The sequence below is a fragment of the Cupressus sempervirens genome, chromosome 7, assembly GCF_028749045.1.
Source record: "Cupressus sempervirens isolate cs-2001-9-10 chromosome 7, ASM2874904v1, whole genome shotgun sequence".
NCBI lineage: Eukaryota > Viridiplantae > Streptophyta > Pinopsida > Cupressales > Cupressaceae > Cupressus > Cupressus sempervirens.
The window spans coordinates 503,356,717-503,500,895 of NC_143124.1; the positions used below are offsets into that span (position 1 = coordinate 503,356,717).

General features: G+C 34.4%; 2 protein-coding genes across 3 annotated transcripts; both read left to right on the plus strand.

Moving 5' to 3' along the window:
- The first annotated feature begins 11,297 nt into the window (after positions 1–11,297).
- LOC149547734 (phytochrome-associated serine/threonine-protein phosphatase) lies at positions 11,298–118,203 on the plus strand. Of its 2 annotated transcripts, XM_089791802.1 has the most exons (11): positions 11,298–11,703; positions 15,505–15,572; positions 59,052–59,198; positions 59,334–59,401; positions 112,982–113,039; positions 116,579–116,689; positions 116,949–116,999; positions 117,096–117,239; positions 117,413–117,508; positions 117,640–117,711; positions 117,823–118,203. In XM_089791802.1, exons 3-11 carry the CDS (start codon positions 59,145–59,147, stop codon positions 117,904–117,906), a joined length of 738 nt encoding a protein of 245 aa, XP_089647928.1. In that variant the 5' UTR covers positions 11,298–11,703; positions 15,505–15,572; positions 59,052–59,144; the 3' UTR covers positions 117,907–118,203. The 2 variants fall into 2 exon arrangements, with proteins under 2 accessions (XP_089647928.1, XP_089647927.1); XM_089791801.1 differs by lacking the exon at positions 15,505–15,572 and having other exon boundaries at positions 11,401–11,703.
- LOC149547735 (uncharacterized) lies at positions 86,349–88,677 on the plus strand. Its single transcript, XM_089791800.1, has 5 exons — positions 86,349–86,474; positions 86,603–86,754; positions 86,893–87,293; positions 87,432–87,816; positions 87,935–88,677. Exons 2-5 carry the CDS (start codon positions 86,610–86,612, stop codon positions 88,258–88,260), a joined length of 1,257 nt encoding a protein of 418 aa, XP_089647926.1. The 5' UTR covers positions 86,349–86,474; positions 86,603–86,609; the 3' UTR covers positions 88,261–88,677.
- Positions 118,204–144,179: the final 25,976 nt, after the last annotated feature.

Genomic DNA, 144,179 nt, shown 5'->3' on the forward strand with positions numbered 1-144,179 from the left:
GAATTTCAAATTGGAGATGACGTCATAGTTCATTTGAGAAAGGAGAATTTTCTAATGGGTATATATAATAAGATGAAGATGAAGAAGTTTGGAATGTGCAAGATAGTGAAAAAGCATGATTCTAGAAATGCTTATGAAGTGGAGTTGCCTACTAAATTGAACATTTCACCAATATTTAATATTTCAAATTTGACAGAATATTATGAAGGAGGTGATGGAGATGAAGTTGTAGAAGCGTAGTGGAGTATTCCAGTAGCTAGTTTGGCTACAAAAGAGATTGAGGAGATACTGGACAGTCGCATTGGCAAAAGTACAAGGAATATAACTTATGAGGAATATCTAGTCAAATGGAAAGGGAGGCCAGTAGAGGATTCATCATGGCTAGAAAAGGATGAGGTTAACTGCCTTGGTTTTCCTCTAAACACCTAAGATGTGATGGAGTTACTTCTTAAATTACCCTAGTGTCAGATGTAGGAGCATCCTGGGTGTAAGAGCAATCTTGCATCACCCAAAAATATTTTATTTTCTGTCTTTTCCATTTTAATGACTAGTAGACAGGGTGGTTACTATTTATGGAAACTTGATATTTTTAGTAAGTTTTTCATATGAGCTCAAAATGTTCTCATTTTCTATAGTAAGGTTCATTTTAGAGTTGTAAGCCTAACATAAGAATCTCATTGCTCGAGCATAAGTATTAGAGATGTTATTATAGATTTTTGGTTGAAAAATTTGCAAAAAAATATTCAAGCTCATAAGTGGAGGCTTTAGAGTGCTTGGATGAGATCCAAAAATTTGATAGAAGGGTGCTAGCATAATTTTGGGCCTATAGATCAAGAGCTGGCATTTCCAAAAAGTGGTTATAATAGCCAATTGGAGCAACGGTTCGCGAGTTATGGTCTTTCAAAGTTGGGCTACTTGAAATATCTAAAATAATTGTCAAATATGTATTTGGCCAACTCTATATGTATTGTTAGGGTCTGTTGGCCTTAGGTATTAAGTTTCAATGTCTAGAACCTTTCCGGGCAACATAAAATTACCTATTTAAGAAAGGCCCAAACATTGTCTAGAACTACTTTAGGTGATAGTTTGGTTAACATATTGTACTTGTGAATTCTGTAATTCCATATTTGCAGTGCAAATAAGAAGTCCATATTTTATTCTCGCATTTGTTGTTGTTTCTTTGTTTTCTGTTATGGTTTATGGTATTAAGGGGAGCACCCTTCATCAATATGTAATTAGACCATAATACATGTGAAGGATTAATTGGTGAATTAAGATTAAGTTTTATTGGTTACTGATTCAACCCTCCCCTCTCAGTAACCTAGCTTATCTTATATTTCCAACATTATTAACTGACTTAGATTAGCTAAGACCCAAAGGAAGAAGGGTGTTGTCATGCCCAAAAAAATCAAGGACACACACACACAATTTTTTTAAAAATTTAATAATGATAATTAGGTTCACTACGGTTTAAGTGTTGATTCGCAAATTGCAAGAATAGGTTCACTACAAGTCATCAAGATTTTATAACCATGAGGAAAAGTTCGTTAAATTAGACTCTCGTTATAAATTGATAACGACACTTGTTCATTAATATAATAACAATATATTGAACGTTCTCCAAAACCGTTTCCCAAAGAACTTACTAACTAATGTGACAATACATTCATAACTAAACTTTATTTAAAGCTTATATAGTTCAAATCACAATTTTATTTAATCTATAATTCTAGTACAATATTCCTAAGGACAATTACAATAAAAGTTAATTCATACATGATTTGATAAATTAAATAAAACAAACTATCACCATCTACCAATCTAACATTAAAATTGATAGAATTGTTAACATCACTAAATAACTTGTATTTACAACATAGATTAACCTTTAACCAATATTTAAACACCTACTTAAATTAAGACTAACTAACACTAACACCAAATCTAACTAATTAAAAAAAAACAAGGTCATAGCTAACACTAAATACACTAAAACTTTTAAATATATTAATTAAATTTACTATTTAGTTTAAAACTAAGTTCTAAATTTACTTTGCAGTCTAAACACTTATAATGAATACTATTGACTAATTCAACTATCTTAGATTTTTAAAAACTTTACACAAATAAAGCATACTAACACTAATTTATTAACAAAAATCTAAATTAACTACATACTTAATACTTAATAAATCGTAACTAAACTAAAACTAACTATACTTACTAAAACTAAATACATTTAAAATTTAAGATTGATTCTAAAATAACAATAACGTTAATAATATAACTAAAATTGAATAAATTGAAAACTAAACTAAATTTCATTAGTACAACTTTACTAACTTAAAACTAAAACTACTAAATATATTTTAAAATTTGAAACCTTTAAACAAATAACAACTAAACTAACATTAAATTTCTACTAACTTAAAACATATTAACCTACACTAACTTAATTGATTAAACGTTATAATTTAACTAGAACACTTAATTATACTATTATAAAAATATTTAAAATTAACTAGCTAAACGACATGTATACCAAACTATACTATCTAAACATATAAAAAAATAAAAGAACTATCATCTAACATTAATTACGAAAATTTCAAAAATTACTAACATGAAATAATAATGAATTTAGCTTGTACTACAATTATCTTACTGAAATAACTAATATCTACCAACATAAATAAATTAATCTACCTAACATATATCTTAAACTAAAACTTAAACCAAATAATAAAACATCTTGCAATTAATAAAATTACCAAAAGACACTATTCACTAAAACTAAGATTACTTAAATCTAAAACTAACTTAACTCAAACTAAAAGAAAATAACTAAACTAATTTAATACTAACTCATCATGCAAACTAACTAACAACTAAAAATACCCCAATACTATCTTGCCTAAAACTATTACTAACACTAACTCCTACCACCAAGATATATAAAAAAAACTAAATTTAACAAAAAACAATACTAACTTAAAACTACCCACGATTCCCATTCCCTACACAATTAACTTGCATCCCCTATGTCCCATCTTCCCATGCGCTATCCCATAAGAGGAAGCGCACTAGTTGAAGTGGCTAGGTGCTGACCAAGCCTGCCACATGCAGATATGTCCCCTCACCCACGTACACCAATTAAAACTTCCACTCTAGGCACTGCCAAAAAGGGGTAAGTGGACCAGCCTATACTCGACAATTGCCATACTAAATGCATGGTCGACATGACAAGAGGGCATGTGCAATAGAAATACCCTTCCTATTGGCTAGTGCTAGGAAAGCAAAAAAATGGATGGAGGAGTTGTTTGTGCCTAGCATCAGTACTACAAGGTTTAGGTGCCATTAATAAAAGATGTGAGACACACTCAAAACTCCCTATCAACCACATTTGCTGGTACACTGTCCTGACAACACCCCCATCACCAATGCAAGCAAGCCCACAAGTTGATTGCCTAGGAAGAGAGTGGGGATGATTAACAAGAAGGTTGATGGGAATGGTAATAAATGTATAAAATCATTAAAACAATTGAAGGGGTTAGGGCTTTAATTAAATGGAATTAGTCGCTTATTTTTCATTAATTGATTTTCTAAGAAACATTAAGTTCACCAAACTCTCTCTTTTATGTTATGTTTCAAACCGAGTTGTCACCTCTCTATATCAATGTGAACTTGCTTCTATCTTCTAGAACCTATGGTTATCTGAATTTCAAACTACTCGAACAATTAGTTCCATTTTAGTTAATCATGTTAAATCTTTTATGACCATGTTATCTAATTGAATCAAAGTTTAAAAAAAAAAAAAAAATTGTTGTGTGTGTTTTGCCCTTATATTTTGGGCATGACAGGTGTTAATACTAAATTTGAGTTGTAAAGAGGAATGCAATACAAAGAAATACAGTCTCTTAGGCCTTTAATAGGATAATGTGAATGCGAAATTGAACTAATTTCTTAGGAAATGTAAATCTAGATGCTATGTGAATACAATTTAGCCCAATTAAGATGAAAATCTAGGGTAAGGATATAGAATGAAAAGAAATGTATAAGACTCACCTTGAAATGTGTAGAGGAAGATGTGTTTTTGCTCGATAAATTTTAGATCCAAATCTTTTCAAAACTTTCATTTGAAAATTTTGGAATGAAATAAAAAGAACAAAACCCATAATTCTCCCCATAACTTGAGACTAAAGGACTAGGTCAACATGGAAGTATGTCCTACTGTAGAACAAGAATTAGTATGCAAAGAACATTAACAAATAACTTAAACATTCACAAACCAAAAACTAAATTCACATATATGCTTAGACAAAGAAAACAAACAAGAAGTGCAAACCTCACAAGAGAAAACACTCCATGCTTTCTTGATTCTGTAGATGTGTCCTTTTGCTATGGATGTATGCTCAAGATGCTCAAAAGCTGCTTCAATGGAGATGGGTAATGGCAAATTGGTAGCTTTGTGAGCTCTCAATTTGGCATTATAAGGGTAATATTGATGGCTTTGGTTCTCAAAATAGCATGGTAACTTTAGCTCAAAGATTGTTGATGAAATGGCTTGGGATGGGATTCAATTTATAGGCTAAGGGGTAGAGAGATGGAGGGCTTAGATGCAAGGATGGATGAAGGCTTAAGGAGGGCTAGGATGCACTCAAAGGAGAGCACATGGATTGTGCTTGTTTAGCACCAATGAGAAGGTGACACTTGTCACAAGGAGGATGAGTGTGAGAGGGTAGGGTAAAGGGTTGGTTAAAGTCATGATGAGTGGGGTTGAGTATGTAAGAGGGATGTAAGAGGAATGAGTGTGGAAGAGGGAAGAGTGTGGAAGATGGGTGTAAGAGTCATGAGTGGGCTTGTAAGAGTCTTTATGTTTTGTAAGAGCACTCATGACTTAGTGGTTGGGTTTTTTTGAGGGGAGACTTTGGTTTGGATTAGGAAAGTCTTAAACTTGTTTAAGAAATGTGACAACATTAGGGGGTGGATTAAGCTTGGGTTTAGGATTAGATTAGGGATGTTAGAGATGTGCAAGTGGATGGCCTTAATGAGGGTGGGTGAGTTAGTGGCTAAGCTTGGTTAGTATGGGTGGATGGGGTGGATTAGGCTAAATGGAGGATTAGAGATAGGTTAGGGGTTTTTGAATTTGAGGATTTCATTTATCAAATAGATTTATTTAATAAATGGGGATTTTTGGAATTAGATAGGAGAAAAGGATTTAATTGATAAATAATAGATTATTTGATTTATCAATTAGGACTATAGATGATTAATTAAATTAATCAACTAGGGATGGCAAATGATTAATTAAATAAGAATTTAATTAATGATGCCTTTAGAGATGGCTAAATTAGATTACCAAAGCAGTGTAATCAAATTTAGGTGTCTACACCTACAACCAAGTTGACGTAGTCTATGACTCTGAAACTAATGACTCTAAAAAGCTTGAAAATTGTAGGTTCTAGATTTGCAATTCTTTTCGCTCCCAACTTGTAAATCAACATAGAAAAGAAAGTTTTAGAGGTTAGGGTTTGATGGGGGCTTGCCGTAGTCAAGCCTTAGATTAAGGAATTGACTATAAATGAGAAATGTAAATGTAAATGATTATAAATAACAAGATAAATGTTAGGATTCACCTTTCCCATGTATGAAATGTAGATCTTAAATTAGGAATGTAGGATATCTCCACACTTTGCAATGGATCTATCATAACTTTTTCATGGTGCCATGGATATGGATATGCATCCATGAAGAGGATGAATTCTTCAATTTGGATCTCCTCCCTTAATGGCCAACAATATGCTAGATCTTGAAGAGGAAATTCTGACAAAAGATTCTCCAATGCTAGATAAAATCTCCTTGCTTGAATGCTTGAAAATGCATGGATATTCAAACTACTTCAATGCAAAAGGATGAAAGTCTACACTAGAGAGAAGAGCTTGAAAATAAAATGCTTAAGTTATGAATTGCTTGATGAAATTATAAAATGAAGTCTCCAAGTCTCCTTATATATGAGCTTTCGAGTAGGAAAATAATATAGGATGACTAGATAATGGTCATTAACTAATTAAACCCCCAAGGACTTTCGAGCCCTAAAATTAAAAACTATTGGGGACTAGGTTGACTTGGGCTGACCTAGTCAAAGACTGTTGATCTAAGAGGACTAGGTCAACCTGGGTCAACTTAGTCTAGATTAGGTCGACCTAAGTCAATCTGGTCCAGGAGGACAGGTCTTGGGTGCTATAGAGAGACAAAGTAGATGCTCGAGATATGAGGTGGAAAGATAGAAGAGAGAAGAGGAAAAGGAGGAAAAGAAGAGTGAGCATGAGCATATCCATGATCCGAAGAGGGAATCATGAAGAGGAGGGAGCTCAACAATCTTAAAAGGCAAGTGTGTCATTTTAGGATGGTACAATAACAACATAGAACTCAAAGCTGATGAAACATAAGGACTCACACACATAGGAGAAGGATCTAGGATAGGTTTTCAACATGATGACAACTTTGCACAACATGAAAATAAAAATAATGACTACTTTGCAGACAATAAACTAGTACAAAAAATAAGAAATGTTTTTGGTTGATGCAAAATTACTCAAAGTGTTAGGGTTTGATAGATCCAAAACAATATGAGAATAAACAATTATATGTAGAAACAATAGAAGAATACACAAGGATCATATATAACACACAAATTTAGCATGGTTCACCCAAAACTTGGGCTACGCCCACCTACATTGCCTTCAACCTTTCTATTCTCCAAAAAAAATGTACACCAACATTATAATGCATTATGCATCTCAGCCACTTATAATAACATTTTTAGGGAAACCTCTAAAATTGACCATTTTAGGGTTTTATAATGTTAGTTTTCTTTTCATGAAAAAACACAAAAAACTTATGGTGCTATGTGCCACCCAAGAAACTACATGAGTAGTCACCACAACATCAATCCCACTACATGATTAGTCACCACGATATCAACAGTCTCCCAGTTGGAGACTGCTCAGGCTCCATACCAAACACAAATACCCAAGATGCTCCTACATCAAAGGGCTAATAGGCTCATTGATGCAGTGCTGTTGTTAGCAAGTGAGAGCCCAAATTTGATAGTCAAATGGATGTTGTGGCAAAAAAATGCCTAAAAAATCCATAGTTGCTAAAAAAATCTTTGCTGGAAGCAAATCCAATATGTTAGTAAACAAGAAAGTTGGTGCTGTAACAACAATTTTGGTGGCCAAATAAACTTGCATGTGCCAAAAAAATACTCAAACCACCCCATAAAATGGGAAACCACCATGTAGGTGAAAAAATGTTTATTTTGCTGAGATACCATTGTAGTCCAAAAGGACCATGCCCAACAAAAGTTAAAAAAATGCTTTTAGAACCCAAAATAGTTGGTGGGCTAGAAATACCACTCATACATAAGGAAAACATTACCTTAGATTCAATACCAACAATGTTGGCTAGAAACCATGGTAGAAAAATCTAAAGTGCCTATTGATCCCAAATACGACTAAAGTCTCTTTCTCAAAAAACTACTTGAAAAAGCCATTGTCGGTCACTAGAACGTAAGGAAGCCAAGTGCGGGGCCCTAGTGTCATGTCATGGGACCCAACAACTTTCTTAAGGGCACTAAAAAAGTGCACAAAAAATTGTGACAGGATTGACGCTGAGGTGGTGCACATCTATTGGAGCTCATTAATGCCAAAACTTAGGGCACAGTCACCGGGTAATGGTCCAAAAAATGGTCGACACAAAATATTTGGTGGGTACAGGGCCAAAAACCAAGATGAGGCCCAAGCTTAAACTCTTGTACAAAGACCACAAAAAATGTGCCTCCAAAAAAAATCACAATTGACTTCCCAAAAATTCTTCTTTGTGCCTCAAAAAATATTTTGTGCAGGCAAGCACTAATTGAGATTTGATGTTGGTGGTTGGGCCCATGCATGGTTTGTAGGAGGTCAAAGGGACACGATGATAGAGAGATGACCATGTCAACAATAGTGTGGGGTCCAAGTGCTAACCATTGGGTGTAGATGCCATAGTATGGGCTAGCTACAAGGACTACCGAACCACTTTGTAGCTGCTGTCAGGACTGCACTTTAAAATAAGCGCTTCACTTAAAAAACAAATGCCTCCAAAAAAGTTAAAAATGTTGCCTTTGTTGCATGTAAATAAAAAACATGCACCTTTCTAGGCTTGCACCAATATATATATATATATATATATATAAAGAAAAAAATTGTAAATTGTCATTTTGATTTCTGAGCCCAAGGTTGTATGGTGTTAGGTTGAAATTATTTTACCATAGATTTCAATGTCTAAATTGGACAAATTTTATATGGAAATGGGAGTTTTCGAATAGTGTGAGATCAATAATGATGTTCGTTTGGGTGCAAAGTGACTTGAAACAAATGTCCCCCACCAAATCTAATAAAAAATCTTCTACAAAAACTAGATCTGACAAACAAAGCCAAACCTCTCATGAAGAGAAGATGAGTATGGAAGTTAAAGCTCTAATACCATATTGAAGTTGATCAAATATCAACCCACATCTCCCAAGAATCACTGCATGCAACCATCTGCCACATAAAGAGAGGCGACAAGCTATGGAGGTTGAAATTCATAGATCCATAAGAGAGGAGTCATTCTTGATGTGCAAAACAAAAATTGTTATTCAATACAAAGTTTTAATTACAAAGAGGGATTTATCCTTATAAAGAGATCAAAAACCTAATAGAATCTAACCTAAATTACATGGTAATAATTGATTAAAAGCAATTATTATATGTCTAAAATTTAGCTTAAATAAAATAGAGTTAATAAGAAAATACTTTATTACTCTAACTGTAACTTTATGGCATTTAAAGTTTCTAAATTAAATTCTTAGTTTCTTATGTTATTTGACATTGATGGTAAAAAACACAAGCTACCCTAAGGAAGGGAAGTCAAGTAGCTTCTCACTTTATATCTTAATCACCTTTTAATTGATTTAGCGACAAACAAATTTGTAACAAAAAATTTACATTTTTATATTTTTCTATATGACTTCAGATATTATCACAATGTACTCTACATCATCAAAGAATTACAACTTTGTATTATAACACAATTTTTTACTTAAATCAAAATGTACCAACAAATTAGAATTAAATTACTTTTGAATTTTAAAAAATAAAGTAAAGAAATTCAATTTTTTTACATATAATTAGAAATTAAATCATAAAATTATAATTATTAGTTCCTGCCAAGGCAAGAATACTTATCCATTCATGCCAATGCAAATATGACATTAACACTAACCAATCAAATCAAAGAATTTAAAAGATTATATGAGATTTCAAATATTTATATCTTTTTCTAATTTTTCATTATTTTATAAATCACATTTTTATCCATTCTATTGGTTTATACTATTTTTGGTGGGGGAGAAAATTAATTTTCTTCAACAAAAAAAATATAAATATTTTCTAACAACTTCATCTTGCATTAATGAATGTATTAATTACAATTTTTATCTTTTTCACATTTGTGACAAGTTGATAAGATTTTATTTTTTCAATCATTTTATCTTCCACCTCATACAACATGTCTAATCAATATTAATTATCACAATTTATTAAATATTTTTAATTTTTAATTTTAAATATATTTATTATTAGTTTTACATTGATATTTATTTTTGACTATTTGATATAACTTGTTCTTAAAACTTTATGTAATGCATAAGTTCAAATTATATATATATCTTTTTAATATAATTTCAATATGTTATATCTTTGCATTTGAATTTCTAATTTTTTTAAAATTTTGTTTTTTTAATAAAAGAAGGTAAATTATTGCTATTATTTTACTTTTATAAAAATAAATTAAACAATATTATTTTTTAATTATATTTTATAATAGTGTTTGTAATATGTATAATTGATAAGTGCCACAATTTATAAATTATATCATTTATTATTATTAATATTTTTTATTTAAACAAATTATCATTTAGTTTAGATACATTTAAAACTTAAATGTATATTTTAATATTAAATTAATAATTATATTTTATATACAAAAAATACTAAAGAAATAACCACAAAAAAGAAAAAAAAATTCAATTCTAAAAAATATATAAATTATTATTAAGTTTTTATAAACTATGTATTAAAATTAAATAGTTACATTTTATTTCTTATTTATTACATCATATTTATTCATCAACATCAAATTTATATGTATTAAATCTATTTATTATTTACAAATGTACATATTAAATTATATAGATATTATTTCATAATTAAAAATTACTTAATTTTATGAAAAATTTGGAAATACAAAATAGTAAATAGTAAACCTTCTCTAATTGTGTAAAATTAAACAATTAGTTTTACTTATAAAATATTTTTATATTTGAATACATTTCATTTTTTCTTATAAAAATGTGAGTTTTAATATAAAAATTAAATTCTTAGTTTCATTAATTAAAATATAATATATTTTAATTTTTTATTACAACTATAATTTTATTTTGACTATTTGTTTTATTAAGAAAAATAATTATATTTATCTCTCTCTCTCTCTCTCTCACACACACACACAACTTATGTTGGTATCTCTCTCTCTCTTTCACACACACACACACACACACACACAAAACTTATGTTGGTATCACTCTATCTTACTATTTTATCTCTTTTCCTCTTCCTCTTCTATATTATGTATTTTTTTTTCCCTTCTGCATATATGTTTATGTTGTTATTGTTATATACTGCTATTTATCTGTATCTATATCTCTATCTTAGTTTTTGTCCAGTGCTAATGAGTAAAAATATGAGCCATCCTATCAAATCACAAGTGCATTTCTAGGATGAGAACTTAATAACAAAATATGAGTCATCCTATCAAATCACAAGTGCATTTCTAGGATAAGAATTTAACAACAAAATATGAGCAATCCTATTAGATCACAAGTGCATTTCTAGTCAAAAATTAATGCATTCACAATGTTAATTTAGATTTTCACTCATCTACACCTCTACAACTATCATGCGTTAGGTAGGAACTATGACGCATTGTGTCTCTTGTTAGATTGTGGAGCCATACTCATTATATCATAATTAACTTCTAAACCCATAAATGATATATATTTGAAGCTCTACATCTTTAAATATCCACTTTTAAAACCCAAAAATACAAAATTATTTCACTTAGAAAAATCCTACGTGGACGTTTTTCAATTATGTCGAGTTCAAATGTTTTGACTTCTCGTAGCATAGATCAGAGAATCTAAACACGTATTTATTCATTCGGAACGGTTGGAGGATCTAAACCCTCCCTGGGCATCAGTAATGTGGGCCAATTTAGGCACTTCAAAAGATAAGCTATCCAATAGCCGGCTTTCCAAATATGTATGGACTTCGTGTAAAGTGGGTCCGTGAAAAAAATCCTTGGAAAGCAATCAACTGTACTTTATTGGTGGTTTCCATCTGTAAGCAAAAGCTTTGTGCCCGTCCTGGAATCTATGCATAGCAAGCTTTTCCATTCTCATGTCTTCTGGCCTCCCGTAGAATCCTCTTGCAGATCCATTTATTATTAGAGAATTCATAATAATAATAGTAGTTGAGCTCGATGGATCTGGATGGATGGATTGTCAAGGTCAAGGAAGGACAGCATCTTATGGAAGACCAGCTTAAAATCCTCTGTGAATATGTGAGTCTCCTTAACTCTCTCGTGTCTTTCCATACTAGCACAGATGAATTCTGCCGTTTTAGTTCCCTCCTTATGCAAGATCTGCTTATTACCGCGAGCTAACGATGGATCATTTGCTATCGTATGCAATTACTGTGTTTGCTAATTTCAATCCCATTCGCATTCGCTTATGGAATGTCCACCAAGTGGGCTACTGTAACCCACAAGAGATTGGTCATGGAAGATAAGATTGCTCGACACATGGATTGTTAAAGGAATGGATGTACTAAACTCTGCCTGTAATTATTCATGGAAAAACTGACATTTACAAACGTTGTGTTGCAAATTGCTTGATAGCTGAAAAAGAATCTGACATTTTTTATCAAACTCGAATTTGGGCAGGGCAGAAAGCATTTCATGACACTGCCCTTGAGTCAAAATTGTGTCTAACAAAAATTCACACCGTCATGTTCAAGGAAAACATGTATGCTTGGATATGGTATTTACTTCCATTTAATCCCCCATGTATAATAGTATTCAAGTTTTTCAGCTTTGTAGAATTTACAGAGGACATTGGTAGCACGAATTTCTAGCTTTAAAGAATCTCAATCCCTACATCGGGCTGACATGATGGTAGCGAGTTGATCAGTAAATAAAGACAACCAACCCTGTAATCATCACTGTAAGGACTTTCTAGTTCAGTGGGAGTCAGATATTAATTGAGTGTGCCTGCCGCGTGTATGGTATAGTGGGATCAAGTGTGAATTCTCTATGCTTTTACAGATGCGGGGATTCTTAAGTGAAATGAATGGTATAATAAAGTTATGCAGGGAGGGATCAGATCTTGCAACAAGTTCTCAACTAACCTGCTGTTATTGATCAATGACGATGGTGCTTAGGGAACAACTGCTAAATTGGTTTTGCGGCTATTTTCAATGGAGCAGTGTCAAGTTCTTCAGTAGATGGTGAACGTCAAATGTAGTATAATTAGAAATAAAACTGATTTCGAAGTTATAATAATGCTCGCAGATGACCTAAGCAGTTCAATTATAATGAGGTACATGTTTCAGGAAAATATAAACCAGGGAAATAAAAACCAGATGCTAGCTCCACAGGAAAACATAAATCCTTATAAATACAACCAATCAATTGTAATTTAAAATTGTGTAAGAAGAGCTATGTCCAGTGGACACAGCTGGCTGTATATATCTTTTGAGGTGGGAACTCAAAAAGTCAACGGTGAAGAAAATCAGAGAACAGCCTAGAAAGATAGGGCATTGCTCGGTCAAGCTTGGTGCCCAGAAAGCATTCCCACTGTTAAGAATGAGAAACTTTCCTGACATTCAGCTCAAAGAAACTTTTATACTGAAGAAACTCACAACATGTTTGTTCCCTGGGACAAAGAACATACCTGGGACAAATAATGCATGACAGCATTTCTTGTACACAAAATCTCATCTACATTTGTGTGTACTGTAATGTAGAGGAAAATGTTGTTGGCATTGAAAATACCTCATATTTTGGTTGCTGTTTCTTATGATGCCGAAATGGTTTTCCAGGTAATGTGCCATTAGCAAGCTTCTATCTCCATGTACATGTACTGGAACATTGAACATAAAGAGGAAGAGCTTAATGCCACACATGTGCCTTAAGAAAATCTTCTATTGGTAGCCACATCCCATCTTCTATCTTGCTTGTTTGAGAAATTTAAGAATGCACTTGTTCCAAAATGGTTAAAAGGAGTGGTTTGGGTTCATATGTGACCAAATATTCGGGCCTTTGATACAACTGTGAGGGGATTTGGATCTTTTCATGGAACTGAGTTAACAACCATCATTTACAGAAACCAATTCAGGACTTACTTTCTTTTTGTTTTCTCTTTGAGAAATACATTGTTTCTGTAGTGCTCTAGTTGCCTGTGGAGCCAGCTTTCAGACGGACTTCCTGTGTTGTATCTATGTCAATGAGATTCATAACTACACTTGAACATAAAATAATGGATGTAATTGCTCATCCGGGAAACAGATTGTAGCTACATTACTAAATTAGTAAATTCAAATTGAGAATTTCTACAAACCAAATAAGAAGTGAAGCTATAGATAAGAAAAAATTCAAACCTTAACTTACAAGAGTTGAAACTGATACACATAAAAATGTCGAGTTATAAAGTATTCAGAGAAATGGAGGCTTATATCTTAACATTCAAATTGTGAAAATATGAAACAGATATTTGTAACTAGTATATTTGTAGTTAACAGAAAACGTGAACTAAACATTCTATCAAAAAACATGCTAAAAGCAGAGTGACAAGTAATCAATTAATTGAAAGGATTTAATTTCTAGCGCAGATCAGATATTTGGAGATCCAGTTGTCAAGACTGCTGATGGCAAAATTAAAGACTTCAGCAGACATGACCCAACATTGTATTAGGTCGAGCAATTTTCTCTCAGACTTTGCCATAAGATAACTATTCATCTCATCCTTTTGAAACCCTGCTGTATGGTCTCTAATTTGTATACATCTAATCTATTAAGAGACAGTGGAATAAAGTACCATCTAGAAAGGGGGATGCTGACCCACTGACTAGAGGGTCGGTCTTCTAAGTTATGATGTGTATCGCAATAGTTTTGTGCTCCTTGCATTGCTTTGTCATAAGGCAATTTTAATGTTGGGTTGTGAATTTTTTGTGGCTTCTCCCGTGGCCCTTCATTATATATATTTCTGTCTTTGAATTTGGACATTTAGTCTTATTACTTTCTTCAAACATAAGACATGTAATAGACCATTTAGACAGGCAACCGCTGCAAGTTAAAGAGAGCATGCAGTTTGTCCAAAATATAAAGTCTGTGATACCTTTTCCCATGATTTTACACCTCTCTTCCTCCAAGGAATATTGTGTATGTGTTTGTAGTGTGATGAAATCGTTATCACTAACTTGGAACTTGCTGTCAATATGGTGATCATCTTGCAGAGCTTTATCCTATTTTTAAACAGTCTTGATTTTTTTCAGTTTCTTTAATTTTTCTGATTTTGTTTAAGGAAATATCTTATTTTTGTTACACGGGTCTCTTAGTTTGTCACATGGAGCACATTATTGTAAAACAATTTTAAATAATGATCCCTCAATCTGTATGTGCATTCTGCCAATTATCTACCAATTATAGTCAATTTTGCCATGACATTTGTTGTTTTGTAACATAATGGAACAAGTAACAATCTGGATTTTATAAGCAATATCTTTTTTTCCATTGGTTTTGGGGATGATTCATGGTGCTTGGTTTTATAGAGGCTCCCACACGTTTAAATAGTATTTTCCAAAACATCCTTAAGTTTTAGATCTCTCTAATGAACAGATTTCTTTAAGCCCATGTAGTCCCCACATATACTGCACAAGCAACACATGTTGTGAGGTCATCAGTGAAATTGATGGTAATAATGCAACAAAGTTCTCAACATTTGATTTGAGTCCTTCCCAGGAGAATACCTTATTTGTTTTAATCAATTTATGAAAAATTGAGTCATTAGTGTTACGCATAATGGCACTCTGGTTTCAATACAGATTCTGACTCCATGTGTACAGTTGATGTAGAAAATCATGTCATCTGAAAATGATTTTTTTCTGTCCTCTTCATGCATTCTGTCTTTGTCCAGTAGAGATTTATCATGCCTGGCATATTCCTTTAATATCTTAATCTTTTCTTTCTATCTTGGTTTAGCAATAGAAAGTTCTTATACCTGAGGTGTTTGCGACATGGAATTATGTATTTCAAAGTCAAAATCCCAGTAGCTTGCTTACCGACTTTCCTTGTTGCTTTGTGAAGGTCTGTTGGATAGGAAATACTTCAAGCTTTGACAGTCAGTGCAGATGAATGAAGTGCTATTCCAATAGGTATTGCCTAACTTTTTTCCATGTATAAGAACCAACATTTCCCTGTCATAAATAGATAATATCTTTTGTATCATTGAGATTTCTGTTTTTAGAAGGTTTTGGGTCACTGATTTGGCATTAGAAAAGCCCCTATACCCATGACTTGTGCATGACATTCTTTGACAAATGGCTGTCAAAGGTTGGTGAGAGTGAGTAGAAGGGTTAATTTAATTACCATATTCATTGTTTAAAATGCAGCATCTGCTTTCTTCATCCATTTGAATTGGCCCCTTTTGGTTAAATCAGTGAGTAGTGCCATGAAAACCTATAATGCATTTTATATCATAGATATCTGAAATCCCGAAAACATAGTCCCCTCAACTGAGCTGGTTATTCTGTGTGGGCAAGTCAAGGATGTGAAGGATCACTGTTGGAACAACTTTTACTCACTCCTCAATGACAATATTCCTAGTTACAGAAGTTTAGTTTTTGCAAAATAACGCATTGATTCTTCAATCAGAAAGTTCAACTGCAAATCAGTTCTGAAGCAATTCTCATGTAATACTCTTCAATGGACTCATAGTAAATTAGGTTACCACTGATGAAATATGACTGGATTTCCTCAACAAGGATGGAATATATGACTTATTATACTTTTGAAAGAAACTTGAGCATTGGTTGATTAAAAAGGCATCACGTGAAACTCATAGTGGCCATTGATGTGTATGAAAGTCATGTTTAATTGGTTACTTGCCCTCAGCCATGTCCAGGGATTGGATGGTAAAAACAGATGCCTTGTAGAAGTCAGATTGGTTTATCTGTGTGTTGAATTAGAGAATATTTTATAAGTTTTCTTTGCTTAGTATCTTATTATGAATGCACCCACTGTATAGTTTGGCTCTTCTAGTATGTAAATGATATGTCTTAACCACCCTTCATGACTTGACTCTCTAGTGCCAATTTTTGTTCATTTGATTACTTATATTGCTGTAACTCTAATATCAAATGTTGGTAGTTTTGGTGTGAGTTTTGTTCCACTACAACATAGATAATCAAATACTTAGTATCCCAAGATGAAACACTAATTCTATGACTCTCTCTTGAATAAGGATGCTCATGTGCTAAACAATGTAGATGCATTGCAATGATACAACCCCAAGGTTCCTTCTTAGTTGTGGACTTCACTCAATTTTTTAATGTGATATGCTGGTTATCACATAGGGACTAACAGTGTTCAATCAATGGCTATTAATTTAACTTCTTCAAATCAAACAACTCAAGGAGAAGGTTTAGAGAAAGCTATTCTACTCCTAGAATGTAAGCAAATGTGGATGTCTTTATGACTCTACTAGACTCAGTTTAGCCATGAACTTCAACCAAGCTAGTGCAACCCCCTTAGGTAAATGTACGATGTTCAAACTACCACTACTCCATTATCAAAAATTCATTGATGCATATCAGTGTGCAAGAAATAATCAAAGTAAAGCTCATAATGCTAATGCCAACGTACAATCAACAAGTAGCTAGTGGTTTGGTCTATAAGCAAGTTCACCAAAGATGCATCAAAAATATCTTCCATTCAACTGAACACTACTTCTAATCAACATGAAATGAAATTTACTCTGAGTGAAGAAACCATGCAATACTTAAAAGCAACGCAAGTAATCCACCAGGAAGACCAATAATGAATCAACAATTACTTTGATATCATTATGACAACAATTTCAACAAGTCTCCTCCTACCTTACTCTATAACTAATGAGTTACATATAAGAAGGCCTTGGTGAAGGGACAAGATTGATTCAAGATCAAGGATCAAGATTAATCTATTACAAACCCTATTTAGGGTTGCCTCACTATCATTTAATTACATGAAGGCACCACCTTGTGTGTCAATGAGAAAATTACAATGCTTTTGAGAGCCAATTAGAAAATTGTACACTTGACCTTAAGATGATTGAATGTGCTTGAACATCTGTAACTGAGATTTTCTGATTGGCTGAAGACAAGTGGGTGCCACCTCAACATCTCTTTCATAACTTGGTCATTTTTTTGATCATTTTTTTGGTGATGAGGAAATATCTCTTGATGCTCAACATTATTAAGCCTTCAATTGTGATGGCATATTCCCAAATTGCTTCATCTCCTCAAATTTTCTTCATCCTTGCTCTTGGAAATTTTCTCATTGCCACGGTTTTGAACTTGTTTGTACTTGCAAATTTGATGTCTCTTTCAATGCTTTAACCTTGAGCTTCTTGAAGTGATGAAATTTTTCATGTAGCTAGATCCTTTTAAAGTGAACTTGGATTTCCAAAAGAAACTCAAGTTTTGACAATTTCTTCCACTTGTAAATTTTGTTTTTTTACTCTCCTTGTTCTTTTCTTTTTTGAACTCCATCTTGATCCTGATCTTGAATTTGCACTGTGATAGTCTGATTTTGAATCTCCTTCTCGTTTGATGTTTTGAGCCTAACTTTCCCTCCATCCTTCGCTTTCCCAGTCTTCTTTGCTCCATATTTATCTTGCAAAAAACAAAGTGGAAATCAATAAGTATAAATGAATGAAGGAAATCTGAAAGCTTACATGAAATGAACATGCATCAATTTTTTCTCTACATCAAAACAAAGAGGCAAAATGATTGTGATCATGGATTTTCTATTTTCTAAAGTCCATTTTCTTTGCTTTTAAGTCCTGATTGAGCTTCTTTTCAGCATTTATCTATGATTTTGATGGAAAATCAGTGATAATTCTCTCCACAAGCTTTTGAGCTACCTCTAGTAATTTAAGAGAACTTCTTAGCTTTCTTTTGTTCTTTTGCCATACCAATTTGAGATAGGAAATCATTTATGCTCTCTATTAGCTGAACTTCTTCTGTTTATGCATTTCAAACAGATGTAGAGAGGCAGAGATGTGGATTGGAAAACTTCTTAAACCCTTTTTGGCCTTTAGTGTTACAGTTGTTCTTTATGTCTGTGAAGTTTGGGCCAGTGGCAGGTCCATCTCCCAATATAAGCAATTAGAAGGAATTCAAAAACAGCCCCTCACATGTAAGTGCAAAATCAAGGGCACAGTCCCATACAATATCATTTTAAGCAAAATAGGACCTTACCCTATTGAAACAATGACTATGGTGCGTCTCTTAAGATACCTTAAATGATTTGAACAAATGGAAGATGACATATGGCCTAAGGTTGTCTGTAACAACATATTCTGCAAAAGGAAGAGTTGTGGATGCACCAAAACATCATGTGGATGGGTAAGTGGAATATTCACTTCAGCACATGTCCAACAAATAGAAAAGAGATAAAGGTTTAGTTTTAGATAAGTTTTACATGAGGAACTGGGGTAATGGGATAGGTAGAAGGAAAAATACTTTATTAGTGAGTTTAATCCCACATGTGACCAACTTCGAAATGCTTACATAGGGGCCAACATTGCAATGGGAAGCAAAAATTCTTATTGCACAACTTAGAACTAACTTAAGTCAGCTGCATTGTGAAGCCGGGCATTGGAAAAGACCAAAAGAAGCGTGGGAAGAGTGGGTTTGTCTGTTTTGCAATTCTGGGAATATGGAAACTCAACACCATTTTGTTGTTGAATGTCTTGCTTACAAGGACAGCAGGGACACATTTATAAATATTTTAACTGACAACTATTGGCATAATTTATTCAGCAAGGAGAACATTGAGAACTTGGGGCCCCTCATCATCAACATACATAGGAAAAGGACGGCTTTATTGAAGTTGATAGGCTGTCCCATATGCTATGTTTAGCCTCGTGAACATTAAAATAATGTTCTTCTTCTTCTTTTTAATCTTCATGCTGATTGTCATCATTGATTCCTCTCAAAGCTGGAAATATTTCTTCATTTGGATTGAAATCCCCCAAGTTCTCTCCCAAATCAACCTCTAGTTGTATAGCAAGGGATGCTGGTTGCTGCTTTTCAACTTCATGTTGTGCTGATTGGGATGACGAGGATTCTTCTTGACCATCTTGAGGTAGAATGTCTGTGTAAGCATCCTGTTTTGATTTGTATTCCCTATCCACCATGTCAATCTCTTTAATAGTTGAAGTAATCATGTTGGATTGAGCAGTGCTAGACTTGTGTTTCTTATGTTTGGATTCTTCACTGGTGACCTCTTTACCCTTTACTTGTGTTCCTTACTATGTCTCGTCTCTTTTCTTTCAAACTTGCCCTTGTTCACCATTATTCAATGCTGTATTTCTGATTGTTCTTTCTTCTCACTTAGAAGAAAACTCCTCATTTTGTATTCTTCCATAGGTCAAAGTAACAACTTATTTCCTTGCCTTGTTGATCTATCAATCACTTACCTCATCAAGATATTCAAATCTGTCAATTCTTTTACTTGGGACCAATCAAGTGATGGAATGGACTTCTTTTGAATGTTAGAAATAGATAATACTGGGGGGGGGTGTATCAATATTCTACTAACTTTTGCCCACAACTGAATATTGTTAATTACTTTATAACTTGCATATGAAAGTAAACTAACAATGCTGAATAGTAAATATAACCATGCAAATAGAGAACTCATATCACCATTATTTGTTAACTAGGGAAACCCTGGCCAAGGGAAAACCCCAGTGGAGATGATACCCACAAGATGATTCACTAAACAAAAGGATCCTGTTAAGGATATTGGCTTTGTTAGGAGTCTATGAAGTACATATAGTGTCTCGAGTCCTTGTTAGAAGCTTCAACCTTGTTAGGAGTTGCTTCAACCCTGTTAGGAGTTGGTAGATCAAATACAATGTATGCAAGAAGAGCCCACTGCCCTAACATGCATTTATACAATACAGTTCTTCACAAGAATAGATATACATACAATACTTTCTCATTATTGTAATTCTCATTTGCTCTAATCATACATTAGATCTCGCATCACATAAGGCTCATATATCTTTCAAGTTGTCCGTACAATAGTTCGCATATCATACAACTTTCACATCTAGCATACTTATCTGCACAAGATAAGATCTTTACTTATACTTCGCAAATTAGTAATTCTCTGCTTAGTCGGTCTTCATGTCTTCACACACTTGATATAATATAAAATAACTTATGGATTAATATCCACAATGGCAGCTCATCATGACTTAGTAATTATTTTGTCACCAAAATAATTCCTTAAGTCATACAACTCAATTCTCTGCTATGCTCTATTCTACTTTGTCAAATACCCATACTGGTACTTCAACTATAACTTGCGTTGTACTGTTTGTGCACATCTGCACACTTAACCACGTCATTATAACTCTGTTACAACGCTATCCTCAACTGCGCATAAGCTAATTCGAAGTGTGTTATCCGTACACATCATATCTGCCTTTGTGTTGCTACAAATTGTGTAACACTTAGACAATTTTCTAACTCTAAATGCATAAATGAAATGCTGAATATATTTTGCCATAAATGACAACACCCTAGACATCTTTACTGACCATATTGCCAAAAATCTTCCCCTTTGGCATTGATGGCAACATTTAGAAAAATTGGCTAAGTCCCAAAATGATGTCATACATAACAAAACAAATAAAAGTAACTACACAGAAATTGCCTTGAAAACATAACAATTTTATTCATGTTTTGATGGATCATTACATTCTTTATCACTCCTTACATTATACATAAGTGTACTCCCCCTTACATATACAATCATACAATTTTCATATCAATACTTCTTTCCCATGCATACAATTTTCCTTACATATTACTCCCCCTTTGACATCAATGACAAAGGTGTCAAAAACTGTATCCAAAAACTTTGTGGTCTGCTGCTGATTAACTTGATATCCTAGAAAAACAATCTGCATATACAAGTTTCAGTCTTTCCACTTCCTTTTTCTAGTTCTACTTCACTGTATCGAAGATACTAATTAGTGCGCATAGTGCATAAGATGCCACTTCAACTGCACTCAAGTCAGTTTAGGTAAACTTATCATAGGAAGTCTTTCCTACAAGACATTCCTCTAGTTTCCTTTGCAAAATGCTGATCTTCGGTGACAAGATTTCTCTAAGAGTAGAGAACCTCTTTGCTGCCTTTTCCTTATCAGACTCCAAACCTCTGATCACATTATGGATCTTCTCCACTTTTGTTCACAGTCCTCAATACTGGTCTCGGGGAGCTGCAATTTTTCAGTGTGTGTCAAGATCACTTAACTTACCCTTTATTTGACTCTCAAAGTTTGTCAGGTACTTGTATGACAATGCGCACTGTTCATACAACTTCTTACCTTCATCAATGTGTTTCCTTAACTCCTTGATGCTTACATCAAGTGCCTTCAAGTCATTTCTTACATTTAGGCACATTGTATCAAATAGTGTTGCATCATGCTTGGCTTGTGCTTGTGCTGAAGCTACTTCAGCTAAAGTTGTGAATTCCTCATCAAAGGTCTTCACCAATTCCTTAGGTTTCAACTGTAAGTCTGGATTAGCTATAGTTGTGGTAATTGTCTTTTGTATTCTGTCTATGACTTCAGTTAGTGTCTTCTCCTAAGACTTTACAGATTTGTTCTTTTGGAGCAACTTGCTCAAAGAACTCATTAGTCCCTTTTGATCATGATCGTCATTAGATGGTGCTACTACTGCTGTTGCTGCTGGGATAAGTGTAACTGCTTTTAGTTCAGCATTCTTTTTCTCTTCCTTAGCCTTCTTCCTCTCGTCTTCCAATTTCTCAGCTTCTCTCTTTGACTTTTCTTTTGCTTCTTCCTTTCCTCTTCCTCTTGATTCTTCTTTCTTTCTTCTTTTTTGTCCTCTTCTTCTTTCCTTTTCTTTTCTTCTTCTTCTTTCCTTTTCTTTACCTCTTCTATCCTCTTTTCCTTTGCTAACCTCTCTGTTTCTTTCTTCTTTTCTACCTTTCTCCTTTCTTCTTCTTTCCTCTTTACCTCTTCTTTTCTCTTCTCCCTAGCCTGTTTCTTCTTTTTTTCTTCTTCATCATCATCAGAGCTGGAATAAGCTGTGATATTGCCAACAATGGATTGGTCAAATGCTGCAAATGGATTCTCCTTTGCATCCACAGTTATGTGTGTATTGTCCACTTCCATGGATTCAGTACCCATAACAATGTGCGTGGTGAGAGTGGCTACTGAGTCTCTTCTACTTCTTCCTCATCATTGGAAGGTGTACTTACTTGTACATAAGCTGGGCTCTCAAGTTTGGGTTGCGCCCTCACCTCTGCTACTGTAGGCACTGAGGTCATGTATTTCACAATGGCCTCCTCTATTTCCTTTTTCACATCCTCATAGTTGCCTCCCATCAGAAGAATTGCTCTTCTTTTGTTCCTCAGCAAGGGCTCAATACCCTTTGAAATTCTGTCTAAGTCCTCCTTAGAGTTAACTTCACATAACTTATTGATCATAGTCTCTCTTAACTTAGTGTCCTCTTTAGTCACTCTTTTCTTTCTATTTAATAACCTATTATATAGGTCTTCTTGTATCTTATTCTGAATGCTATCAAACCTCTTATTCTGAAAGATCATATTTCTGACTATGGCATTTTCTAGTTACCTTCTATCCATGTTATTATACAAATTATAATACTTATTTAACTGTACAAAATTGTCATCATTAATTATTTGCATGTTAAGGTTTTCTACCTTTGGCTTCCATGCTTTCTTTCTTGCTGGTGTCTTGCCTTCTTGCACGGCTTTCTCTACTGGTCTATCCTTTGCTTCCTCCTCAAAATCTCAAGAGTCACTAACTTGCAGTGCCTTCCTTCTCTTTCCTGGTCCACTTGTGGTCTGATTGACCCTTTCCTTGGTGGATGGTGTTGGTTCTTGCTTAACCTTCACCAGTCTTCTTGAATTTCTTTGCGCAATAGGTGTTTCCACCTCTGACTACTTCCTTTGTTGATCACTTCTTGTTTTTACTGGTTGCACTTGCGCAACTGCTGCATAAGGTGCTTGAGCACTCACTTCAACTGTAGTTATACTTACTGAAGGTGCTGCAACAGCAATAGGTGTTGCTGTTATCACCTCTAATTGTCTACCTGCCTTCATCTCTAGCGCAGTTCCCTTAACTTCATTGAATTCTTCTTGAGTCATGCCTGACTCCTTAAGGATGGATTCAATTGCTTTTTCTATTTTCTTCTTGCTTTCCTTGCTATGAAGTTTAGAATGAACTTCTCTCATCTTCTCTTCATAGGTTCCCTATCTAGGGCACTCAATGTCCTCCTCAGATTGGAGTATGATCTGCGCATACCCTTCAATAAGTTTTGCGCTCATCTCATATCCCATGGGCTCTATAAACTTTACCCTTGGTTCCACAACTTCCATGCAAGTGTTATCAGTTTCCACCATGAAGCATATATCATCCTTGTACTTCTCCACCATGGAGGGAGGTATTGTGTACCTCTATTTCATTTCAGTCTAGAAATTCTTTATCATTCTGTCAATGTAATTATCTCTGACATTCTTCATCTTTGATCTGTAGCATTGATTTACCAACTTCATTGCATAGTCATTGCTCTCCCAATTAGTCATCCATGGGAACTTCTTTGTTGCATAGAAAAACAAATGAGTCAATAAGGACTCAAATCAGAATACTGTGTTCTTGGTCTTGTTCAATTTTGTAATGTTACCCAACAACTATAATCTGATTATCTCACACAGATTCACTTTCCTTCCCTGAACTGCCATTACATAAGCTGGGTGCAAGAATCTAGTTGGTATTGACTTAACCCTTGAACCATGGTTAAACTTGTATCCTAAGATCTTACTTAATGACTTTACTCCTTTGTCCTAAATTGTATCAACCTTCATGTTTCTTCCGTCAAATCTTGTATTTAGGTTTGTTTCAACCATCTTCCTTACATTCTTTTCATTTATAGGATTGCAACCCTCATTACTTAATTCTGTGACCTTGTGAATTAGGTCATTGTCAATTGCAACATGCTCATTTCCTAACCAGAATATTTCATGATGTACCCTACTTAGAATGATTCGGGTCCGTTCATGATTATCAAACTCCGTATAAAACATATACTTCACTGGGTTTGACTCATTCAGGTGTGCATAATCAGACTTCAAAGTTAGGTCATTGTTACACATGACTCCTATATCCTTGTGTATATCCTCATCTCCTATACTCTCAATCTTGCAATGGATATAACTTCTGATATCTTCTATGGGAAGCACATTCTGTGGGACTTGCGAAAATGCACCTAACGGATCATCCACAAGAGAAGCAAATGGATGTTTCTTGAATACATATCTTGGCCTTTCACTAACATCATAAACCAACTGTCTAGTCATTGTATCTCTAACTGTATGCACTAAAAGCTTAATTCGAGCTCCATAAAATACCTTAAAATTGTGTTTAGGGCTTCTGCAATTTCGTGCTTCAAGAACTTCTTTTCGCACTTCAAATTACTGTAGACACTTCGCATGATCAAATGGTACTCACAATCTTGTTTGCAATCCTTAAATTATTTCAAATCATACTATGCATTAAATGCGTATCTACCACAAATTCACAAATTGTCTTTGTTTACCTGTAACTTTGTTTTCTTTCTCAAATCTTCCTAAGAACATATCTTTGCTTGTGCACTCTACCATAGCTTCCTTTCTATGTCTTCTACCTTCTTGTTAATTGCTCAACTTTGAATCCTTTCTCTACCATTAGTTCTGACCAACTTATGCTCTGTCTCTGCTACAATTGCTTAATTTAGATTGGATGAGTCACAAACAATTGTTGACTTCAATGTCTCATTAGGTGCATCAAAATACTACTACTCCAAAACTATATAAGATCTTTCTAGATCCTTATGTAATGTCCCTTCTTTGGGGACATTAGAATCTTTAAGAAGGAACGAATTTTCAATATTAAATTTGACTATGTTACTTGGAGATTTATCATTAAAGGTCAAATTAATATCTCATGTGGTCACAAGAGGACGGGGAGGGATAAGACGAAACCTAGAAAGGAATTCAAAGGGTCATCGTTGCGAGAATAAAAAGAGAAGAGGCTCTTTCCTTTGGCATGCTTGAATCACTATTCAGATTTCCAATTCTCTCTTGTGAGAGTTTTCAGAAAGTTTTAGCTTTTAGCCAGTGTGAGGACGTAGCCCCTCGTGCCGGTAGGCAGTGGACGAAAACCCATTGTCAGGGGGGATATCACTTCAGGTATCTCAGTTGCACTTACAGGTTCTTCTCTTTAGTTTTCCAATCTGACTGCAGAACTGTGTTTAAGATTGGATTTATAGTTGTAGGTTATTGTATTGCTATTGTATAATACAATAACGTCTTGAAATTTGTTTGGTAGTTGCTGGTTGTTATACTGTTTCTGTATAAGGCAAAACATGCTACCAGATTGTTGTGAGGTTGCTGGTTTAATGCTTTTGAATTGTGATGTATTCTCTTATGTTTGAATCTTTAATATCATTTTGAAGACATTTTATTGGCAAAGTTCGGGTTTACTTTGCTGCTCGAAATTTCATCTGCATGCGGGTTATTTTCTAAATGTGCTAATTAATGAGTTCTAACTAGTAACTATCTGGAATATTATTTGTCATTCTCATTGTTGGGTATTCGTTAATTGGGTTCATACTCTGAGGTTCACTATAATAAAAAGGGGAAACAGAGAAAATTGGATTCAAAACAGTACAGTACTGGTTCGGTCCTTTACACCTTAGCTTTCACAAATGCTTCCTTGAATTCATCAAGATGTTCCTTGACTGTTTCCTTCTGACTGTTATCGTTGCTATTATCATTCTTCCTGTCATTTCTGTTGTTGTTCCTTCTATTATTAGGATTCCTATTGAAATTCCTTCTATCCATTTTGCAATATCCTGCTGTGTGTCCAAAGTTATTACATAGATAACATATAGGTGCATTCCTTCTCTAATTGGTTCCATTTTGACTATCAAGTGCTCTGTAGTTCCTTGCAATGTGTCTAGGATAGTTACACTTGTAACACACAAACTGTTTCTTTTCTTCATCTGATCTTCCTCCATCATTAGATCTAATTTGTGATCTCCCTCTTTCATTACCTGTAGGGTTAGTGTTCTTGAACATTCTACTATTTGCATTATTACAATCAAACTTAGGTTTCTTACAGTCTACTGCCTTATGTCCATAACCATGACAATTATAATAGTAGAAATTAGTAATAGGTTTAAAATATTTACCTGTGCAATCTCTTTTCATATGACCAACTTCATTACATATGAAACATCTACCTCTGAACTCATGTCTCACTTCCTTGGGTGGTTTATCTTGCTTAGGTTTATCAACTTGCTCTGTTTTCTTAGGTTCGTCATGTTTCGCTGACAAATCAACTAATTCAATCTCTTTTGTTCTACCTTAGATCAGATGCTTTAGGGGATTCAACAACTGGATCTGGTTCTCTTCTAGTTTCAACTTTCTTGGCTGATTTCTCTCTAATAAGATATCCAAGTCCTGTCTTATCATAAGGTCTTTGGTGAAATATCTGTTCATCAATCTTCTCACTACTAGAATAAAGTTTCTCTAACTGTTGCTTAGCTTGTGCCAATTCTCCTTTCACAATGATATTGTACTTTTCTAATTCTACCTACTCAATCTTAATAGAATCTAATTCAGATTTTACTTGACTCAACTAGGTTGTAAGGTCTGCATTCTCAGATTTCAGATCAGGTTCACTCTTACTACCATCTTTCTTAAGACTCAACTTAGGTTCAACAATTTTCAATTCATGTTTCAAGATCTCATTTTCTTTCTTGAGATTTCCTACTTCATCATTGTCACTAGTCTGCACAATCAATTCCTTGCTAGATTTCAGATCATCAATCTTGTCTTTCAGTTTGCCAATGTAAACTTTTGCATCTTCATACCTATCTTTCATGCTATCTCTTTCTTTTGTAAGAAGGTCAATTTGTTCAAGAGTTTTTTCAAGGTTTCTCTTTAACTATTTTGTATCCATAGGGATCTTACTCAAGCTATTAAGCTTCTTCAGAGTAACTTGTGCTTTGATACCAATTGTTAGAAATAGATAATACTGAGAGGGGGGGTGAATTAGTAGTCTACAAACTTTTGCCCACAATTGAATATATGAAAGTAAACTAACAATGCTGAACAATAAATATAACCATACAAATAGAGAACTCGTAACACCATTATTTGTTAACTAGGGAAACCCTGGCCAAGGGATAACCCCGGTGGGGATGATACCCACAAGATGATTCACTGACCAAAATGATCTTGTTAAAGATATTGATTCTGTTAGGAGTCTATGAAGTACATATGGTGTCTCGAGTCTTTGTTAGAGGACTAGGCCTTGCTAGAAGCCTCAACCCTGTTAGGAGTTGGTAGATCAAATACAATGTATGTAAGAAGAGCCCATTGCCCTAACATGCATTTATACAATAAAGTTCCTCACGAGAATAGATATACATACAATACTTTCTCACTGTTGTAATTTGCACTCGGTCTGATCATACATCAAATCTCGCATCACATAAGGCTCATATATCTTTCAAGCTGTCCGTTCAATAGTTTGCATATCATACAACTTTCACATCTAGTACACTTCTCTAAGCAAGATAAGATCTTTACTTATACTTAGCAAATTAGTAATTCTCTACTTAGTCGGCCTTCATGTCTTCACACGCTTGATATAATATAAAATAAGTTATTGATTAATATCCACAAAGTCAGTTCGTCATGACTTAGTAATTATTTTTGTCACCAAAATAATTCTTGAAGTCGCACAACTCAATTCTTTGTTGTGCTCTATTTTGCTCTATCAAATACTCGTACTGGTATTTTAATAGTAACTTGCGCTGTACTGTCCGTACACATCTGTGCACTTAACCATGTCATCATGACTATCATAAAGCTATCCTCAACTGCGCATAAGCTAATTTGAAGTGTGTCGTCCGTACACATCATATCTGTCTCTGTGTTGCTGCAAACTGTCTAACACTTAGACAATTTTCTAACTCTAAATGCATAAATGAAATGTTGAATATATGTTGTCATAAATGACAATACTCAAGACATCTTTACTGACCATATTGCCAACAATATTGGGGATGTATGTGGTTCCAATTATCCTTACCTAATCAGGAATTGGGAAGATGTTACACTTCCTCATGAAATCCATAGACATTTTGGAGCACATCTTTCTTCTAATCCCATACTCATCTGTGAGATTTGCCCAGTAGTCCTCTAGATAAACCTAACGTGTGTATTTCTTTCCTTTCGTTGAGGGGATTCTTTGAAGTGGATTGAAATGATCTCTAGTTTGGAAGTTCCAAGCCACTAGAACTGCAACTATGTGTTAGTTGTTTTTTCCATCAATGCAATGGGACATATCTCTAACATCTTTCCAATGTGGTAGGAAAAGTTGCTTCTTGCCTATGCTTCTCGTTTTGAATGTGATCAAACTCTGTCAACTGCATCACTACCTCAAGCAACACCAATTTGTCTGTAGGATACCTAGCAAGTTTATAAGGCTGAAAAGTGCATTCTTGAATTCTTATTTATGTGAGGGTTGGGTTCTAGATGAACCATGATGCTTATTTTTCTACCAATGCCACTTCCTTAGACAGCCTCTCTGAAATTACCCTTGTAGCAATGAGAAGATAAATAGCAAAGCATCTTTCACCATCCTATAATGTCCCTTTTCATATAGCTGCAACTGAGGACAGCAGTCATATAGTTTACGACCACTTACTGTTCCCTATTTTTCCTTTTCATGGTAGTCATGTAATTCATATTCATTGGCAAAATATAAACCATATAGGAGCTCATGTAAGATGTCTTTGTTGTCTCCAAATTTCTCCACTGGATGTCCAAGTTATCACTTATTATCTTCACCCAATTTATCATTACTGACCCAGTGGAGATCTCCTCTACGATGCAAAACATCCATGTTTCAAATATTGCTCCTTGAGGGGTTCCCATGATCTTGCTCAATAGAAATATCACGTCACTGTATTCTTCTTTGAAATGTTTACTCATAAGCTTCTTGGGCAGCTTGGAATGATTTCACCTTGATTCAAGGACCCACTTGTTGTTGATGAGGGTTATACATGCATCTGGTTTCTTTTCAAACATAGCTTGAGTATCTTCCTTTGTCCTAGTTTGCATCCTTTGATGATTGTGGATTCCAAATGTTTCCTTTAATGCATCTTCAGTGATGAATGCAACTACCAACCACTTTGATGTCCTGATTATCCTTTGTTTGAGGATCGTAGTGTTGTGCACATTCAACAATCAGTTCACTTTATTGTATTGCTGAAGAAAAACATGCTACATAGTAATCCCATTTCCCATTATACTGACTGCTAAAGGGGAAGGCATCTAATTGTGGGCTCCATTGATCCTTTCCTTGATCTTTGTTGTGTTCAAGCGCTCAAAGTTGGTATCCCCAACCTTCTTCTACATGGAAGACATCTGAGATTCTGGATAGTGTCCTTCAAGTATCCTCTTCATTTGAGTTTTCCTAGAAGCTACCCCAGCCTCTGGTTCAGACATGATTCTATTCAAAGCTCAAAGTCAATGGTTGTACAGGGAGACCTACTTAAAATGGAAGCTTCAGATTTATTTAATTATGAATTTACTGTGAATTTCAGGCTGTTAGATTCCTAAATTAGAATGTTGCACTTGCAAAACATAGCTTGGAAAAGATGTTTCAACATCTGAAAAAAGAAATTTGATAAGATATTGCCTTAAAATCTGATCTCACTTACGAATTCTGAAAATGACAGTGATTATGATAGGCTGTTAGATTCCTAAATTAGAATGTTGCACTTGCAAAACATAGCTTGGAAAAGATGTTTCAACATCTGAAAAAAGAAATTTGATAAGATATTGCCTTAAAATCTGATCTCACTTACGAATTCTGAAAATGACAGTGATTATGATCAACCTGGGCAACTTCTTTCTTAAATTCTCTCTGATTTTTGGCAAGGAAGACATGTATGTCTTTGTCGTACTTAGAACTAGGCGGACATAATTTCAATTTCTCCTCCTGAATTCTCAGAATTGCAGCCTGAATGACAGGGATTGAATCTGGTATTTGGGCTTCTACCAAAGGTTCACACATTTTCTTAGGCAGATTTTTGATGTTAACTTTTGATTTTATGCCAGAAATTCGTTGATCCTAGATGCTGGCCACTCTTGATCTGATATCTGGATCTTGTATTGCCTTTTTTGGTTTTTTCAGCTCCCTCATTACATATACATACATACATACACACACACACATACATACATACTTACATACATACATACATACGTATTGGTTTGTGTTCTATTACTGTGTTTGATGGCAATTCATTACAGCTTGCCTTTTCTCTACCACTTTATGATGCACGTGGGATAAAAAACATAACTTGAAGTGGAGAACTGACAAGTGTAGGGACTCAACCAAACTCATTTCTTTCAATTTCTTTTGTCAAATGCTAAGGTGGAAATTTGATGGATATAAGGACAAATCAGACCCTTCAATTTGCATTTGTTTTTCCCTCTAAAAATTTAGTGTCTCCCAAGTGGAAAATCAATGGTCACAGGGACAAATGAACTTCATTGACTTTAGCCAACTCTAGCTTATTTCCACTTGGTGGAAATTTGATTGTGATAGGGACAAATTCAGTCCCTCTGAAATTTCATCTTTCTTTGCATATTGGGGAGAGGGTGGAAAATCGGCCCTCATAGGGACAACTCAATTCTTGCACATTTGGTTGTCAAGGAAAAATTCGACACTCATAGGGACTAAGTGGACGTTTGAAGCCTCATTAGGACAAAGGAGAAAATCGACCTCCATTAAGATTAGTGGAAAAAAACTTACTCATGGGGACAAACTTAGTTCTTAGCTTTTTTGATAATGAAGTGGAGATTTAGCCTGGGACAAGGTGGAAATTGACCTCCATAAGGACAAAGTGGAAATTCCACATCCATTAGGACATTTAATTCTCAACATATTTCCCAGCATTTTCCAAGTGTCAAAGCTGGAGAATTGACCTCCATAGGGACTTTTTACAGCTAAGTGCTTAGTGGAAAATCAACCTCCACAAGGATTTTATGGGTTTTTTTACTTCAATTTCATTCATACTATATTCCTAAGAGTGTGAGATCAACCCCTATAGGCACTTTTTGCTTTAACATGCACCACTTCATCATATTTGCCCAAATTTAGAGTTAAGATTGACATTTATTGCTCATGAGGAAAAACTTACCGCTAAGGCACCTTGATGGTAAAAAGAGTCTCCTTGGAACTCAAGAATCTCTTGCATCTCAACATTATTGACTTCAAACCTTAAGACTTGTCTATGTTTGCAATTTGGGGACTTGGAAGCCTAACTATTCCTCAAACTTTGGAGCTCAAAGTGGAAACTCTACCAAGCCTCTACGACTAACAAGTGAAAAGAGGGGGTCCTCATTTGCAATGGGACAATGTTGTGAAAAGGTCACAAAAGGTCCTTTTGATTGCAAGTCTCCTAAAAAATAGTTTAGAAAAGAACTAGCAAGTAGGCCCATGACATCTAGGAGCACAAGGATGTGCAAGTGCCACTTTTTTTGCACTTCAATATTTTAGCAACATGACTAGAGTTAATGCCCACCTCCTTCACAAATGAGGAAAAAGTGCAGAAGCATGTATATTTACAAGGATACCGTCTTGAAATACAAAGTTGAGATATATAGGCTAAGTGATGTCAAAGAAGATAATGGAGCTGCACCTATGCATCTTTGTTTGACTCATAGGTCACAGGGTCCTCAAGGTGAGCCACATGGTTCTAGTTTACTTTGTAGAGGCAAGTTACACATATGCTAGGCTCTTCTTCAGGAGCCTATGCAGTGGAGGCTTAGGGGAACACAAGTTAACAAGCTTGGCTAATAACCAAATAGTTAAATTATTAAATGTTCAATTGAAGAATGATTTAGGTGATGCCATTGGCAAATACTTCTTTGCCAATGATATTCCTATCCATGTTGCTTGATCTACTTATTATAAGAAAAGGATGACAATGGTAGCAAGGGGTGGACAATCATATGTGCCACTATGGGAGACAAAATTGAGGACCACAATCTTGGATAAGAACTGTTCCTAGATAAATGTATTTATTGAGAAAAAGAAGGAATGTTGAATAACAAGATGATGCAATATAGTCATGGATGGGTAAACAAAATTAGACATTATCTTGTCATCAATATCATGATTACATGTCTAGTGGGCCCTATTTTATTAAGGTAGTTGATTGTTCATGCCATCACAAATATGCTGATTTTAAGTTTTAGATCCAAAAGAATGCTATTGAGGAGGTTGGACCACTAAATATGGTTGAAGTAGTGACAAATGTTGCCCATGTGTGCAAAGTAATAGTAAAATTGATTGATACAACTTATAGACATATTTGATGGACTCTTCATTGTGTGCATGCTATGAATAATGCACTCAAGGACATGAGAAAGATTGATTGGATCAAATTAGTGGTCAATGGTTCTACAGATGTGCATATGTTTATATGAAACCGCCATACATTACTTGCACTCTTCACAAGCTTCTCTAAGAGGGATTTCTTGAAACTTTTTGACACTAAATGTGCATTCTATTTCATTCTTCCTTGTATATACCTGCCTATATATTAAACCCTAATTGGTACAAGCATAGGAGTGTTGAGGAGAAGGCGGGCTTCTTTAGGGCCATTAAAAAAGATAGATGATCTAGTCAAGGATAGCATCATTCATATTGAGTGTACAAAATTTGCCTCTCTCAGGAGTTATTTTTAGTGTCCCTTTTTTTAGCAGGTTCCTGCAGTTGGCCAGGTCAGTTCACCATTGCAACCCTTGTGAGCTGACAGTAGGATTTGAAGGTCTTAGTTGTGTGGTTATAGGCTTTCCAATAGCCTATGGTGTGTTTTGGCTCCGTTTGAGGGACTTACTATTTATATTAAGTCAATCTCCTGGTTCTAATGAGCTTAGTTGAGTTAGAGGAGTTGGAGGATGCTCTCTGTTTTTGTTTCGGGCTTCCAATTTGGGCTCCAAGTCTATTTATAGTAAGTCACCTTGTTAGGTTCATTTATCGTCTTTCATCATCAGGATCGCTTTGGTGTTGTCAGATTTCGATTCTGATGCTTCTTCAGTGGTTTTCACAAGAAGGGTGAATTATTATTATTATTCATCTAAATAAGCCAAGGTTGCTATTTTTGTTGGTGTTGTTGGTTGGTCACCTCAGTATCATAGCTCGTTGGAACCAAGACAAAAGGTTTTAAATCATGGGAACAAGAAAAAGTGGCCTTACGTGTCAAAATTTGAAGTTATGGTGGAAAAGGTCATTTTTGGAGCCAAAAACAATTAATAAATTATTTCATAATGACACTTTATTATATTTTAATGTTGTGTGGGAAGCTTCTTAAGTGAAGTTCATTTGGAAAACTTTGTGCCATTTGGAGATTATAAATATGAGCCCATTTGATGAGTAAAGCATTTGATTGAATATTATTTTTCTCTTGTTGTCTTTGTGACACTTCTGAGTTTTCATTTTGAGGATTGTATTTGCAATTGTGCTGAGGTATATAATTGCCTTTTTCTCCTACTACATAAACTGTTACAAAGGAGAAGTTTAATTTTTCTTGCTGCTGAAGATTGTTTTGGAATTTGTGAAGGCCACTAGAATTGTTATATCAAATTGTGTGCTAGTTAATTTGGAGCTGGTTGGGCACCGCTTATATCTGTTGTCGGGCATTATTTTTCTATCTACACTTTGGGAGCAACATAATTGTAGTTGCATTTTTTTGTTGGAGAATTCTTTTGCTGCTGCTAGTCTTCATTTCAGAAGTTTTTTCAAAGCATGTCTACATGTAAGTTCATGGATTGTAACTTCTAATTTTTCTGGGTATTGTTGATTTAGATAATAGGGGATATTTTATCAACTGGGTTGTTGATATTTCGTGAAAATACTCAGTATCTAAATTAGTATTAAAATTTGGAATTTTCAGCTGTATATTCCCTATATACTTTCCAAATATTTGAGTTCAAATTATTATTGCAATATCTTCTATTTTGCTACTATATTGTTGTATCAAAAATTGCAAAACATTAAAAACAAAAAGGAATCAATTCTTCATCACAAATTGTTTGAGAGCCAGCAAGGCTCATTACATTATTCTAAAGCGGCCACAATGAATATCGAAACTATGATGCAAGAGGAGCCAATTCTGTAGTGGAATTTCCATGAACCAATTTCTTGGATTACCACTCTAACCATTCAATTATTGTCTCAGTTTTCTACTTCTTCAACTTTTGAGAGAACTTGGTCTACTTATAGCTTCACCCATTCTCTTTAGAGGAACAAACTTACCTCTAGAAGAGCAACATACTTTGTGGTTGTACATTGTGCTTGTTTCTCATTGACCGCAACTCACTTTTTGACAAAGAGAGTCTAGTGACATGGTGGGATGTAGAGCTAGAGGAGAAAACACAAGTTGATGAGGATTCTATGGTTATAGAGGCATATTGATGTGAGTTTTGTTCCACTACAACATGCATAATCAAATCCTTAATGTTTCGAGGAGAAACACCATTCTCAATCATCTCTTGATATGAGGTCATCTCTCATGCTAAGCTTCTAAACTAAGATCGCCAAATGACTTAAAGGTTCTTTCTTAATTGTGGGCTTCACTCAGTTTTATGATGTGATATGCTGGTTATCACAAAGGGACTTACGCTATTCATTCAATGGATATCAACATGCAATGACATTATGTCTTTGATTTTCCAAATTTTCTGCTTCAACTCCAACTTAAACTTATAACTTCTATTTCTACTTCTACTTCTAACCACGAATGCAAGGAATCATGGATGACTTGGACTCTACTAGATGTAATCTCACTAGCAGCTCCACCCACCTAGTGCAAGATTCTAAGGAACACTTGAATAGTTTTCAAATCAATATCTCCTCTCCAATCCCATCAAATTGATGCAAACTAAAGATTTAATAACAATTAAATTTAGGCACATTCAATCATCGACTTAGCACACAAGGCACCCATACCATCAGCAATAGGCTAATGGCCTGGATTTGTTTGAGTCAAACAAGTAAACATCCACAACAACTTCCATTCAATTAAACTAATTCAACATGAAAATAAGTCTTCTCCAAGTGAAAGATTGAGGAAACCATGCAATACTCCAAAGCAATAACAAGTAATTCATTATGGAGAACCAACAATGAACTATCCATTACTTTGAAATCATTATAGCAACAATTTGATCAAGTCTTTCCCTTAGCTATCCTACTCTACTCTAGCTCTCTAATCTCACCTCCTAATCTAATTCCATTACAAATGAGAAGGTGATGCAGGAGCATCATAGGGTTGTTTGCAATCCTGCATGTTGGAGGGATTTTGGCTAGGAGTTGTTGACTCGGTCACCAAAGGAGTGGTGCTTGATCGCTTTTGGATGTTGTTTTGGCCAAGGAGCTCGGTCATTGAAGGGGTTCAATCGTTGTTGGAGCTCGGCATCTTCTATTGCTCGACACTTGTTGTGCTCAACATGTATTGGTTGCTTGACATGTGTTGGTTGCTTGACAATGCTTGGGAGTTTGCTGACACTCGGTAGTGTGTTGGTGGTGATTGGAGTTCTTGTAGATTTTCTTGATCGAGTTGAAGCATTTAATGCATGTAGCATGTAATCGTGACGTGGATCGATCTGGGAGTTTGTGTGGACCTATTTGGGTCTTGGTTGTCTCTCCTATGTGCATTTAATTTGTGTCGTAAGCCTTCTAAGAAATTTTGGTATTTATTATCTGTTGGAGGCCAACTTGTGGCTCAACATATATTTAATGTAGGGATTTAATTTAATCTGTAATGAATTGGGCTGACTTGTGGCTTAGTTGGGTATATGTAGGGGGTCTTGTGGAGTCTTTAAGTCATTGTCATCCATCTTGGAGAAGAGGATGAAGTGTAGGAGCGAATTTTGAGAAGGCTAGAAGCCGTGGCTTGGAAAACTAGGAGATTGCTTGGTGGGCTTGCGAGCATAAGTTAAGATTTCCTTGGAGGTTTCTACTAGGGCCTGGATTTGGACTAGTTGGGATTAGTGTTTGGATTGGATCTTGAGGGATCTTGCAGAACTGTTATTATAATTATTTGTGTATTTGGCCGTAACCGGGAAGGCCTTATAGACCGACACATTGCATGTAATCAGTTATTTTATGAATAAAGAGTTGTGATTTGGTATCAAATCTTGCTTTGTTGTTGTGTTTCTACTATGTGGTTATTTGTTGGGGGCTAGGATATCTCCTTTGGGAATTCTCCTGCCTTGTACTCCATCAGAAGGCCTTGGACTTTTATAGTAGTTCCATTACAACAAGGGCCAAGATCGATTCAAGATCAGGGGTCTTAGGGTTGGCAAATTTACAATCAATCACATGAAGGCACCACTTCATGGGCCAATTGTAACATCCGATTTTCTCGAGTCTAAATTAACATCTATCATACTTAAAGAATACAGTTATTACTTCGTTTCATAGGAAGAAAGTTATATCATTCATGTTCAAGTGAATAAGAATTACCGTTAAAATCAGTTGGACGAAATTTCTTAACTAGAAACTTGAAATACTATCAAATGAAATTACTACAGAAATTGAAAACTACATACCTTGGAAAACTGAGATCGAAATCAATCTAAGGATGCTTTTGCAACCACCCGGGTTAGTCCACAAATATACTGTAACAATGATGACTATCATCTAAAAACTACTATCTTAAAATCAAATGATAATTTTAATTAAATACCACTATATTTTAAATTAGGGCATCACATACCACTATATCAATTAGGGCTTCATTTACCATCAGTTCATTTAGGGCTTCTAATACCGCTATATCACTTAGGGCTTCCGCTACCACGGATTCAATTAGGGCTTCCGATACCACTGATTCAAATAGGGCTTCCAATACCACGGATTCAATTAGGGCTTCTGATACCTCTGTATCATTTTAGGGTTCTAGTCATCTCTTAATCAATTAGGGCTTCAGTTTCTTTTCCTTTCGATTACTTAACTATGACAGAATCTCAAGGTTAGAAATATGCTTATATTCGATATTCATATAAATGAAAAGAAATCCATGAATCTATCTCTTATATCTAGGTGTAAAATAATAGTAACAATGAAATAACTCAATTTAATCTTAGCTTTTCATAAATAAAAGTGATATTACCTATTTCTGTTAAACAATTGACTGCATAGCTTATCTCTGTCTGACTCACGACTGACATCTTGGGGAGAGGTGAAACATTGCCAGGGGCTTAACCACCCAACCTCAGACCACAACTAATCCCCACATGATCTCTAACGAGAAAGACCTTCCCTATCCGGAATAAACAAGGGACGTCTTGCCATCCTCTGGGCTTCTTGTTATTTTAACATGCAACTTGGTAGCAGGAGGTCACAATTTATGCATGAGTTATTAATTAATTTATATTAAAAATGATAAACATTGTTCTATCATATCTGGTACTGATTCATGTTATTGATGATTCCTTTCTCTCACCTCATCACCCATCTTCTTGGCTACATAGCCGAGTGAGTCCCAAGTGTTCGGAATTCTCAGAGCAGACGACTCTATCAATTATTTGAGAAGATAACATGCATCCAGTATCTCACAATCTGTGATTACTTAATTATGATCTTTAGAGATTTCAAAATTGTTTGTGTAAATCTAACATCCAAATTTGTGATTACTTAATTATGATCTTTAGAGATTTCAAAATTGTTTGTGTAAATCTAACATCCAATGACATAATGATTATGGATCCATACTAAGTTTTTTTGGACTTTCACTTGCCATGATCAAGGAAAAATTAGAAAGAGAAACAAATCTATAGTATCAACATTACATCAATGCAAGCGATAAATGTACATACATACTATGATTAATGGCTGGGTCAACATATACCTTGTTATGTAAAGAGCTCTTTAATGTTCAAATATTACCCCCAACGTAACCTTGGCTTGAATTTCTTTTGTTGAAGTCTGTGATTCTATTAGAGTGAACATGCTGTCAAGACTGGATTAGATTTAGCAGTCCCAGATAATGAAGTTAGTTTAGACTATTGAAATTTGTTGTCCTGCATTTTGTCACCACAAAATGTAGGTAACAGTACGAAACTTTTTCAAATTAGTTTCGCATTTCTCTGAGTTTATTTCATTATTTAATTGGTTAGTATTGATCAACCAATCGGTACCAATTGATACAATGAATCTTTTTATTGAAGGCCTTCGTCAAGTCGTTTTCGTTTTGCTTTCTATCGAGCCTTTGCTTGATTTTTGAAGCCTTTACAGTCTGTTCTTTGCTTTTGAGTTTGTGTTTGCTTGTTTTTGGTCCTTTGAATTTGCTCGTTATGCCTTTCGATCTCCCCTTCGATTCGATCTAACCTAAAGGTCAATCGGAGTTGCCAGTCAAGAGATATGGTCATTTTAGTGCCTCAAAAGTGGACATTTTAGGTGCAATAGCACGAATTAAAAATATGATGTTATATTTTCATTTTGACATTCACTTTTTGAAAATATAACATTTTATTCACTTTTTGTTATGTTTTGAAGTTACTTTTCATTTAAATTTATAACTTAAAGTGACTATAGTGCAATTTATGTTATAAGTTGAGTTACTTTTTAATTTTTCACTTAAAGTGACTATAGAACTATATAGTTACTTTTTAATTTTTTGATTTTTAAATCAAAAACTTATATAAATGTCATTTTAACTTAATGTTTATGACTTATATTGATTAATATAATGCATAAATATTATTTTTGACCCATATTGTTGACATTTTTATAAAAATAAGTGAAATGCATAACTTAAAAGCCTAAAAGTGGACATTTTATGTGCATATGCATGTAAAAAAACTATGAAAAGTGGAAACTTTTCATGCCAATGCATATGAAAACTCATTTTGAGGACCTTTTTCAAGTCATTACATCAAAAGCTTGTAAAAGTGGACCTTTTTGATGCAATGACATGAAAAATTGAATTTTCATGCTTGTGCATAAAAAAGGTGAGATATGTTTATAAAATATGTAAGTGACTCCAAAAAGTGAGATTTTGGAGACTTGCACATTTTAAAATATGTAATGGGCTTCAAAAAGTGAGATTATATCTCAAGACATATTTTAAAACATGTAATGGATTCTAAAAGGTCCTCTTTTGCCTTCCTACATGTTTTAAAATATGCAATGAACACAAAAATGTCCTATTATGTGAAGAAAACATGTTCTTGCTTCAAAAATCTCCTATTTTGATCATAACTTTTGATTTTCTCCATAGATTTGAATGAAATCAGTTGCATTCATCATGTTTTGGAGAGGTGATCATTTTGCCCTCATCAAAAATTAAGTTATTGCACCCAAAAACGTGTTTGAAACTCCTAAACTAGGGCACGTTGTTTGTATAAAACTCCATAAATCTTCAAAGTTCGATCACATTTTTGTATGGAATCAAATCGTTTTGGCCCTATTTGCTGATTACATCACATAGTGATCACCATTTTTGTGTTTAAACATCAAATCATTTTGTTTGGAAGATCACGTTTTTTTGCTTGGAGAAACACGTTTTTGCTTAAAATGCCTAGAAAATTGGGGTTTTAATCCACTTTTTTGCATTTTGAAGCCACTTTTTTGCATTTTGATCCATGTATATGCATTTGGGAAAGATGTTTTTGCATTCACAAGTCAAAAATGACTTTAAAACATGCATTTTTTAGTCATGTTTTTGCAAAAACGGCCCAGATTTTTGCATAAAAAAGTAATATTTTTGTTTAAAAAACTCAAAAAATTGCATTTTCAGCCCATACATTTGATCAAAAGGGATTGTTTTTGAGTTTTAAATGCATGTTATTGTTTTTGGAGACCATTTATTTGGCACTTTCATGTCAAATCCGACCATGGAATGTCCATTACATGCAAGTGGGGAAAAAGTCAAAAGGTTGTTTGAAAATCCGGATTTAAGGGAGAATTGGTCTTAAGACTATAAAACTTGCTATTTTAGCTCTTTCTCCTTCATTTTTGGCACATATTCATCAAGTAAGTGGACTTCTTCTTTCTTGTGTTTTAATTCATGCTTATCCTTGCTGATTTGATGCTTGAAATCGTTGGATGGATGCCATTTGTGAAAATCTTTGCTTTAGAATGTGCATTTTTTCTTTAAATATGAATTTTTTCTTCATTTTGATGTCTTTGGTTCTTCCCCAAGTTCCAAATTCGAATCTCATCTTTGGGAGTGCATTACATCTTGGCATGTTTTGAGTTGTTTTCAAAGGTATGTTTTTCTCTTGTTTTAGTTTTGTGTGCTTGTTGCCGATTTCTCTCCATTTTGGAGAAGTTGCAAGTTTTTTCCCAAAAACTTGTTTTTTTTTTCATTACATGCGAAAGCATTATCATTTCATTTTTTTTTACATTCCATTTCCATGTCACAACACTTCATCTCTCACTCAATGAAATGTGATTACATGTTTTTCATCCCATTTGCCATCCGCATATGCATGTAATCCCATTTTTCGTTTCCATTTTCATCCATCTCATTTTTCGCTTCCATTCGCACGACACGATTACACGAAATGCCTTACATGTAATTGCATCCAAAAGGTCTAATTTTGACTAAAAGTCACTTTGTAAAGTCAAAAAGATGTCATTTTCTCCTCTCCATGTGCATTCACACCTCCATGAGCAAATACATGTTTCCGTATCTTTCCATGCTTTCCATCTTAGCCTTCACCCACATTTGCATATAAAGCGTATCTTTCACTCACACTTGCATCTCATTTCACCCTCCACCTTCCGTCACATGTTGCATTTACATGTAATCCATTTTCCGTGTAGTGACATCTTGAAAGCCCAAGTCACTTTTTGAAAATCAGCAATTTTCATTTACACGCATTCTCATGCACCAAGTATTTTACTTCAAAAAAAAAAAAAAAGAAGGAGTTAAAGGTGTTGATGGAAAGTTGTTCCGAGTGTACATCCAAACATCGTCAAGAAGGTTTTCAAAGTGTCAAAGACTCCAATTTTTGTTGATCTACAAAGGAGAATTCACGACAACTTCAACGAGAAAAGATGGATCACATCAAGTTTCCACATGATAATGGACAATTCATCAAAGAGAGCTAGAGGTTATCAAAAGGCGCAACACGATTATCAACGTGAATGCAGCAATACAAGGTACAGGAACTCTCAATCCTGTTATCATCTGGGATTGCATCGTCAAGTACAAGGCCTTTCAGAATTGTTCTTTTCTCTTCCGTCTTCTTTCTTCTTCTTTCATGTTTGTAGTTGGAGAAGATGCATTACATGAAAAAGTGTAATTACATGTAATGTGAGTTACATGTGTATGTAAACAATGTAATGCGAGTTGCACGTGCAGTTGCATGTAACCCTTTATTTTCTATAGTTAGACTTAGTCAAAGTTGGTTGAGTTGCTCCCACTTTTTGCTCCCTTTTTTTCTCAACTTCTTTGCCTATATAAAGGAGTGCCCCCTCATTGTAAAAATTATCTTTTGTTGTATGCAAGAAAGCTCTGCCACATTTGTGCACGCATAACTTTGATTGTGTAATACGAATTTGGGAGAAAAGTGAATAAAAGAAGCAATTGGATTCGAAGCTTTGACTGGAAGCAATTGTGATAGAACCATAGTAACGAGAATCGCCCAAAAATCGCCTGAATCGGCGATTCCGCGATCAGATTCATGCTGGGCGATTTTTTTTGCATCGTGAATCGGTATCGCCAATTTCTAGGCCATGAAGGTATCTTAATTCGCAACATAGTTAGATTGTTCTTACTTTTAGGAGTCTTTGTGCCCTAATTGTAAAACTTTTACCATATAGAAGTACGATCAGACTTAGAGCCAAACCGGTATGTTTTAGCTAGCCTTTGAGTTAGTGAAGATTTATCGGTATCACTGTTTTCAGCTCTTGATAGAAGTGTAGTTAGAGATTTACCTTGCCCATTATTCATTCTATAAGTAAGTGGATCCTTTCTTGAAAGTTAAGAAGAAAGGATATTAGTAACACCCTGTTTAAGATCTCTCGACTTCTTGCTTACCTTGAGTTGATCCAAGGAACAGTGAGAAGGGGGAGCCTTCCCTTTAAGGTAGGAGAGACTCTGACTCACGCTGTGGCTGGTCATCCTATTTTGCGACTGAATTTTTACTCAAAACTGTCGGTTGCAAAATATCCACCCTACAAAATCTATGACTCCCATCTGACTAGTTTTCATTTAAGTACTTTGTCTTTGTAGTATTCCCCAAATGAAAATAGTTTAATCAAACCTCAATTTTCTTCACAACCAATGGTTTGACATTTCGTCAAATACTTGGCACACAATTACTGTATATGATGTATTTGTTTCATTTTGAATTTTGAATTTTGAAATATGTATATACATGCAAACTTGAAAGAAGCAAAGCCAAACTGATAATTATAAGCAACATATGTCTAACAATTTAATTTATCGAATTTGTATTTGTTGCTACTAAATATTGGGGAAGGTAGTGCATCTTTATTTAATTAAAGGATTGCACCTGTTCAAAATCTTGAGATAGTATCACGAGAAGTGCAGAATTCTGCCCAACTGAATCTCTCCACTCCATGTGCAGCTACAGCAGCCTTCCCAATTCACTCCAGCACATCCCAACTTGAATGCAGGGCCTCCCACCTTGATCACAAGGGTCAAAAACTCATACGTAGGGCCTCTATAAGTGAAATGCATGCCTTCCAAAGTCATTCGTGTGCCACTAAAAAAAAATGAACGCAGGTATGTATAAACACCAGAATGCTGCTACAGGTGAAAACACAGCCTCCTAAAATACACAAATTACAGATATATTTAATAGCCAGAAAACCTTCTCCCCTCTCACTCACGACTTCCAAAATATGAGAAGGCGTGACTTCTAGGCTTTTGCTGGTTCAAGGTTATAAACTATTCGAATTCCCAGATTGATAATCGATAAAAAGAAAAGAATATTAAAATGAAAAGATTAGAGTTGGAAGAGAAGTTGGAAAGATTAAAAGACAACTCAAATTGCCAATATTAAATCTATTAATTATGCCAAGTGTTATCATTTAAAAACAAAGAATATTAAATTGAAAAGGATAGAGTTGGAAGATTGTAATTCGAAAATTATAATAATTATAATGTTATTATAATTCGAATATTATTAAAATCTTATATGTACTTATAAACACCACTTTATTAAATTATCTAATTTTAATGGTGCCAAATCATTTTATATTATATGCACGTTTATAAATATTTATTAAAATAATATGATGAAAAATAAATTAAAATCCTTTGAGATATGTTTTATATTTTAACTCAATTTTTTAAAATTAAATTAATTATTTAAATAACTCATGTGGTTCTAGAGATGTATCTTGTTTCAAGTCGCTAGATCTTCTACCCGTTTGCCCAGTGATGGTGATGCCTTGCCTAATTCTTTTCTGACAATGCTTCCACCCCTTCGACATGCTTCCTGCAAGGAATTTCTCTGTAGTTAAATTATAAATTATTTAATCATAAATGATCATAACAGTTAACCTTTATCTAAATTTTATGAATTCGTGATTAATGATCAACTAACATATTCTCTTCACTTAAAATCATAACGACTAACTATCTTACCATTTCGCCAAGTTATAACAAATTAAACTGCCAATTGACTTCATGCAAACCTCAACGACTATATTTCAAGTTAGGTCAAAAATTGGGATGTAACACCAATAAGAAAATTAGAATGATTTTTCCCACCAATGACAAAATAGGACACTTGGTATCTTGTGATTAATTGTGCTTGAAATTGAAATTTTCTAATTGGAGACAATCAATTGCCACCTCATCATCCTTATCCTTTGCATGATGTCTTGGCTTGAGAAGATGCTTGCTGAAATTGCAAATATTTCTTGCTTACTTGTTAGTAAATATCTCTCAATGTTTGAGATTTCTCTATCCTTTGAAATTTCCTCGTGGAATTGACTTGAATCACTTGCATCTTCTTGAAGTTGTGAACTTGATCTTTCTTGACTCTCCTTGAATATATCCTCATGTAGCTGGATCCTATGTGCTTTCCTGAATTTCCTCTTAGTTTCAATCTGATTTTGTGTAACAAACGGAATTTCATAACAAAATAAAGGTGATCTAGAAAAAGTTTTCCTGAACAAATTATTGAACAAATAAGCTAAATTCCTTTTCATGGGACATTAACTACTTTTAACTACCAATGATTAACTGAAATAAAAAAGCTCAACTGAAATACCTTTATCAATGATCAACTGAAACAATGATCAACTGTAATAACTATAATAACAATTAACTGAATTAACTGTACTAACTATAATAACGACTAATTGAAATAACTGTAACAATAATCAACTGTAATAATTGAAATAACGGTTTACTATCTTTCCATACATATAAGTAAATGCTTAACATGAAAAAGAAGAACATACAAGAAATATCTAGTGAGTCTTTAGTTGGTTGTGCAAGCCTCGGCTTTTGTTAAGAGGAGAAGTATTGACTTAGGCTTAACCTTCCAACCTCGGACCATATTTATCCCCACAAAATCTATTGAATAGAAAGGTCCTCCCTACCCGAGGATTAGGTTTGGGATACTTTTAGTCCAGCCATTTGAGCATTCCGGTGTTAAGAATGTCCGCATAGCTATGGACGAACATGTCTCAATAACTAGCTCTATTGACATCAAGTGATCATAGATGACAAACATGTCTTAAAACGACCTTGGCTAAGGTTTTCTGATGGGTTCAATGACTCGATCACCACTGCTCAACTTGACAATAGGGGAACAATAATATGGATGAGCATGACCTATTAAATGAAATTAATTTAGATTTACCATATCATATTTGACTTTTAGTTTCATATCATTGCAGATTCCATCTCACCTCTTCACCTTTTCTATGGTTATATAGCCGATGAGTTTTAGGTGCTTGGATCTAAGAGCAATCGGCTTTGTCCATTGATTCTCAACTGATTCGTGAATATTATATGTTTCCAGCTTATCACAATCTGTGATTAGAAGAATGTGATCTTGAAGACTTGCAGAAAAAATATCATTTGATGTTGTCTATCAATGACATTAATAGATTATGATTCCATGTCATGGATACTTGGCTTTTATTTATCATAAACAACTCCTTCTCAAAGAGGGTCTAACCGATGATACTTAAGCATGATGAATATAAACTGCAGCTTACTGCTATGGTAATCGGAATGTAGTAACAACTGATAATGAAATTTATAGCAATACTTGGAATATGATTGACCACATAACCTGGTATAATTTGGAAAAGGTTGGAGTCTTACTAGATGCTAATGATTCAGCTCTTCCTCGAAATGATCCCCAGGTTCAAACTTAGTGTGAATTATAATCACGTCTTCAGTAACGAAAAAATAATACAAAGCAGGACGTGAAAGAGATTGGCAATGTTTATAATGTAGAGGTATTAGATGGTATTTGCAGAGGTATTCGGTGGTAAAAAGAATGGAGATCGGGTGATAGAAAAGGAAGTCGGGTGATGAGAAGGAAGTGGATGATGAGTTATATCTCCTTCGTCTCTCTCGACCTCATGATATATGAAGGTTATATGTCTCTTTGGCTTCCAAGAAGCCGTAACATAAAAAGAAGAGTCTTGGCTCTTGGACACCAAATAATTATGCCAAGTGTTCATTCAATTTCTAGCAAGAAAAAAAAGAATAAATATGGAAAATGATTTGAAGGTTATAAATCGAAAATAATTATAGTTTATATCTATTTACTTGCACATAGATATACTTATGAGGTGGCATCATATTATTATAAAAAATAATATTACGGTGTCACTTTATTCTTATATCTGTGTACGTACATAGATATATATTATAATGATGTGGTGGAAAGATCAATCAAAAACCTTTGAGGTATGTATTATTTTTAATTAAATGAAATTGTGTTTTAAAATGTTTGTTTACTAGCTCATGCGGGTCCACCAATTGTATCCTGAAGATCAAGTTGTTAGGTCCTTACTAAAGCAATTTAAGATCATACCTATCAACCTGATAATTGGACTAAGCTAGTATCCCATTCCGTTGATCCTCTTTAGCAATGCTTTCCCCCTTCATCTTCTCCTGCAATCACTCGTGCAATATTTCCACGATAATAACAAGTTCTATGATAATTTCATAATAACATTTAATATAGATAAAGAATTTAACTATTAACCATAATTCCAAAATCAAGCAACTGCTAAACATCACATGACAAATAATGGATAATGACTATCTTCATTAAACAATTAACATAATGAATACAATGGATATATTTAACTACCTTCTTCACAAGATCATGAAAGAAAAATCATTTAATCTAATAGCTATAAATAAATTTAAAATTAAGTCAAAATTTGGGATGTAACATACCTCTCCCTTAAGTTTTTCATCGTCCCCGATGAATATCACAACAAAACTTAAACAATATCTATTTAGATCATTTCAAGAAAGTAAAGGTTCAAGCTGTAGCCTTGAAGAAAAGATGAGGGTATTTTGAAAAATTTCGTGATAATCTTCCCAGGTAGCATTATCCTCTATGTATTGATCCCACTGGACCTTGCATTGAGTCACCTCTCGGTTTCATAGCGTAGCTTACGCACCTCGAGCATTCTGAGTGGTTCTATTTCCACCACCCCTGGTTCTTGAACTTGTAATAGGTTCCAATCAATTATTGATCATGATAGTAATGCATTTCTTAAAGTATGACACATGGAAGACATCATGCATCCTTGCAAGAGCTGGTGATAGGGCAATTCTGTAGGCTACTGGGTTCATGATTTCCAATATTTCAAAGGGTCCCACATACCTTGGGGCTAACTTGGCATTCTTACCAAATTTGATAGTACTCTTTTGAGGTTTTACTCTTAATAGCACCTTTTCTCCCACTGAGAATTCCCTAGGTGTATTTTTTGCATCTGCATAACTTTTCTGTCTATCATTAGTTTCCTTCAATCTCTGATGAATTTGGGTTATCTACTCTTCCCTTTCCTTAAACATTTTAGGTCCAACAATAATTCTATCCTCTAATCGATTCCAGCTCATAGGAGTTCTATATTTATGACCATATAGAACCTCAAAGGGGGTCATTTTAATGGTGGATTGATAAGAATTGTTATAAGTAAATTCTACCAAGGGTAAATATGTTTCCCACTGGTATTGCCGATCCATACAGTAAACTCTTAAAAGATCTTCTAATACCTGGTTTACTCTTTCTGTTTGACCATCTATCTCAGGATGATAAGCTAAACTGATGCTTAGTTTAGTCTCTAATGCTGAAAATAATGTTTGCCAAAATTTGGAAGTTATCCTAGCATCCCTATTTGAGATAATTTTCTCGGGAACTCTATGTAATCTGAAAATTTCCTTTATGAATTTATGAGCGATTTTTGGTGCTCCATCAATTAGATTTCCGGGTATAAAGTGAGCAAATTTTGTCAATTTATCTACTACTACAAGAATGGTGTTGTGTCTATTTCATGTCATAGGTAACCCTTGTACAAAGTCCATAGAGATTATCTGCCATTTCCATTTTGGTACCTCATTTGAGTGCAAATGACCGGCTGGGTAACGATGTTCTGCTTTTACTCTTTGGCGTTCCAGGCATCTTGACACAAATTCTGTTATTTCCCTTTTCATTCCTTTCCAAAAATATAGGGGTTTTATATCTGACAACATTTTAGTTACTTCAGGGTGTCCTGAATATGGAGCTGAATGAGATTCTTCCAGAATCATTCTCCGAAGTTTAGTTTTGTGAGGCATATAAATCCTGTCATGATATCTTAACAATCCATCCTCTTCTATCCTAAATTCTAAATACTTGGGATCGTGTGGGTTTTTGATGAGAGCTAGGCTGATCTCTGCATAAAATTCATCATGCTTTAGATGTTGTAAAATCTGATCTTTTAACTTGAAATTTATAGTAGCCATTGTGGAAATGTGTCTCCTCCTACTTAAGGCATTTGCCACTTTGTTTTCCTTGCCCATGATGTAATTTATGTCAAATTCATAGTCTGCTAGAAATTCCAGCCATCTCCTTTGTCTAACATTAAGATTAGGTTGAGTAAAAATGTATTTTAGGCCGTGGTGGTCGGATCGAAGATCAAAAAGTTTTCCAATCAAGTAATGTCTCCACATTTGAAGAGCATGTACAATAGCTGCTAATTCCAAATCATGAGGGGCATAATTCTACTCGTAATTCTTTAATTTCCTATATTCACATGCAATTACCTGCTCATCCTGCATTAGCACACCTCCTACTCTTGATGCATTAGTTATAACGAATTTCTTTTGTGGGTCAGGTCCTCTTAGTAGGAGTGTTGTAGTTAACTTTTCCTTCAAACATTCAAAAGTTGATTGACATTTTTCAGTCCATACAAATTTCCTTCCCTTTTTTTGAAGTGATGTAATCAAGTAAGCTATCTTGGAGAAATTTATGACAAACTTCCTATAGAATCTTGCCAATCCCATGAAACTTCTGACTTATGTCACATTTTTAGGTATAGGTCATTCCTTAATTGCTTTGATTTTTGATGGATCTATAGCTATTCCTTGAGCTGATATAATTTGTCCCAAATACTGAATTTCCTTTTGATAGAAAGCACACTTAGACAATTTTCCATATAATTTATGTTCTCTCAACCTTTGTAATACTTTTTCCAGATGTTCTTGATGTTCTTCCTCGTTTTTTGAATAGATTAGGATATCATCTATAAAGACTAGTACAAACTTATCTAGGCAATCTTGGAATATGCTATTCATTAAGTTCATAAAAGCTGCTAGAGCATTGGTTAATTTGAAAGGTAACACTATGAATTCATAATGCCCATACCTGGTTCTGAATGCAGTTTTGTGAATATCTTCATCCTTAATATGGAGTTGATGATATCCTGACCTCAAATCAATCTTTGAAAATACTGTACCGCCTTTCATTTGATCAAAGAGGTCATCAATTCTAGGAAGTGGGTAACAGTTCTTGATAGTAACCTTATTGAGCATTTTGTAATCTATGCATAATCTCATAGTTCCATCCTTCTTCCTAACAAATAATACTGGCGCTCCCCATGGTGAAACGCTAGACCAAATCAGTTTCTTGTTTAACATATTCTGTAATTGTATTTGCAACTTCATTAATTTTGTGGTGGTCATTCGATAAGGTGCTCGAGAAATGGGTTCTACTCCTAGTAACAAATCTATGGTAAAATCAGAGACTCAAGATGGAGGTAAACTGGGAAGTTCTTCGGGAAACACATCCTGATAATTCTTTAGGTAGGGATATTTTTCTTCGAAAGATTCCTTTAATTTTTCTTTGATTTCCCCATCTTAAAAAACGTAATCTCCATATGTGGTGTTTATAGGATCCCCCATATCTTCAACTCTATTGGCAAAAATCTCGCAGCCTTTTCTTCCACATTTCTTAAGTTGCATGGCATATATCTATTTTGATTTAATTTCATGTTTACTCCCTATAATGCTTGCAGGTTTGCCTTGGTCATCCAAACAATCAACAGTTTTAGCAAGATAATCAACCTTGGCCTTATGCTCACTGAGCAATTAATGCCTATAATAATATCGTAAGATCCAAGAGGTGCTACATACAAATTCAATTCAGTGGAGAAATTTGGAAAATCAACCCGAGCCTTAAACAGACTAGCCTTTGACTGATTTGCATACTTGACTGTCCATAGTTTTGCCATAAAACTAGATCTCTTTGGAAATCTACTTAATAGTTTTGGCGATATAAAACATTCAGAAGTTGCAGTATCAATTAAAATAGAAATGGGTTTCCTGTAGATCTTACCTGGAGTTTCGATCAAGCCTATCTATTGTTTTGCTTGTCTATTGTCAAGGGCTACATGGATCCTTTGCTGATAAATATGTTGCTGTTGTGGAAGGGGTGGTCCGTGCGGTTGACTGGTGTTGGTCTTGACAAGGCATTTATTAGCATAATGATCTCCACAAATGAAACATCCTGAAGGTGGGCCCTTCTTTTCATTGCTCTTATTATTCTTACTTGTACTAAAATTACTTTTAAAATCCTTGATTCCATTCCCTTTCAATTCTGGTTTGCTAAATTTATAATCTTTAAACTATTTCTTCTAAGATCAAGTATCTGTACCTTCTGTATTCTAGTTTGTTTTTCTTTTATTATCCTGGATGAAGTCATCTCTCTTGGTTTTATATTCTTGTTGGACAACCTTCTCTAAAGCTTCTTCCATGGTTCGAGGAGTGAGAACACCAACTGCTCTTCCTATTCTATTGTTCAGACCCATGATGAATTTCCTCACTATCAGATTCCTATCTTGTTGATATGGTGGTACATACTTAAGTAATCGGGTAAATTTCCCCTAGTACTTGTGTATAGTCATATCTCCTTGCTTCAGGTTTTGGAAATCTAACAACTTTTGGTCATAAAAGTTTTGGGGTAACGAACGGTTCCTAAAAATAGTTACAAATTTTTCCTAGGTAATCTCACTGGTTTTAATGTTTTGCTCAATCTTGGTGTTTCCCCACCATGTAGTAGCTTCTCCAGTAAAGTGCTATATTCCCCAAACTGCTTTTGAGGTTTCTGAAACGTTCCTAATTTCAAAGTACTATTCTATTTCGGCTAACCAGGCCTCTGCGTTCTCTCTGGATTCAAAACTAGCAAATTTGGGTGGTTTGATCTTCTTAATATTTGTGGACATATCACTCACTATCTCTTGTTTCTTTTGTCTTTTGGTTTGAGTGGGTGAAGCTTGTGAGGTTTTCTTGTTGTGTTCAAAGACTTTTGTCTCCGTTCTGGGAGGAGTTGAGGATTGCATTTCCTCTTGGTTCTGCTCCATCTGGGATGCCATCTCATTCATTTTTTTCTTCATATAATCCAACTTTAGTTGCGTTTCTTGCAAAATTTGAAGTAATAAATCAGTGGATGATTGTGTGTTATTTTCATGGACCATGTCATGACCTGCAACGTTCTCATCGCTGCGCATTTTGTTTGTTTACTGGTTTAACCTAGAAATTTACAAATTTTTTATGTCAATTTATTGTATACATATTTTTAAGTGTGTCTACAACAAATTTAAAGAGTTTGCGAGTGAATATAACACACGAATAAACCAATTTATTTAATTAACTTTAATACTCTATTGCTGCATTTGTGGCAGCCTTATTTACAAAATTTCTTCTTTTGAGGATGTTTACATTATGGAATCTAAATTTGCTTCTCAGCTTTTAGTTCTGATTTGGATTTGTACATATCCCACACCATCCAAGATCTGTGGAAGTGCATAAGAGAGTTGCCCTAATGAGCGTTCTAGTTTTAAATTAGTTTGTTTTTATATGTTGCTTTACTAGTAGGAGTCCACTTGACTCTCTCCTTCATTCGTTGCAAAGCCTATTTCAGAGTTTCATTGTCTTAGGGCATGGAACAAGTGTAGTCGAAGTTTGGCATGTTTTTAATTAAGTACAAGAAGATGGGATGTCGTGCTTTCTTACAAGGTGTTTGACGTATTTGCATCTTGTACAGTTATTCTAAGAATTTTTAGGTTTTTATGGAAAGTAGTGTGCCCTAGGTTCAATGTTGAACTCAGTGCTCTGATACCATATGTAACAAACGGATTTTCATAACAAAATAAAGGTGATCTAGAAAGAGTTTTCCTCAACAAATTATTGAAAAAATAAACTGAATTCCTTTTCATGGGACATTAATTGCTTTTAACTACCAACGATTATGATATTGCTATCAGGATTTAACTGTGTGATTTTGAGTCAAACTCACTGACCCATGTTTCATGAGTAGTGATTCAACATGAATCCATCTCTCATGAGAAATTAGCACTCATTGGATCTAGGTGATGCTTACAGGGGTGAAACACTGAGACTTCCTGGGAGGTCACCCATCCTAGTACTACTCTAGCCTGAGCACACTTAACTACAGAGTTTCCTCCATGGCTAAACCCAAAGCTTGCAACCCCATTTGCAAAACATTCGCCAAGTGTTGTGCCTTATGAACCATTCATTGGAAAGCCCCTTAAGCTCATCAATTGATAAGTAGGAGATAATTTCCACAGCAAGTCAAATTGTGATATTGTTATCAGGATTTAACTGTGTTATTTTGAGTCAAACTCATTGACCCATGTTTCATGAGTAGTGATTCAACATGAATCCATCTCTCATGAGAATAAATGGAACACTTAGCACTCATTGGATCTAGGTGATGCTCATATGGGTGAAGCATCGGGACTTCTCGGGGGGTCACCCATCCCAGTACTACCCCAGCCTGAGCGTGCTTAACTATGGAGTTTCCTCCATGGTTAAACCCAAAGCTTGCTTGCAACCCCATTTGCAAAACCTTCACCAAGTGTTGTGCCTTATGAACCATTCATTACAAAGCCCCTTAAGCTCATCAATTGACAAGCATGAGATAATTTCCACAGCAAGTCAAATTGTGATATTGCTATCAGGATTTAACTATGATTTTGAGTCAAACTCATTCTAAAATAACAAAGCTCAACTAAAAAACTATATCAATGATCAACTGAAACAGTGATCAACTGTAATAACTATAATAACGATTAACTAAATTAACTAAAACAATGATCAACTATAATAACTATAATAACGATTAACTGAAATAACTATAACAATGATCAATTGTAATAACTGAAATAACGATTTACCATCCTTCCATACATATAAGTAAAGTAAATGCTTAACATGAGAAAGAAGAACATACAAGAAATATCCGGTGAGTCTTTAGTTGGTTGTGCAAGCCTTGGCTTTCGGTAAGAGAAACGTTGACATAGGCTTAACCTTCCAACCTCGGTCCATATTTATCCCCACACAATCTACTGAATAGAAAGACTCTCCCTACCCTGGGATCAAGCTTGGGATACTTTTAGTTCAGCCACTTGAACATTCTGGTGTTTAGAATATTAGCACAGTTATGGACGGACTTGTCTGAATAACTGGCTCTATTGACATCAAGTGATCATAGATGGAAAACATGCCATCAAATGACCTTTGCCAAGGTTTTCTAATGGGTTCAATGGCCCAATTACCATTGCTCGATTTGACAACAGGGGAACAATAATATGGACGAGCATGAGCTATTAAATGAATTTAATTTAGATTTATTGTATCATATTTGACTTTTATTTCCATGTCATTGCAGATTCCATCTCACCTCTTCACCTTTTCCATGGCTATACAGCCGGTGAGTCCTAGGTGCTCGGATCTTAGAGCAATCGGCTCTGTCCGTTGATTCTCAACTGATTCATGAATATTATATGTTTTTAGCTTATCACAATCTGTGATTAGAAGAATGCAATCTTAAAGACTTGCAGAAAAACTATCATTTGATTTTGTCTATCAATGGCATAAATAAATTATGATTCCATGACATGGATACTTGGCTTTTATTTATCATAAACAACTCCTTCTCAAAGAAGGTCAAACCGATGATAATTAAGCATGATGAATATAAATTGCAGCTTACTACTATGGTAATGGGAATGCAGTAACAACTGATAATGAAATTTATAGCAATACTTGGAATATGATTGACCACATAACTTGGTATAATTTGGAAAAGATTGGAGTCTTGCTAGATGCTTATGATTCAGCTCTTCCTCGAAATGATCTCCAGGTGCAAACTCAGTCTGAATTATAATCACGTCTTCAGCAAAGAAAAAATAATACAAAGTAGGACGTGAAAGAGATTGGCAATGTTTATAATGTAGAGGTATCGGGTGGTAAAAAGAATGGAGATCGGGTGATAGAAAAGAAAGTCGGGTGATGAGAAGGAAGTCGGATGATGAGTTATATCTCCTCCATCTCTCTCGACCTCATGATATATGAAGGTTATATGTCTCTTTGGCTTCCAAGAAGCCGTAACATAAAAAGAAGAGTCTTGGCTCTTGGACACCAAATAAATATGCCAAGTGTTCATTGAGTTTTTAGCAAGAAAAAAAATGAATAAATGTGGAAAAAGATTTGAAGGTTATAAATAAAAAATAATTATAGTTTGTATTTATCTACTTGCATGTAGATATAATTATGAGGTGGCATCATATTATTATAAAAAATAATATTATGGTGTCACTTTATTCTTATATCTATGTATATGTACATAGGTATAAATTATAATGATGTGGTGGAAAGATCAATTAAAAACCTTTGAGGTACGTATTATTTTTAATTAAATTAATTTATGTTTTAAAATATTTATTTAATAGCTCATGTGGGTCCATCAATTGTATCCTGAAGATCAAGTTGCTAGGTCCTTACCAAGGCAATTTAAGGTCATATCTGTCAACCTGATATTTGGACTAAGCTAGTATCCTGTTCTGTTGATCTTGTTTAGCAATGCTTCCCCCCACATCTTCTCTTGCAATCACCCGTGCAATATTTTCACAATAATAACAAGTTCCATGATAATTTTATAATAACATTTAATATAGATAAAGAATTTAACTATTAACCATAATTCCAAAATCAAGCAACTGCTAAACATCACATGACAAATAATGGATAACGACTATCTTCATTAAATAATTAACATAATGAATACAACGGATATATTTAACTACCTTCTTCACAAGATTATGAAAGAAAATCTGTTTAATCTAATGGCTATAAATAAATTTAAAATTAGGTCAAATTTGGGATGTAACATTTTGTGGGTTGATAGCTTGAACATGATTTTTTTTTCTCACTTGAGCCCTTCGGCTCAAGCCATCTTCTTGTAACATCTACTTTGTTCTCTTCTTGAAGTCTCAAGCCCAACCTTGACATCATTTCCATTTTTCATGCTGCAAAAGAAAAAAAAGCTTCATTAAATCTGCAAAAGAAATCTGAAAGTAAATTTACATTAATAATGAACAAAATGAATTTCTCTTATTCAAGATTAATCCTTTCTATCTTCTTGAAACGATCAATATCTCAAGTGTTTCCAGAGGCTTTGAAGTAAAAGTTCTTGTGTGGAAATCCTAAGTTGAGAAGATTTCCATTGTGTGAATTTGCTCCAAAATCAGGGCTGCAAAAATAATTCATGTCTGGGCAGTTTTGGCGATTGTAGAGGATAAGAGTTGGCTGGTGGAAATCCTTAACGCTATGGAATTCCACTAGTGGAAATACTAAACTTTAAGGATTTCCATGAAAATATGGTTTAGCCCACCTTTTCCTTAAAACCCTCCAAACCTCCATTGTTGTTGCTCAATTTCATCTTGACTCAATATCCTTTACCAACACTTATTTGAAATTCATTTTGGTGCGAAGTATAAAAGGGGAAAATTTTGGCTTTAGAGGATTAATGTGGTGGAAATCCTTAGTGGTAAGGATTTCCACTAGATATGATTTTTTCAAAAAACTTACCCCATTTCAACATTCCGTGGCGATTTATTGTTTTATTTTTACTCATAATGTTGCCTCTCTGTCATAGTCAGATTTGAATGCCATAGAGGTTGGTGGAATTTTGTGTTTGGGAGGATTGATGTGGTTGAAATCCTTAGCGTTAAGGATTTCCACCAGTGGAAATCCTAAACTTTAAGTATTTCCACAAAAATCTTTCACTAATTTTCAATTTGTGCACCTTAACATGATCTTGCATCAATTTGAATAGATGAGGAGAAGGGTGGAAATCCTAAACTCTCAAGATCTCCATTGGTGGAAATCCTTAGTGCTAAGGATTTCCACAGAACATGACTGCTATAGTTATCCCTAAGAAAATTACCATTTTTCCTTCGTTTCATCGTTTTAGCATTGCATTGACAATTTTGCCACTGTAATAAGGATCCTTGACAACCAAGTTTGCATATCACCTTGTCCCAGTTGGAAATATTGAGATTTTGGAAGAAACGGTAGCTGGTGGGAATCCTTAGTCCTAAGGATTTCCACCAAATACAATTTTGCTCACAATCCTTCTCCCCTTTCCCAAACATGTAAACCTTTCTTACATAGACTAAAACTCTATCCTCCCACTTGGACTTAGGCTAAGAAAACATCACAAAAGGACACCAATGTCCTCACACAAACTCCAGACAAATATTACCTCCCAACAAACCAAAATTGCTTAAACTCGCCTTCGGACTTGGAGACTTGAAAACATTGCCAACTCAAGCCGCGTAAGACAATGACTCCTGCTTGCTAAAGCAAAAGAGGGGGTCCCCATTTGCAATGGCACAAAGGTGTGAAAACCACACAACAAGGTAGGGTTGGTTGGTATTAGTTTGGTGGAGCTTGATCATGCAGAGTCTTGCAGTTCTAGTGAGGAGGGGTTTGGGGAATGATTAGAAGTTCCACTTCTCTACTTTTTGTTATTTTGACATCATTGTACTCATTATATCTTGAGTATGCCCCACTTCTCTACATTTTTTTATTTTAACATGATTGTATTCATTATATCTTTAAAATAATACAAATTTTGAATTTGACATTTGCATTGTTCAAACTTCAATGTTACATTGTTAGTGTTGAATGTTGACTTCAAAATTTAGTATTACTATTTAGTAATTTTATTAATTTGCCAAAGCTTCATTTGAAAATTTAAAATTGTAGTTCTTATACATCTTTTCACAAATATTTTTTCAAGTACTATATATATATATATATCTGTGCTTCTGCCATCCCCAACTTTAGGCCCTTAGTCCCTTTATCTCCAAAACCCGTCCTCTTGACATCCCACTCCCTAGTCAAGAAACTCCAGGAGTTATGGTAATACACTAAAGCTTACTGTTCAAAATAAATTGTAAAACTCTCCAACAGCTGTACAAATCTTCAAAACTAAAAAAGAAAAAGAAAAAAGAAGTGAAATAGTAGGATAAACATAAAATAGCAGAAGCAACAACAATAGCAAATTGAAGAAGCCTCAGGGATTGATGGCTTTCCTAAAACATTATTTTGGGCTTCCTAAATGTCATGGAGCTACTTGTCCAAGTCCTGCTATTAACATGTTTTTTCTGTCAAATTGATCACAAAAACAAATATTATAGTGCAAATGTAAACAAAGAAAACCAAAACGACAAGTAGAAACAAAAAGGCTGCCATTCAAAGAAGGTGCGCTCTTTGGATAGGATTTGGACCTGGATCTACCTGAATGAAGAACTAAGTAGACGTGGATCTTGGGGTTTTCTGATGGATGAATCCTAGTGAATTTTGGGCCCAAAACCTGTTGCTGGCCCAAACCATATTTGACTGGACTGCTAACTAAAACCTAGAAGAAACTGGACTGGCATCTGGAGTCTTTTGTGAGCAAATTGGTACAGAGGTTTTTAGTATTTGAATTTCTTAGCTTTGAAGCTCTTTTGAAGTATGGAAAAAAGGAAGAGATGAAATATCTGTAATATGAGAAAAAAGAAGAGATCATCATATCTGTCTTCATGTTGGAGGTTTTCCTCTGATGTTACTAATCATCGTCTGTAATAGGTGTTTTCTTTGAATCTGTCCTTTTCCTTCTCAAACATGTAACTCAATCTTCTCATCTGCTCTGCACTTCAGACACTATTTTTTTGTGTTTATAGGTTGGGTTAGGATTAGTTTCAAATGAACCATGGAGAATGGTTTAGGCTGGTTACATTTAGTCAACCTTCTTGGAAACTTACTTTTATTGCTTAGTGAAAAATAAATACCCAATTGTATTTAGGATATCTTGAAATTCATAGGATGTGGGAAATGTCCCTTGATCATATGCATAATTTTCCCCTTCTTCAAATACAACCAGACCATTCCAGCCCAAAAAGTCACTCCATACAAGCTGACCACCTGGAATGCTATGAGCTACAGGGGCCATTTCACTAAGCAACATATTGTTTGATACTCCTGGTGTGATATTAATAGAAATCATTTAACCTAATAATTATCCAAGTTGAAGCATCATTCAACTATCTAGTTTTTGTCTAATAGAAACTTCACAGATATCAGACCAAAGAAATCATTTAACTTAGCGATCATCCAAGTTGAAGATATATTATCTATAATTTTTTCTTATGGCAACTGCATAAATATCAGATTAAAGAAATCATCTAACACAGAAGTATCTGAGTTGAAACAACTTTTAACTATTGATATTTTACTATACAAATATGTTGCGACCTTGAACCGATTTCATCCTAATATAAATACATTGCTGTGTCAAAATAAGTACTGTTGAAGTTGTGAAGATTGTAAGTTTACTTGCAGTAATGTCCTATGTAGCCTGGCAGGAACTGCTATGCCCATGTAGACATATAATCAATTTCTTTTAATTTGCTAAAACCAATTCTACAAATAAGACAATAACTATAGCTTGTTTCTCAACAGAGACGTTGTATCTTGTGAATTTACTCTTAAAAATTGATAAGCCTTTTGTCAGTACACTTGGTCCTTGACAACAAATATGTGAGCTCCAATTCTGTTACATGTTTTTGACATTTGCAAATATTTAATATATCTAATTATTTTACAGGATATAATAACTCAATATGATCTTTATGATTTTAAATCACTCAGGTCAAAGAAATACTTGTGGAAGAATCGAATGTACAGCCTGTGAATAGCCCAGTGACTGTTTGTGGAGATATCCATGGCCAGTTCCATGATTTAATGAAGCTTTTCAAGACAGGGGGCCATGTGCCAGAAACCAACTATATTTTTATGGCAAGTTATCCTCATTATATGAAACTGTTAGGATGCTAAGAAAAACAGGAATAGAGGAGTAGTTTTTGTGAGTTGCTTTGGCTTCATCTTGGTCATTCACATTTGCATTAACTTAGTTTGTTTGAATGTTTACAGGGGGATTTTGTTGATCGAGGCTACAACAGTCTTGAAGTATTTACTATTCTTTTGTTATTGAAAGCAAGGTAGATTGAAACATAAATGGATTTCTGTATAGACACTTTTTGGTGTTTAACTGCCCTGAAAACCACTCTTTGATCATGTTCTGTTCCTATATGCTTTTTTCTAAACAACCCAGTTTGTTTTGATTCTCTGGGAAAATTGCCATTATTCTGTATGCACTCTCAACAATATAGAATGGTGTGGTTGATAAAATGGCAGAAAACAAAAAGTTTCAATCATTGAACTAGAAGGAATTTTCTATATGTAAATCAAAAGATCATCAGTATCTATGGACTCTGGAGCATGCGGATGAGATAACTTATTTGCAAGTATACCATCATCCAATGACACAAACCATTTTAGTCAAATGATTGTAAAATTCTAATCAAGTATTTGATACTTCATCTCATAGTTTAAAATATCACTATTGGCAACTTATTGCTGAGGGAAAAAAAAAAAGATATCAGCTTATAGCAGAAATTTGTTGGAAAGTTCTCAGGAAAATATCAAGAACTTAAGAAATTGCTTAAATTTAATTACAAATGCATTTGTTTTGTAAAATTCAATAAGGAGATGCATCTAATGTGTTAGTGAGTAAACAAATCAAACAAGCTGATTTAGATCTATGTATGTATGTATGTATGTATGTATGTATGTATATATATATGTTATAGATATATGTATATATGTATGTATATACATATGTTATAGCTATATGTATATATATGTATACACACACACACACATATATGCAAATAGGATACAAAATCACATCCTCATGTAGAATGCTAATGGCTCATAGCCATAGTCTGATAATCTAAACTCTAAAGAAAACTCAAAATGGCAAATTGTCTTTGTAAAACTATAAGCAAATATAGGTTTCAAGTACAATATCAAAATAGTCTACATCTTTCTCTTCACCTTTCCAACAACTCTAGGAAAAACTACTAGAGGGGGAGGGCATCTAGCCCTAGAAGTCTATTGTGGTTATGGCTGTGACTTGACCCCCATCTTGGATGTAGATGGCATTGATACTGGCAATGACTCATCATCTGTATCCTCACTCTTGTTTTCCTCATCCTCATGAATTTCATCCAATCCTCCTCCATAACACACCTCTCCAAATTGTAGATCACATCCTCTATGAACAATGGAGGCTGCTCCTATGATGTCCAATCATAGTAAGGATCTATGTCATCCAAATCAAGTAGACCAGCTGGTCCTACTCAGAACTTTCTTAAGTGCAACTTATAGTTATATTGCACAAAGAGGAGGTCATTGAGGCGTTTTTGTGCTTACTTGTTCCTCTTCTTCATGTGAATGGCCTCAAATAAGCTCCAATTATGCCCACAATTGGATGAGCTACAAGGATGACATAATATGCGAAGTGCAAGTTTTTGTAGATTTGGGACATTTTCACTCCAGTTTTACCACCGAGCATCTACAAGATAAATATTAAAGAATTAGAAAGTAAGATGAAAACATATTTTAGTAACTCAATTTTTATCTACTTATCATGCATGCGAAAGACTCTAAAGATCCTAACATTATACCTAGGGTTTGAGTGTTTCTTCCTCTCTTTGCCATGTCGGATGAGAATAGCTTGCTTGTTGGATTTTGGTACACTTTTATCTTGGCTCCAATGAGGTTTCTCACCTGACCCTTAGGTACTATCCTCTAAATGCAATTAGTGGGCCCTTTATGACCTCCATTAGGATCCCCGTAGGATGGAGAAAAGTGAAAATGAGTATTGAGGAAGTACCTTTCTACATGAATGGGTTGGTCGAGCTTATTGTTCTACCTCCTATCAATAATATCCCATATGGGGTCAAATTTGAGGCTGCTCCCCTTCTAGTGATTTTTGATAGCCTCTTCGGCCCTATCCATGGTTTCATAAAGATACCCAGCTGGGGTTTGAACCGCATATACCAAGTGGAGAATTCTAGCCAAGGGCTCTATCACCAACAATCGGGAAGTAGAAAAAGATTATCATTAATCATTAGAGAGTAGAGTTACAAATTAATAATGAAAGACTTCATCTTGAATAAAAAACATTAGATATTCAACTTTTGAAGTTTCAAAAGTCACCTTCACAATTTTTGTAGTATCTATTAAAAAGTGGTTGTTAGCAATGATGTATGCAACTCTCTCACAAATTTTTTTGAATACCTCGAGTCTAGCCATGGTTGACACAAACATTTTCTTTAAAGAGGTCAAAGAAGTAATAACACATTGCAACGTTAAGAAAATTGTTTAAAACCTTGTGACTATAGGCCTAACCAACTCTTTCCCATGGGTCTCTCATCAAGCAAAAGCCCCTGGGTAATTCTAGATATATTTTGTTATCTTTTTCCAAAATTGATCTAACTCAATCCAATTTTCCTATGTCCTCCAAAAGAAGGTCAATGATATGTGTTGCACAAGGAGACCAAAAAAGTCTGCTATACTTATCTTGGAGTATCATACTCGCTACCACATATGGCGGTGCATTGTTAGTTATGATTTGCACCACATTATTAACCTGCATCTCCACTGCAACTTGATTTAACATTAAAGCCAAAGTTTCAATCATCTTTACCTTGTTCAAGGCTTCCAAGGATTTCATAAAGACCACTTGATCCTTGGAAGAAACCAAAAAGTTGATGGTACATTTCCTTCCATCCGTCCATCCATCTGAATGTATGGTGCATCCCAATTGTTTCCATTGTGATCTTTGGTTTTCTACCACATCTCTAGTCCTAGAAACATCTTTAGACAACCTAGAAGTACAAAGTGAAATAAACATTGAGTACACAATTCTGATTAAAAAAACTTATATTCAATGAAATAAGTAAATTGTAAAATATATAAAAATTAAAACATATGAACTAACCTCCCATTGACGTCTGCTTGAGTTGTAATGCCCACCCGTATTTTGCTTTTTTATTATGAATGCCAAACTCTTGTAGGCTTGTTTCGTGTAGAGATATTTATTTTACAGTTAGATGGTATTGTTTCATAACTTGGATTTATGGATATATTGGTAATAATTGCTTAATTGACTTCATTTCATGTATAGTTTAATGATTATGATTTCTCGTGCATTAATGGTGTTCTAATGGTTCCTAGTTGTAATTGTGATTTCATTCATGATAATGTTATTTGGTCTGATACATTATTATATCTGAGCATTCGAGATGTTGGCTAGTGATTTATTATAATACTTGCCCCATACTTGCATGTGTATGGTGAGCATGTCTGTTTTATATTTTTTTCTGACGTGTTTGATGTGGTTAAGAGAGGGAGTCGTAGTCACCTACTAGTCGGGATCTACACGATGTACCACTCCTTGCCATTGCCTGTTAGTTTAGATATATCATGTACACATACATGCTTGTCTTGTATGCAGGATGCAGGCACTGTGCATCGACTTCCCTAAATTGCCAGGATGAGTGTGCCCTACTACAAATACTCAAATGGTGAGAATGGGAAGATAATGACTAGGTCTACTCCTAGCCATGGACTAAATACTTGTCCTGCAAGGAGGACTCGTAACAAATTGTCTACTCTTTTCAAAATCCATGAGTTTTTTGTGCATATGAGGTTTGATTCTTGTTTGAGTTGATTTTCCTTATGCATTTCTTGAGGTTTGACTTGGTGAATTGCCTGATAGACTAGTTATTTATGATTCTTGGATTGATAGTTGATATTAATTTATCAAATAATATTTAATTTAAAATTGGAAAAATGTTAAAATAGGATGATCTGATTTTTTTGGAATTAAATGGATTTTTAGTTAAATTTAAACATTTAATTTAAGTCCTAATTTTAGAAAACTATGAAAATCAAATATTAGATATTAAACTTTAATTATGGTGTAGCATTATTATTTAATTATAAAGATTTAAAATTAGTGGCATTTAAATAATGCACTTAAGTTATCTTTATTAAATAAATAATAAATAATAATAATAAAATTATGAATTTACTTTAAATATTGAAGTTGAGAAATAAATAAATAATAATAAATGAATATTTTAATTAAAAAGTGGACTAATTGTTGATGAAGGAAATAATTAAATAAAGTAATTATAATTTTTGAGCTGGTGGAGATAGAAACCCTAAAAGGTAATTAGGGTTCTCTATTAGAGTCTTTTCGAGTCATTATTTGACATAGGTTTTGGAGAGCAACTTTGGGGTTTGGAAAAGAAGGGAATTTTGGTGGCTTGAAGGATTTTTGTCGCAATAGGAATTTCACCTGTCTACCAGATTGTCAGCATCTGTGTGAGGTAGGGTTTGAAAACCCAAGATTGAATGTCATTGGAAAAGATCTGTTTGCTTCATGTTTGATTGGGTGCTTGAATCCTATTTGTCATTCTGTTTATTCTCAGATCTGTATGAATGGAATTTGATTCTTATTTATTCTCAGAAGAAAGTTGTACAAGAAAACGTAGATCATTTAGGGTTTGAATGAGAATTACACAGGTTTAAATTACATCTTGGATGCATCATTTATTTAAATACACATATCTATATTTTTGTACATATTCATTGTACAACTCTAAAATAATAATAAAGAAATCTACACCTGCTAGAAAATTACTAGGCTTGTACCTGTAGAAAAGAAAATAATAAATAAAAGATGCGCACATATATGTATAAACATGCAGCACCAAATACGAAAAACGTAACTCAAAACCAAACTGAACCAATGCTTGGATCCCATGCATGGTATTTTGTGAGAATTGTACATCCTTTATGGGCTATCTATATTTTGGGCTATACTTGTTTTCCATGTCCATCACCTCACAATTTAAGACTAGTCTCTGTAATTAATATTTTTGCTTCAGCTTGCTCTTTCAAGTCATTCATGTGTCCCAATAGCTCCATTTCTATTTATGGAAAATATATCTTAGTAACGTCTTCTAATATTTTGTGATTTTTTTAAAATGCAAGAATAGTTTGTTGGTTATTAGGGAACACATACCTTTCCCTTAATTGGTGGAGATAGTTAACTTTATATTTTTTAGAGATTATAAATGCTAAACTAGCTCAAGTTCAAGTCCCACTTTGAATGCCGAAAAGCGTGCCCACTAAGGGTGGGATGGTCATACATTAAAAAAAAGGCAATCTTTGATTTGTTGGTTTGTTTTTTTCTTTTTAAAACTTCCTATTCTGACGTGAGTATGAGGTGGAGCGGGAAGTGGAAATATTTCATTTTAAAGAAATGTTTGCTTTTAAAATTGATTAATTTAGTTAAATTAGGAATGTGTTTAAGTTGTTACTTAGAGTTTAGTAATATAATATCATTTAATACTTAATAATTCATATTATGTCATTAATAATTTAGATAAATATTTGAGATTCAAAATTAAATTATTTAAAATAGGTTTGTTTATAAATTAAAATTTATATTGGAGATAAAATTTAAATTTATATATATGTTTATTAGTTTAATAAGTGTTGGAATTAAAATATAAATATTTTATTATTAGCATTTATTAAGCGATTTTGTTGGTAACTTGTAATAACTAGCACCTTGTATTGAGATGTTACTTGTGAAGGCAAAATAACTTTTTAGAAAATGTGTTTTGCATTAGGTTATGACCACATTTTCATGAATAAATTATACATTAGGAAATAATGAATTTAACCTCTTGATTGAAATCCTTTATTCTCTATGTGTTTGATTTAAGGGATATTGTGGTATTTATTCTGCGATGTTTTTTTTAACTTTATGGTTATAGTTATTTCATTATGGTTTTCCTGTGAGTTGTTTAGATCGGCCAACTAGGGCGTACACCAGAGGTTTACTTTCTTGATTTCTTATGATGTTCTCCATTCTGGATATTATGATGAGTTTTGTGATTTATATTGACTATTTCATTTATGAGTATGTGGTGCATTTATGTTTACTTGGGTTCTTATTTTCAGGTTGCCTGTTAAGGAACCAAGTTCGATTGTGATGGGTGTTGTGGTATGGGAGACAACTATGTTTTATGTGCTTATGAGAGGTTGTCTAGGTACATGCCTTTGGGAGCAGCTTGTAGTAGGGGTTTGGGACCCAAAGAGGTTAGTGCCAGGGTAACCTGTTGTAAGTTATGTAATAAGTGATAATTTAGTAATTAATATTTTGGTGAAACACACTAAAAAAGATAAGTCAGAGATACTACCCCGCCCATGCCTTGAGTGTTGTTATAGACTAAGGATGGGAATGGGATGATAGCATGACTGGTTTGCCTTGTCTTCTTGAGAGGGTTTTCTGGTTCTGCGTGTGTTACGTTGAGGGTTCGGGGTTCAGAGTAACCAGTCTAAGGTAACTCAACACTTGAGGGTTCGGGGTCTATTGAGAGACCAATCTAGGGTAACTCAAGTAGTTTGACCATGTGATGACACTCCCTAGAATGTAGCCCAAGTCTCCTTTGTAGATTTTGTTTGTATCTCTGGTGGTGTACTTATTGTTGGATGTGTTTATTGTGGTTATTTACTTCCATTGATGGTGATTGGTGATTCATGGATGATGTACTTTTGACATGTGGTTCTTGACTTGAGGTGGATATCTTTTATTGACTTTATCTTATGATTTTGGTGATTTGATCTATTCTTGGTATAGGTATGTTGTTGGTATTAGATTGAGTGTTCTTTCTTTTGGAGTATCTTCTTCTTGAGTAGTATGTGTTACCTTTGAGGTATTCCTTGCCTAGGAATGTTTTATGATTGATTAGCCGTATGTGGATCGTTCATTATCTTCCCTGCACAGTGGGAGTGAAAGCCTAACTAGGTAACCATGCAGTCGGGAGGTAGTGCCTTCTTACCATTTGAGTAACCCCTCACATTGCCAGCTGTTGGATGTTCGTTGCAGGAGATGTACCTTTATCATTCTTATTTCTTATCTCAGAGGCTTCTTTTCAGTTGATGTATATATGTTATCATGTATTCTGATGTATTGTATCTATTCTCACATGCCCTGCGACATGTGCGGTGGACGTTATTTATTGGATGTACTTTCATTGTATTAGTTATGCATTTGCTTATGCGATTATGTATCTGTTATTTCTTTATGATCATGAGACATTGTACTTGAGACTTAAACTAATTAATATAAACTTCTTAATGTAACGCAATGCGAAGGAACCTTTGAGGAATTGAAATTGATCTCTAATTGCTTATGTGTATTTGATGTGTATGTTCATATTGCTTGCGCATTAATGTTATCTTGATGTTGGTTAAACTTTAAAAAAAATAGTTTAGTAAACATTGTAACCAGTGTTATGGGACTCGGACTCGCCTCTGACTCGGAAAGTCAAAATCCGACTTGGACTCGGACTCGGTGACCGGACTCGGCCAGGACTCGGCAAGGACTCGAAAAATCATACAAGTATAATAACGAACTTTTGAAGGAAAAAATTGAATAACATAATATAAAGTTGAAGATTTAAGATTTAAGATTCAATCCTTAATAGATTCTTGACATGCCACATCATTTTCAGAATTCATATACATTGTAAAAAACATCTTCCAGAAATCTCTATCTTTTTAAATTTAAAAAAAAAAATAAAATAAAAAAATCAGAGTCTTGGGCTCTGGACTCGCCCAGGATAGAGTCCTTGGACTCGGCGAGTCCATGTGGACTTTGCCAGGACTCGGCCGAGTCCGAGTCCAGAGGCAGATTACCTCGGAAACATGGACTTTGCCTCGGACTCGCAGAGTCCTGGCATGACTCGATGAGTCCCGTAACACTAATTGTAACATGTTAGGTTTATTTCTCTTGGGTTCCCGAGTGGGTTGTTACAGGAGTAGGTTTCTTGTAGCCCTATTCTACCACAATAATTATAGTCACAAAATTTAGCCAATAGGGACTTGTTGCCACATTGAAGGGGATGTTAAAATACAAGAAATCAACACATTGAATGTTAGCTTGCCGATGTACATCATTGTTCCACGTAGTACCCTCAAGTGATGGATGTGTTCTACGAGTGTTTTTGTGCACAAAAATGCTATCTATAGAAGATGCATGTGGCACAAATAATGGTGGTCTACTAGAACCAGCAGAAGTGGAACATGAGGGGATAGCAAATTTGCAGATTTGTGGACCACGAAGAGAGCCCACTATACCCTCAAGTGCTTCTTCTTCTTCAAGGGTTCACAACCCACATTATTTGATTATGATCATTCTAAAGTAAAGCCCAAATTAATAATAGTGATTAGAAAATAATATATGATTCTTAAAGAAGAGATAGTGTGAGATACTTTGCAATTCAGAAATGTCCGCCCCCATAGCCAATTTGCAATTTTCCTTTGCAACTTTTTTCTCGTTTTGGGTGGCAAGAAAGGCATTCATCTCTCTTTATTTTGTCTGTGGTATTGTTATAAATCCTTGTGTCATATTTTTTGACCCCTCCAAGGCGGTTATATGCCTCCACTAATTAGTTATTCACATTTTATGCATATCACAGTATTATATTTGGTCCTCCAAAAGCATATGGCCATGCCTTGTCTCTAGCCCCTTTAGGGCATGTGTCTACATATCCAAATGGACATGTATTGTGTCTATTGGGGCACCAACAGACTTTACAACTTACCTAGTTGTAGAGTTATCCATACTTGCCATGTTAATGAAGAATCAACCTACACATACAAATTCAAGGCACAAATTTAGAAATTTAATAAACAAATTTAGAAACAAATTAAATAGTTGAGAACATTAAATAATTTTAAATATACCTGAGACTTGAATGGAAAATAAAAAGTATTAGGTCATGAAATGTTTACGAAAATTTGAGATTATTAAGAAAACAATGAAAACATTTGCAAAAAATGCTAAAAAATGGTGTTAGAACTTGTTTATTATCCTCTCAAACGAGCTAGAGCATAGCGGAAAAGGTATTATAGAGTTTGTATTAACTTAGATGCAACTATGAAAAGATAAAATGATTTATTTTAGAAAAAAAAAAAGAAAAAGAATTTTGATTAACTTGTGAATTCAAATTTGCTTGAAAAATCTCTTCAAATCTGCTTCAAATCCACAAGAAATCAGTCTAGAATACTGCAAATGACCTTTCTCTTCTTTTCCCTCTCTCTCCTCTCCAAATCTGTTTTCCCAAGCAAAAAAATGTGTTTTGCCCTTTTTTGGGCCATCCTTGCTTTTATTAGGGCCACGGGTGATAAGTTTGGTATTTATTGCGATAAACAGAAAAATTCACCAATATTCAAGGTTGCATGGGTACTCGTACCCACGTACCCAAGTATCGGGTACACGTATCCCACGTACTGGGTACTCGGTGGAGAGCATCATAGCTAAGGACCTTGATTAAGATTCTGATTTTTTTTTTCAGTTTTTTAATTTTTGTATTAGCTTGTTGTTTATCAAACTTAATTCAATACCAAATCAGTTTGAAACTTTGATACTCATTAACAATAAACTTTATCACTGTTCAAGTCATAAGTTTATCATTTGCAATATGTCACTGTCATATTATTTAGGATCTTCTTGTTCATGTTTAAAGTCTGCCTTCTTTGTTATGCATCTAAGCATTTATCATGTATTATTATTTAAAACATATAGCAAATCTGAAACTGAAAACAATACATTACATTTGCACACTTTATCACTGTTCTTGTTTTGAAAAACCATTGTCATGACTCATAATTTCAGAATTTTTATAAATATAAAAGTATAATTTTTAAATAAGTTTGACATACCCAAGTACCTCCGTCCCCTATTATGAAAAATACTTTAAACATTAAACATTCAGCAATAGCATATATATATATATATTATAATTTGACTTATGGCTCATATTTTCAAATTTCTTGTTTTGAATGCTCAATGTCATGACTCATGACATATATTTTGATTTTTATATTTTCTATAAAATATTAATTATATAGAAAAAAATTAGGCATACACACATACCCCTGTCCCCTATTTTGAAAAATATGCGTACCCGTTCCCGTACCCACGTACCCGTGCAACCTTGCCAATATTTTACCAAGGTTTCTACAATATTTTGAAATTTATCTATGATAAGTTCTCAGTGTGAATCTGATGTTACTTCTTAGGAGCAAACATCTCAATTGACGAGAAAGAGAAAAATTATATTGATTTCCATAAGAGAAAGAGGTGGTCAATGGAACTTGTGATACATCAAAGTATGGTAAAAGGGTTCCAGGGTAAAATGGAACCTAAGAACCTGAAAAGTGGATGAGAAGTTATAAAATAAAACAAAAAAATGAAGAAAAACTAGAGAAGGTAAATTGGATCATGTAAAAAATTAGACATAATTTACAGTTACAATATGTGAAGGGAGGAGGGATTAAAAGGCGGTCAATGTTGAAGCTGAAGTCTGGGGTTGCAACCCAATGTCTTCACATGTCTATATCAACATCTGGAACAAAAGCGGACTCAACATTATAGATAGAAAAACTACAGGGCTGTCATCAACTACCATATAAGGACCAAGGGAGGATATGATGCTTTCTATTGGAGATTTACTTTGGCCAATGGGGATACAGCAGATTGACAATTCTCTTAGGAAAAATCAACACCCAAGACTAGTAAGTCTCCAAAAATTGAGAGAAAAGTAAAATTGGCGATGTTCACTTATACCCATGTCCTGAAATAATTTAAATCTCCCAAATTGACCCCATAAATCAATTTAGGCAATTATCTTTGCTTTAATTACACATAAGGAACATTAATTCTTTTAAATATTAATTTACCTCAAAATCATTAAAACTCATTAATATATATGTATATATACAAATGACAATAAGTTCCACATAAGCCAAAATGCACTAATTGACATTACGAACCAACTACACATTGGATTAGGTTAACTGAATACTACCAACTACGGTAGCCAAGGCTCAAAATGCAAAGCACAAGGAAATCATCTTTAATGAGGTAAGTATAATGAGTTTGGTTAAGGAATATTTTGGCTAGTGTGATATCTCCTGTTAACCACTATTGGGTAAGGACATGCGGGGTGAGGTGAAGTTGATGCTCAATATTCGCAATCATTCAACAAAGATTACAAAAACTTGTGCAGATGCATAGTAGACAACTTGTAGATATAAATATTTCCATTGTTAATACATCATCATAACATTGCTAATACTTAATACAGCATGAGATGAATATAATTGATCACTGAATTTAACATGTATTTCTGGCTGCATCAATAATCATTTGAATCCTTAACCTTGTGAAACAGCATTAAACATAACTTATTACAATTTAATTAACAAATCAGATTAACATTAAATTTCAACATTAGCATTAAGATGCGAGGTATGATGATTTAATATCACATTATCAATTCGTCTCAATATGCATCTTTGTACTGAAATTACAATTTCAATATATCTCAACACTTATTAATACCAAAATTACAATAAACCTGCATTAGACCAATACAACAACATCAAGAGGCTTAGCATCCAATATAGGTGGTATGGCACACCACATAAATCTTGGGATTACAATCAGCCGCAGTGCATTAAATTCTCACAATCAGGCACAAGGTGTGCATACATCTCAATGCATGATAGAATCATGATCACTATGGAGCAGTCCATATACATCACTAGGCAATATCGGGCACATAATGCATATAAGAGAAGAACATAAAATAAGAACCCAAGAGAAAAATTTAGCAGATGAAGAATCCATCAGGCACAGTGCATTAAGTTATCACAATAAGGCACAAGGTGTGCACACATCTCAATGCACAACACAATCATGATGACCGTGAAGCAGGCCATACACATCACTAGGCAAAAACAAGCACAATATACATATAAGAGCAGAACATAAAATAGGAACCCGAGAGCAACATGCAGCAGATGAAACATCCATAGGCACAATGCTAAAACAATAATTAGAACGAATGTATCAGAAGAATGCAACTGACAGATTGACTACAAGCAGTCGTCCTTAAGTCTCCTTTCCTTCTTTTGGATTAGATTTTCCTCTTATTCTTTCTTCCCTGTTCATTTGTTTCAATGGTCATTAGATTCTGCTCTATTTCATCTCTACATTTTTTGAGTAATTTGCTGTCTCATATTTGGCCCCTTTGGTGAATTTATATTATATATATATATATTCAACCCCATGAAAGTCATATAGGTCAGCCACATTGAACACTAGTGAGATGTCCAAACCTTCTAGTAAGTCAACCTTATGCATTTCAAGAAATACCTTGCAATACTTTTCATAAGTTAGTCTTCTTTGACTTCAACTTTCTGTGTGTTCCTTTAGGGACTCTCTCCTTCCTCAAGTTTATCATGGTTAACTCACCCCTTAGTATTATTTTTTAATCCATACTTGCCTTATACTCAATGTTACTTTTCTCCAACCATTGTTTCCCTTGTGCATGCACATGCAAAATATTTTGCATCGGCAACAATGCTTTCTTTATATGGTACCCTCAACAAGCTTGTGAGTCATTTGGGAAACACCTTGTACACAATCTGAAAATAGTTCTTGCTTGTCCGATTTTTTTAAAAAAAAAGGGGTAAATGCTTTGACCTGGAGCTATGAACCAGTGAGGCCACAAACGGGGGACGTCATCCCCATTAGATTTGAACCTTGATGGCAAGGATAATAATGCAACAACTTAACCATCATAACATGCCACTATTGGCAATCTTGCTTGTCCGATTCATTGAGTTGTGGAATGCAAATTTTTTTTTTACAACAAAAATGTATCCCACTATATAAGTTTTTCCCTTGCTAAACGCCATATGAAATTCCTATTAACAACCTCCATTTAACCATTTGTATATGGGTGGTAAGCAGTTTTATATTTTTGTTTTGTACCCAACCTTTTCTGCAATGTGTTTTTTTGAAGTGGCTCAAGAACTTAGTATCTCTATTTGATGTAATAATTTCAGACAACTCTTGTGTCCTCACAACTTGCTTGAAAAATAGGTCAGCAACGATAGAAGTATCATTTGTCTCCTGCCATTGAATGAAATGCAACAGATTTGAAAACCTTTTGGCAAGTACAAAGATGGAAACAGTACTGTATTGTTCCCGGCTAGGATTTTGTTGATTATTAATGATTGACATATATTATTGTGTGTCTAAATCAGTTCTATTCAAGAGGACAATTAATAGATCATGATACATTCGATAATTAAGATTCATGAAGAATGATGTAGACTCCAACCTTGTATTTCATGATAGCTCAAAACATGTGGAGATCAAATATCTCTATATTAAATATATGGTGCAAATGAATGCTATCCAGTTGAGGTACATTAGCATTGATGACCAAATGATGATATTCTTACCAAGCCACTTACTAGAGTGAACTTTTTGCATTTTTGAGACAAGCTTGAGTTGTGGAGAATGAAGCCCTAGTTGAGAGAGAGCCTCAAATGATTCTTTGAGCTGTACTATAATGTAATCTTCTTTGTGAGAGAGAAGTTTGAGGTGAAAGCCCATATTTCACCCTTTGGGCATAGCTATGGTGGATCCACCCTTTGGGATTAGCTATGGTGGATGTCATGTGAGATAATCCATGACTTAGCACTTGGGTTTTTCACCCTCTGAGAGTAGCGATGGTGAATGTCGTATGAGGATATCATGTTGAGTGATTCCGTGATGGGCACCTGTGCTCATGTACATTTCCATTCATGGGAGTAGCCATGGGTGAGGTCATGTGAGTCTATGACTAAACACTTGTGTTGAGTCACCCTTTGAGAGTAGCTATGTTGACTGTCATCACGTGATAATGACATCATGTGAGTGATTCTGTGATGAACACTTGTGTTTGCTTGCATTTCCATTCATAAGAGTAGCCATGATGGACTTGCCCTCTAGGAGTAGCCATGGTGGAGGTCATGTGTGTGATTCCATAACTAAACACTTGTCTTGGGTTACCCTTGAGGATTAGCTTTGGTGACTGTCATTGTGAGATGACGACATCACCGGAGTGATTTCATGATCAACATGTGTGTTTGTTTTCATTGATTGAATTTATAGGAGTAACCATGATAGTACCACCCTCTAGAAGTAACCATGGTGGACATTACTTTATAACTTAGATATCTTAGTACATCCTCCCTAGCTAAGTGTTGAAGATAACCTTGGAAGGACGCCTATGGAATATGTATTATTGATAATACTAATTAGTTGATTTGTAATATCCCCTTTTAGGACATTACAAAATTTAAGGTTAAATCCATGTAATATTAAAATTGGCTTAAAGGGGCTTAATGTAGATTTATAATAAGGGGCTTAGTAATATTATAAAGTGTGTTAAAAGGTGACGAAGGGGAAAAAGATGAAAAGACAGGAGAAGGAAGTTGAAGGGTCACAACCTTGAGCATTAAAAGAAGGAAGCTAGTTTATTGTCAGCATACCTTGAATGGTGATTTGATTTTAGATATCTCTTAGTGAGATTTGGGAAGCTTCAACTTCTCTTCAGGATCGAGGACGAAATCCTTCAAGTTCTATGTGGTGAATTAGACACAAACCCAATTCAACTTTGAGGTGGATTCGAGACGGAATTCACATAGAGCATATAGACGCTTTCTTGTATTTCCAATCTAATTGTGTTGTTGTATAGTGGTATCATAGCTAAAAATCTTGTCATCCTATGAAGTTTATTCAAAAAAATTGCAGAAGGTTTCATTAGAAGAAAGTTTATAAAAGAGTCTAGGATCGGGAGCCTTAAGGTGTAATATGGATTCAAATATAAAAAAATAAATATATATATGCTTAATGATTTAATATTGAGTCTTGAATAATATATTATGGTTGACGACATAAATTAGAGTCTACAGTGAACATAGAGAGAAAGGCTGATATTTTGTGCTAGTTGTACCGTCTTGATTGGAAGCACTTCAATTTAATGATGTTTTAGCACTTATTTAATGCGGGATCATCATTTGTTTGCATCTCTCCTCCTTTCTTTCCATTTCTTTTCATTTTTCTAACCGAAATTAGAGTACAACCTAATAGATCCTCCTCAATGCTCCTATTTTCATGGCGTAAAGCTCGAGGTAGGATCTAATCACTTGGGTCCTCCCTTTCCTTCATCCAATCACTTAGAATCTATTTTCTGCACTATAATGGTCATATCTTGCAAATTGCATCTAATTTCCAAAATCTGGGACCTATTTTGAGACCCCAAAGGAGTTCCTAGGGTTTTGGGCCCTGGTTAACAGGGACGTAGTGCATCCCTACCCTATTAGGGACATAGTGCATCCCTTCTAGGCCAATTAGGGATGTAGTGCATCCCTGTTTGGGCCCTATCTTGGGTCCTCTTCTCGGGTCATGTGTTTGGGCTTACTCACAGTGCAAAATTTGAGGTAGCTCGGCCTGAGGGAGAAAGCTATTTCTGAGCCTTTTATAAACCCATCCATTTGCTCCATTTTGCATCACGTACACACACAAACAAGCATTTGCACTCAAGTACTCAAGCATTCAAGAAAATTCCTCCATTGAAGATCAAGAATTCAAGCATTCAAGCAATTGAAGATCAAGAATTCAAGCATTCAAGCAATTGAAGGAGTTTATATTCAAGATCTCCCTCAATCCATTCAAGGTCCTTTGTTGCATCTTCTACATCCATTCATCTGTATTCTCGATTCAATTCAATTCGTAAACAAAGCTCATTGCTTTTTGATTCGAGAGATCCTACTATTGTAAGGTGAATTTGTTCATTTACTTTACATTTCTACAATTCAATTATTTCAATTCAAGGTTAATTCCTAAATTAGGGTTTGACTGAGGCAAGACCCCCATCAACAAACCATTTTTTATTGCAGGTTGTAGATCTTAGAACGACAAACAGGTTGCAAATTCGGATACCTTTTTCATCATTCTGTAGAATCGCGAAATCGAAATCAGATTTTAGACATAGTTGATCAAGGAGACATTGCTCCCCTGCTTTAGGAGAAAGTCAATCTTGCTAAGAAAAGTCAACCCTACCAAATCGCCGAACGATTTCTAGGTTTTGTAGATCTCACAGTTTCCGTCTACATGTGGGAATCAATAGTTTCGAACATCATTTGATAACCCATTTATAGGTTTGTATTTCACAAGGTATATCATCTTCCCTTTTCCATTTCAATACATTTTATCATTTCTTTATATCTTAGCTTTACATTGCAAATCTACCTTCATATCTCTTGCTACATTAGGGTTTTAAATACTATTTGTATCCTTTCTCTAACTCTAGATCTTTGCTTGTATTAGTCAGAGATCCCAGAATTACTACAATTTAGGCCATTCTAGCAATTGCGCGATACGAACAGGGGTGAGCAATTTTTCTTGACTTGGTGAATCAGATCACCAAATTTTTACCATGAATCACCATGAATCGACATGAATCACCATGAATCGGCTTGAAAAATTAGGCAACTCAATTGAGAAACTTAAAAACACAAAAAAATACAACTTTTTTAAATTACTTTTCTAAACATTTCTCTTTCTCATAACCCTAAAAGGCCTTCTATATGTTGAGTATGACAAATGGAGAGGAAAAGTGAGAGATAGACTTGAGCTAGAGCTAGAGCAGATAGATTTGTTTTTTCATTTTGTTTATAGATAGACATACGTTTCATGGATTTTCATCTTACATACATTTATGATTTGATATCATTGGTTTTATGGATCTTCATCTTACACACATTTATGATTTGACAACATTTATAATTCTATATATGTATTTCATATTTTTTAATTTTTTCTATTTACTTCAGCTACAAATTACAATTTACATTTTATGTATGTGATGGACTTATCATTTATGTTCTTTGTTATAGCTTCTATTTGATGATGTAATTGTGTTTTTAAGTTAATATTCAATAAAGGGTGCATGAAAGAAGTATTAAATTGTTAAAAAAATCTAAATTTGAAGGGTTTTTTCACTTTGTCGATTCATAGCTGAATCCGATCCAATTTAAGAGTCGAGTTGGCCTTACCAATTCTGGGTATTGGTTCTTTGGTATTAGTGCTCCATCATTTGGTTGGCATTAATCTTCTTAGATCTAGTTACCTTAGAGTTGAAATTGAAAGGACCAACCTCCTTGATTCCCCCTTTGAGGTATAAGGTTTTCAAACCCTTGAAATGTGAAATAGTTGAGACCTATTGCTATTGCCTCACATTTTCACATTTTAATTAATTTCCCCTATATGGGGCTGTCATTCAAAATAGGAAAAATATATGTTAGGCATCGGATGAATAAAGGTGTTCTAAGAGTTATTTCAATTGTGAGGTGCATAGCTCTAAAAATTCAATGGATATGAGGGTTTTAATTGATTACTAGATGTAAAAGAATTCATATGCAGTACATAATAGACAAAGGACTTGGGGGGCATACCTTGTCTTGAAACCCATGGAATCCTTTGTGAAATATAGAAAATTTGGTCCTCTATATCTTCAACTGGCTGTAATTTTTAAATTGTCCATATTGGCTATCATCTTGCATGTGCAATCCTTCTTTTTCTTATAATGCTTCTATTTTACATGAATTGAATCTAGCTAGGTGACTATACTATTTATGATATCTTTGTTGATTCCCTCAGTAGATGTTTATTAGTGGACATTTGGAGTAGGTGCTTCCAATTTTGTCACGAGTTATTCCTCTTGTGCCTAAATATATGCTAATCTCGATTGAATTTTGGGTAAACTGTTCTAAATGCTATTCTATCGCATAATCTTGTCAAAAGTTTGATTAGTGTGCTTGCCATGTTTGGTTTGAGGAAATACTGGAAGGATAATACATAGTTTCAGTGAAATCTTGGTGCTCATCATGTGACAACAATGTTTGTAATGTCTGAGATGTGGTTTTCTCTGTCAAGTGCAGCATCAACAATGGTGAATGGTCGCATAAACTCAAAATTGTGAGTCTTGGTTGACGAATCTTAACTCGTTATGCGATGACATGTAACATATTCATTGCACCATTTTAATGATTGAACAAACTCATGTATTCTGAAATGACATTCAGAGTTGAGTTGTAATAAAGATTGGAGGGGTGTTGACTAAAATCCAGACTTTTTCCAAGCATAATGATCTGAGCTAATTGACAAGAATCTATACTGTTACAAGACTATTCTCAGAATCTATAAAGTGTAAGGAAAGGGAACTGCAGTTTCATTATGGCCAAAGTTGGAGTTATGGTGGGAAATTGGCATGAACTTTTTTTGTGAATCACATATGATTGTCATGGAGTTGATGGCAGGTGTTAAGTTCTTTCAAGCATCGACACAACGAGAGAGTCAGAGGGATACACTTACACATCAATTCCTAGCTACATCTCGATAATATTATTCATGTGCTAACAAACGGTCTATTGAGCCATGGTGTAAACATTATCTGTAAACTCGTCCTCTTGCCCATATGATGTTCAGTTGTTGATAAGAGATAACACATGACAATACCAAGAAGAAGAAATAAATGTGCAACTGGACTATAGCGTTGGAGGAATATATTGAAAATCTTGTCATGGATGAATGAGCTTTGTGACAGTGGTAAAAAAGTATTATTTGGCATAAGACCATAAATGACACTATCGCGAGGATGTATTAAACATTAGTTCATCAAAATTAATGAACAGACGAAGTTGATGCTTCTTTCAGTTTTGCATTTTTTAACATTGGTATTGAGGTGTTGGGTGAATTTTTGTACACTGGTTAATTTTGGAGGTGAAAGAAGCTTGAGATTGCAGTGAAGACACACATAGGCAAGAAACGTAGTGAGCACTCATGGGAATCATGTCGGGAATAGATACGTAGCAGACACAACTGAATTGAAACATAAGAGATGTAATAGGACCATTTGTACTAACCAAATTTCAATGACTAGTGTTAAACTCTTTCTTTATAATTTCTAAAAATAAAAATTTATACTACCCCATAAATGCTAACACCTAAGTTATTGAACAAAATAATTACAAAAGAGAAAACTATTCTAAGTAACCATGATTTTATAACTCTAAGATCAAATAAATTACATCATCATATAACTAGCAAAGTAAGCTTGCAAAACTTAAATACTGAAACATAACTTATGCTGCCTTTCAGATTTACTTTTCAAAATTTAACAAAATTTAATATCAATGTAGAAGAAAACAAGGAAAGAGGACTTACTGCATTTAACAAGCAAAGAGATGATAACATAAGAGATGTCTTTTCTTTTATTCAAATTGAGTAATGGGGAAAAGTATCATTGGGGCGTTTGACCACCCAACCATGGATCACTGTTGATCCCCCCTTGCTCACTTTCTTTTGAAGTGGGCCCAACCCTCCGCAAGGAATGAGGTTATCTAGGACAAGTCTTCTGGGAATTGGTGTAAGATTTCCTACAGCTTAGTCAGTCATACCCTCAGCTCCTGCTGCTCTGGTATCATGCTTGACTACAGGTGTGTCTGAAATTTTTGGGTTGTCTGGCACTAGAGTAGTGCACCTTGTCCAAGGTTTTCACTTCTGTGAATCAGCTTCCACCCTATCCCACTTGCACTTGGGGTTCAAATGTGGAAATCCGTTGACTATGAGTGTATCATATAGGAACTCTATCCTATGTCTACCAACTTCATGGGTGTAGTCTTTTGACGAGTTATCAGTTAGGGCACTACCTTGATTATTCAAGGTTAAAATGTATTTCAGCATAAATGATAACAAGAAACTGATTCTTAATTAGGAAATGCATGAAGATTGACCTGCCTTCCAGGCTTTATGGTCCTCTACAATTGGTGCACATAGGTTAATAGGTCTGCTTACGCAGTTTTAAAATAATTTCAAGGAACAACAAGATGTTAGGATATTCATAAATCTAAAATTCAACAGTTAACATAGAAATGCTTTATCACAGGCTTGCTGTATCTTATCCCGAGATATATCTGCGCTCCTATATTTCATATAAGCTTGGTTTGAACAATCCTAACATCACCTAATACTCTGGCCAGGTTAGGAAGACTGGAATAAGGCAACTGCCAAACTATGTTTTCTATATCTAATAAGTCACAATTGTGCTTAACCTACTAATATAGAATTTATGTCCCTTGACCCAATGTAAAAGTTTGCAGGGATGAAAAACAAGATCAGATATGATTTAAATATTTCTTCAGGCTGTAGGACAACTACTCTAATGCTGGAAAGTCCGTTAAAAGAAACTCCCAGCTGTTGCATGTTTAAACAAGATATGAATTGGAAGACAGACTATAGTTTCCATAGTCCTATAGATAAAATCTGTCAGAAAATGCTTTCTTTAAACAAGAAGACGATGGAAGTATCTCAGAACGATTTATTGAAAGAGGAATGGTGGGCTCGAGAACACTATAATCAAGGTTCATGTATATAGACACAACATAATAAAAGTTTTGAGTCCAAGGTTATCTCGTCACAAGAAATGCCAAAAATCTTCTAAACAAATTCCAATCTCGCTAACTACTAATTAAGGAAATTAACAAAGAGGAAAGATTAACTGAGTTAACCCAATAATTAGACAACATTAACTTGTACAACTCAGAGTTCTAAAGAACTTCCATAATCCAATAACATTTTTAATAGCCAATTTGTCACATCTTTTGAATAAGAAAGATTGTTAAAATCTAAAGGAAAAGAAGGTTTGGAACATTTCATGTGCCTGGTCTACGAGGTGCTGAAATACTGAAAACAATGACCGCTATAGAGTGACCAACTGTTCCTCATCTACTAGCTTTTCAGTGTATAACAATTATGCAGGGATCTCCTTTGTAATTAAATACTCCAGGTGAACAAATAAGAGAAGAATTTGTAGAGATAAGGAGGATAGCTCTCAAGCAAAACACTATCCAAAACCTGACACAGACGATGTCTTTTTACTTTTTAAATAAGTTTCTAGCTTCTCTTTCTGTTCTCTTCGACAATCTTCCTTCCTTGATAAGGAAATATTTGAACCGTTTCATGGTATTAATCCCCTACTCTTGGTGTTACTCTAACATTGACAAATCCTTGCCATCTGATTCAGTGACAACACACATAAAATTTGCCAATCATTATTGTGTTTTTAAGAAAAGAGCCACCAACATTGATCAATAAGGTGGCAGTGCAACATTGGCAATTAACACCATTTCAATTTGGAAGAAATAATTCCATGACAAAGTAAGGTGATATCCGTGCTGAAATTCTTGACCAAAGATTTAATATATAAACATTTAAATCTATCAACTCTGATGATCCGAAGGTGAAATCGATGGAGACAGGGAATCAAAATTTATTAAAGTTCATTAATACACAAGTCTTAAATTTACTACTGGTATAATTACACAATTATCATTGCTAACTTACAGTCTCATAGGCTTATGGATGAGTTCCTATAATGGATGCACAAAGATGTTAACTCATATTATGACTTACATAAAGTGCTAGTTTAAGGAAAAAACTATGGTCGATATTAAAAAAATAGGATAAGAATTTTAACATAAATGATATGAGCGTTGGAAATGATTGTTTCTAAGTAGGTGCAAGTTAGGACAAGGAGTTTAGAAATCATTCCCCGAGAACCCCTAGCCAACTTGGTGAGACTAGTTTTTGACTAGTTTGCCCAATCAGTATCGTAAGGAATTGTTCCCTTGTTAGTGCCTCATTCTTCTTTCCTGATGATACTTTCCCCCCTTGCCTTGAAAACTCATTTTGATCTTGCAACCACTTATAAAACGAGTCTAGTCAGTTTGTTATCATGTTATAGATAGAAAATCTATCAATGTACATAATGCAAAAGTAATAATTATACCTATCAAGCTTGATTAACCATTGCGACATCTTAAAATCAAGTGAAGTTCATCATTTACATCATTACAACAACAAAGTTGCACAACTCTAAAATTAATCTATGCAAAATCCATTTAGAGCATAATTCATAAACCCATCATTAACTTTAAATGAAACCGAAGAATGCTTAGATAACAACCTAAAAAACCACGATCTATTCCAAATAAATATATTTAGGGTTCACTTGCAAAACCACTGTATAATGTAAACCTAAAATTGCTTAGGGCTTGAAAACCATTTTAAAGTAATTGCAAACCACTTAGGGAATATTTACCAAACCATTGTTTAAAGTAACGATAAAACCTTTTAGGACACAAAACAATTCATGAAGAGAAATATAGTAGTTCAAAAAGGGGTGCGACATATCCTTTCCCTTATGAAGAAATCAAAATTGATTAAATATTTTCAATGCTTCAACAAAAATGTTCATTCTAATATAACTGATTAAAGCTATGCTCCATGGAGTTTCTAGGACGGGGATATTTTAGGGGACAAGGACATGTTTAGGATACGGGGATAGGTTAGAGCCAAAATTTAGTGGATGGGACCTTAGGAGACAACGATAAAAAACATAGTGAATTTTTTTATATAGAGAGACAAAATTCAAGTATGCATATCATAACATTGATACACCATTCACCATAGACATTTTAGAAGATCAATACATGGAAAATTATCAAATGATAAATACTAAGTACCTACATTATAACATATCACATACATATGTAGTAAAATCAAAATGCCTAAAGTCTCCAAGTATTATGCATGATATCAGAATGGAATAAAGAGAAGTGTAACTAAAATAGTAAGTAGTAAATGGAAATACTAAATGCAATCTTTCCTCATTGCTGCTACTGTTGTTACTCTATGTTTTTTTCCCTCTTAGCAAGTACATCATATCTCAAAATGAGTAGAAGAGTTAGTGTTTTAGTGTTTTAATGGACAAATATGGTTTGCGCATTTTTATTATGTCTTTAAGACAACTATGGACCCACACAAAAAGCAAAATTTATTGTTTTGCCTTTACCCGACTAGCTGGAAAAAGGGGACAGCTAGAAGTTTCGGGGACGGAAAAGCCGTCCCCGATACTGTTGGGCGTCCCCAAGTTTCCTGCCCAAATTCTTTTGCCATTTCGGGGATGTTTCCGAATTTGGCAAAAAGGGGACAGCTTTGGGGACGGCAAAAATTTGTCCCTACATCCCTGTGGAACATTGGATTAAAGATATTGAAAAGAAAGGGAGACTGCTGATGGATTTTGTCATAATCGTCCCACATTGCACTTTCTTCGAAATATTGGTCCCATTGGACCTTGCACTTCTTAACTTTCGTATTGTGTAGGTGAAGCCTATGTACCTCGAGAACCTTGATGTGCTCGACCGTGACCACATCTGCAAAGAATTCTAGTCAATCATATGAGTGAAATTTGAAATATACTTCTAAATATAAGACTCATCAAATACTTAATGCATCTCGGATAGAGTAGTCTTACATGGTATGGAATGACTCATCTTGCTAAACTTGCGAACAACCTCAAATACACTATCTAAACCAATAATAGATCTTGGGAAGCCAACAATAAAATCCATGCTAATACATTCCCATGGTCTATTGGGAATAGGAAGTGGTTGGTAAAGGCCAACATTTGTGGAAGTACCCTTTGCTTTTTGACAAATTATGCATTTTTCATCACACTTCCTTACATCCTTCTGCAATTATAGCCAAAAGTAGAACCTTTGCACCAGCTCAAGTGTATAAATAAGGCCAAAATGACCACTAAGGCTGCCATTATGTTTTTCTTGTATGAGTTTCTCTCTCATAGACCCCTTAGGTACATATTGATGTGTGTTTTATGACCCACCAAATAGTACAACAAAATACCAAAATATCCTATCCTCTCTTGAATAAAGTTCCTTTGATGTCGGGTCTAAACTGTGGATAAGCTCGATGGTTGATGTGATTTGCTAATGATCACAAGTGGCCTTACGTGTGTTTACTCAAATTCATTTCAAGCCATACCAGATGTGGGAGCTATGTAAAGGTTTTGCAATGGAGTACTTTTTGGGTTTTCACAAAATATGCAGAAATGAAATGGGATTGGGTTTAGAGATCCTAATTTATTCCTAAGGGCAATGATGACAATAGATGGTACTCTAGTGGACAAATTCCTCAATTTACCGAGCTTTGTTTTGCTAAGTTATAGTACAACTACATGTGAACTAGTGCAATCTTCAAGGGTTATGCAAAATATTTCATACCACCACATACGCCATTATAAAGAACAATGTTTGTCAATGATAGAAGTTAAACATATGCGTGAAAGGGGTTCAAGCTAACTTTGCACAATGATTTAGTATCACTAAAACGTCAAAATTATGAACCAAAGGAATTCATCAATACACCATTATCTTCTCCATTGAAATCAAAACACTTTAACTAAACTTAATCTAAATGAGGGAATTTAAGAGAGCAAACAAGCAACAAGACTCATCAAGTGTTCACTAAGCTTCAATGAAAACTCTATTATGTCAGTAGCTTATAGCAACAATCTCAAAAAATCCTCCTTACAAATGACAAGTGAGGCCTTTATATAGGTCATTGATTACAACGGTTGGCCTAGATCATCACACTAATCGATGGCCCAGATCATGCCACATCAGTTGTAATTAGGGTTAGGGCAAAGGAAAGGAATCTATCATAATGCAATAATGAATCCACTACTATAGTGGGTAATAAATGCCCACTATGCATGCTCGTTTGAGAATGGAGTGGGGTGCAATAAATGTCCATTAAGAACACCCACTATGCATTAAATGTATCTATCCCTGATCCCCCCACTTGAAGGCATAGAATCGATCCAACACCGCCTTCAACTCTTTTGTACTGATGCTTGGTGCTGATTCTTGCTTGAATTCCAGCACTGCAACTGCTCTTTCTACCTTCCCTAAACTTTTATCCCAATCCGGTAGCAAGTCCTGAGTGGTGTGCATGGTATTAGAGAAGATGGAGAAGTTCTCAAAATCATCTCTTTCAAAAACATTTAGTTGAAAGAACTCCTCCAACTTAACTTTCAAAATGTCCGTTGTCATTTCGTCCTCTACCAATCTCTGGAATAACAAGGATGCAACTATATTGGATGCCCGTTGCTCGATGTTGTCAACCACCCTTTTTCATCTAGTGGATTCCATTTTGAAGCTCTCAAACATTTCCTTAGCTATGATCACTACCCTGTACCATCAAAGTTTATAGACATCCCCTTCGTTGATAACTCTACCATCGACCAATGCCTGCTTTGGGGTCTCCATCAGATTCTGAATATCAGAGATCATTTCATCTTGGTAAATATGCCTATCTTCCCATGGTTCCTCCATGCACTGGATCCTGGAGAGTATAGCTAGTGCCCTAGTATGCACTTGCACTAGTTCTTTTGCATGTTTGAAGGCTTCTTCCTAAATTCTTTCAACCCAAACCTTCACACCTTGAGCAGTCTGCTTGATCCTGACAATATCACTGTTGCCTAAAGTCACAATTTTGTAAGTCATAGTTAGTGATACACAAAATTGACAAGGCAAAAAGTGCAACCATGACAATTTCAAAACACAAAGAAATAGATAGAAAGGCTATGAGTTTTTACTTCATAACATGAGACTCTTTGATCGAACACCCTAAAGTAGGGTAACGGGACTCGCAGCGAGTCACGTGAGTCACGCCAGTCAGCGAGCTGCGCTAACCTCACCGAGTCACAATGACTCGTGACCCGCGAGTCGCGAGTCACGAGGAGTGACTCGCGTGACTCGCGAGTCACAGAGTGACTCGCCTGACCTGGCTGAGCTTGACCTGGCCGTGGCAAGCAAAAATTCGACCATTAAAATATAATTTTTTTGCAACTTTTTTTAATGTTTTTTTTTTACATTTCTCACTCATATAACCCTAAAAGGGCTCCCATAACAGTCTATAGTGAAAAGTAAGAAGAGAGAGAGAGGTAGAAGAGAAATAGAGTTTTCTTGTTTTCCAACCAGCTGAAAGGAGGAGGAGAAAAGCTTGCATTTGTGACATTGGAGCTTGCATTTAGATCATCAAGGAGTTTATAGGAGCTCTTCTCAACACTTCCCAAAGCATTTGAAAGAGGTAAGACTTGATTGTTTAGATTTTGATGATTTTTTTGTCTATGCTTATGGGTTTTTTGCATGAATTTTTTTTTGTTTGTTTATGAATTTTTTTATAACTTTAGATCTTCACAAAATGCAATGCGGAAATGGTAATATTTGGTCTAAAATGTCTTATTGCAGCAACCTTTACATTTTTCCTTAATTAAGTCATAATGGCTTCTGGAGGTAAAAAACCCAAGCTCTCTAAAGGCAATAAAAAAGATGAGTGTTGGAAGTTCACCATAGAATTACCGGGTAGAAAGAGAACTCAAACAAAATGCCTATTTTGCAAAACCATTAATAGTGGGGGGATAAATAGATTAAAATGCCATATTGCTAGCTTACGTGGTCATGATATTGAGCCTTGTGGAGCTGCAACTGTTGAGGCTCAACGTTTTTGTTATGTAGCCTTGGAAAAATATGAACAAGAAAAAGAATTAAAAAAAAAATAATTAGAAGAGTTAGCTCAAATTGGTTCTAGTTCCCTTCCACGCTCATTTGCAAATGTTTCTGATTCAGTAGGCTGTGTTGAAGAAGGTTCTTCCTGTCCCCCCTATCGTCCTAGTGCTTTTGTTGCTCGTGCTTCTTCTACATCTATTCCTTGCACTTCTAGTGATGCTACTACTGCTGCCCCTTCTAGTAGTGCTGCTATTCTTTGTCCTAGAGTTAGAAAATCTAGTAAGTTGGACAACTTTTTTGTACCGTGTACCACTCCTGGTGCACAACCCTCACTTGAGAGCATGAGCTGTAATAGGTAGATACATGAAGCTGGAGTAAGAGCAATTTGCAAGTTTTGGTTTTTCTGCGACATTCCATTTATAGCAGCCAGGTACTTCAAGTTTTCAACTTCATTTATATTTGATTGTTTTATGTTTTAAGTTTTAAAATTTATATTCAATTTTATACTTTTAACTTGATGTTGAAAATTTGAAATATGCTAATTAAAATGTTTTTATAAATGTAATAGGACTCCTTATTGGCAGGGGATGATTGATGCAGTTTCCATCTGTGGTGCCGGGTTCAAAGCCCCCACTGAAGATGAGTTGAGTGGCCTCCTCTTGTTAGATATGGTTGAGGAGATGAAACTTGAGTTGGAGGACCACAAAAAGATTTGGAGCCAAAAGGGGTGTACCATCATGACATATGGATGGACAGATAGGAGGTCCAGAACCCACTTAAATTTTCTTCTTTCTAGCGGAGGTAATTCATCATGCTCTACTTCTTGAAGTCTAAAATTTAATGTATACTATTATTGAATAACGAAAACTTTATTTTATTGAGTATTGATTCTTGAATGATAATTATTTTGTTTAATTTTCACTTTCAAGATCCACCATGTTTTTGAGGTCCATAGATGCTTCCTCATGTGTGAAAAATGCAAAATTCTTATGTGAGACTATTGAGGAGGTCATAAGGGAGGTGGGGGAAGACAATGTTGTCCAAGTGGTGACAGATAATGCAGCTAATTATGTTGCTGCAGGTAAAATTTTAACTTCTAACTTTCTAAGTTCTACTTCTAAAAAAATTGTTTTAGTTTTTCATTAAATTTTGAAAATTAAAAGTTTTTATATACATCAAAAATTTTCATTGTTTACTAACTAATTTAAAATTGCTGTAGGAAAACTATTGATGGAGAGACACCCAAAAATCTTTTGGACTCCATGTGCGGCCCATTGCATCGACCTCATGTTAGAGGATATTGGCAAGCTTGTATGGGTGAAATCATGTGTTACCAAGGCCAAAAATCTTTGTAAGTTCATCTATAATCATGCTTTGGTCCTCAGCACTATGAGGAAATACACGAAGGGAAAGGAGTTGGCTCGTCCTGGTATCACAAGATTTGCCTCTAACTTTATCACACTAAAATCCTTGCTGAGTTCAAGGTTAGAGTTGAGGTGCATGTTTGTTGGTCCAAAATGGAGTTCCTCCTCCTTTGTGAGCAGCCCTGCAGGGATAGATGCAACAAAATGCATTTATGATGATGATGATTTTGGGGAGCCATGTTCGAAGATTGTGGAGGTAATTTAAAATTTAAATTTTAAAATTTAAAAGCTTAAGTCTTAAAATTTTATAAATTAATTTGTCTCATACATATTTTTGTTTTATTTTCATTGTGCAACTTTGCAAAGTTTCATCATTCACTAAATTGTTTTGTAGATCACCGAGCCCCTTGTAGCCCTCCTCCGAGTTGCTGATGGCGAGAAGCCCTCTATGGGCTACATTTATGAGGGCATGGATAGGGTCAAGGAGACTATTAAGGCCAAATATGTAGGAGTTGAGGAAAACTATGGCCCTATTTGGGACATAATTGATAGGAGATGGCAAAATCAGTTTCATAAGCCCATCCACGCAGCAGCCTATTACCTCAATCCGACATACCGTTTCTGTGATGATTTCAAGGCAGATGAGGAGGTTCTTAGTGGCCTATACATAGTGATATCGAAGATGTCCCCTAATCTTGAGATGGATGCCTATAATAATGCATCAGGGCCCATTTTTTCAAGTCAAATTTGCAAAGAAGGTCGTACAAAATTGCAGCCAGGTAAAGATTGCAGCTTAAGCCTTATACAATCTAGTTTCTAAATTTCTAGCTTTAAACTTAAAGTTCAAATTTTGAAATGAGACTAATATTTTTTTGTTTTCCTTTTTTCAAAATTCAGATAGATGGTGGCAAATGTTTGGGCCTTCAACCAAAAACCTTCAGCAAATCGCCATCCGCATTTTGAGCCAGCCAAGTAGCGCTTCTGGATGTGAGCGCAACTGGAGCATGTTCAAGCACATCCATTTGAAGAGGCGTAACAGGTTGTCTGTGCAGAAAATGAATAGTCTAGTCTTTGTGCACTACAAGTTGCGCATTAGGATAAGGGAGATTTTGGATAGTGACACCTCTCCGATTACTCTGGAGGAGGTTGATCCAGAGTCTGATTGGATCACTGAGGCTACTGATCCTGTCTTTAATGATGAGGACCTACAGTGGCTTGACTAGGCAGATAGAGAGGGCCAGGCTGAGGCTGTGACTATGGCAACAGAGGACCAGAGAGCTCCAATTGTTCCTAATGGCACCTCATAGACATTGGCAGAGCCAGAGGTAGAGAGTACAGTTGATCCTAGAGGCACCTCACGAGCTGATGCTATGGCTACTGAGACATCCAGGACCTACCTTAGATGCCTTACAAAGAGGCATTTTATAGATTATACTGAGTCTGAGCCTGAGGTTGAGGCTGAGGTTGGGGATGGGGATGAGGATGAGGATGATGATGAGGATGGCGATGAGGATGAGCCTGAGGATGAGGATGAGGATGATGATGAGGACTCTGACTAGGAGCCATAGCTGTAGACTTATAGTCTTGTTTTAACTTTTTGTTTAACAATTTAACTTAATATATGATCAACATTTGGAACATTTGAATTTGATGATGACTATTGAATCTTGATGTGTTGGGTTTCATAATGTATAAATGATAATGCATATACATTTTGATGGTTTGCATGGATTTATCTTAGTTTGACTTTAATTACTAGTAATATAGTATTTACTTTTAGCAATTTACCTTTATAAGTTTGTAACTTTGTAGTATTGTACTTATGTAATCGATGTTTGACTTTTAAATTTTAAGTTTTTAACTTTAAGTATGTGGCATGTGCATTATGATCAAATTATCTTCTATTTAATGATGTTATTGTGTCTTTATGCTTTATTCAATAATGGGTGCATGGAATGTTCTTTAAATCCTAAAAAATTTCAAAATTTCGAGGTTTTTTCACTTTGCCGAGTCACCGCCGAGCTGGGTCACGAGTCAGAGCCAAGTCACGAGTCAAGTTACCCTTGCCGAGTCCGAGCTGAGTCCGAGTCTTGTTACACTGCCCTAAAGTGACAATTTTTAGCCCAAAAACACATTTTTGGCTCTCAAAACTTTACTTTTTTGGGCATTTTCTCCAAAAACGGGTTTTCCAGCCTTCAAATGCTTATATCTTGAGCATTTCTTTGTTGTTTTTGATGATCTATTGGTCATTTTTGCCTAAAATCACCCAAAGAACAAATTGGACTACTCAAAAAGGTAGTTTGTTGAGTGTTTTTCTCATTTCTCAACCCATCTAGGGCATGTTTTTGCTCAAAAATGCCATAGTTTTGAGCAATTTGCACCATTAAAACAGCAAGTGTTTGGATCAAGGTAAGTTTGAAAGCATTTCCTATCTTTCCTAGCTTGCATTCAAGTCTTTCAAATCACTCGATATGCTTTGGACACCATATTCCAAATGCTTTGCATGTTGCACATTGCTTGGTCAAAATGATTGCTAAAATGATGCAATTTTTTTTCTCTAACTTCCTACACTTGGCAAGCTACGAATTTTGACTCATTTCTTGCAAGGATCGAGTCAAGATTTGAAGTCTATTTAACACTTCATCTTGCAATCTTTCAAAATCCACAAAATCTCTTTGATTGCATTTTCAGATTTTTCACAAGTGCTTAAAACAACTTTTTCTCCTACCACTTTATAAAAGGGTGTGATTCCTTGTTATTTTTCATAAGGTTTTGTTGTATATATTTGTTATGTTGTGTATGCAAGTTTCATCATTTCCAGATTTGCATTTGTTTGTATATGTTAGGTTGCTTCTTCTATTCTTCCGTCTACTTCTTCAAGTTGCATATGCAAGGTCCCATTTACTTGGATATGCAATCGGGGTAAAATGCCTTTCTAATATGGAAGCAAGTCCCTTATTTTCCCTCATAAGAATGCAAGCGTAATTCCCACCAATATGCATTCCATGAACATCCATATGGCTGTCCTATGGATGAAGAAGAATTTCCCACATGCTTACTGGATACATGGTATGACTTACACCTATTAAAGTATGCTATGTTTCCATTTCATTACACTTTACTCCTCATTTGCACATTTTAAAGCTCGCTGTCCACATGCATTGAGAGTTTTTTCATAGCCCAAGGAATGGTAATGATCCCACATTGGGATTTCAAGCAAAAGCCATTATTCTGCTCCAAACCGTGACTGGTCCAGTGAACTGGAAACAGAGGATGGAATTTTATTTAACTATGTATAACTATTGATCTAAGCCTACCAGCACTCACAAAGTAAGGAAAAAAATGTAATCTAACTGGTTACAATGAGAAATGCACAGATTCAATCCATTTTAGGTCAGTTGCTCGACTGGCAAGTCTGACTGTGACAAAATTTCTGAGAAATGCTATTTGCTTGCTATTGGCTTTTGCTCCACGCACCAACCAATACCTCTCCAAGGCTTTGGATGGCCTTAAATACCTTATTACATCTTACCTCAACTAACAACTTGAGCCTGTAACTGATTTTGGGTGTTATGCCAAATCTTACCAAATGGCTCCTTAGACTGTATTGAACCTATCTAACTCCATCCCAACCTCTTGCAAGTGTTTTGAAGTCAATTTACACATTAGGCTCAAATTGGCCAACTTTGGCCATTCCTTGCAAATCTATGCAACTTGTTCCCAAACACACTTCTTACCTAATCAACTAATTTAAGACACACCTTAGACCCTCTTGTAGTCATTATTTCTTTGCATGACTTGGTTAGGGTCATGTACAAGCCAAAAATTGAACTAAGGACTAGCCTATTCCTTAGGTGCTCCTACACCAACTTCCTATGATGAGTTCCTCTTGACCCTCATAGTTAGAAGGTATAAGTCTATATCCTTGGGTTGGTACCCGTGAAGCAGAAGATGCTATTAGTGTAGTTGGAAGAGGGTTTTGCACTATCTTGCATTCTTCCTTGGAGGATGGTGTGTTTTCTATGTCCAAGGTTTGAATTTCTGTTTTTAGTTCCGAAAATTGTTTATGTCCAACCAAAAGAGCAACTTTAACTTTAACCCTAATTTCATGAGTCCATGTTGTCCTTTGACGTTTGATCTTGGTTATGGCTGCTACCATGGTTTCATTGTCAAATGGCGGTTCTACTTGGGAATAATCAAAGTCTTCATACAATGCATTTTCTATTTTGATAGTCAGGGGGTCTCAAACTCTTTTCCGCTTTGTTCGAATCATGATAGGCATCTTGGAACAATCCACAATGTCAAAATCAGTTTTAGTTTTAGATTAACGGTTTGGTGAGCCCAAGATCAGTGTTGAACTCATTGCTTTGATACTAAATGTAATAAGTCCATTTGTACTAACAAAATTTCAATGGCTAATGTTACTTAAATGTTTTGTATTGACAATTTCTGAAAATGAAATTTGTACTACCCCATAAATGCTAACATCTATGTTATTGAACAGATTAAGTACTAAAGAGAAAACTATTCTAAGTAACCATAATTTTATAGCTGTAAGATCAAATAGATTACATCATCGTATATACAGAAAAGTAAGCTTGCAAAACTTAAATACTGAAACATAACTTATGCTGCTTTTAGGTTTACTTTTCAAAACTTAACAAATTTTTATATCGATGTATAAGAAAACAAGGAAAGAGGGCTTACTGCATTTAACGAGCAGAGAAATGATAACATAAGAAGTGTCTTTTCTTTAATTTGAATTGAGTAATGGGGAAAAGTATCATTGGGGCGTCTATCCACCCAACCGTGGATCACTGCTGATACTCCCTTGCACACTTCCTTCTAAACTGTACCCAATCCTCCACAAGGAGTGAGGTTATCTAGAAGAAGTCTTCTGGAAACTGGTGTAAGATTTCCTACAGCTTAGTTGGTCATACCCTCAGCTCCTGCTGCTCTGGTATTACGCCTGACTTTAGGTATATCCAGAATTCTTGGGCTGTATGGCACTAGACTTGTGCACCTTGGCCAAGGTTTCCACTTCTGTGAATCACCCTCCGCCCTATCCCACTTGCACATGGGGTTTAATTGTGGATCCTATAAAAATTCTCTCCTATGTCTACCAACTTCATGGGTGTAGGCTTTCAATGAGTAGGCTTTCAACGAGTTATGATTTGAGGCATCACCTTGATTCTTCAAGGTTAAATTTTTTTCAGCATGAGTGATGTCCAACTAACTGATTCTTAATTAGGATATGCATGAAAATGACATACCTTCCAGGCTTTATGAATTGCTTAACAGATTGCCACATTGATGTTATGGATCCTCAACAGTTGGTGTATTTAGGTTAATGGGTCTGCTTACATAGTTTTAAAACAATTTTAAGGAACAACAAGGTGTCAGGAGTTTTTAGAAATCTAAAATTCAAAAATTAACAAAGAAGTGTTTTATCACAGGCTTACTGTATCTTATTCCGAGATATACCTTCACTCCTATATTTCATATAAACCTCACTTTAAACAATACTGTTGTCATCTAATTATTAATATTCTGGCTGGGTTAGGAAGACGGGAATAAGAGAACTGCCAAACTGCGTTTTCTACATCTAATACATCACAATCATGCTTAACCTACTAAGATATAACTTATGTCCCTTGACCCAATGTAAAAGCTTGCAGGAATGAAAACAACATCTGGGCCAATTTAGATATTTCTTCAGGCTGTAGGACTATGCTGGTGTTGGAAAATCCATTAACAGAGACTCTCAGTTGTTGCATGTTTAAACACGATACGAATTGGAAGACAAACCATAGTTTCTATAGTCCTATAGACAAAACATGTCAGAAAATTCTTTCTTTAGGCAAGTAGACAAAAGAAATATCTAAGAATGGTTTATGACAAGAGGAATGGTGGACTTGAGAACACTATAATCAAGTCTCACATATATAGACACAACAAATAAAAAATTATCTCCAAGGTTATCCCATCACAAGAAATGCTAAAACTCTTCTAAAAAGAATCTAAACTCGCTAACTGTTAACCAAGGAAAAGAACAAAGAGGAAAGATTAACTGAGTTAACCCAATAATTAGAGAATCTTAATTATGTACAACTCAGAGTTCTAAAGCACTTCCATAAGCCAATAACATTTTTAAAAGCCAAGTTGTCATGACATCCTTTGAATAAGAAAGATAGTTAAAATCTAAAGAAAAAAAAGGTTTGAAACATTTCACATGCCTAGTGTACGAGCTGCAGAAATGCTCAAAATAATGATTGCTATAGTGTGACCAACCGTCCTCCTCTGCTATCTTTTCAATGTATAATAGTTACATACGGGTCTCCTTTATAATTAACTACTCTTGTAAACAAATAAGAGGACGATTTGCAGAGATTAGAAGGATAGCTGTCAAGCAAAACACTATCCAGAACAACAATGGCTTTTTTCTGTTCTGATAAGTTTCTGGCTTCTCCCTCTGCTCTCTCTGATAATCTTCCTTCCTTCATTAGGAAAGACTGGAACTGTTTCATGGCCTTAATCCCCTACTCTCAGCGTTACCCTAACATAGACAGATCCTTGTTGTCCGATTCAGTGACAGCACACTAAAAATTTGCCACTCCGTATCATATTTTTAAATAAAAGAATCACCAGCTTTGATCAATAAGGTGGTCATGCAACATTGGCAAATAACACTATTCCACTTTGGAAGAAATAATTCCATAACGAAGTAAGATGAGATCCATGCTGAAATTCTTGACCAAAGAGTTATTAAATAAACATTTAAATGTATCATTTGTGATGATCTGAAGTTGAAATCAATGAAGCGGGGAAATTAAAATTTGTTAAAGTCCATCAATACAAAAGAGTCTTAAAATTTATTAGTGGTATATGTACACAATTATCATCATTAATTTATGGTTTCATTGACTTATGGATGAGTTCCTATAATGGATGCACAAAGATGTTAACTCATATTATGACTTACATAAAGTGCTAGTTTAAGGAAAAATCTATGGTCGATATTAAACAAATAGGATAAGAATTATAACGTGAATGATATGAGCATTGGAAATGATTGTTTCTACGTAGGTGTAAGTTAGGACAAGGAGGAGTTTAGAAATCATTCTCCTAAAACCCCTAGCCAACCTGGTGACACTAGTTTTTGACTAGTTTGCCCGATCAGTATCGTAAGGAATTGTCCCCTTGTTAGTACCTCATTCCTCTTTCCTAATGATACTTTCCTCGGTTGCCTTGAAAACTCATGTTGATTCTGCAACCAATTTTCAAACAAGCCTAGTCAGTTTGTTATCATGTTATAGATAGAAAATCTATCAATGTACATAATGCAAAAGGAATAATTATACCTATCAAGCTTGATTAACCATTACGACATCTTAAAATCAAGTCAAGTTCATCATTTACATCATTACAACAACAAAGTTGTACAACTTTAAACTTATGACTTACATATGGTTCTAGTTTAAGGAAAAAATAGGATCGAGATTAAACAAACAGGATAAGAATTTTAACATAAATGATTTGAGTGTCAGAAATGATTGTTTCTAACTAGGTGCAAGTTAGGACAGGGATGAGTTTAGATATCATTCCCTTAAAACCCCTAGCCAATCTGATGACACTAATTTATGACTAGTCCACTCGACCAATATTGTAAAGACTTGTCCTCTTGTTCATATCTCATTCCTCTTTCCTAATGATACTTCCCCTTCCTTGCCTTGAAAACTAGCCACTTGTCAATCAACTGTAGTCAGTCTGTTATCATGTTATAGAAAATCTATCAATTTACATAATGCAAAAGCAATAATTAAACCTATCAAGCTTGATTAATCATTATGACATCTTAAAATCAACTCAAGTTCATCATTTACATCATTACAACAACAAAGTTGCACAACCCTTGAATTAATCTACTCGGAATCCATTAAGAGCATAATTTGTAATATCATCCTTGACTTTAAATGAAACCAAAAACTTCATAGGGCACAACCTTCAAAACCACAGTTCAGTCCAAATAATACCATTTAGGGCTCCCTCGCAAAACCATTGTATAATGTAAAACCAAAACTGCTTAGGGCATAAAACCATTGTTAAGCAATTGCAAGCCACTTAGGGCATATTTACAAAACCATTGTTTAATGTAAAAACGAAACCTTTTAGGGCACAAAACAAAATGCGAAGAGAAATATAGTAGTTCAAAAAGGGGTGTGACACAACAGCTATATTTTGCCAGCCAAGCTTAATTCTGTTGTTCCTTACATGTGATACTGGTTTTTCGGTCGACACTCTAGGTAGTTGAAGGTGAGCACTATTTAAAGAAACAGACATTTAATGGCAACAAGGAAGGCTTGGGAATGCTCGTGACTTGACAGGAAGGTAAACGTGGAGTTTGGCACTATTGCAACTACTATGCTGGGTGACTGTTAAGGAATCGTGAGGATTGTGAAATGTGCTGAAGATTGTTTTCTGCTTGGGCATTTTTTTGACTGGCATGTGCTGCAATATCAGACCCTCAAGGAATGAGTTTTGGTTATGTAAAACTTGGTGCATTTCCTTTTAAATGATCATTGGGTAATGAGCCCGTAAGGAAGCATGAGGATTGTCTAGAATTCTTGGATATTATTAGTACTGTGTACTTTTTCAACCAACAGATTCAAATATTGTGTTGTATTTTTGAAAGCCTGCACTTCCCTTGGAATTACTGTTTCCTAATTCACTGATATCTAATGTCTCTAAATGCTATTCTTCTATATATACATTGCAAGCTGAAACCCAAAAAAAACTGATTCAACTATGCATTGTATACTGAAAACAAGAAGAGATCCATGATACTCCTGGACAGCAAACCGCTGTCATAAAAACAGGGACTGTGTAAGGAAATTGGGAAACCAAAGTCACAAAAAGGGGTGGGACATTTCAGTGGTGTTTCGACCTGCAGTTCGCAAGAGAATGAAGAATGTGTTGGACAATTCAGATAAAGGTGTAGACTTATTATTACAAGTTCAATACAGAGGACTCACTAGCAACAAGAGGTTGTATGCTAAGCTGGAGACAATCATAGACCAGACTTGTACTTCAATTGTTTGACAGAATGCTCGGAGAAATATAATATCAAACCTGGAAGCTCTCTTCATGCTAATGTTTGATCAAATGTAAGAGTTTGTATCAAATCAGTATTTAGTTTGAAGAATACATAATACAAACAATGGAAAATTATAAGAACAAAATCATATCCAAAGAATTCAACAAGACATTCAATGCTAAACAATTAAGAGACTTGCAGAAAGAGGAAGAGCTAGTGAATGGATTGTACATCTTTTGTTTTGTCATGTCCTTTTTTTGGAAGTAATTTGATTTAATTAATTTAATTAATTAAGTTGTCCAAAATAATGAATATTTTATGAGGATGACTAATTAATTATTTTAATTAAATAAATAAGTGGTATTAAGTTAATTATTTATATAGTTATCAAATAAACAAATATTAAAAAGTAACTTTATATTTAATTAATTTAATAAAGTGACTTGAATTATAAAATATTTTATAAAGTCACTTAATAAATAAATTAATGTTCTAGAAGTTTTTGGAGAAAGTGGAGGAAAAAGAATAAATAGGCATCCTGGGCTTCATTCTCACCAGGCAGATTTGTTGTTGTTGATGTTGATGTTTGTTGATGTGCATTGTGGAGCCTAGGGTTTCTGCAGTAGTCACAACTGGCCATTGAGAATGAAAACTCTATCACTTGAATTATTGCAGCTGGGAGGAAGATACTTCAGTCTTCTATTTGTGCTACATTGAGAAAAAAATATTTGAGTACAAAAAGCAGTCCGAAAAAGCAATCCGAAAAAGCAGTCTGAAAAAAGCAATCCGAAAAAAGCAATCCGAAAAAAGCAAATTCGAAAAAGCAAAGAAAATTATTACAGCCATCTACAATCAGGTTCCTTTGGATATTCCATGCATTTTTTCTTATCATTTAGATGCCTTTTAGAAGGTATGGCTGTAGGTGAAAGTTTGTAACAAATTTAAGCATTATTCTTGCCGATGTAAGCCAAGAGTCTTGGCCATTTCATACTAGCATTGTAGTTGACATTTTATGTGCAATAAAGGGGACATAAGTTGCAGGTCTGATATAGCTGTAATTGAATATGTGTTTATCATTCATGATCAGCTTATTAGTTTGCATACCAATTGTTTGACAAAATGTCAATTGGCTGTAGGTTCTCTTTTTGGCATAAATAATGTTATAATTTTGCATACCAAGTGCTTGTGTTCATACCACTTGGCTATAAGTGCATTAACGCCATCATAGGTTGCATCCAAAGTGTTTGTCATAATTACTATTTGTTGTGACAGCATATTGCAAGTAGTTTTTAGTTATATATATGCATTGAATATTGTCAAAATAAGTTGCACATTCATGTTAGGTCATTGTGTAGTCAATTTTTGAGTCTTCTTGCAAAAGATTCTCATTGATGCAAATTGAAGAAGAGTCATTAAAGAAAACTGAAATACTATATCAGTCATATGACCCTTGCATGTGAGTTGTTTGACAAAATTTCTTGAGCCTTCAATCAGAAGTTTTCAATCAGATTTGAGCAGGGTCATTACATGTTTGCAACTGAAACTTATTAAGTTAGGGATGATCTTTCTAAATTGGAAGAATTGGATACATGTTTAACAAAGATGGACCAATCTGATTGGAGGTTGTTGAATTGGGCCTTGCAGCCCTCAATGATTACCTTAGTCCAACACATGTTGCTCGAGCATCCATATGAGGATGTAAGACTTCTAGTTGCCTCTTGCCATAGTGAAATTATTAGAATTACAACTCTTACTACACCATATAATGATAGCATCTTGAAGAAGGTCATGCAATTGATTATGGACAACATAGAGTGACTACATGATGTCAAATATCCTACCTTTGGTAAGAGGGGTAAAATCTTGGAACATATGGAAAAGACCAGAATTTTTATTCTGATGTTAGATCTTGGTTGTCAAATGATGATATTGCAGTTGATACAATGTTTCTTAGGGGAATACATGAAACATCAACCAGACAATGTGAGAGCTTGCATACAAACCATCATGTTAATCCTAGATGAGGATGATGATATATGTAAACAAATACGATCAGATTTTCTGGCTATATGGAGAAGGGAGGGTAAAATCTCACCCATGGCTTATGAGCTTGCGAAGGAATTGATTGAACATAAGCTTGACAGGTTCAAGGAATATATGACTGAAAATGAGCTAATGTTAGCAGGTGTATAAGTTGCAGGATGTCCGGAAATGAGCAAGAACCTAACGATAAGAAAATAGATTTGTTTCATTTGTCACAAACCTTGGATGCTCAATCATCCTTATAGAGTAAATAAAGAAGAACTAATGAAGCCAAATATTGGCAAGCATAGAAGCATATAAAAGTGAAGACTTGATTAATGAGGCACAAGCTGAAACAAACACACTTGAAAGAAAACCAAATGCTGGCTTCCAACTAGCTGAGGATGATATTATGGAAGAACTCATTGCTACTAATGAGAGGTATTCTAACCTCTTAATTGGTGAATTGCTGATTACTATCGATATAACTGGTGAACAGGAAAACTCTTTTGATGAATCCATTTATGAACATGATGTTATTCCTTTATCATTTCATGAGGAGTGCTTGATACCAGCTATAGAAGCAATTAAGTATGATGATGATATTGCTACAGCAGGACAAATCAGAAAATGTGATATCTGACAATCCTTACTCCCTTGGTGAGTTTGAACAAAAACCTTTATTGCTGCAAGATTTGTTGGATAGGTTGCTAGTTAAGAAAGAACTCTTGTACAAGTGTTAACAAGTGCAAATGACTCACAATTTTTTTAGGTTTAGATTTCTTTTTTAATATGCTTTTGAATTTTTTCGGGTGTTTTTGATCAGTCTGGATTTTGCAAAAGCTTCAAAACTTTTTCAAAAAATCAGATCGAATTGATTGATATCTTTTTTTATATCAATAAATTGGATTTTTTGATATGAACAATTGCAATTGAATTGCTCATTCAACAGGCATTACAATATGTATGCCTTGAAGAGGAGAGCTTATGTGGAAAACTCAAAGTGATGAAAGGCAACAGGGGTTTTCATGTGGAGTAACTAGTACAGAACTATGAACAATCAAAGATGCATTCAAAATGATGAAATCAGATTACTTGCAGCTCTTAGTGGATAGGAACTTGCTATCAAATTTGGGAACTACAAGGAAAAGGAGGTAGATGAAGTTTGTCTTCAACTAAGCATTGCACATTACTCATTATACTAGGGTGAAAATCACAAAGAAGATCTTAATCTCAAGGCCAAGGAGATCATACCAATGATAGAAGGGATCTACACCCTTCGTGAGGATGAAGGCCAACATGGTATTCCATTTTTTCTTATCCAAATGAGAATTGCTATGCTTCAGAGACCTTAAGGACCAGCAAGAAAACCACATGAATTCTGACTTTTATATCAACGGTTACACATCTTTACAACAACATGAGGACAATGTTGATTTCAGTGGAACTAGTTCTTACATTTCATGTAATGGTGATCATTTCATTGATGGAGGTATAGATTTGATAGATATGATTGATAACACTTATGGTGAATCAGAAAATTTAGAGTTGTCCTTAATGCATAATGAAGGTTTCTACCGTCTGGCTAGAGATTTGACACCAAGTTTTTATGATATGGAAGCTATCTATTTGTTGATTGGTCATTTTATCTTTATACCTACTTCAGTTATCAGTAGCTGTCCTGCTTGGTCTACCATTATATTTTCAGATTTGACTTGGTTCACAAGGTTTATGGAGCTGCATGTGCATCCATGGAGACTAGTTTGAGATCCAGGAGTTGACAAGTTGAGTGCTTTACCTTTTGAGGTTTATGAAGAGTTGCTACATAGTTTGGGGCTTGGAGCAGTTGTAATTAGATTAGTGCAGCAGCTAGGTATAGCAGCATTTTTCAAGTTGACTTAGGATCTAGGGATCCTATCGATAGATGAGTTGCACTTGGACTCCTTGCTCCACAGTATTTTAGGATGTTATCTGTGTGGTTTCAGATCGGGCTATAGAGCTGCTCGCAGATTTATTGGGATCCAGAGATAATTGTAGGATTCATAATTGCTTGAGGGGGGACTTTAATGTCTCCTTTTTGGGCATTAGGAAATTTAATGTCAAATTCATGTAATATTAAAGGTGGCTTGTAGGGGCTTATAAAGTGGGTTAAAAGGTGACAAAATAGAAAAATTTGAAAGGACTGGAGAAGGAAGTTGAAGGGTGTTTCACAACCTTGAGCATTAAAAGAGGGAAGCTAGTTCATTTTCAGCATCTTTGCATTGGTGATTTGATTTCAGATATCTCTTGGTGAGATTTGGGAAGCTTCAGCTTCTATTCAGGATCTTGAGGACAGAATCCTTCAGCTTCTACTTGGTGAATTGGACACAAACCTGGTTAAGCTCTGAAGCGGATTCGAGACAAAATTCACACCGCACTCATTGGCCCTTTCTTGTATTTCCAATATGCTATGTTACTGTATTTAAGGTTGGATTGTGGTATTATGAAGACATTGTATTACTAGTTTATAATGACATAAGATTTCTGAAGATCTTTATATGAGTATATTGTTGGTTATTTTTGCTGTTTTTTATTATATAAATTATCAATTGCATTCTGAAGTTTGTTTCTGAGAAAATTGGGGAGAAATTTAGAAAATATCTAGTGGGATATTACACAATCCCTGGACAAACTCAAAATAGCAATAATGATACTACTGATTTAATAAACAACAATTATAATTAAAATGAAAAGGTACAGATCTGAAAGTCACGACGAATGGATGTGATCCATTCATCATGCATGTATAAGACAATGGGCATATTGCTTTCCACATGATCGAACAAGCATTAGACATTCAATTTGCAGTCGAAATACACAGAAATGGAAAAACAACTACTTGAACACTTCTCAATAAATACAATCTTCATTGATCAAAGCACCTCAATTGCTTATCAGGAGCCACACGAGAAATGATGCAATGACTTGTAGTTGTTAAGTTCATGGATCTTGGTCAATTGTTTACACTCCTATAGATGATCCTATTTGGGCAGATTGCTAGAAGAGTAGACTTATTGATTTCGGTGTATCTTCTAATCTGCAATCTAGCCCTCCCTTATACCTAACTCAAGGGGCATGTTCATTGAATGGACATGTCCCTCTCTAGGTTGGCCTATTTAACAACATAATTGTTTCCTCAAGATTGGTGCCCATTTCAAGAGTTACTAATGGTTAGTAACTAACTAACCACATTAGTAAATAAGAAGGCTTATAAAAGCCATAAGGAAAATGCCGATCTATCTAGAGGGGACAATATGTTCTAGTGACCAATACTTAAGGGAACTCGTGCATCCAAATCAGACTGATCTGAAAATCAGAACACTTGTCTTGTCAAAGTTTCAAGGAATTAACACTCCCTCTTAACTTGATAAGGTAAGTGATAGAAACATATCAAGCAACATCAATAGAGATGACTAAGCATAGATATACACTCTATACCTTTCTGAATTTCAAGCATGATGTATCATTAGATAAATGATACTTGAAGACACATCATATTACAAATCTTGTAATATAAGTTATCACTGGAGCTTGTGATCAAATCACTACGCATCGTTCGTAATACAAACTATCAAATCACCTAGGCTTGTAACACAGAGTTGTGATATGAAGTATTACCTGAACTTGTGATAACAGTATTGCATAGAATGCAATACTCAGAATAAAGACTAGAGAATAATTAAATTTTCCCTTTACCCAAGTTGTGACGTCTAGAGTTTTAAAAAATGTCACTGTCACAACATGATCTTGATTTCATCCAAGATCTAGATTCTACCAGCAATCCATTACTAGTATACCTTACACAGGATAAAATCTGGAGAATAATTAAATTCTTCCTTTATCCAAGTTGTGATTCATAGACATAGAAATGCCTCCATCACAACATGATCTTAAATTCATCTAGATCTACCAGTAGTTCTCTACTAGTTAGAGCATTATCTCAGAGATCGTCACCTCTTATAACGTCTTTATACAAGTGTTCATTATTTCAAAGATTGTCACCTCTTAAATAAAACACAAATGGTGAAGCCTTATAACAATCAATATCTTGACAATACTATAAATTATCATAAGAATACAAAACAATTCAATCATACCTGGATCTTTCTTGAGATGATCACTCTCAGGGAGGTTTGATAAGAATACCTTCTTTCTAATTTCTAGTACTTAAGGATAAAGTCTAGAGAATAATTAAATTCTCTCTTTATCCAAGGTATGATTCATAGACATCGAAATGTCTCTTTCACAACACAATCTTGAATCTATTCAAGATTTTCCAGTAGTCCTCTACTGATTTAAAACACCATACGATCATTTTCTATCACTGCAAATGCGTGCCAGAAGATTGTTTTCTATTATTGCAAACTGATGCTGCAAGACTGTTTGCTGAGAAATGCTTCCACACCATGATGTTTATAAAGGTAGGCCCATCAGATGGTTCCTCACTTTAGATTTTCCAGACTCCTACTAGATATCAAATCTTTCGAGCTCCTTATTTAAGGTTGCCTTGATGAGATGTCAGACTCCCTTTGAATCCAAAAATTCTTTCCTACAAGAACATTCTTCAAAAAATCAAGACATATACTCTTCTTATAAAAAATACACATGAAAGATATTATAGACATAAGGTAAAAGAAGAACTCAAGTACAATAGATACTTATCTTTATATCATAACTTTGATGAAAACTTTTGTACTTTATGAGTATACACCATCTTGACATGGTACACTCAGTTTGAGTTTGTATGACCTAGATCCTGGGGAGTCAAGTCGATCTTCTAGGTACTCTCTCTGACATATAACCTTCTTATGAGATGATACTTATGATTCTCTACTACAAATTCTTTATTACTTGTGAATCAATAAAGCATGGTCTACTCCCTCTGAGTCAAGATTCACCATTGCAGATCATTCAGCTTCTCCTTTTGTTAGGAAGGCATACCATGCTAATATCCATGATCTTAGTGTCACAACATGATGTCACTTTATTCCCTCCTTTCTAAGAGAACCAATACTAATAATCTGAATAGTCATAAGGTTATATATAATGCATCTTTTTTAAGTCCACAATCATTAACACTCCCTCTTGGACTTGAGGGAAGATTAGAAATGCCTTGAGCAAAGTGTTTATCTTAATGATCTATAGTCTCATGATGTAATCTTTATCCATGTGTATTTCATCAGTGTTAAATTCAGTATCTTCTGCAAATGTTTACATTCCTATAGATAATTCTAATTGGGCAGATTGCTAGAAGAGCAGACTTATGGATTTCGGTGTGTCTTCTAATCTGCAATCTAACCCTCCCTTATACCTAACTCAAGAGGCATGTTCATTGAATGGACATGTCCCTCTCTAGGTTGGCCTACTTAACAACATAATTGTTTCCTCAAGATTGGTGCCCATTCCAAGAGTTACTAATGGTTAGTAACTAACTAACCACATTAGTAAATAAGAAGGCTTATAAAAGCCACAAGGAAGATGCCAATCTATCTAGAGGGAACAATATGTTCTAGTGACCAATACTTAAGGGAACTCATGCATCTAGATTAGACTGATCTGAAAATCAGAACACTTATCTTGTCAAAGTTACAAGGAATTAACACTCCCTCTTAACTTGATAAGATAAGTGATAGAAACATATCTAGCAACATCAATAGAGATGACTAAGCATAGATATACACTCTATACCTTTCTGAATTTTAAGCATGATGTATCATTATACTAATGATACTTGAAAACACATCATATTACAAATCTTGTAATATAAGCTATCACTGGAGCTTGTGATCAAATCACTAATCATTGTTTGTAATACAAACTATCAAATCACCTAGGCTTGTAACACAGGATGTTTGACAAGGCTTGTGATATGAAGTATTGCCTAAAGTTGTGATAACAGTATTGCATAGAATGCAATACTCAGGATAAAGACTAGAGAATAATTAAATTCTCCCTTTACCCAAGTTGTGACGTTTGGAGTTTTAGAAATGTCACTGTCACAACATGATCTTGATTTCATCCAAGATCTAGACTCTACTAGCAATCCATTACTAGAATGCCTTACACAGGATACAATTCGGAGAATAATTAAATTCTTCCTTTATCCAAGTTGTGACTCATAGGCACACAACATGATCCTGAATTAAGATCTGCGAGTACACTGGATAAAATCTGGGGAATAATTAAATTCTTCCTTTATCCAAGTTGTGATGCATAGAAATAGAAATGCCTCCATCACAACATGATCTTAGATTCATCCAAATCTGCCAGTAGTTCTCTACTGGTTAGAACATTATCTCAGAGATCGTCACCACTTATAATGTCTTTATACAGGTGTTCATTATTTCAGAGATCGTCACCTCTTAAATAACAAACACAAATCAAAATCCTAACGATAATATAGATTATCATAAGAATACAAAACAATTCAATCATACCTGGATCTTTCCGGAGATGATCACTCTCAGAGAGGTTTGATAAAATACCCGCTTTCTAATTTCTAGTACTTAAGGATAAAATCTAGAGAATAATTAAATTCTCTCTTTATCCAAGTTGTGATTCATAGATATTGAAATTTCTCTTTCACAACACAATCTTGAATCTATTCAAGATTTGCCAGTAGTCCTCTACTGATTTAAAAACACCATAAGATCATTTTCTATCATTGCAAGTTCATGCTGGAAGACTGTTTTCTATTACTGCAAACTGATGTTGCAAGACTGTTTGCTGAGAAGTGCTTCCACACCATGATGTTTATAAAGGTAGGTCCATTAGATGGTTGCTCACATTAGATTTTCCAGACTCCTACTGGATATCAAATCTTCCGAGCTCCTTATTCAAGGTTGCCTTGATGAGATGTTAGACTCCCTTTGAATCCAAAAAATTCTTTCCTACAAGAACATTCTTCAGAAAAGAAAAGAAAAATCAAGGCATATACTCTTCTTAAAAAAATACAAATGAAAAATATTATAGACATAAGGTAAAAGAAGAGCTCAAGTACAATAGATACTTATCTTTCCATCATAACCTTGATGAAAGCTTTTGTACTTTATGAGTATACACTATCTTGACATCGTACACTCAGTGTAAGTTTGTATGACCTAGATCTTGGAAGTCAACTTGATCTTCTAGGTACTCTCTCTAACATATGACCTTCTTATAAGATGATACTTATGATTCTCAACTACAAATTCTTTATTACTCGGCAATCAATAAAGCATGGTCTACTCCCTCTGAGTCAAGATTCACCATTGTAGATCATTTAGCTTCTTCTTTTGTCAGGAAGGCATACCATGCTAATATCCATGATCTTAGTGTCACAACATGATGTCACTTTATTCCTTCCTTTCTAAGAGAACCAATACTAGTAATCTGAATAGTCATAAGGTTATATAGAATGCATCTTTTCTAAGTCCACAATCATTAACACTCCCTCTTGGACTTGAGGGAAGATCAAAAATGCCTTGAGTAAAAAGTTTATCTTAATGATTTGTAGTCTCATGATGTAATCTTTATCCATGTGCATCTCATCAGTGATTCTATCTACGAGTTATCTTCATTGATGAACTCCCTCTTAAACAAAATAATCGAGTTTGTCTAAGATGATAGAATCATTTGTTCTTATTCCAAGGTTCCCTTTTATAGTGGATCAAACTTATTCTTAATGAGAGTTTCCTTTCAGTAGAACGGCATTCGGCTTACATGTCTCTCTAGTTTTGAGTCTTGATAGGTGCCAAGAAAACTTTCTAACTTGATGCCATCTCCCCTTCTGGAAGAACATGTAGGCAATTACTAGGAACTAACAAACAATTCCATATACTATTAATCACATAATGGAATTCATCAGTCAACCCGATACGTTAATTAATCATTCGCATTACTACTTATCTTCAATCATCCTCTTAATTTGGTTGTTGGTTTTGCTATGGGTGACGATTAAATGAGACCATTCCTACAAGTCTCACTGTTTCAAATATCAAAAGTGATTCTCCTCTTTGCTAGTTCAATATTTGGACAATCCTGCCTGCTATTCGGTATCCATAGAATGTACCCTTGAACAATTATCTAATGAGATAACCCATCATATTTCATTCATAAGCATTTCTTCTCAACTGAAGGAGCCATCTTAGTTAATGATCATATGATCAAATATGAAGGAATGAACTTTCTATGAATTTATTATTCTCTGTGAAATATATTCCTCGTGAATATATCATAATATGTATTATATTCATTGATTCTTATGGTCATGTCTTTTATAATATTCATTATAAAGTTCTCCATATATCTGTTCTCTTCCTAATTCTATTTTGTTAAATTTGTTTGTCACCTTTCCCTGCACGAGCCAACTTCTCCATAGTGACACTTAGAGCCCATCCACGTGGCACCAACACACTCGTCATCTAGGTTAGGTCTAGAAAGGCTGACCCACATGATTTTGAATCCTTGTTTGGCTTTAGGATCAATGTTCTTTGTCACTTGTTCTTCTGTGTGACACTTGTCAAAGATTCTGCCCCGAGTCAAAAAAATGTATTTGCACCGCCATAAATTTGGTACCATTTCACAGGTTTAAAAAAAAAAAAATTTGTCCAATGGTTACGTGGACCCTATCTGATTGCAAGTGACACCTTCCTTTTAATTTCCTCTCCTTGTATTTGCCCAATTCCCATTTCACGATGAAAGGAGTGCGTTGGGGTTGCCACGTTAGCCACTAGCGATACAAAATTGGTGATCTTAGTCTCAGTTATTTAATAATGTAAACATACATTATCTTTTAATCCCTATCGCTTCAATTTTATGGGTGCCTTTTTAAAAATTGTTTGATTTTCTCTTTCTTTGATAATGTTGCTTAAAGGAATAGGATCGAATTCCATGATTCATTTACTATCTTACGCTGTGTTGAAGTCTGGTACTTCAGTGATGTCCACTATGAATATTACTCCAAGATTCTTGATGAAATTTGCCACATTCAAAATAACTTCATCCATTTGCATGCAAGCAGCTCCTCTGCCAAAATCAATCGTTCATCATAATGTAATGTAATCGATGAGATGCTTGTGGAAGGTTTAATGATAGCGGTTACAAATCATTAACAACTACCACATAGACTTGGCGGTAGATCATAACACCCACCGACGACATCTCATAACCTATTAAATACAATCCATGGAGAAAAAAAATGTGAACAAATCTGATGTTCATGCACGATGACCAATCTACACGCATGACGCCCATTCATACATACATGCATGATGCCATCAGTCATACCATATGCTATTATTCTCAAGACTCTTCAATAACAATGAATTGATTATGCAGTTTGAACATTATTCAGAATAGAATGCATGTGCCTATGGTTTGACTGATGTTCTACAGTAGAAAATGTTTGTTATCACAGTTGATTGTACGTTATCACAGTTGAGGAACTGTAATGTTTGAAAACCATGGAAACCATTCAATCGAGAACCCCAAATGCATGGTCTACAAACATACTGCAAAACAATCAGCGGTCTACAAATCCTTTGCAAAATATTCAATCTATTAAGGATACAGAGATCGCTTTATATGCTGAAAGTTCTAATGATAACAGTAGCGAAGAAGAAAGTTCCAAACTAATTGATCAGAATCTCGGCGAGGGGATATTCAAAGGGTATTTGTCAATCCATGGTAATAACTCTGATGAGGTGAGCCTTTTGAAGATAACAAACCTTCTTGCTGCATTGAAATGTGGTGTTGTGTCATGCCTAATATGCTTAGAGAAGGTTAGATCTTTTGACCCAATTTGGAGTTGCCAGCAGAGCTGTCATGCAATTCTTCTATTTTGTTTACATCTGCGGTTAGGCTCTGATACCATGTTAAATTCAGTATCTTCTGCAAATGTTTACATTCCTATAGATAATTCTAATTGGGCAGATTGCCAGAAGAGCAGACTTATGGATTTTGGTGTGTCTTCTAATCTGCAATCTAACCCTCCCTTATACCTAACTCAAGGGGCATGTTCATTGAATGGACATGTCCTCTAGGTTGGCCTACTTAACAACATAATTGTTTCCTCAAGATTGGTGCCCGTTCCAAGAGTTACTAATGGTTAGTAACTAATTAACCACATTAGTAAATAAGAAGGCTTATAAAAGCCACAAGGAAGATGCCAATCTATCTAGAGGGAGCAATATGTTCTAGTGACCAATACTTAAGGGAACTCATGCATCTAGATTAGACTAATCTGAAAATCATAACACTTATCTTGTCAAAGTTACAAGGAATTAACAATCAGTGATTCTATCCCCGAGTTATCTTCATTGATGAACTCCTGCTCAAACAAAATAATTGAGTTTTTCTAAGATTATAGAATCATTTGTTCATATTCCAAGGTTCCCTTTTATAGTGGATCAAACTTATTCTGAATAGGAGTTTCCTTTCAGTAGAGCGACATTCGGCTTACTCGCTGTAAATTCTACAAATGTCTCCATATCTTATGATTAAAAAAATCGGACTCTTTGATTTTGAGTCTTGACGAGTGCCAAGAAAAGTTTCTAACTTGATTCCATCTCCCCTTCTGGAAGAACACGTAAGCAATTACCTGGAATTGTCAAACAATTCCATATACTACTGATCACAGAATGAAATTCATCAATCAACCCGGTACGTCAATTAATCATTCGCATTACCACTTATCTTCAATCATCCTCTTAATCTGGTTATGTTTTGTTGGTTTTGCTATGGGTGTTGATTAAATGAGACCATTCCCACAAGTCTCACCATTTCACATATCAAAAGTGGTTCTCCTCTTTGCTAGTTTAGCCCAGCATATAGCATTCAATACTTTCCTTGATGGAAATGCCACGTCAGATGTTTGCCACATACATTGCCTATTGGGAGTAGTTTTTCCTTGATTTGTTCACAGTCTGATATTATCTCCTCATATCATAGTCCTGATCCCAAGAATAAAGCACAATCTATCCAATTCTTTAGAAATAGCATTGCAGACTTTGATCCACATGACATTGCTATTGCTAAATTGCTATGCCCCGCTAATTTGATCTATTTTTGTATTCCTTGTCGTGGTATCCACGTGGGATTCAAGCGCTTTATACATGACAACTCTTTCTTGTCCATGTGTCAATTCGACCATCTAACATTCGAGAAGTTTGGTGTTATCCAATCTATGTTCTAAACAAAATGATGATCTCTCACATTAAAGTATTCGCAGATTTGTAAGGAGGTGACTTTCCTTAATATAATTGCCACCCTTGATAAAATCGTTACAAGACAAGTTAATATGAGTCATCTCTGTTTTCATTTGATGTGTTGCAACAGGAGTATAGAAGTGTTGATTGAATTTGGCAGATAATCACTACATATTCCATGTTTTCATATCCCAATGCCCCTTCCTTGTGAAAGGCATGACCATTCATATCCTCTAACGGAGGCCTTCTATGCACGCAGATGTGAATTCAAGAATCACTTGTCCAGATTGGCAAGCACAAAACCATTTCTGATCGTAATCATATCTGATTAATAACTATTTTTTATGTATATCTCCCTATATTCCTTTCTTACATTTGTAGTTTTCAATCTTGACTCCTCAAACATATTCCATTATTACATAGCTTCTGGTGGTGGATTTGTATTCCAAACGCAGCCACAGTTCCAAAGAACTCCACCTACGTGCCTCAATAATCCTGATGCTGGTGTTAGATAATGCTCACGCTAGAACTAGGATGCCCGTTGGTGCTGCTATGAATGTACTTGCACTCAATTCAACCTAGAATGTCAAGAAAGATCAGCAAACAAAATGAAGTCCGCCTCAATACGATCTAAAGGTTCTTGATTATTTGAGTAATGTTCCATGATTTCCAGCAAGAGTCTCTCATTTACTTCCCATGCCAATGCATAGAGAACTATTCTCTTTAAATGCAGGTCTGTAGTGATGGTGCTTCTTGATACCAGAGAATCGCAGGTTCAAATAACAAAGTTGAATGACACTAATAATGATGCTTCAGGCCGACAACTAATTGTCACATTGAAGGAACACATTGCAGGTCATAATGGCTAGTTATAACCCCAAATCGTAGTCCTGTTAGCAGGGTTTAATTGCCTTCCAATCCTCCAACAATGCAGCGTCCAAGAATCCAGGTAAATCACGTCCAGATATAGGGTCTTTGCATGCTGAAAACAATATTACTTACACATCTTTATCAGGGATTTGCAATGCCTAAAATCTACAATGTTGAACGCCCAACTTTGAAAGATAATTATTATCAATCTACTACTTAGAATATCATTGTAGTCCCACACAATGACAATCTCTTGAATTGCCAAATTCTTCCTCAAGCAATAGTTTCTCATCCATAGTAGAAACAATACAAGTAGTCACAACAATCTTCAAAAACCTCAGATTAAACCCAACAAATTTGAATGGATCTACCTTCAAGCGGTTAAGCTTCCCACGAAGGAACTAAGCTCTGATACCATGTTAAGTTCATGGATCTTGGTCAATTGTTTACACTCTATAGATGATCCTATTTGGGTAGATTGCTAAAAGAGCAGACTTATTGATTTCGGTGTGTCTTCTAATCTACAATCTAGCCCTCCGTTATACCTAACTCAAGGGGCATGTTCATTGAATGGACATGTCCCTCTCTAGGTTGGCCTATTTAACAACATAATTGTTTCCTCAAGATTGGTGCCCATTCCAAGAGTTACTAATGGTTAGTAACTAACTAACCACATTAGTAAATAAGAAGGTTTATAAAAGCCATAAGGAAAATGCCGATCTGTCTAGAGGGGACAATATGTTCTAGTGACCAATACTTAAGGGAACTCATGCATCCAGATCAAACTAATCTGAAAATCAGAACACTTGTCTTGTCAAAGTTACAAGGAATTAACAGTAGCATCACACACCCATCAGCACCAATGTCATGCTTTTAATCCTCATCTAAATTCCTCTTAGCTCAATGTCATGCTTCTAATCTTCATGTCAATTTGTCTTATCTCTATTTCATGCTTCTAATCCTTATCTTAATTCCCCTTAATGCCACTCTTCTAATCGTCACCTTAATATGACATAATCTTGTTACAGTCCCCAACTGATTACTATCAACACAAAGGAGAGTTGACACCCATTCTTACTGCAACAATCCTGACCAACAACATAACAATTTACTGCAATACAACAACTTTAACATGATGATGCAGACATCAACACCAAGTAGCTGGACATCTACAAATTGAAATAATCAGCCATTAGTCACAATCAACCAGCCAACATCAGCACAAGCTTCTGCATTTTGCAACATACCAATACCAGAGAAGCATCATATCTGGTATATATCTGTCCTTAAATAAACTCTTCACATCTTCACAGCCATATCAGCAGAGGACTGACATCACAAGCATCAATGACACCATCTCATCTCATGGTCTCACAACTGCAGTATCACAGTAAGAAGAGGGTTGACACAGGAGGTCAACACCATATACACATATCAGCAAGTTCTTACTCCAAGTAGGCAGAGGGTTGACATCAATGACAGCATCAACTGCCAGCAGTTGTTAGGAAATATACTTGGGATTCAGTCCCCTTTTCTAAGGAAAGGGTGTGCTTGATTGGTGTAAGTGGATATATCAAACAAATTTTGTATTAGATGGTTAGTTGATAATTGTAAGGCATAGTTGGTTACAAATGGGTTTTCATTAGTTTCCCACATTGACTTATTTGAGAGTTTTACACAAGCTGCAAAGATGAATTGTATTCAACTGACTCTATTCTTGCATCATATTGTTGGGACTTGGGAGGCTCATTAGGTGAATGTGAATAGTACTCTTTTTCATAGAGATCTAAACAAGATCTATGTTAATTTAGCCACGAGAGTTTCTACAATATTTTTCCTAGATGGCCCTTAAATAAACCACTTGGGATGGCACATTGAGATAGATTTTCCATTCTCATAATTATGTACTGTTGAAACCATTTTGATCTTAAGGCCTACAGTTTGTAGTAGGATGATTCTCTCATATTCTTGATTTTGTGTTGGAATGTCTTACTAATCATGGGGATTTCTTCATTCTCCACTGGGACAATGAAAGTTGCCATTCATGACAAGTTCTCTATGTTTAAATTGATTTCCTTGCATTATTCTCTTAGGATTAAGATATCTTTGTTTTCTTAGGAATTACCCTTGCACAATCCAAAGTATACACTTGATATTATCTTACAGTTCTACATGATTGATTGCAAATCTGCTTTGACATGGTTTCTTTTAGGAGTCAAACTTGAGGACTCGTATTTTTCAATATTGGTTGATGCTACTGTGAATCCATTACTTGCTGGCAGCCTCCGTTCTCTCTCTACTAGGGGGCTGTCGGGGGGGAGGCATCTCTTTTAATTCTTCCTTGTTTATGTAGCCCAAGATTTCTGTTTATGTCTTACTAGCTTATTTAGTTTCTTGACTATTAATGCTGAAAATGCCTTTGGAATTTCATACTGTAATGGAATGCTTTGAAAAGCTGTCAGCTGGAGGAAGGTCTGTGTTACATGCTCTGTTGCACTTCAGATGCAGAAGTTTACTGCATAGTTGCTTGTTATTGTCATTTTGTTCACCAATTTTTTTGAAACTGCAATCGAAGGACTGCCAAAACATATGATTGTAATACTATTAATAGTCAGTTTAATGAGGCGTTCTAGTATGTGATTCTTTTTAGTAGTTTTACCTAAATTGACTAACATAATATCCTCCATTGAATTTTGATTCATTTCTACTCTTGTTTTCAAATTCCTTGTCCAGGTATCCAGCATATATAACTCTTCTCAGAGGTAATCATGAGAGCAGGCAGATCACACAGGTATCCTTCCATATTGATCGTCTAAACATTTTCAGAATGCCTGAATCCTTTGCATCCTGTTTTTCATTATATTAGTATGTTCTATTGTATGGTAAAAGGCTTACAAATTTGAGACCTTTAGGGAGATCTGCAGTATTGAAAAAGCTCCAAAATGAGAAGATAAACTGACAATGCTTTCAACATGCCTTTCCAATCACTCAAAAATGATATTGGCGGAAATGAATAGTTGAAAACCTCAAGATTGCTTGAATACTAAAGTACCAGTCATAAACATGTAAAACCAACATTTCTCCAAATTTAGGGAATGGGCAAATGCAGGGATATGGGGACATGGTTTCGGGATGTCAATAATTATGATAAATGTTGGGGGTGGCTGGGAGAGGCCTACTTAATAAAGTAAACAAGCTAAAAGCAGCTAAAATTTTAAAATGTAAATGCAATATGCTGAATTTGCAGTTACAGTAATTCTCCCTCGTTTACCTTCTAAAGAGGGTTTTAGCATTTTTTCCTTAAAAGTTACCTTATAATTTTAATCTTAAAAAATAAGAGGCTGTCTGACTCTGGAAAAGGAGCATGATCTCTTCCAGTTGTCCACGTGCCCAGGAAATATGGGATGTTTCAAATATCTGCTGGACTCGGGGTGTGTCCACATGAAACACTGTTAGAACTGAATCAGAACAACTTTCTGACTACATGGAAACCCCAAGCTTCCATTGAGGACACAATATCAAGATTGTCATAATCATTGACAACTTATGATTATAGTGTTATTGCTGATGAATGAGCTGTTGAAATGTATTGATTTTTAAACATGTGTTTGGGCAAAGGGGTGGGTTCTGAAACTTCTGATAAAAGTACATCAGATGCACAATTGCTGGACAATCTACCATATGATTGTAGCTTCTGGTCGTGAATGATCAATGAATATTGAAATTTTCCTGGACGGTGCTGGCAAGTGGTAGGTAATGAATGCTAAACATGCTGAAATATCATGAAGTACATTGGTAGTGATTTGAGGGAATTAAAGTCATTTGCACTAGGTAAGGTGCCCAATTTATGAAACATTCAATCCATCTTGAACTCTAGCTGTGTAATCTCCTCTGTATTTACTATTTTCAATGTCATTAATTAACAAGGAATATTTGGCAATTTACCAAATACATTCTCAAGATGGTAAACATATTCAAACAAAACAAGAAAAGTTCTGGGTCCTGCAATAAGCAACAATTAGTTGCAAGAGGTGAACTTGAAGTTGGAGGACCCAAGTGGAACAGCAAACCTGTAGGAGTATGAGAATGAAATAAAAAACCTCGGCAATGGCATCAGTGGTCGAGAAGAGGAGTTACTGGTAGCTTGAATTGACTTTTTGATCTGAAAGCCACGGTAGCAGCAGTCAAGGTGAAAATTTCAGAACAGTGGAAGTATCAGGCCAAATGCCTTATGTGGGGCTTTAGTCTAGATTACGAAATTCATCATAAGTTAAGATATAACAAACATTGGAAATCTACAGAGTTAAGATGAGCATTCTTGTTCTCTTTGTTTAGTTGAGGTATTTGTAAAACCTCTGCTGTACAGTTCTTAACGTGCAGATGGCCATGCCATTGATTATAAAAATATTCCATCAACATGTTAAATAAGCTTTGACAGCTAATATCTGGCACGTGGTTGTCCCAAACATCCCAAGGGTAGAACAAGACACAGTGGACAGTAGATGGAAATAAAGTAGCAGCAGGACACCAGCTAGTGGGAACTAATGCTCACCATTGATGGAAATTGATGCTTGGGGGAGAAAAATAGAGCAACTAAAATGCTTACTTGGGTTTCTGGGCTCAAATGTGTGAAGCATTAATTTTAAAGGAAGTGAAAAATCAAATCTAATCATAAAAGAGACACTGTCCACACAGGATTATGGTTGGATGAGAATTGTGTAGTTTCAGTCCAGCTGATGGAGTCAATCTTGATAGATTGCACCAGAAATCAACAGGACCAATCCTTCATATATAGGAAATCAAGTGCAGGGATGATTGATAGAATATGGTGACTTGGTCAGTTGTTAAGTAGGAGATAATTTCCACAGCAAGTCAAATTGTGATATTGCTATCAGGATTTAAGTGTGTGATTTTGAGTCAAACTCATTGACCCATGTTTCATGAGTAGTGATTCTCACTACTTGGTACTAGGTTATGCTCATAGGGGTGAAGCACCGGGACTTCCCGGGAGATCACCCATCCTAGTACTACTCCAGCCTGAGCGCACTTAACTACGGAGTTTCCTCCATGGTTAAATCCAAAGCTTGCAACCCCATTTGCAAAACCTTCACCAAGTGTCAACGAAACATGGGTCAATGAGTTTGACCCAAAATCACATAGTTAAATCGTGATAGCAATATCACAATTTGACTTGCTGTGGAAATTATCTCCTACTTATCAATTGATGAGCTTAAGGGGCTTTCTAATGAATGGTTCATAAGGCACAACACTTGGTGAAGGTTTTGCAAATGGGGTTGCAAGCTTTGGGTTTAAGCATGGAGGAAACTCCGTAGTTAAGCGCGCTCAGGCTGGAGTAGTACTAGGATGGGTGACCTCCCAGGAAGTCCCGGTGCTTCACCCTTGTGAGCATCACCTAGATCCAATGAGTGCCAAGTGTTCCATTTATTCTCATGAGAGATGGATTCATGTTGAATCACTACTCATGAAACATGGGTCAATGAGTTTGACTCAAAATCACACAGTTAAATCTTCATAGCAATATCACAATTGGTCAGTTGTGTTTAGCAGATAAAAGGAATTCACAAATGAGGGTAATCATTCATTGGTCATGGATACTGAGTAAAATACATATCCATATTGCCTTGTGGCCCTTATCTTCCTAGTGTGAATATTACACTATTCTTGAAGCCATGTGACCTTTCCTTTTGTCGTGAGCATACCAAAAGATAATCATTTATGAATTGCTTTTGCTTGTTTCTATATATGTTTACTTTGGAAGTTGGCCACTCACAACCTCAGGTTGTGACCTTTACTTTCCTAGTATAAGCATACCAAAACATGAATTGCATCTGGATGACTTTTGTTTGTTTTTACAAATGAAAGTTCAAAACCTTACAGTGCACAGTTACATGGCATGAGAGCAAACAAACCAGGATACTCCATGGCTGTCTGCTTTCTGTGTCTTCCATTAACCTTTTTTATGTATTCCCTTTGTATTTAAAAATCCAGATTTTTTTGTTCTCTGCAAAAACAAAGATGATTCTAATTTCTAACAATGTCATCAATAGGATGGCTTTTGGGATAAATTCTGAACCTTTATATGCCATAAATGCATACACATGCATATAAATAATATGGGTTCTGTTCATAAATCCTCTTGAAACTACAGTTTATTGAGTGTAATGAATCTTGTGCCTTCAAAGCTAAGATTATACTAGAATAAAAGTAAATATCCGTTCTTTATTAGTTTTTCCTTTACAAATACAAAAATGTAGATTACTTATGTTATAAACTATTATGTTTGTCATGGAACTAAGCTATGGCTTTCAGGTCTATGGGTTCTATGATGAGTGCCAGCGTAAATATGGGAATGCAAATGCATGGCGTTATTGCACGGATGTATTTGATTATCTCACTCTCTCTGCAATAATTGATGGAAGGGTAAGGTAGAATACTTACAGGCTCAATGCAATCTGTCTTATTTAGACATGCAAATATGAACTTTGGGTAAAAGAACAGTAATGTTTGGTGCACAGAAAGATGAAGTGGCATGAATAAATTTCATAAATCTGAAGTTTAATATAGAGTTTCAGTTCAACTTGACGAATGCTTCCCTCGAACTTCTTTGTTGTCAGCTATAAAATCATGTAGATTAAACATTTTAATTGGAAATCAATAAAGTAGTTTCCATGAAATGTAGGTACTTTGTGTGCATGGAGGGCTTTCTCCCGACGTACGGACAATTGATCAGGTCACTGAGAAAAACTGATTGAAAGCTATTAGTTCACTTTTTGAAGCATGGTTGATAATTTTCTTTTTTGATTCATTTTCTTATTGCAATTTCCAGATGAGACTCATTGAGAGGAATTGTGAAATACCACACGAAGGGCCCTTCTGTGATCTAATGTGGAGTGACCCTGAAGAAATTGAAACTTGGGCAGTCAGTCCTCGTGGTGCTGGGTGGCTTTTTGGATCTCAAGTTACATCTGAAGTAAGAGAAAATTCAACCGGTTAATGTTATTCTTCTATTAGTTCAGTACAATTTGATTCTGAAGATGGCATATTTAGTTCTTTATTGTTATCAAATTCAGGGTTTTGGCAAGAAAACAGAAATGCAAGGGCTAATTCTGTGACTAAGCATTCACACATTTATTTTGTCTGCAGTTCAATCATATCAATAACTTAGAACTTATTTGCCGAGCACATCAATTGGTTCAGGAAGGTCTTAAATACATGTTTCAGGACAGGGGTTTAGTGACGGTGTGTTATTACATTACAACTACTATATTTTTTCTACTTAGAAAATTGAAAATTTCAAAGCTTCATTTTTTGCTAGATTGCATCCAATATTTAGTTGTGATAGATAACTATACCATTTGGAGAAATGACAGGTATGGTCTGCGCCCAACTATTGTTATCGTTGTGGGAATGTTGCTTCAATTTTGAGTTTTAATGAAAACATGGTATGTTAGGTTGTGTACTGTTATTGGACATCACTTATCTTTTAACTTTGTCTTCAGATTCTTGAATACATTATTATTGGGTGCCAATTAATTTGCAGTCCATGAATGCAGGAAAGGGATGTAAAATATTTCACTGAGACTGAGGAGAATAATGCTATGATGGGCCCAAGAAGTGGGGTTCCATATTTTTTGTAGAAATAATTACACCTTTCTGGAGCTTGAAGAGGTGACAGACTCAGGCCATTCAGTCTCACCTCGAATAAAAGAGGCTAATCATTGAGATATTAACGTCACTGGTAACTTAATGATTGTATTTTAGCATGCATGTCTTTTTGGAGACTGGTTTGGCTCATAGATGTCATCCAATTGAGTCCGACTCTTCAAATTCACATTGTGATTCCAAATAATGCTGGAAAAATATTGCTGCTTGCATTGTAGAGGGGAACGAATTATGTAATATTGGTTCATGTTCTATTTATGCCCATTGCTCAATTATTTGTTTTGAATCTAGTTTTGTTTGTTAAATTCCACAAAGTGACAACTAAGACGAACCTTATATTTCCTTCGAACATTCACATATTGAAAACTAAAATTGGGAACTGCATTAACTAGTCATTTTAATGGTCAAACGAAACATTAATTTTGATAGCTTAAAACAGGAATAGTTATAAAATCCAAATTTGTTAAAACACTGAAAGGGAAACTATCGAGAATGCCAAGTCTCTTTTTCAAAAGGTCCTTAGGAGCTTCATTTAATAGACAGCCCAATCAATTGTAACAAGTCGCTCAACTGAATTCTTTTCCTAAAATGCTTACTAAGAGCTGTCTTTGATATACTTGCTTTGGCGTTAAGAATGCATAAAGCATAACTGGTCCCTCGAAGCTACAATCCTTGAATTAACTTTTTTTATACGTTTTTATGTTTGTCGCTATCTCATAAAGGTAAATGGATAAGGGGAAGCTAGGTTGCAGGACAAAAATATCTTATACGTGTTATGAATGGAATTCCACTTAACCCTATCACAATTTCATTGTTTAATGGAGGTGACTATTGAGGATTTAATAGAGAGAATCGTGGGAACATTTGCATCATTACACCGTATGTAGACATTAACATATTTAAAAAAAAAAAAAATGGGCCGTACGAGTGGGTCGTGATTGCCTTACTGCCTTGAAAAGCTGTGGAGATCTTTGGGTCATGAATGAATGAATGTTTTCAATAATGTATACAAGGTCAAATTGCACATGAGACCTATATATAGTTGGACGAGAAGGTAAAGTCTATAATAGATAAGCCAAATGGCTTGTAAATCTTAGATGTTCTACCATGTATCTTCGTTAAGGAATCTGCAACTTTTGTTATATATTTTTTTCTTCAAACAAGTTATTGAAGGTGCTCATGTGTAGCATCTCGGTATAATTGTGTTCAATGTTGGTAGCTTCAGTTGGATAAATCTATGAGACTAAACTATTGAACTATAATTAAGATTGTCGTTATATTAATTATGTAATAATGAACAGATTGGACATGTCTTTCTATGTCTCATCCACAATATATATAAAAGAAAAATTGCCGTATTTGAAAACCACATATTGATCATGCAGTGCTATTACATTTACAACAATCCTCATCCTTTAACATGGTATCATAGCATTAAATGAGGAAAATATGGTCATTGTAGAAGATCATTAAGAACGATTGCATATTCAAATGGAAGAGATGCTCTTAGACTTTGTTTATCTGGCATAAACCATTGTGTTTGTGAATTGAAAAAAAAAAAAAAAATTGCCTACCCAAAAAACACCCAAAACCCCAATAATCGAATTGATAACTTCACCTATTATCTGAAAGCTTGTTGAAGGGTTCTCTATTTATTATAGCAGGAGTATGACAATTATTATGGAGACCTTGAATACTGTTCGCAATTATTATGGAGACCTTGAATATTGTATATGCAAGAATCTCAATCGTAATTGCAAAGTATACTACCCCGCATTGGATGTGGTCTATGAAAATTCAATGGTGCGCTAAAATTGATTTGGGAAAGTTGGTTGAATAACTTGAAAGAAAGAAGTTTAGGACTCAATGTTAAGAGGCAACAAACACATGCCTTTGGTCTTAAACTCAAACATGTCAACAAGCAAGTTACTTTCAAATGCAAATTCGAATTTGAAAATTGGGGAAATTCCAAAAGTGTGAAAATGAGAGTTTTCATCATTTTAGAAGGTAAAATGCATTTTTTATGGCACATATATGGACAAATGTGCAATAACAAGCCATAATATGCATGGAAATAGCAAGTTAAGCATGAATTAAAGAACAATTTTGAAAAAGTCCATGTACTTGAAGACCAAAGAGCCGAAATAGCAAGAATTATATACTTTGAAGACCAATTCTCCTCAAAATTTGGATTCTCAAACAATAATTTGACTTTTTTCGATAGATATCAATGAGCAATGAAGGGTCGAATTTAACATTAAAATGCCAAATACATGGTCTCCAAAGACAATAACATGCATCAAAACTCAAAAAGGATCCCTCCTCATCCAAATGTATGTGCCGAAATGCTATTTTTTGAGTTTTTTGAACAAAAACGTGACTTTTTAATGCCAAAATTTGGGCCGTTTTTGCAAAAACGTAGCAAAAAAAATTCATATTTTTGAGTCATTTTTGACTTGTGAATGCAAAAATTTTTCCAAATGCTAATGCATAGATCCAAATGCAAAAAAGTGATTTCAAAATGCAAAAAAAGTGAATAAAAACCTTAATTTCTGTGCATTTTTAGCAAAAACGTGATTCATAAAAGATATGAAAGAAAAACGTTTTGGCTTCTAAAGTTGAAAATGTGTATCACAATGTAATGGAAAACACTCAAAATGCAAAATTGATTCCTCTTTGGGCAAAAATGTGAGCCAAAAATAGTGTTTTCTGAAGATTTTTCCAAAAATGTGCCCTTGGAAGGAGTTTGAAATAATGTTTTTTTGCAAGATAAATCCATTTCATTGCTTGAAAATCCATGGATAGGCAAAAATAACCTTATTGGAGAAGATTTCGTGAAAAACCATGAAGTAAATCTCTCATAATCTTCAAAATTAGATTCTTGGAGGCTCTTTGCATGTGTTCTTCCAAAAATGAGTTTCTTGAGACCAAAAACATGAACTTTATTGCAAATTGAACCTTTTAGGAGGCAATGCATGTTTTAAAATATGCACAAGATGCAAAGCAGACATTTTAGGATGGATTGCATGTTTTAAAAACTCCCCATAAGGCAAATTGCACCTTTTGGGAGGCATGACATGTTTTAAAATATGCATTTGGTTGAAATCGCACATTTTGAGATGGATTGCATATTTCAAGTGAAAGCTCATGTTTTGGAGGCAATAACACATTTTAAGTCATAAAACTCACCTTTTTGGTGCAATGGCAAAAAAAAGTTCACTTTTGATGATCTTATGCTTTTAAGTTGAACTTTATATGTAGTGACATGTAAAATGTCCACTTTTGATGCATTTTACATATAAAATGTCCACTTTTGATAACTTAAAGTGATTAAATAAGCATATGTCAATCTAATTTCATTAAAATGTGACTTAAATGAGACATAAACCATATTTACATATCATATTAAAAATATAACATATAAATATTGTTTAAAAAGTAACATTTAAATGAGCATATGATTTAAATATAAAAAACTAAACTAAACTATATAGTTAGTATAATCACTTTAACTTAAAAATGAAAAAGTAACTCAACTTAAAATAATAACATAAAGTGCACTATAGTTACTTTAAGTGAAAGTTTAAATGATAAAGTAACTTAAAAACATAAAATAAAGTGAATTTAAGTTATATTTTTCGAAAAGTGAATGTCAAAATAAAAATATATCATGATATTTTTAATTCATGTTGTTGCATAAAAAAAGTCCACTTTTGATAACTAAAAGCAACCATATCTTTTGACTAACAACTCTGATTACGCTCTAGGTTAGATTAGATCGAAGGGGAACATGAAAGCCATGACATGAGCAAGACCAAAGGATTAAAAACCAAAAAACACAAACTTAAAAGCAAAGAAAATGACGATGAAGGCCTTAAAAATCAAGCAAAGTCTCAACAATAAGAAAAACAAAAAATAATTGACGAAAGCTTTTTGTAAAAGAGTCCATTATATCAATTGGTTGGTCAATACTAACCAATTAAATAATGAACTAAACTCAGAGAAATGTGAAACTAAGTTGAAAAAGTTTCATACTATTGCTTGCATTTTGTGGTGACAAAATGCAGGGCAACAACTCGCTTTGTCTAGGGAATGTTGTTTGTTCTTAGAAACATAGAGCCACATAGAATCCAGTTCTCTAAGTGGCTTTATCCACTCCATTGGTATATAGAATTAGGTGACCAAAACAAAGCAAAAAAAAACAAACATGACTAAAGCAAAGAAACTCTAATAAAACAAAAATGTGCAAGTGCACTTATTAACAACAAAGAAAAACCCACCTAATTAAAACTAGCCAAAAGTGGAGATTTTAGATGAAACCATTTACTGGCTCAACAAAATAGCTACCTTTTTTTAGTAGCTTCTAGTACCTTGCATGTTCACAAGCAACTTCATATTGATGAAACATGAACACCTGTAGCAATGATGTCAAGGTTTGATGTAACAACTCTTGGAAGAAATGAAGGAATTCACCTTTTTGAGATGAATCATGTATATCGCTACTCTAGGAAAGGTTCATGAATTGAAACTGCTCCTCCAAAACTGAACACTCTTCTTTGACATCTTCTTTGATAGTATTTTGATGTTCAGGTACATGTGGAATCTCTAACTTTGCATTAGCATCTAGCCAAGCAAGATGTCAAAATGGACATCCCCTTGATCAAACAAATTTTGAATTTTTCATGTCAAGTGCAACTTTCTTGACTAGTTCATTAATCATCGATACCTCAAGATGATCAAGAAAACCTTGCTTATGTGATTTTAGTGATGACATGATTGTACTGCCTGCCTCAGCATACTGGTCACAAACTTTTGACTTGGGAAAGTCTTTATTGTTTATGAGAAATTCCTTTTCAAGCTCTGTGGTAGAACATTTATGCAAAGTGTTTCCAAGTTCATGACCTTGAGACACAAATACATCAGTTTCAACTTGATTTGAACTTGCTTGCATGCCAACTTTTATGACACAACCAACTTGAACCTTGGAAGAATTTTTTTCCTTTCTCATCTTTTCATCATGGGCCTTCTGAGACTACATACACCAGATATGAGAGTTTCACCAGCTATGTCTTCTGCTTTTTTGTAGAAGAGAATAACAAAATCACTAGCTTTAGATACATGACACTTCACTGTTGTCTTTGCTAATGGTGCTTGAATATCAAGCTTCTTAGATGGTGAAGCTAAATTTTGTTGATTTCCAACAATAGAACTATGAGGAATAGTTGGAAGAGACCTCCTTTGATATTTTTATAGAACATGCCTTGAGCTATTTTCCTTTTTAGGGAAAGTAACTCATTTGTTAACCATTGCACTATAGAATCTGACCTTGTGTTAAAAGAAGATGAATTATAAGAATGGTGTCTTTCTTCAAATTCACTTGCTTCAATTTTTATTTTTCCAGCAAAAATAAGATCATCTTCAATTTCAATTGCCAATGTCTGTGCAACTGCAAGAGTAGTTGGGGCTTCTCTCCTTAATAGAAAATTGACTTCAAGAATTTGAGCATTGATAAAGAAACACTTCAAATTGATAGTTGTAGGTTGAGTAGGAACTAGAATTCTTCATATCAATTTGTTAAAATGAGCAACAAATTTGTGCATAGGCACATGAGACAACTTTTTCAGCTGAGCAAGTTGGACCAATACTGCATGAGCATCTTCAGGAGGCTTGAACCTTTCCTCAAACTTGGCTACGAGGGTAGTCCAATTTGTGATAGTACGTGGTGGTAAATGATAAAACCAATTAGCAGCCACGCCTTGTAGAGTTTCCATGAACAACCTTATAGACACATTTTCATTTTGAATAGCATGAACACCACATGCAATGTAGAAAACAACAATATGCTCATTAGGATGTTGTTCATCATCACCAAAGATCTTCAAAAAGTTCTTTCATGAGACATCAGGAAGATCATGTAGAGGTGGAACTAGATTCAACGGTCCAAAAGCATTTCCCCAAGGACCTTGGGCCATTTACATGTCGTTGATAAATGTATGAAACAATTACAATGAAAAAAGACACAGGTATGCTTCAAATGAAAGCACGAGACTCTCAAATGCACGTCATGTCCCTAGTAGAGTCATCAAAAAATTGTTGAGTGGATATTTTGCAACTAACAATTTTGGGTAAAATCCAGTCACAAAATAGGATGACTAACCACAATGTGTGAGATAGAGTCTCTCCTACATTAAAGGGAAGCCCCCTCCCTGCCCTTCCCTCCCCCTCTCACCATTTCTTGGATCAACTCAAGGTAAGCAAGAAGTTGAGAGATTTTGTAAGCGGTGTTATGAATATTCTTTCCTCTTATCCTTCAGAAAAGAATCCACTTACTTGCAGAGTGAGTAATGAGCAAGATGAAACCTCAAACTACACTTCTATCTAAAGTTGTAAATGGTGATACTGATAAACTAACACTAACTCAAAGGTTAGCTGAAAGCATACTAGTTTTTCTCTAAGTCCTGTTTTAACCTATTCTATAAGAATAACCTCTACCATTGGGGCACAAAGACTTCCAAAAGTAGGAAATTCTAACTATTTTTTGTGAATTTGAGATAGTAATACAAGCTATAGTCAAAGCTCCTAAACTATGTATTGTCATAACCACTCCCAGTCAAAGCTTCGGCTCCAATTGCTTCTTAAATCACTATGCTCTATTATTGAACACATAATAATAACATAAATCAAAGACAATAGACATAAATTATAGTCAAAGCTTCTAATTTTCTCTATCACAACTGATTCTAGTCAAAGCTTTGAATCCAATTACTTCTTTTATTCACTTTTCTCCCAAATTCATACTATATAAACAAAGTTATGCTTGCACCATGTGGTAGAGCTTTCTTGCATACAACAAAAGATGATTTTTACAATGAGGGGGCACTTCTTTATATAGACAAAAGGGTTGAGAAAAAAGTGAAGAAAAAAGTGGGAGCAACTCAACCAACTTTGAGCCAGTCTAACTAATGAGAGAAATTATTGGGTTACATACAATTGCACATGCAACTCATGTTACATATAATCACACATTTAAGTCATATTACATGTAATTACACATTTAAGTCATATTACATGTAATTAAGTCATATTATATGTAATTACACATTTGAGTCATATTACATGTAATACATTCACTTCAATTATAAACATGAAAGAAGAAGAAGAAGAAAGACAGAAGAGAATTGAAACAATCCTAGGGATTGTCCTGAAAGGCCTTGTACTTGGAGAAGCTATTTGGGATGATCACATGATTGGAATTTGTTATATTTTGTGCCACTGCATTCACCTTGATAACCATGGCGTTGTGTCTTTTGATAACCTCAGACTCTCTTTGATGAATTGTCCGTTGTCATGTGATCAAGCTTTTCTCATTCAACTTGTCATAAATTTTCCTTTGTAGATTGATAGATTCTGGATTCTCTGACACTTTGAAAACCTTCTTGACGATGTCCAGATGTAAACTCAAAACAACTTTTCATGAACACCTTTAACTCTTTATTAAAAAATATAAATAAAAAATGCTTGGTGCATGGGAATGCGTGCAAATGATAACTTTTGGTTTTAAAAGGTGACTCGGGCTTTCAAGATGTCATTACACAGAAAATGGATTACATGTAAATGCAACATGTAATGAGGAATGGAAAGTGATATGACATGCGAATGTAGATGGAGAATGAACTGCAAAACATGTAAGTGCAGATGACGAATAAGATGAAATGTGTAATGACACGGGAAGTGGAATAACATGTATGTTCTCACGAATGTGTAAGTGCATATAGAAGGAATGAATGCAATGTGCCTTGAGGTGAAGTGAGCTTTTATAGATGCCTTTGAGGAAATGCAAAGTCTAATTACATGGAAAAACATACACAACATTTTTTGACTTTTAAAAAAGTGATTTTTAAGTAAAAAATGGGTTTTGGAGATGCAATCACACATAAATCTTTTTCACATAATCATGTCACGCGAGTGAATACGAAAAGTGAGATGAGTGAAAGTGGAAGCAAAAAATGAGATTACATGCATGTGCGGATGGTGAATGAGATAAAAAACATGTAATTGCATTTGACGAATGAGATGTAAAGTGTTGTGACATGGAAATATGAAAATGGAATGTGATGACACTTTCACATGAAATGGAAGATGGAGTGAAGTGAAATGTGCTCAAGTTCTTGGGAAAGAACGTGCAATTTCTTCTAAAAGAAGAAAAATGAAAAGAAGCAAGCAAGCAAACAATGAAAAACAAGCACAAAACAAACACATGCCTTTGGTCTTAAACTAAACATGTCAACAAGTAAGTTTCTTTCAAGTGCAAATTCAAATTTGGAATTTGGAGAAATTTCAAAAGTGTGAAAATGAGAGGTTTCATCATTTTTTAAGGCAAAATGCACTTTTCATGGCATATATATGGACAAGCATGCAATAACAAGCCATAATATGCATGGAAATAAAAAGATAAGCATGAATTAATGAGCAAGTTTGAAAAAGTCCACTTACATGGAGATCAAAGAGCCAAAATAGCAAGAATCATAGACTTTGAAGACCAATTCTTCTCAAAATCTTGATTCTCAAACAATAATTTGGCTTTTTTCATACTTGCATTCAACAAATATTAATGAGCAATGAAAGGTTGAATTTGACATGAAAATGCCAAATACATGGTCTCCAAAGACAATAGCATGCATTAAAACTCAAAAACGACCCCTCTTCATCCAAATGTATGGGCCAAAATGATATTTTTTGAGTTTTTGAACAAAAACGTGACTTTTTAATGCCAAAATTTAGGCTATTTTTGCAAAAACGTGGCAAAAAATATATTTTTTCAGTCATTTTTGACTTGTGAATGCAAAAACAACTTTGCCAAATGCTAATACATGGATTCAAATGCAAAAAATTGACTTCAAAATGGAAAAAAAGTGGATAAAAACAACAAATTTTTGGGCATTTTTAGCAAAATACGTGATTCATAAAAGGCATGAAACAAAAATGTTTTGGCTTCCAAAGTTGAAAATGTGTATCACAATGCAATGGAAAACACTTAAAATGCTAAATCGATTCCGCTTTTGGCAAAAACATGAGCCAAAAATGGTCTTTTTTGAAGATTTTTCCAAAAACGTGCCCTTGAAAGGAGTTTGAAATAACATTTTTTAGTAAAATAAATCCATTTTCATTGCTTGAAAACCTATGGATAGGCAAAAATGACCTTATTGGAGAAAATTTCGTGAAAAACCATGAAGTGAATCTCTCATAATCTTCAAAATCAGGTTCTTGGAGGCTCTTTGCATGTGTTCTTCCAAAACAGGTTTCTTGAGAGCAAAAACATGAACTTTAGTGCAAATTGTACCTTTTAGGAGGCAATGCATGTTTTAAAATATGCACAAGATGCAAATCAGACCTTTTAGGATGGAATGCATGTTTTAAAAACTTCCCATAAGGCAAATTGCACCTTTTGGGAGGCATGACATGTTTTAAAATATCAATTGGTTAAAATCACACCTTTTGGGATGGATTGCATATTTTAAGTGAAAGCTCATATTTTGGATGCAATAACACATTTTAAGTTATAAAACTCACCTTTTTGGTGCAATGGCACCAAAAATGTCCACTTTTGATGCATTTTACATGTAATAGCATATAAATGTCCACTTTTCATAACTTAAAGTGATTAAATAAGCATATGTCAATTTAACTTCATTAAAATGTGACTTAAATGAGACATAAACCATATTTACATATCATATTAAAAATATAACATATAAATATCATTTAAAAAGTAACATTTAAATGAGCACTTGATTTAAATATAAAAACTTAAACTAAACTATATAGTTAATATAGTTGCTTTAAGTGAAAAATAAAAAAGTAGCTCAACTTAAAATTATAACATAAAGTGCACTATAGTTACTTTAAGTGAAAATTTAAATAATTAAGTAACTTAGAAACATAACATAAAGTGAATTTAAGTTATATTTTTTAAAAAGTGAATGCCAAATTAAAAATATAACATGATATTTTTAATTCGTGCTATTATATAAAAAAAGGTCCACTTTTGATAACTTAAAACGTCTATATCTCTTGACTGACAACTCTGATTATGCTCTAAGTTAGGTCAAATCAAAGGGGAAAATGGAAGCCATGACATTTGCAAGACCAAAGGACTAAAAACCAAAAAACACAAACTCAAAAGAAAAGAAAAATATGATGAAGGCCTCAAAAATCAAGTGAAGACTTGACAATCAGAAAAATAAAAAAAGACTTGATAAAAGCCTTCAGTAAAAGAGTCCATAATATCAATTGGTGTTGATTGGTTGATTGATACTAACCAATTAAATGATGAACTAAACTCAAAGAAATGTGAAACTAAGTTGAAAAAGTTCCGTACTGTTACCTACTTTTTGTGGTGACAAACTACAAGACAACAATCTTATTGAAAAATATTAAATGTGTGCTTTGTCTATCTCATTGCCCTAAAATTGCAGAGGCAACATGCCATTTTCCTTGAAAAGAGGATCATATATTTCATTGGTTATGCTTTGAAGGTGCGTGCAAAGACATTGACATCTCGACAACAAAGTTGATAACTTTGTAGCCCAAACATAATACATTTCAACAATTCACAATCGAGGATAGAAGGGAATGATACATGATATTACAAAAATATAATGTGAAGGAAAATGATCAACTAATTAAGTCTACATAGAAAATAACATAGGAACAAATCAATATTGTGACAACAAAAGTGAAGGAAGCAAACATATGCACATATGCTATATAAATGAATGGTATTTGCACTTTTGACACAACATGAAAGTTTTGTGAGGTGTATTAAATAAACTTGAAGTTACTCACAAGAGGGAAAAAATGGTGTAAGCAATGTTTCATCTTCACGTAGTTGGCCTTATTAAGTAGATACAACTATTCTCAAAACAAAGCGAAGCTCGATACGCAATCACCTTCTCAAACTATGATTGTACAAAAAATCCTTCATATTTAAGACCCTATCAATGGTCAAACTCAACCTTAGGATATAGTACTCTCCACTTATCACTTACCTTCATACTTCCCTTTGCAATCCTTTAATTTAATGACTTTGATCAACTTTTCCATCCTCATATCATCCAGATTTGTCTCTTCTCTAAGTACTCTTTCCCTCTCTCCTTCAATCTCCACTTCCTCCTCTTCATCTTCACTATGATCCTCTTAATCAATCTCCTACTTCTTCTTGTTTACTTTCTCCAATTCTTTCTCTATTCTTCTCATCTTTTCCATTACCTTTTTGTACTCCTCTTCCTACCATGTCATTAGTTTCACAAGTTCAATGATGGTCATCCTTGGAGGCATGTTTGGAGCCCTTCCAAAGACTACCCCTTCTGACATGTATATACTCTCCTCCCCTTATTGTTTTTGAGTTAACCCCTCAACTAGGTTGTTGTACCAATTCTCTTCAATACTTCTCTTCCATACTTCATTTCTATTTTTTGTGCACCCAAAATCAAAGATATGTGACTTTGTCACTTGTAACTATAATTTGAAAATAATACAAACTATAGTTAAATAATACATTGAAAAATATAGATTAAAGTAAATGTTGAAAATATAGGCCACCACAAAAAAAAAGAGATTAAATTATATAATATGTTGAAAATATAGATTAAAGTAATATGTTGAAAACAAGGAAATGATATGTTGAATATATAGATTGAAGTATATACATAGAAGATTGAGTATATGCATATATGTTTAAATTATATATTTATCTATATTTTAATAGATTGATCTTATATAACGATGATACTCTCTCTCTCTCTCTCTCTCTCTCTCTCTCATTTCAACATGTACTATAAGAGCTATTTTCCTTGCTCTTTTCTTTTCTCTCCAGGGATGTTGTAGGAAAATGAAGATTGATATCAAATTTAGAGGAAGTCTGAAAATCTATGTGGGTGATTGGATGATTCTACTGGGCATACCCCTATGTACATCATGAGGAAGTGACGACTTCCAAATGATTATCACTTGTATTTGTAGAAGTTTTGAAAGGTGGCAATCTTACAATAACTTAATCTTCTATTATGATAGATATCTTATGATGTTTAAGTAGAACACGACAAATTATATCTTGTATGGTGGATTAAGTTCATTAAACAAACCATGAATGTTCCTATGGTAAGTATCGTTGAGGATACGTGTGCTCATATCTTATGAACATTTTTGAGTACTTGATGAATGTTATGCAACTTGATGTTCAAGAGACCATTACACAGAGTACTTGGTGAATATCATGAGATTTGATGTTTAGGAGACCACTACTCTGAGCACTTGGTGAATATTTTGCAACTTGATATTCTAGAGGCCATTACTTATTACTTAGAGTAATTAGTGAATATCATGTGACTTGACATTCAAGAGACCATTACTCTTGATATCATGGGATGATATCTAAAATGGTGGATATCTTTTGATCAAAAACTTTTCATTCCTAAGATGTGTGTGTGTGTATATATATATATATATATATATATGCATGTGTGTGCACATGCATGTGTATACATACATGTATATCTATCTATATATTATATATATATATCTATATATATATATGTATGTATGTATGTATACATACATACATACATACATATATATACATTTATAAATGTATATATACATGTATGTGTATATATATTTATACATGTATATACATATATATACATGTATGTGTATATATATTTATACATGTATATACATATATATACATATACATATATATGTAATACATGTGTGTATATATTTATACATGTGTGTATATATACACACAGACATGTATAAATATATACACATGTACACACACACACAAAAGATTGTCATTATATTAATTATATAATAATGAATAAACATGTCCCATGGGACATGTCTCTCCATCTCTCATTCATAATATATATAAGAGAAATATTGACACATATTGATTAGGCAATGATATTACATTTGTGATAATCCTCCTCCTTTACTCCAAATATCCTTGTAAGCGAACACTCCATGGTGTAATGTGAATTTTTACATCTAAGTTGATCAAAACTAATTCTTAGCTTAGTCATTGCCATTTTTTCTTTTCATTTTATTTGTTCTCCTTGTATGGCCACATATGAGATTGAAATGTTGGATATAGTATACATTCTTCCTTTTAAGTTGTCTTAGTCCATGTGCTTTCTATGAACTTTCCTTACACATACTTTTTTATTTTCCCTTTGCATCTTGGCACTTTTTTAATGCTAATACACTTCTCATTCATCCAACTATTTTTTATTTTCCTCCAAGGGCTCTTTCTTCTATCTAATTTCTCTTTTGTTCTCATTTTGAGTGAAACAATGTAGTTTTATGTTTGTTAATCTTCTTAAATAACTTAGCAATTGGATCATAACCAACACCTCTATTAAAATGACCTTGCTTCAAAGAAGAGGATCTCATATGCAACAAATGATTTCATCTTGAGGCCATGTGGTTAATATTTGTGTAATGCCACTATTTTGTCTCCATTATCTTGTTGATGTGAACATGCTACCCCAAGCTTCACATCTGTATTATACCATAGAAACTACTAGCAACCCAAAAAGAGTTCTCTTATTTTTTTGATACAGGAATTCAACTCCTCTACATCTATTTTTCAATGAATCCAATGCTTTCCACCCTTTATATCCTTTTTTCCCTACATGTTTCCCTAGTTAGTTTATGGTTGATTCAAGCCAATGTACTTATAACCATTCACCACTTACAAGGCCCTACCATTGAGAATAAATTCCCAATGAAACATAGTTTATTGTGGAAATTGAGGCTAAGGTATGCATAAATTTTTCCACTTACAAGAAATTGCCCCCAAGAAAAAATTCCCTATGAACATTTTTTCTCTATAAGGTAAAGATCACAACCTTAGTTTTGCAAGTGTTCATTTGAGTGCCCACCTTTAGTAAAAATGGTTCTAGAGTTTCAAGCATTCTATCAAATCATGTGCTATTTTTTTCATTAAAATAAAGATCATGTAGAAAGTCAAGTGAGCCATTTCAAACATACATTGTCATCCATGTCAAGGAATGTTGTCCTCAATGTTAGATGAGTGTCATATATGTTTCATACCTTTATGACATTTGGAAGATTAAAAAAAGTATATTATTAGCCTACCATGTCAAAGCATTTCGAGTTGCTACAATATTATGGAATATGATTATTGGTGGGATCAGTTGAGATATGTTTGTGTATAATATGGGAAGGGGATTATGTATAGGAGATATTTTCTCTAATTAATAAGACAAATAGAATACACAACCACCCTAAGAAAAACACAAATTGTACCACTTGGAAGGTACTAATGCAATATATGTGCTTGAAGTTTTTTTTTTGTATCTTTTGTTTCTTATGATATGAGAAATAAAAAATGGCCTTGATATGCAAAAGAAAAAAATAAAATAAAATTGATCTAAACTAACTGAGAAAAATTATGCAAAAATAATGGAGATGAATTTGAATACACTTGGAAATGAAATAGGAGAAGTAACTCCTCATTTTCAAAATTTTGTTTGTTGGAATGTTAAAATAAGTTGTAATTGTAAATTTGTGTTGGAGACTATAATATGATTATTTGCCAAATTTGAGTTGAAAGTGGTAGCAAGAGGTCAAAACTCATCCTCTACTAGGAAGAGGTCACTAATAGCAACCTAATCTAGGCAAAATAGGTAAAACATTTTAGGTATCTTCAATTGTACCTCATATGCCTGTTCTTGGTCCAACATTTCTGTAACCTATTCTTGCACGCAAAAAAGGGGAAGAAGGTTGGCTACAAGGGATTTCCTTAGTGAAATCCTTGTTTATGAATCAATCTTGAAAATAAAATAAAATTTCATATGAAATATGAAATATGAAATATAAATCATATATTAATTTTAAATCACCTTATACCTTGATGGTGGCCTATTTAGATGTGATAAAAAATGCTGATGCAATAGTTTGATCCAAAAGGAAATCATGAATCAATAATTTAATATGAAAGGAAATCATGAAAGGAATGGCTTGATTAATGGGTGATGTAGTTTTCTATAATGCTTGATGGAAGAGGGAATAATGCTCAGAAGGATTCAAGACTAGGATTCTCAATTGTAGAAAAGATCTTGAAGTCAATTTTTCTTGGTTGATTGAGAATTCTTTAAAACTTAATAGTGAATGGTTTCATATGATAATTAATTTCCTAGTTATCAAAATGAGGAGAGAAGAGGTCTTTTTATACTTTAATCCCTCATTCCGGGATTCAAATTTGATGAAGGCTAACTACAAATCAAGCAACCCTTCTAAAATCCTATCATTGCACCTCGACCCAATTTCAATCCCCAAATGCTTTGAATACATCACCAATAGAAGCCTATACCTAGGAAATTGAGTCAAAATTGGAACCATGAGTCTCAGATAGACATCAAGTATCAAGTTTCTAAGGAGAACTCAAATTGTGGTTAGGAGAGAATGTAAAGGCCATAAAAAGTAAGATAGGTCTTAGGAGATGAAGTGAATTATTTTATTGGAGGAATACTAGAGAACCCTTAAAAATAAGGGATAACCTTGGGTTTTGAACAAATTGAACCAATATAGTACTTAAAATTTTAGTTTGGAAGCCCAAAAAGTATTAGGAAATCGTGAAATCAATATGGGAATCCATACACTAAAACATGGCTAAAATGAGTACCTAATTAAGGTTGATTTCTTTTTAGGACTATATAATTGCCCCCCATTTCAACAAGAGTATGAATCAACCTCATGCTCATGAAAGACTAGAAGAAACAAATAGAAAGATGAAGGTCATGGGAAAACTACAGAGATATAAGATATTGTTAAGTCAAAGGACACAAAACCTCAAACCAAGGATATTAATTTTTACATCCATATATAAGGACACATAAAACAAAAACAAAAGCCTAAATGTTACTAAGATTCCAAGTCAACTAGTTGAAGGACTTCACTAAAGAAAAATACCTCAACCACAAGCATCATGTTCACATAGCTATTGCAAAAGTACAAGTAGTAACTTTAAAGATAAATAACATATATCAATGATAAGATAAGGTTCAATGATTCAACCAAATAGAAAAGTGTGTTATGTTAAGAAATCATTGAGGAGAGAACAAGACAACCATAGATTATATAGGCTAGCTAGTTTTTTTGCATTAGGTGATCTATGAGAGAGATAAGAAATAAAGAGAAGGTTGGGGTGGGCGTGGGGCTAGGGGGAAGGGGGAAAATGACCTAAAAAATTTTCTATGCTAGTTCCAACGAAGTGTAAAGAGGGAGTTAATGGTTTAGTGCATGCTAGCTAGTAAAATCATAATTTATACAAATAAGAGGCTAATTGGTCTAGCAAGACCTCTTATGCTAGTCAACCTATACAAATCTAGGTCAAATGGTCTAGATAATTGTATTATGCTAGTTAAAAAATCTCAAGAATGTATGCAAAGGAATGGCCAAATGGGCTAAAGTTGTGCTATGCTAGTTCAATTGATCCTAAGGATGATCAAGAAACATCGTATCTAAGAAAATTCATTGAAAATGCATAAAAATGAGTGATTTATGTTGTGATGTGGAGCCCAGTTAGACTTAGAGGTTTATTCAACATGGTTTTCTAGCCATATTATTTCTATGGGGGTTTGGGGGAAGCACCTAGATGGGTTCAAGGGGTAGTGCCCCTGTAGGTTCCTGTCACAGTATAGGGTAGGGTCAAGGGGCAATGCCCCCATAGGGGTTTTCAAGGGAAGTGCCATCGAAGCCAAAAATGACCTTATATTGTAAAAGGCATTAGCTACTATTTTTCTATTGGATGAATTATTCTAGCCCTAATTTTGTAAGTGGTAAAAACTTGTATAAAAGGGCTTAGGGTTAAGGATTTCATAATGTAATGGTGATATTGTAGCTTCTTGCAGTGGTATTGAGCTGTAAGGGATTGCAGATTGTAATAATTGGATACTAATAATATTGAACTTGCTATTGGTGGATGTAGCCCAAGGATTGAGCGAACCACGTTAAATCCTAGAATCTATTATTTTATGATATTGGTTATATTTGCATGTAACTGTTATTTCTATTTGAGGCTAATCCTAATAAGTGGTATTAGAGCCAGGTTGGTCATAATTTTTTTAAGGTAGATCATCATCATTTTTTATTTATAGCGATCCTTTATAGGAAGGTCTCACGGTTGAGTGAGAGTGATGGTAGACGAGGGTAAGATAAGGTGGAGAAGTTTAATGGGAATAAGTTTCATCTATGGAAAATGCAAATGGAGGACTATCTTTATCAGAAGGACTTATGGAAGCTGTTGGAAGGAAAATCCAAGAAACAGGGAACTGCGACAGATGAGGACTGAGAGATTTTAGATAGAAAGGCACTTGGAAGCATTCAATTATGCTTGGCATCATCAATGAAATTTAACATTACAAAAGAGAAGGCATTAGAAGAGTTGATGCAAACCCTAGGAAAACAATATGAAAAACCCTCTACGTCAAACAAGGTATTTCTCATGAAACATTTATTTAATATGAAGATGATAGAAGGTGGATCTATTGCAGATCATTTAAATGAGTTTAATACTATTACTAGTTAGTTATCTTCTAAGGGTATTAATTTTGATGAGAAAATTAAGGCTCTCTTGATTTTGTGTTCTTTTCCTAAAAGTTGGAATGACTTGGTAATGGTTGTGAGTAATTCTATTTCTAGATCTAATACTCTAAAATTTGATGATGTGATTGGTGTTATTCTAAGTGAGGAAACTCATAGGAAAACCTCAGGTGGATCTACATCAGGAAGTTCTTTGAATGTACAAAGCAAAGGCAGAATGATTGAAACAGGAAATAATTCTAGAAATTGTGGAAAATCAAGAGGAAAGTCAAAGGCAAAGAGGTCTCAATCCAGAGGACCAAGAGATTGTTGGTACTGTGGTAAAACATGGCATAAGAAGAAAGATTGTTGGACTCAAAAGAACAATGAAGGAGACAAACTAGAAGGTTACAAGGAGGTAAATGTGACAAGTAACAAATTTGAAGAGGATGCCTTGCTTCTTTCTTTAGAAAGTATTGATGATTCATGAGTTTTAGATTTGGGTGCTTCATTTCATGCTACACCCCATAGAGGTTATTTTATTGATTATATCCAAGGTGATTTTCGGATTTTTTAATTGGGGGATAATGAACCCTATCAGATTGTTAAAAAGGGAAAAGTTAAGATTAAGTTGTAGAATGGGAATCATTGGCTACTACATGAGGTTAGACATGTTCCAAGGCTGAGTAGGAATTTAATTTCAATAGGGCAACTCGATGATGAGGGTTGTGTAGTTACTTTTAATGATAAAAATTGGAAGGTTTCAAAAGGTTCCCTTGTAGTAAAAAAATGCATGAAAGTAGGCACCTTATATCTTTGTACAGGTCATACTGTTCCTTCTACTTTGATTGTTTTAGAGAAAAATGAATGTTCAGGAACAATTGCTACAGTTAAGCAGGGAGAACAAACTATTGCTATAGATTCTCATACAATACTATGACACCATAGACTTGGGCACATAAGTGAGAAAGGTATGAAAGTACTTCATTCGAAGAAAATTTTACCAGTTCTAAAATGTGTTCATATGGATCTCTATAAAAGTTGTGTGTATGGAAAACAAAAGAGAGTGAGTTTTGTGAAGAGTGGGAATTTTTTTTTTTTTGAGAAATTAGAGCTTTTGCATACAGATGTATGGGGAGTAACTTAGGTATCTTCCCTTGGTGGCTCTCATTATTATGTTACATTTATTGATGATGCAACTAGAAAAGTATGGGTTTATTTCCTTAAACAAAAATATGATGTATTTCAAACTTTTAAGAAATGAAAATGCTTGGTTGAAAATGAGACTAAAAAGAAATTAAAATATCTCAGATTTGATAATGGTGGTGAGTATTGTAGTCATGAATTTGAAGATTATTGCTCCACTAATGGTATTTTTAGACAAAACCCTATTCCAAGGACTCCACAGGAAAATGGAGTGGCTGAATGCATAAATAGGACTATAATGGAGCGTACAAGGAGCATGAGGTTACATGGAGGGTTTCCCTTAAACATGTGGGTAGAGGTTATCAATACTATTGTATATTTGATTAATAGAGGTCCCTCTACTCCTTTGGGTTGTGGTATTCTAGAGGAAGCATGGATTGGTAAAAAGGTGAGTTATTCTTTTCTCAAAACCTTCGATTGTGAAGCATTTGCTCATATAGATTTTGAAAATAGAACAAAGATTGAAGTTAAGTTAAAGAAATGTTTATTTATTGGGTATGGCATTGATGAATTTGGTTATAGGCTTTGGGATTTTGAAAATCATAAAATTGTAAGAAGAAGGGATGTCGTATTCATTAAGAAATTGTTGTACACAGATCTATTGCAGTAGCATGAGAAGAAAGAAAATTATTATATAGTGTTGGATGATACTCCAAAAGATGATGTTCCAATAATTCCTCATGATCTACAACAACCACAAAAACAAATACCACACATTGCAGTGAATGTTAGATGGTCAACAAGGTTAAGTAGACATCCAAAAAGGTTTTCTCCTTCTTCGTATTGTATTTTACTTACTGATGTTTGTGAATTTGAATGTTATGATGAAGCTGTGCAGGTGGATACTAAAATTTAATGGGAGTCTACAATGGCAGATGAAATGTACTTTTTTATGAAAAATGAGACATGGGATTTATGTAAGTTGCCTGTAGGCAAAAGGGCTTTATAGAACAAATGGGTTTACAAGGTGAAAGAAGAGGATAGAGGTAAGAAAATATTTAAAACAAAGTTAGTTGTAAAAGGATTTGCACAGAAAAAGGCATTGATTTTAATGAGATATTCTCTCTTGTTGTAAAAATGACTGCTATCTATATTGTTTTAAGTATTGTGGCTACTGAAGATTTACATTTGAAGCAACTTGATGTTAAAACAACCTTTCTTCATGGTGATTTGGATGAAGAGATATATATGGCACAACCACAGGGATTTGAGGTCAACAGTAAGGAGAACTTAATGTGTAGATTGAAGAAAAGTTTATATGGCTTGAAGCAAGCACCTTGACAATGGTATATGAAATTTGATAGGTTTATATATGAGAATGGATATAGTAGGTGTCACTAGGGATCAATGTGTTTATTGTAAGAGGTTGGATGATAACAACTACATTATTTTATGTTTATATGTTGATGATATGCTTGTAGCTATGTCTAACATGGATCATATTAAGGGGTTAAAAGAACAATTAGCACATTCATTTTCTATGAAGGATTTGGGGGTAGAAAAATAAATCTTTGGTATGAATATTTGAAAAAGGCTGATTATATTGTGAAGGTTTTGCAACATTTGTCTATGGAGAATGCCAAAGCTATCAACACACCTTTACCTAGTCATTTGAAGTTGACTATGGAGATGTGTCCCAAGACATAAGAAGAGGAGGATAAGACGTCTAATGTACCTTATGCTTCAGCTATAGGAATCTTGATGTATGCTATGGTATGTATGAGGCTTGATATTGCACATGCAGTGGGAGTCATTATGAGTCATCTAGGAATTGAGCATTGGAATGTAGTTAAATGGATTCTCATATATTTGAGAGTAACATCTAGTAAGCGTCTACATTCTGGGGGATCTACTACTAATTTATAGGGTTATGTTGATTTATAGAGTACTACATGTTATGTATTTATTTTTGGTGGTGCAACAGTGAGCTATGTTTCTAGGTTACAGAAGGTTAATTCTTTACCCACTACAAAGGCAGAGTATGTTGCTGCTACAGAGGCATCCAACAAGATGTTATGAATTCAATTATTCATGGAAGAGTTGGGACACCCTCAAAGGGATAATTATTTTTCATAGATAACCAAAGTACCATTCATCTTGCAAAGAATTCAGCTCTACATTCAAAGACAAAACACATACAGTTGTGGTACCATTTCATTTGGTCAGTTTTAGATGATGGATAATTAAAGATGGACAAGATACATACAGATGATAATCTAGCATATATGTTTACCAAGGTAGTAACAATGTAGAAGCTGAAATTCTCTTTAGCTTTGGTTGGTCTTCTAGACTGAACTAAATAAAAGAACAACAAGTCCAGGATGGTTTGATATATTCTAGTGGGAGATACAAGTTTAGCAGTGCTATGATCAGTCTCCAAATGGGAGATTGTTGTGATGTGGAGCCTAATTAGACTTAGAGGTTTATTTGGTGCAATTTTCTCCCCATATTATTTCTATGGGGGTTTGAGGCAACACCCCTACAGGGTCCTAGGGTAGCACCCCAGGTGCGCAACTTGTCATAGTACAAGGTGGGGTCAAGGGGCAATGCCCCCATGGGGTTTTTTTGGAATAGTGCCCTTGAAGCCAAAAATGACCTTTTATTGTAAAAGGTGTCAACTTCTATTTTCCTATTGGATGACTTATTCTAGCCCTAATTTTGTAAGTGGCAAAAGCTTATATAAAAGGTCTTAGGGTTAAGGATTTCATAATGTAATGGTGACATTGTAGCTTCTTGTGATGGTTTTGAGCTGTAAGGGATTGTAGATTGTAATCATTGGATAATAATAATATTGGACTTGTTGTTGGTGGATGTGGCCTAAGGATTGGGTGAACCACATTAAATCCTAGTGTCTTATGTTCTCTTATGTGTGATCTATTATTTTTTGATATTGGTTATATTTGCATATAAATTTTCTTTATGTCTGAGGTTAATCCTAACAATTTAGGCCTAAAATATAATATTATATTAGTGTACTCTACTTGAAATGTTCAAAGTAAACAAAATATTTGCAAAATGGAGGTCATATATGGCCCCCCTTAAAATGGGAAAAGGAAGACACTTTTGACATCTTAAGTAATTAAAAGAAATAAAAGGAACCTCTAACACAAATGAGACATCCCACAATCAACACCCAATCTAAGTTAAAATCATCACAACTCTTACGAGGTTATGAAGGCAACAAATTTAAAGGGATATCATGCAAGAAGTGCAGGGATTCTTTTGAAGGATCTTGAAATGAGATGCTAAACAAGAAGCAAAGTATCCCCACCCTCCCCATTGCTAGGTAAAGACATTTTGGAGGAAGGATGACACACTTTGAGCCCTCATAGTAAGAGATTTTTTACCATAGGTATCCCATAGAAAAAAAAAATGTTATAATCAATGGTGCATATTTCTTGTGTAGAAGAGAATCTTTAATGCAAACCAACTATAATGCCCAACATTTTGACCAAGAAAACCCAACATTTTTATTTCTCATTTCCTATAATTGTACTTTAAGCCAAAACACAACATACATTTTTAAAAAAAACTTATTATTGCTATTATTTACATTAAATAGAAACCTTCACACAAATATAATTTTTGAATTGGTAATGACCTTGCATATGACTTCTCTTCCACCTAGCCTTAGGATAAATAGTTTCAAAGTTTACAATGCATACTTATAATAGATGAGATATTATGAACTTATAATTACATGTCATACCCAAAATTTAAGAAAAAAAACACACCAACATTTTTTTTTTAAATACTAGTGTTCATAAGCTAATAATTAAATCTTTTTAGACAATGATGTCTAGGTTCATAGATTAGGTTGTGAGAGCTAACCCCAAGTTTACTTAAAATTAGTATCATTAAAAATAATAATTTAAATAATTACTCAAATCAAAAGTCATCTCACATATACTAAAGTTAAATACTTTATCACCTTCCAATTATTTAATGACTCAAATATAATCCCATAAAGTGCAAAAATCATTTAGTATATTAAACACCATTCTAATGTTATATTAATAATACACAATTTAAATAATAACTATATTCTTAATATCTCTTTTAGCCTAATATTAATAGATTTCCATTAAGATTATACTTTATAATTATAACATTTAATTTTTTCCTTTCTTTCTAGTAAATGCATCAAAACTTACAATAATAACAAGAGCTCTTTGTAAGCTTGAGTCCCTACCTTTTGGGATCATAGAGTACCATATCTAGTACAGTGTGTTTTCAAAACATAAATCATCTTGAATATTTATGTGGAAGTCTAGTAGTGGAAGATTGCAAGATGACAGTAACATAACATGATGATAATCACGTTATTTTGATGATGGATCACTGTGTGTGATCCAAAATGTTGATGCTAAAAAATTTGACACAATCAAATTCTAGAATTTTTTTGATGTTTTAAGTAATGGATTGTGGAAATCAAATGACATTAAACATAACATGATTTTAGCACGATTGTTGCAACCGATGGGGGGATATCTTTCTTATTTTTTTGCTTTAAAGTGCAATCTGTATAAGTAGCTATCTTCAATTGTAGATCATTTGCTATTAGAATCATTGGTCTGATGTAATGGCTGAACAAATTTCTTTACAAATATTATATACTTTTTTGAATTACAGGTATAGCTAAATTCAATATTTCAGATGCAAATTCACATACTAAATCAAAATCACATGGAAACTATTATTTTTTCAAACTAAAAAATGTCAAGTTATGGAATTCCAAAAGAAAATTGGAAATTTTGTATCAAAGTGATTCATAATGACATTGAGGTTTTCATATGTTTATCATCTTTGTTATAATTCAATATTATTTTTATATTTTAATGACTTGAATAATAAGAAACTTACATAATAAAAAATTTAAATGAATTGCGTATTGAATATTGCTCAACCACTTCATTGTTATAATTTTTTTAAATAATCATATAAAATGAAATTGAAAATTTAGTTTATTAAGAAAACAAAAACTAAGCAAAAATTGAATTAATGATAATTCTTAAGAAAAAAAAGTTATAATTAAAATTTCTACTTTCTTTAATTCACATAATAGTTATGCAACAATGATTTAAAACATTATAATTTCTTTGAAATTTTTAATTTAAAAATATCAAAACAAAAATTAAAACAACAATCATTAAAAATGCAATAAAAACTAAAGGAATTCATCCTTTCAATTCTACCAAATATATATATGTTTAACATCTAGTTTTGTTTGTGTATTAGCATACTTTGTATTCCTCATATTACAAAATTATGGATTGAATAAAGTATTTAAATCGTAAATTTAAGAAGTTTAGGTTTTGTATAAGTATGAAAATAAATTGATTTATGTAAATTATATGGTCTTCCATGAAATTTAGTGCCTAATGCTACAATTAATAATTCTTTGAAGTTCATGCTATTGATTTTAAAGTGGATTCTAGAAAAGCTTGTAATGGAAAAATAGCATTTCCCATTAAGGTTACTTCATGAGTAAAAAATCTAGAAAAGTGAAAGCAAATTCATAACCAATGAGAGTGAAAATTTGGACTGCAGAAGAAAAGAGGCTGAAATAAAAAGAATATAGAATTAAAGAAGCAAAATAGAAGGCATAATAGGCAAAAGATTTATTTCACGAGAAGGGAAAAACACATAATGAACACATGTGACATCTTTGAATGGAATCGTACTGAGAGGAACGTGAAGTTTGTAAGAGATCAGTAAAGATTTTGTTGAAGGCATACGACAAAACTGAAAAAAAAAACCTTTACAACATTTAGGCGAGTCCACATAAAAAAATTCTTCTTGCCAGGGTTTGTGACTTTTACTTATTCAATCCCCTCTATCGAATCACTCAAACATGGATTGAGAGCTTTTATTTGATGGTTTTGATGAGTAAGTGGAGGATTCCAACACACAATCCATTGCAAAGACACTAGAAGATGAGTTTAGAGAGGCAACAGGTGCATTGTGAATTTGAACAACACACTTCTGGGGACTAGGATAGAGCCTATGTTGCCACTAATTCCATAATGGAGACTATTAGAAACTTCCCAATAAAATATTGTTGTTATTTTTGGAGCTGAAAAACAATCATGTGCATTACAAGATAAAAGCAAGAACTTAAAACAAGGATATCCTGTAACATTAATTCAGATAAAAATTGGGATAACTGAAACATATATATTCTCATTCCATAAAGAGACAATAGGTCCATCATCATTAAATTTTTGTAATGAGAACATGTCAACAAAAAAATAGAAAATTCAAATCTTATGTGAAAATTCTGTAGAAAACTCAATCAATCTCCACACACCTCAAAGATTTCTAACAATCTTTTCATAGCAATTAATAATGATCACGAGTCCAATATTAAATAGAAATTTTAATGAAAAAGCACCTTAAATTTGAGAAAATTAGTGTGTGTTCCCAGAAGGAGAAGGAAATAAAGTAAGTAATGTACAAAGTGCTTTAAATTTTTCCAGTTTCTTTTGGACACATAGCTAAATTTAGACAAGTACAAGATATCAAACATAGTTTGACAAAAAATGTCAACTACATATTTATCCTCTGTAGTATTTTCTATATTTTTCAATTGAAAAAATAAGAATTAGGCCTAGGAAAATAGAACTCCAGCAATCCAAAAAATATTTTTGTTGTGATAAATGAATTAAAAAATATCCAGTCTAAAAACTTTAGACAAATGATGCATGCTAGGAAAAAAAGAAGAAGGTTGGGGAGTCAGACAAAAACATTAGTTCCCTGCCTTATATATAAGGCAGGGACTAATAAAATTTAACCACTCTCACATAAAAGTCAATTATGAAAAAAGTTTGGTGGAGAGGGAATGTGCCCACACATTCAATTAGGCTATTGAATCTAAGAATGAGTTTCTTAAAAGCATGAGAGATACTCTAATCAAAGAGATTGTTTATGATTCCCCCAACTTTATGGTAGTCATAGATTTAATCTTTGTGGACAAATTAGGTTTAATAGAAAATTTAAAAGGTCTAGATCATCCTAAAATTGCAAAAAAATAAAATAAAAAAGAGAGGTAGAAAGCATCTTTCTGAACTTAGAACCAAGGACAAGATTGTTGATAACTAGTCAAATTTAACTAATCTATTCAATGCAGGAAAGGAGAAGTTCCCTTCCAACCCCCAACGAAGATATCCACTTGGAATGTTGGGGGTTGAATGCCCCTAACAAAGAGAGACTCCTAAAAAGGAGTTTGAAAACTCTTGATTCTATTATCATCCTTTTACAAAAAACTAAATTAAATATAGAGGAATATAGAAAATTGAAAGGAAAGTTTGGTTTATGGTAATCAACCTAGGTCGATTCCTTCAGTGATTTAGGTAGATTAGCCCTATTATAGGACCCAAGAAAGGTTAATGTATCTAGCATTGACAACTCATAATTGGATTAGTGCTAAAAT

Coding starts and splice junctions, on each gene's coding strand:
- LOC149547735 (XM_089791800.1), top strand. CDS start 86,610: ATGTTTTTGAGGTCCATAGATGCTTCCTCATGTGTGAAAAATGCAAAA. Junction 87,294..87,431: donor CATGTTCGAAGATTGTGGAG/GTAATTTAAAAT, acceptor ATTGTTTTGTAG/ATCACCGAGCCCCTTGTAGC. Junction 87,817..87,934: donor TCGTACAAAATTGCAGCCAG/GTAAAGATTGCA, acceptor TTCAAAATTCAG/ATAGATGGTGGCAAATGTTT.
- LOC149547734 (XM_089791801.1), top strand. CDS start 11,623: ATGGATCTGGATGGATGGATTGTCAAGGTCAAGGAAGGACAGCATCTT. Junction 117,240..117,412: donor GATCTCAAGTTACATCTGAA/GTAAGAGAAAAT, acceptor TTTTGTCTGCAG/TTCAATCATATCAATAACTT. Junction 117,712..117,822: donor TGAGTTTTAATGAAAACATG/GTATGTTAGGTT, acceptor CCATGAATGCAG/GAAAGGGATGTAAAATATTT.